Consider the following 121,896-nt stretch of genomic DNA (forward strand, 5'->3'; position numbering starts at 1 on the left):
CAGGCATTCAGGGATGAAATCAGGAAGGCCAAAGCACAACTGGAGTTGCAGCTAGCAGGAGACATACTTGAAAACCCTTCTTGTTACTCTTCATATCAGCAACAAGAGGAGGATCAGGGAAAGTGTGGGTCCCTTACTGAATGGGGGAGGCAACCTAGTAACAGATGATGCAGAAAAGGCTGAAGTGCTCAATGCCTTTTTTCAACTCAGTCTTCACAGGCAAGGTCTTACAGCATAGTCTGGGGAAGAGGTAAGCAGCTGATGGTGGCAAAAGAACAGCTTAGGACTATTTAGGAAGGCCGGTCTTGTACAAGTCCATGGGGTCTGACATGATGCACCTGAGGGTGCTGAGGGAATGGGCCTATGTGACAGCAAAGCCACTGGCCATTATCTTGGAAAACTCATGGCTATCAGGAGAGGTCCCAAGTGATTGGAAAAGGGAAAATGTAGTGCCTGTCTTTAAGAAAGGGAAGGAGGAGGATCCAGGACACTAATGACCAGTCAGCCTCCCAACAGATTTGCAACCTTAAAAAAACCTAAAAAAAAATCATGGAGGAGGTCCTCAAGGAATTCATTTCTAAGCACTTGGAGAAGAAGAAGGTGTTTAGGAAGTGTCAGCATGGATTCACCAAGGGCAAGCCATGCCTGACCAACCTGATTGTCTTCTATGATGAGATGACTGGCTCTATGGATGCAGGGAGAGCAGTGGATGTGGTGTACCTTGACTTTAGCAAGGCTTTTAATATGGTCTCCAAAAAACATTCTCACAAACAAGCTAAGGAAGTAGAGATTGGATGAATGACCTATAAGGTGGATAGAAAACTGGCTGGATTCTCAGGCTCAACAGGTAGTAACAATGTCTAGCTGGCAGCTGCTATCAAGTGGAATGCCCCAGGACAGGTTTTGTTCAGTATATTCATCAAGGATCCAGAAGATGGTATAGAGGCACCCTCAGCAAGTTTGTAGATAACATCAAGCTAAGGGGAGTAGTAGACACACTGGAGGGCTGGGCTAGGATTCAGAGTGACCTACACAAATTGGAGGATTGGGCCAAAAGAAATCTCATGAGGTTCAACAAGGACAAGTGCAAAGTCCTGCTCTTAGGACAGAGCAATCCCATGCACCGGTACAGGCTGGGGGCTGACTGGCTGGGCAGCAGCTCTGCAGAAAAGGTCCTGGAGTTACAGTGCTGAATATGAGCCAGCAGTATGCCCTCGTTGCCAAGAAGGCTAATGGCTACAATGGTAGGAGTGTTGCCAGTAGGTCAAGGGAAGTGATTATTCCCCTCTATTCAGCACTGGTGAGGCCACACCTGGAGTACTGGGCCCAGTTTTGGCCCCACCACTATGGAAATGATGTGGACAAATTGGAGAGAATCCAGTGGAGGGCAGTAAAAATGGTTCAGGGGCTGGGGCACAAGACTTTTGAGGAGAAACTGAGGGAATTAGTCTTCTCTTCTGCAGAATAAATAAGCCAAAGGCGGGATTTAATAGCAGTCTTTAACTACCTGCAGGTGGGTTCCAAAGACCATGGATCTAGGCTGGTCTCAGTGGTGGCAGATGACAAAACAAGGAGCAATGGTCTCAAGTTGCATCAAGGGCAGTTTAAGTTATATTAAGAAAAGCTCTCACTAGGAGGGTAGTAAAGCACTGGAGCAGGTTGCCCAGAGAGGTGGTGGACTCTCCATCCTTGAAGGGTTTTTAAGAACTGGCTAGACAAAGCCTTGGCTGGGATGATCTAGTTGTAGATGGGCCTGCTTTGAACAGGGGGTTGGACATGAACTCCTGAGGTTTGTTCCAGCCCTAATTGTCTATGAATCTATGATTTATTTTTCCCCTCGGAGACATAGTCCATCACCTTTGCTTTAAAAAAAAAAAGTACTCACCTTTTTAGTTAATTTATATCAGCTACCAAGCTACTTTTTCCATTACACCCAATCTGTATGTTCATGCATATACAATTTTATGATTTGTGTGTTGCCGGGAAAACAGACATTCTGATTTAACAAATCAATAACAGTCCCTTTTAAGCCCTTATGAATGAAGCATCCCTTGATATTGAACACAGTTCCTTGTAAAAAACTTCCAGGGGCTTCAAAAATCTTATATTCAAGTTGATTGGTTACATGACAGTTAAATTAAAATGCAACAGAGAAACAATATCAATCATGAAAAAAAGACAGCAGAACATTGTATTGCAGTCGTGCTTTGGAGACTTGAGTCATGGACCAAAAACCTATTGTGCTAGGCACTGTCCAAACATACAACAAAAGTCTAGACTTAGATTCATGGATTCATAGATGTTAGGATCGGAAGGGACCTCAATAGATCATCAAGTCCGACCCCCTGCATAAGCAGGAAAGAGTGCTGGGTCTAGATGACCCCAGCTAGATACTCGTCTAACCTCCTCTAGAAGACCCCCAGGGTAGGGGAGAGCACCACCTCCCTTGGGAGCCTGTTCCAGACCTTGGCCACTCGAACTGTGACGAAGTTCTTCCTAATGTCCAGTCTAAATCTGCTCTCTGCTAGCTTGTGGCCATTGTTTCTTGTAACCCCCGGGGGCGCCTTGGTGAATAAATCCTCACCAATTCCCTTCTGTGCCCCCGTGATGAACTTATAGGCAGCCACAAGGTCGCCTCTCAACCTTCTCTTGTGGAGGCTGAAAAGGTCCAGTTTCTCTAGTCTCTCCTTGTAGGGCTTGGTCTGCAGGCCCTTGACCATACGAGTTGCCCTTCTCTGTACCCTCTCCAGGTTATCTGCATCCTTCTTGAAGTGTGGCGCCCAGAATTGCATGCAGTACTCCAACTGCGATCTGACCAGCGCCCTATAGAGGGGAAGTATCACCTCCCTGGACCTATTCGTCATGCATCTGCTGATGCACGATAAAGTGCCATTGGCTTTTCTGATGGCTTCGTCACACTGCCGGCTCATGTTCAACTTGGAGTCCACTAGGACTCCAAGGTCCCTTTCCACCTCTGTGCCACCCAGCAGGTCATTCCCTAGGCTGTAGGTGTGCTGGACATTTTTCCTCCCTAGGTGCAGCACTTTGCATTTCTCCTTGTTGAACTGCATCCTGTTGTTTTCTGCCCACTTGTCCAACCTATCCAGGTCTGCCTGCAGCTGTTCCCTGCCCTCCGGCGTGTCCACTTCTCCCCATAGCTTTGTGTCATCTGCAAACTTGGACAGAGTACATTTGACTCCCTCGTCCAAGTCGCTGATGAAGACATTAAAGAGTATCGGTCCAAGGACCGAGCCCTGCGGGACCCCACTGCCCACACCCTTCCAGGTCGAGACCGACCCATCCACCACGACTCTTTGGGTGCGACCCTCTAGCCAATTCGCCACCCACCGGACTGTGCAGTCATCCACATCACAGCCTCTTAACTTGTTCACCAGTATGGGGTGGGATACCGTATCGAAGGCCTTCCTGAAGTCTAAGTATACGACATCCACCCCTCCTCCTGTGTCCAGGCATTTCGTAACCTGGTCATTGAAAGAGACTAGGTTGGTCAGGCACGATCTGCCCGCCACAAACCCGTGCTGGTTTCCCCTCAGCATAATTTGCCCTGCCGGGCTGTCACAAATGTGAGCCTTGATAATTTTTTCAAAGACTTTACCAAGGATGGTAAAGTAGACCTTTACCATTTTTTCAAAGACTTTACCAAGGATGGTAAAGTAGACCTTTACCATTACTTGTAGACCTTTGGAGCATGGACTAAGTAAATCATGGAGAAGACACGCTACTAGGTGCTTGCTTTCTCTCAAGGCAAATCTTTACATCCTTAATTCTTATCACATTTCTATAGTCCATGGGAATTTGGCCTGGGTTAAGACTTCAGGGTTGGGTCCTTTTATTCTATGAGTTATTCAGAAAATTGTATCAACAGGAAAACCTCAGCAGACGTTACATCAAGAAAAGAACTAGAAGCAAGTATTTTATCATGGTTCTTATAGCATCACACCAGATGCTTTAGGCAATGTGTCAAGCCTCTGCCACACGTTAGCCCATCTCTCTCTCTCAGGTAGGACATTGGGTGTACAGTGGACAGTTTGTGTGTGTGTGTGTGGTTCAAACTGTGCCAGGCTTTACTCTGGCTCAAATCTGCCAGCCAAACAAATGGCTGAGGTTCAGCTGCACAGCTAGGCTAAAATGCAATAGCTGTGAAACAGCAAAAAGGGCCCAGGTGTATGGCTGTAACCTGGATGTCCAGTCTCAGCTATATCACAGCTGCCAGGACCCATTCCTGCGTAGGTTGCTCCAGGCATTAATACCCCCATGGCATTAACACACTTAAGAAAAAAAAGGGGAAAGAGGGAGGACATAGGGGTCTCAAACTCTGAGGCAGACTTTCCCTGTACCTGAGGCTTTCCCATCCCACAGCTTTTGCTGGCTTCTGCAGTGAAGGTGGTGGGAGACCCCCACATGGGGAGTAGGTTTTCTGGCTCCCGACTCAGCTGTGCAGCTCTCAGCAGCCTCAGGAAAAGGAGAGAGAAACCTTAGCTGAGTTGTTCTGATATACCTGGCATGCCATCGCCCAAGCCTTGTCCAGTTAGGGAGGGCCACACTCCAGCCTCTCTTACTCATCTGCCTAGAGGATCTTCTGCTTCCCCTTTTCCCAGATCTGCTGCTGAAAAAACTTTGTCTCCTCATAGTACAAATAAACTCAGCTCTGGTTTGAAATCACAATGGTAAATGGAAAATAGAATGAAAAATGAGTCATTCATTGGTGAATAAGATGATTGCTGGACAGTGCATATGACCTAGCAATGTCTCTCCCTGTTGTCGTGGGAGAGATGTATCATTGCTCTGGTGTACTCATGAACCTAGCATGAGCTGTACAACACTGAGAAGGTAAGACCCAGCTCCCCTGAAAGGACACATCAGCAACCTACTGCCCAAGAGCCAACCTGGTTCATAAAGACACTGGATTTAGCCCAGTGACTCAAAGAATTGGCAGCACATGTCAGCAGAGGAGGTGTCCCCAGGATCCTGGCACCTACCTTTTTCTCTCAGATCTCTTCACTGCATCTGATGCTTGTGTGGTCCATGATGAGGGCTGGCTCACAAGCAGCAGCCCATGGTGGCAACAGGTTGCCAACTGCTGGTCCAGACAGTATTGCAGAATCAGTCCACTTTTAAATCACCCGAAGGGAAGCATTTCAGAACTCCTGGGTTAATTAAAATACCTAGGTAGTCAATAAAGCCTACCTCCTGAAGGGTTTTTTTTTCAATTCATACCTCTCATAACACTTTACAAAGGAATTAAATATCATTATCCACAGGTTCCAGGTGAGAGGGTTCTGGCACAACAAGGAAAAAATGGAGGCTGAAAATTGCCATGAGCTGTCTAGGCTGTAAAGATGGAGACCAAAAGAAAATGTAACCCCCTAACTTCTTTAAGAGCAATCAGCCGTGTATAGGCAAGTAGTCCCCCCACCTCGTTCAGGTTATCCAAAAAACACAGAGGTGTGAGATGGAAAGGTATATGAAAGAATAAGGCCTGATCCTTTTGCTCCCATGCTGGTTTCCTGTGCCACCATAGGCTTGTTTGCCCCAGTGCCAATTGCTAGCGCAGGGGTGAGCAAAATGTGGCCCAGGGGCCGGATGCAGCCTGCCAGGCCACTCTATCCAGCCTGTGGGGCCCCTAAAAAATTTAGAAATTTAATATTTATCTGCCCTGGGCTGCCTGTCATATGGCCCTTGATGTCTTGCCAAAACTTAGTAAGTGGCCCTCTGCCCGAAATAATTGCCCACCCCTGTGCTAGCGCTTTGTCTGATCTAGTTTATGGTGCTGAGCTGTGGAGCTCTGAAATCTAATACAGAAGACTCAGGCAGCTGGGTAGAGAAACACCTGGCAAATAAAGGCTGCAGCCAAACAAGGGCTCTAACTAACTCAGAAGGGAGCAGAAAGAGTAGGAGGTGTTGAAGAGCATGCCTGGTAGTGTGAGTCAAGACAAAGAAAGAAAAATAGTGATTGCTGGGATGGATAAGGAGGTAGCGTGTTAAGAAGAACAAAATGCAGTGGGATAAAGGAAAGGACCTGGAAGAGAATCAGGGGCTTGAGCAGAACCTGAGAAGAGACAGACTGAAATAGTTCAAGAAAGACAAAAATGGTGTGGGAGAAGGGGAAAAAGAGATGTGGGATAAGCAGATAACTGACACAAACAGATGGACTCACACAAAAAATGAAAAACAGCAGAGTCAGGAAGGAGGAGAGACACAGAAAATAATAAATAGTAGCAAAAATAGTCAGGAGGAAGAAGAGAATTTGGATGGGAAAGAAGAAAAATGGGATGAAACAGAAAGCAGGTCATGAAAACAAAGAAAAATCCCCAACTCTGAGCACATTTTGTTCCATTTATTCTTCTACCTTCATCTTGGTAATGTTATAACTCTGATGGAGAGACTGTTTAGAAGGACTTTGAGACACCTCTAGCCTAAGTGATAAATTAGGAGAAAAGGAAAATATGATGGCATACCACATATGGTGGGGAGGATCAAAGGCAGTGCATTTTTTTCCTCTGGGCTCACATGCTTAATAGTTCCACCTCATAAAAATAAGGAATCACCCCTACCTTCAGAAGCCATTTCACTGGAATAGTCTTGCAAGGCGTGCTGGCACCATAGTACGAATCAACATCCCTCTGTACTGCCTGCCATTTTTACATGTCACTATTTTACAGAGGGATAAACATCTTTTCCTGGCTACTCATTGGCCAAGATGCAGCTAAAAATAAGGGCAAAATCACAATTGGGCTCCCAGTCTTTTTTGCTCATTATTTCAGGATAAGTCACCTGTGTCTAGAAAAATCTCCAGACTCTTTCCTTTCTCCCATACAGAAAAATAAGTTGATATATTGTGATGTTCTTTGCCAACCATGGGTTTTTGGGTTTGTTTCAAAGGCAGCTATCATGATTTTTACTTCCACAAACTAACTTAAAAAGGTCATTTTTCTTTCCTACAATCACCAATTAATCTCGCTGATAGAAGGTCACGTACAATTAGGGCCAAAACCTCTGAGAGCTTTTCTATGGACATCATTGGGAACAAGATTTGGCCTTCAATGAGCTAAGCTTCCAGGTGGGTGGCCATGGGCCTGTATTTATTAGACTGTAGAGCTCATTTGGAAAGTTAAAAAAAATTCAAATAAATCTATAAATCATAAACATTTTTTTCCTTTTACTGATTCAGCAAACTTTCAAAGATATTTGGGGTATCACTACGTGCATTGTTAAAAACTAGCATTCTCATATCAGTGCTAAAATTTTCATATCGGTGTTGGTTTCAAAACCCAGTCTTCAGAGGATATTAATGCTGCTTCTGTTGGTTGGACTAGTCCTTGAGCTTACACTTGAAATGGCATCCCAAGAATGGAAGGGCACTATAACATTAAGCAAAGGAGGAATTGCTTATAATAATGTGTCATATTTAAAACACAATGAAAACAGAGTAGAAGATATGTAGGTTACGGAGAGTAATGGAGAGCTCAGCTGTGAAAACACCTTCCATTTACATAAAGAATATCTGATATGCACAGGAATGAGCCAATACTACTATTCAAGAGTGAAGGTTCAGATCCCAGGAGCATGTAGAAGGCATTTTAACATTATTAAAATATACGATTCTGTTTATTATTCCAAAAAAAAAGTGCACACCAGCACACACTGAAGTCAATAGGAAACCGCTGAGTTCATTGTGTTATGGACTGGATCATAAAATTACAGTAATGCACAAACGTACAATAGAGTCCTGTAAAATGATATCCCTAGGTGTAATGCAGCCATATTAGTGCTGACATCTACTACCTGCAATTAAGGTGTAATGAAGTCTAGGGAACTAAGGCGCACACTAAAAGCAAAGAATATTCAGATATGCAGGAAAATTATTTTCTTGATGGCGAAGCATTTACCTCCTAGCAGATGCCTGGTGATAGCTTGGTTTCACTGTCGTTGTTTGGATCTAAAAGTTCTAGCGGGGAAAAGTAATAGGCATTTCTGCTCTGTATCCATTCCTTAAATCCTTCTCTCATCAAATTATTAGTAACTAATGCTCTTAGGTATTTAAGCTGTGTAGGTGTGTATCTACACAAGATGCGTTAATGTGCATTAGCCTAACACGTCTACATGTGAGTGCCCTTAATGTACATTAACTTAGGTTAATCACAGCTAAATTTGCTACCTGCAAATGCAGGTAGCTAATTTAGGTACAATTAGTTAAAGTGCATTAATGCGTGTGTAGAAGTGACCTGGCACTAACTTTAGTTCTGGGTTTGCCCAGCCATTAGAGGGCTGGCCTGAGCTCAGCCTCAGGGCTCCTGGCTGGCCGCCTCTCCTGGCTTCAATTTGGGACTAAAGCTAGTCCACCCTTCAATGCACCCTAAAGTTCGTCCTAAAGTTAGCAGCCAAGTTCAATGCACCCTAAAGTTAGCAGCGAAGTGGCCAGAGACTGGAGCTCCTCCCTTGGTAGCCACAGGGACACATGGCAGGACTGGAGGGACTAGGAACTAACTTTAGTCCCAAGTCACTGCATGTGTAGACACCTGCCAAAAATCACGTAATGCTCATTAGCTTAATGCACATTAAATTTCGTCACACTTATTTGCGCATATAGACACACCCTAATTTGCAGATATCTAGGGCTAGTAATTGCTAAATAGCTTGTCCGAGATCTTCCTATCAGCTTACAACCAGGTATTTGGCTTGATCCTCAGCCTTAAATTCTTTTTGGCTTTCCTCTTTCTTCAAATCTCTTACCATCTTTTGCACAAGATCCCCACTCTTCTGATAACCAGATCAGCAGTATATCCAAAAAGTGAACATACCCTTTTTCAATGCACCCCATTCTGAGAATATCACAATGATTTTACCATGTTTTCATTATTTGGGGGCACGCCACCCCAGCAGGTAAGTCCCACACGGCCGGGGCCCCATTCAACTTACCCCTTCTCCTGCCTCTGCCGCACTATCCCTCACTGCAGGGGTCTTGATCTAGCCCCCACCCCTTCCCTCCCCCATGGATGGATCTGCTGGGCTGGGACTCACCCCTCCCTCCCCCCGTGCTGCAGATCGACTTCAAGAGGCTCCTAGATCTACTGGTGGATTGAGATGCACTGGTTGTTGACCACTGCCATCCACAATCTTAAAAATCAATGTATGTATTCTGATTTGATTTCCATCTTCTTTCAAGGAGTACATTACTTTAAAATATTCAGTGCACCATGGATCTATTTTTGCAGAATCTCTTATTCCTGTATTATCTCCTGTGTATAAATTTACATAAAGTTTTCAAAGACAGGATTTCATAGAGTGTAAACAGGAGAGAGAGGAAGATGACAAATTTAAAAACATAATGACATTGAGTTCTTAGTGATCTATGGCAATGGGGAAATGCTAGTTAAAATCTTGTCACACATCTTCAGGGTTTTGTTTTTTTCCTTCATTTAAAATACTTGAAAGTAGCTGCTCCCACCAAGACTTCTGAAGCAAAACTCCACACAGCAGACCAAAAATAGCAAAGCTCTGAGTGCTTAAAGTGTCTTGCAATGCTTATAGTTTAATTCATATTTGAGAAAGGTTTCTAGCAGATGGAGAATGCAAGGGTCCTATTCATAAAACCTTTGGCTATTTGCCATGCAAATGGCCCATTTATTGAACAAGGGAAAAAGGGGAATGTACCTTTTCCACATCAGGAATACATTTCTTCAATTCATAAATTCTCCATCCCCATCTCTCCACCCCCGCCCTCCAACTAGCATAGGGAAGCCTTCCCCCCACCCCGCTTTTTTCCCCTTTGAGTGTGCTGCTGAGGCTAGAAAGGGAAATGATTCTTAGAGGGAGAAAGACCCAAAAGTAAAACATTTCATTTAAAACAAAAACACAAAAATGGTATCACGTGTTTTTCGCTGAAACTGGAGAACGCTCAGACCAGCTATAGGTGACAGACACATACTAAAGTTATCATATAACCTGTAATTCAGCTAATAGCCTGAAGAAAACTGCTGAAAAAAGTTTTTTTTTAAAAAAGTACAAAATTAATTACTATAAAAATATAAAAATGTATTATGATTATTCAGTTTGTTTTAAATAGCATCTAGAGGCCCCAGTTAAGGTCAGAGCCCCGCTGTTCTGGGCACTGTACAAATAAGAACAAGTACTCTCTGCTGTGAGGAATTTACCATCTAAAATGACAAGACAGCCCAAAAGTAGGAGAAAGGAAGGATTATCAACAGATGGCTGAACTAAAACAATTTAGGGCTGGATCCCATAAAGGGTTTAGATTTTACACTAAACAGTCATTGGGTAAAATACACAAGTCGGCCTAGAAGTAGGGCCCAGAACCCAGGATTTCCCTTTATCATAGGGGAGTGCTGTAGTGACCAGGCTACAGAGCTGTGTGTGCTTTCTTTGTCTCACACGATGAATATTGAAATCTCTGTTGCACAGAAGAAGACTTTCAAGAGAAGGAGTGAAGAGTGTCCCATCTCCCACAATAGCTTACAGCCAGAGAGATAAGGGTATGCATCCTTGAGATTGAAGGAATTGAGCCCAGGTCTCCCACTTCATAAGTGAGGGGTCTAACCATTAAACTATGAAATATTTAAGGTAGAGAATCCTCAAAGGTCAGGGGATGAAATATGAATTACTTCCTAAGTAATGAATATGAAATACTTCCTAAGTGATAGGTGTAACCATTAAACTATGAAATATTTAAGGTAGAGAATCATCAAAGGTAGAGAATCATCCTAAAACTGTGTTTCAAAAGCAAATGGTAACAGTCTGTCAGTGTGCTTAGGTATGCCCGGAGACCTACCACCTGCCTGACCCCTCAGGGGACTTAGCTAGAAAACTTCCTAGTTGTACAGCCCCAGCCAAGCTTAAGTATTAGCTAGCGATGGAGCTGCCCATCCCTGTCAAAAGTGAGGCAGTTATGACCATGCCCCAAGATATAACTCTGGGAGTCAGAGGAAATTTGAAAGTCAAAAAGCAAGATGCCATTGGAATTTAGACATCTCCAAGGATGATAGGCAGAAGCTGAGAGGGAGAGTTTTGATTCATGATTTTGGATCTAAGGGCCTAAATTTCACTTTGGGCATCCAAGATTTATTTTATCTAGCCTTAAGTGACTTGACCAAGGTCACAAGGGAATGCTGTGGCAGAGCTGGCAGCAACCGGAACACGGATCGCAAGTCCAGTCGAGTGCATTCATCATGAGAACATATGATACAAGGTAATATGGGGGAAGAGGCAAAGAAAATACTGGGGGAGGTGGAGAAGAGAATATAACACCCAGGGAACAGGATTCACAAAGAAGCAAATTTCCTGTCTTATTGTTGGCCACCCAATGGACTAAAGCCTTAAAATGTTTATCATATCGTATATGGTAAAGTGCTGTCGTTTGCTATCTAAGAATACTATCTATACCTCCTGTCCCCACCAATGGGTATAGAGACTTGGTTGCAGAGGCATAACTGTCAATGAGTTTGCACCCTTGGGCAGGAGTCCTCTCTTTAGCCTCCACCCATGGGAGACACTGCTGCTCAAGGGGAGGTATCAGCATGCTCAGCAGCTACAGGGTTAATGTGGCAGCCAGTGCTGACTCCTATCCCCAGCAGGGACTTAAGACCTTGAATTCAGCAACAAAAGTAGAAAAGAAAGTAGGACAAAGCTAGGCAAGAGGCTTAAAACTCCCCATCCATTTGAGCCTCCTTACCTCCATTCTAGCATCCCACTCCCTCCAGTCTGGCACCTCCTCTAAGTGCCCGGGGCTCATGCCTCGCTCACCCACCCCTAGTTACATTACTCCTAGGTTTCCCATCACCACTGACATGCAGGCCAGGTTTTCATTTACAGTGAAGCTCATATGGAGGAGAGTGGAAAATGGCATGTATTTTTACCCCTATTTGCCCTCCATTCTTCTTCTTGTTTACAAACTGTACAGCATGTTGTTATACTTTCTGCCTCCTGACTATCTAATCAAAAGATTGTTTTTAAATCAGTCACCCCTGGAAACATTAATTTCAAAAGCTATAGCACAGCAGTTCATAATCTCTTTTGGGCCAGAGCATGGGGTTTGACAAACAACACTGGTTACCTACTGGTCCTGTAATAGGAGTAGGAATTGCTTCAGTTACAATTCTGATGTGTATAAGCCTCGCAAGGGATGGGTTTCGAAAACTTTCAGGGCCATTTCATGTGCCAGAGTTTACCCTTTTCTGCACGATCTTGTTAATGATCTCTTCTAGGTAGATGAAGGAATCAAGTGTTCACTGCGAGCAGCTCTGGTCCTGGATGTGACCATCTGCCACTCTGCTGTGGAGGGCACTCCCCAGGATGCTTCTTCCTTAGGTGCCTGGTCCTGCAGGGAAAAGAAATAGCTGTCAATTCCTTCCTCTGCCTCCCTGATCCCCCTCAGCCTGCTAACCTTCTCCTGGAGCTCCCTCACCTGCGCCTCCAGAGCCCTAAGACGGGCTCCTGCCGGACAGGTGTGGGGGCCCCCAATCTCTGCCCTCCCGATCCTCCTGGGGATCCCCCGCAGGCCAGGAGGCAGGGGGACATCAGCTCCCCCATGGGCTCGGTCTGGGTGGAGGCCTCAGACCAGCCCTGGGTAGGCTTGGCCCCCTGGGCAGAGGCCCTAGCAGCACTCCTCGTAGACACCGTTCTGTAAGCTGCTGTTTGTAGATCTGTCTGATGCCTATGCCCTACCCCTACAGGAGTCTCTCTCCTGGCCCTTCCTGCCCGCCCGCCGGCGCGAACGCCTGTGCAAACGCCAGCGCGCTCTTACAGAGCCCACCCTGTTTGCACGCTCTGTTCGTGCTGTGCGGCTCGGGAGCGCGGCTCCCTACTGCCTCAGCTATATGGGACCCGGGGGGCTTCCCCTCCGGATCCAGCTCAGCTGTGCCGGGTCCCTCCACCCCACTTACCTTCGGGGGATCAGCTGTTGCTGCCCCCGCTGCTGACTCCTCTACTGCTGCTGCTGCTGCCACCGCCGCCTCCGGTCAGCAAGTTAGTAAGGGGGCACACGTACGTGCGGGACACACGTGTGCCTGGATCCTCTCCTTCCTACTGCTGGTTCCCAGTCTGACTGGAGAACAGGTATGAGGCCCTGGCGACCCTGCAGGAGATGGAAGGGGAGGAGGAAACCCTTGGGCAGGAAGCAATACCACACTCTCCACACTCTGAACAGGTCAGGAGATCCAAGCAGACCCAGAGGAGGAGGCGACGAGTGCTTGTCATAGGCGACTCCATCCTGAGAGGTATGGAAGGGCCCACCTGTCGCCAGGACCCCTCAACACGAGAGGTCTACTGCCTGCCCGGAGCAGAGATTCGGGATGTGATGGAAGTAATCCAGGCCAGCATCAAGCCCACCGATTACTACCCATGGTCCTAGTCCATGTGGGTACTAATGATGCAGCCAGGAGAAGTCCCGATCACCTGATGGTGGACTACAGTGCTCTGGGTGGCGTGCTGAAGGAGTTCGGTGCGCAGGTGGTATTCTCTTCCATCCTACCAGTGAACGGACGCGGAAGACGGCACGAGAACTGCATCCGAGAGACCAACTGGCAGCTTCGGCAGTGGTGTCTCGAGGCAGGCTTCGGCTTCCTGGACAACGACCCGCACATCACGACGAGGGACATGCTCAGCTGGGATGGGCTTCACCTGTCCCCCAAAGGTAAGCATGTGTTTACTTCTAGGTTGGCGGATCTCCTCTGGCGGGCTTTAAACTAGGCTCGTCGGGGGGAGGGGAGTATGAGGGCAGGGGAAACTGTGGACCACCAAACCATGTGGTACCCACAAGGACAGCCCAGCTTGAAGAAGGAGAATATTGGGAACCTTCAAGCCATGGGGAGACCAGCACTATGGCACAGGTAAGCAACGAGAAGGTAAGAAATAAGGGGCCCCTTGGGATTCGGAGCTGGGGGGCAGCAAAGGCACCAGTCGCAGGGCTCAAGTGCCTATATACTAATGCTAGGAGCATGGGGAACAAGCAGGATGAACTAGCGCTCCTGCTTGCACTAAACACCTATGACTTAGTAGGGCTAACGGAAACCTGGTGGGATTCGTCCCACGACTGGGCGGTACATATCGAGGGTTATAGACTGCACAGAAAGGACAGGGTGGGGAAGAAAGGGGGAAGGGTTGAGCTCTATGTCAATGAGCAATATACTTCGACCCTCATCAAGACGGAATTGAAGGATGAGGAAGTAGAAGGATTGTGGGTTAGGCTACATGGGGGACAAGAAGAAAGGGATTTGGTGGAAGGGGTCTGCTACAGACCCCCACATCAAGGGGAAGAAATAGATTCAGGGCTCCTGAGGCAGCTCTCAGAGACCATAAAAGCTAAAGAGGCGGTAGTCATGGGGGACCTAAACTACCCGGACATCTGCTGGGAGACGCAGACGTCAAAGTCCAATCGCTCACGCAGGTTTCTAACCTGTGTACAGGACCTCCACCTGACACAGGAGGTACATGGTCCCACTAGGGGGAATGCCATACTGGATCTGGTATTGGCAACGGGGGATGACATGGTAGGGGACCTACAGATTGGTAGCCATCTGGGGGACAGTGGTCACCTAATAATAGAATTCTTCATAAGACGGCGAGTGGGTAAGGTAACTAGTAGGGTGAAAGTGCTAGACTTTAGGAAAGCTGATTTCAATGAACTCAGGCGATTAGTCAAGGAAGCACTGCAGAGTAGGAGTTTTGAAGTGATGGGAGCCCAAGAAGGGTGGCTGTGCCTTAAGGAAACGATCCTTCGGGCACAAAGGGAGACGATCCCAATGCGAGGAAAAGGATGGAAAGGGTCCAGGAGGCTTCCCTGGCTGACCAGAGAAATCCAGGGCAGCCTAAGGGCCAAAAAGGGAGCACATAAAAAGTGGAAACAGGGAGAGATCACCAAGGACAAATATACCTCCTCTGCTTCCACTTGTAGGGAGGCAGTCAGATGGGCCAAAGCTACCATGGAGCTGAGGATGGCATCCCAAGTAAAGGACAACAAGAAATTGTTTTTTAGATATATAGGGAGTAAAAGGAAGGCCCAGGGAGGAATAGGACCCCTGCTAAATGGGCAGAAACAATTGGTGACAGATAGGGGGGACAAGGCTGAACTCCTCAATGAGTTCTTTGCCTCAGTGTTCCTAAGCGAGGGGCACGACAAGTCTCTCACTGGGATTGTAGAGAGACAGCAGCAAGGCGCCAGACTGCCATGCGTAGACCCTGAGATGGTGCAGAGTCACTTGGAAGAAGTGGATGCCTTTAAGTCGGCAGGCCCGGATGGGCTCCATCCGAGGGTGCTGAAGGCACTGGCCGACATCATTGCAGAGCCACTGGCGGGAATATTCGAACGCTCGTGGTGCACGGGCCAAGTCCCGGAGGACTGGAAAAGGGCCAATGTGGTCCCCATTTTCAAGAAGGGGAGGAAGGAGGACCCGGGCAACTATAGGTCAGTCAGTCTCACCTCCATCCTTGGTAAAGTCTTTGAAAAAATTATCAAGGCTCACATTTGCGAGAGCCCGGCAGGACAAATTATGCTGAGGGGAAACCAGCACAGGTTCGTGGCAGGCAGATCGTGCCTGACCAATCTAGTCTCTTTTTATGACCAGGTTACGAAACGCCTGGACACAGGTGGAGGGGTGGATGTCATATACTTAGACTTCAGGAAGGCCTTTGATACGGTATCCCACCCCATACTGGTGAACAAGTTAAAAGGCTGTGACTTGGATGACTACACAGTCCAGTGGGTGGTGAATTGGCTAGAGGGTCGCACCCAGAGAGTCGTGGTGGATGGGTCGGTTTCGACCTGGAAGGGTGTGGGCAGTGGGGTCCCGCAGGGCTCGGTCCTTGGACCGATTCTCTTTAATGTCTTCATCAGTGACTTGGAAGAGGGAGTGAAGTGTACTCTGTCCAAGTTTGCAGATGATGCAAAACTGTGGGGAGAAGTGGACACACCGGAGGGCAGGGAACAGCTGCAGGCAGACCTGGATAGGTTGGACAAGTGGGCAGAAAACAACAGGATGCAGTTCAACAAGGAGAAATGCAAAGTGCTGCATCTAGGGAGGAAAAATGTCCAGCTCACCTACAGCCTAGGGAATGACCTGCTGGGTGGCATGGAAGTGGAAAGGGATCTTGGAGTCCTAGTGGACTCCAAGATGAACATGAGTCGGCAGTGTGACGAAGCCATCAGAAAAGCCAATGGCACTTTATCGTGCATCAGCAGATGCATGACGAATAGGTCCAAGGAGGTGATACTTCCCCTCTATAGGGCGTTGGTCAGACTGCAGTTGGAGTACTGCGTGCAATTCTGGGTGCCACAATTCAAGAAGGATGCGGATAACCTGGAGAGGGTCCAAAGAAGGGCCACTCATATGGTTAGGCGCTTGTAGACCAAGCCCTACAAGGAGAGACTAGAGAACTTGGACCTTTTCAGCCTCTGCAAGAGCAGGTTGAGAGGCAACCTTGTGGCTGCCTATAAGTTCATCACGGGGGCACAGAAGGGAATTGGTGAGGTTTTATTCACCAAGGCACCCCCGGGGGTTACAAGAAATAATGGCCACAAGCTAGCAGAGCACAGATTTAGACTAGACATTAGGAAGAACTTCTTCACAGTTCGAGTGGCCAAGGTCTGGAACGGGCTCCCAAGGGAGGTGGTGCTCTCCCCTACCCTGGGGGTCTTCAAGAGGAGGTTACATGAGTATCTAGCTGGGGTCATCTAGACCCAGCACTCTTTCCTGCCTATGCAGGGGGTCGGACTCGATGATCTATTGAGGTCCCTTCTGACCCTAACATCTATGAATCTATGAATCAAATATCCACAGAAAAGCCACAGATTTGGGATGTTTGCAAGGACTAAACTGCATGTGCCTAAGCTTTCATTTAACTAGAAAAAAGATATGGCTAGTCCCTCTTAGTTGCAAGAAGTGCCACACCATCAGACTGAAAAACATTTACATCAGCAGAAGTGCAAACAGCCTTTCCCAGTCCCAGCTGAGATGAACTCAAGGCCAAATTTAGATCTGGATTCTGAATCCTTTAAATGCAGCAGTGTCCAGGTCTTTGGTTCAGAACATTTTTACAGGCACCAAAGGCTAGGTCCACAAAGGAGACAAGGCTCAGAGCTACAGTGCTCCGTTATAGGACTTCTGCTGCTTAGTAAAACACTCAGCCCTAAGTCAGGTGTGGAGGCTCCCTATACAATTCACTGTGCGGTCTGGGGTGTCACAGCCAAAAAGTGTGACATAAAAGCCAGCCCATGGAGCTGGGAGATGCCTACCCTAGCCAGCAGGCAATGCTAGAAAGAGAAATGTGGCTAAGAGCCACCCTTTTCAGTGAGTTGGGTACCGTACTGAATTGCAGGGAAGAACCTACCTGCATGGGATCCCAGGTCTGAACACATTTCTGGAGCAAAGTGCCTAACACATCATTCCTTTCTCCTTAAATACAGTGAAGAAAACCCATCATCTTTAACCCATAGTCTACAGATTAGAGCAGGGGTGGGCAAAATGCGGCCCGGGGGCCGGATGCGGCCCACCAGGCCATTCTATCCAGCCCACGGGGCCCCTAAAAAATTTAGAAAATTAATATTAATCTGCCCTGGGCTGCCTGTCATGCGGCACTCGATGGCTTGCCGAAACTCAGTAAGTGGCCCTCTGCCCAAATAATTGCCTGCCCCTGGATTAGAGCATTCACTTGGGGATATAGGAAACCCAAGTTCAAAGCTCTTTTCTGACTTGGAAGAGGGATTTCAATCCAGATCATCTACCTTGCAGGAGAGTGTCCTAATCTCTGAGCTGTACAGTATCCTGCGGGGTTTTATGTTTTTTTTCCCTGCTTGAGTTTATCCTGTTGAAGCTGTCCACCTTGTATAGAATACTTCACTATTAATTGGAGAAGGTGACCATCTTACCCATTATCATACAGTCATTCTCACACTCCCTCCCCCTAGCCCAATGAATTTTTAAAGATAAAGATCAACAGCTCCAACAAGAGTGACTGGAACAAGAAAGGAAAACCTGGCTGGGCAGATCGCTAGTAAGCAATTAAATCAGAATACTAGCAGTGTGCCTCCACCTCACCCTCTCCGTGTACAGGTGTGAAATGGCTGCATGGGGTGCAGGCTGGAAAATTAGCCTGGGTGCATCCACTAACTAACTTCCTGTAGGGACCCAGGACTGCACCAATACATGGATCCCACCCAACCACTGCCCAGAAGTGATGCAGAGGGACCATCATCAGCACCGCCCCCCATTGCTACACCTAAAGAATTCAAAGGACTTTCTAAATCCTGGACTCTTCCCTATCCCCTACAACTGTATCCTGCATCTCTCTATTTGTAACTCTGTGTGTGCCTACAAACTACCTCCTACTCAAATACAGTATTGTTGTGTGGGGTCTGTTGTCTATTTTTTGCTGTTCAAGCATTGTGTCCCCTCCTCTACTTTCTCCCCTTCCCAACTCCTCACCCCCAGGCTTAGTTGGCTGTATGTTTCTTATGTCACTCAGTTGTGGTCACACCCCTACCCCACCCTCTACTATGTAGCCCCTCGCTTGGGTCTTCTGTATTTCCTTATGCCTTGAAATTTTGTCATCTTGAACGTTAAGATTTTCTAAGAAATTAAACCTGTTTGACTAAGTTTTTAGCAAAACTAGTTACAAACTAACAAAATAGGGTGCCAGAGATTGGTGCCTTTTCCTTGAGCATAGGCACCATGGACTTCAGTTGGACTTTAGACTGAGCGAAAGCAAGTAGTGCAGAATTAGCATAAGAAACTGGAAATTAGCTCTGATCTGTGATTGAAACATCTAGGTGATACTTCACTATAAACAATAACGGCAGCGCATGCCATATATTTTACTTTAATATTAAATAATTTTCAGCGCTAGGCTGCACTGTTGGATTATTCACTAAAGTAAAATGCAAATAACACGAGCTGTTTTACAGGAAACCAAACTGTACCAGTTATAAAAATTCCGCTTTGCCAGACACCTGAGCTCTCATCTCTCAGCAGTGCCCCTCATGTATTATGCTCAAGACCTGTTGCCTGATAACTATCTCTTCCATGGTGCCACCTATTTCTGAAAACATCTCGCATCTCTGTTGAGTTTCTCCTGCACACCCTTCCTAAAGGTGTACAGGTACACTTCCAATAATTACCATCCATCCCAGTGTCTTGTCCCACATCATACTTATTTTATTTAGCTAAAATTGTAGAATAATCCATTAAACTAGTATGCTCATTGACTTGAATGAGGTCTTAGGATGATCTCCCATCTGATTGTAAGCTTTTCTGGACAAGGGCTTCTCTTCTCATATGTCTTTTTTCAATACCATGCTCGGAGGGGGCACACGCTGTAAACAATGCATTTAGCAAATGATAACAACTATTCTTTTCTACGTAAGGATCTTCCACCTTACTAATTGTATTAGTGAGTGTCAAGGTCCTACAGGATAAACAGGGAGGGAAAGTAGCTCTTTTTTCCTAATGGGGGCTATTTCCCTCAAGGCTCACAGCATTAAATGTTAACCTAGTGAATCGGGTCACACTTCACATGTTAAAGCCCTAATACACAGATGAATAGTAGGCAGGACATGGAGCTGATTTGTATTAATATGTTGAATGCTCACTTGGAGTAATTCTATTGTCTTGCAGAAGAGACAGATACCTATTACTATTACTGTATGGCTATATTGGGTTAAAGCTGTGGGGCAGAGCTACCCAGCACATCCACAGATGGCAGATAGAGGAATGACCTTCAGAGAAGGTTAGCTGTGAAATAAGCAGGGGTAACTCTGATGAATAAGCAGTTGGGGACCAAGCAGCAGCAACACCACCAGGATGTGGTGCAGTCAGAGGATGGCAATGGTTTCCCTTCTGAAAAACAACATATATCCTTTGACGGTGTAGTGACATGACGAATATAGGTCATCACTATAGTAAGCCTGCCCAGCCCCCAGCTATGGGTCTAAAAGTCCTCAATGGTAGAGCAGGTGGAAAAAGATATTAGAATCTCAATGGCTGTGAAGATGGAAGAAGGCTGCAGCAGAATGATATCCCCCATTGCCTTGGTCTCCTTGCCGTTGGTTCAAGGTCCTGTTGTGTTAAGAGTTGTGTGGAAGATGATGTGCAGCAGCTTCTTCACAATAAAAGAAGTCCTGCACAGGTGTCTTCCATGCCAGTACATTCCTCAAGCCCTTTGGTGACCAGCTAATGGCGACAGGAGCAGGATTGTGAGGTCTGGAAGCTCTTTGTCATGAACTGGCACAAAGGTGGCAGTCACAAAAAGGTCGTCTAGCACTTGGACAAGACAGGGGTGTGATTCGGCAGCTGTAACTGTGACTGAGCGGCCCTCTTCAGGCTCCGCTCTGTTCATCCCACATGGGAATGGTTTTAGAAAAAGTGCCCAAAACATAGCTTGTCTAAGACAGTATTCTGAATTTCTTCCTGACTGGATAACCGTGTCCAGTGGGATCACCTTTACTGCAGTCAAAAATACCAGCAAAGACACCATATTATTTTCGGGACCTGGAACATCAAGACCCTCATGGAGAACCCTAATAGTGATTTCATAGAGTTGGTTTTGCCATTAAGAATGAACTCATAAACCAACTCAATGAGTTCTGTGTTGGAATTAATGAGAACCAAATGACTCTCTGTCCTAAGCTGGCAGGGAGTCAATATGTCACTGTCATCAGTGCATATGCCCCGACTCTTAATGGCGCTGATGAAACCAAGGAGGTTGTCTACCCTGATCAAGTGCTTTCTGGCATTTCAGAGGGAGACAGACTTATTTTTCTTGGTGATTTCAATGCCAGAGTCAGAAGGGACTCTAACCTCTGGAATGAAAACATCAGCAAGGAAGGAGTAGGAAAGGTCAACTCCAATGCCATCCTCCTCTTGACCACAGAACGTGAACTCACCATCACCAATACCCTGTTCCACCAGAAAAACAGGCACAAAACATCATGGAAACACCCAAGATCTAAGCATTAGTATGTGATTGATTATATCATTATCTGTGCCTGGGATCGCAAAGATGTCCACATCACCCAAGCTATGCTAGGAGCTGCTGGCTGCTGGACTGATCACCGACTCATCCGTGCAGTTCTGTCACTGAAACTGGCTCCCAAATGATGACTGCAGCAGAAGCAACGCTGATGGAAGATCAAAGTTGAAGGCCTCAAGGGCCCAAGCAAGCAAGACCTCTTCAACCAGTGTCTCAATGAAAACCTGGTGAATTCCAATCAACAACAATGGGAGAATGTCAGCAGCTCGTGGGATGCCCTCAAGGCCACCATCATCAGCACCTGTGAAGAGACACTTGGATTCTCTACCAGGTAACATCAAGACTGGTTGATGAGAATGACTGGGAGACCCAAGGGTTGATCAATCACAAGCACAGAGCCTTTTGTGCTTGGCAAAATAACACCAACTCCAAGCAAAGAAATTGTATCTCTAACAAACCAGGGCAGAGGTCCAAAAGCAGAAGCACAATATGAAGAACAAATGGTGGGAAGACAAGGCTAAGGAGATTCAACATCTGGCTAACATCCATGATATGCATGGCTTCTTCAGTGCCACTAAAGCCATCTATTGGTCCAAGTACTTAGGGACCAACTCCCTTGAGACCTAAGGATGGAGGAGAGCTGATCGAGGAAAGGGGACCCATCAATGCCCATTGGAAGGAGCATTTTGAACACCTTTTCAATTGAGAGTCTGCTGTTGATGAGAGCGTTCTCAACTCCATCCCACAACACCCAGTCTGAGATGACCACCCCAGGGACTCCAGGATCAACCCTCCCCAGCGGGAGGGAATGTAGGGGCCGGGGCAGCTAGCAGACATTTATGGGGAATGCCTGATTGGCTACAGGGCAACCATGGGCGATTTCAAACCACGGTCCTTAAAAGCCATAGTTTGTCAAAACCCCTGGCAGTTGGGGCCGGAGAAGGACAGGAGAGAGAGAACTGGGCACATGTGTGCCTCCACGCACGTGTGCCCCCCAAACTTATGGGCACCAGCAGCGGCGGCGGAGGCAGCAGCAGCTGATCCCCCTAAGGTAAGTGGGGCATAGGAGCAGGCACAGCGGAGGCAGATCCGGAGGGGAAGCTCCCCGGATCCCTTTTGACTGAGCTGCCAGGGAGCCACGCGCTAACAGGTACCATGGGGGAGCTGGCATCACCCTGCCCCCTGGTCTGTGGGGGATGCCCAGTGGGGCTGGGGAGGGCGGGGAATGGGGACCCCCACACCTGTCCTGCAGGTGCCCATCTTAGGGCCTTGGAGGGGCAGGTGAGGGAGCTCCAGGAGGAGGATAGCAGGCCGAGGGGGATCAGGGAAGCAGAGGATGAAATTGATGGGTATTTCCTTTCCCTGCAGGGCCATGCACAGAAGGGAGAAGAGTGCCAGGAGGTGCCCTCCACAACAGAATGGCAGACGGTTCCCTCCAGAGCCAGGGTGGCTCGCGGTGGTGCAGTACCAGCTCGGGGAACAGGTACGAAGCCCTGGTGACATTGGAGGAAGAGGAAGGTGAGGAGGAAACCTCTGGAGAGGTCACTCCAAGCACTGAACGGGTTGAAGGAGGCAGGTTGACCTGGAAGAAGAGATGCCGGGTACTTGTCATAGGTGACTCCATCTTGAGAGGAACAGAGGGTCCCATCTGTCACCAGGATCCCATGACACGTGAGGTCTACTGTTTGCCTGGAGCATGGATTCAGGACATGATGGAGATAATCCCGGCCCTCATCCAGCCCACTGATTACTACCCCATGGTCCTAATCCACGTGGGCAGTAATGATGCGGCCAGGAGCAGTCCAGATCACCTGATGAAGGACTAACAAGTGCTGGGGGGCAAGCTGAAGGAGATAAGGGCACAGGTGGTCTTCTCATCATTCCTTTCAGTGAGTGGACGTGGAAAACACCATGAGTCCTGCAACTGGGACGTCAACTTGTGGCTTCGGGAGCGGTGTCTCGAGGCGGGCTTCAGCTTTTTGGACCATGACCCATACTTCAGAACAAGAGACATGCTCAGGTGGGATGGGCTTCATCTCTCCCCAAAAGGTAAGCATGTGTTCTCTTTCAGGTTGGCTGATCTCCTCCAGCAGGCTTTAAACTAGGCTCATGGGGGAAGGGGAAGAAGAAGACCGAGGGAGCCACAGAGCACCGAACCAAGAGACACCCACAAGAACAGCCCAGCCAAGACAGGCGACGAGCACAAGAAGTACCCAGGTAAGAGACAGGGGCCTGGATAGTCCCGGGATTGGCGGGGCAGTGCATACACCCTCAGGAGGCCTTAAATGGCTCTACACTAATGCTCATAGTATGGGGAACAAGCAGGAGGAACTTGCCTTCCTACTAGCTAACACAAACCCAGACATAGTGGGGCTCACTGAAACTTGGTAGGATCCAACGCACAACTGGGTGGTAAACATCAAGGGCTATAGGCTGTATAGGCGGGATAGAACGGGGAGGAAAGGTGGGGGTGTGGCACTCTACGTCAAAGAGCAATACACATCCTCAGCAAGCAGCACTGGGTCTGAGGTAGGGAAGACCGAGGTGCTCTGGGTCAGAATACAAGGGGATTGGGGGGAAGGGACTTAACGGTGGGGGTCTACTACAGGCCACCCAGCCAGGGGGAAGAGCTGGACCGGGAATTCTCAGGTCAACTCATGGAGGCAGTTAAGTCAAGGGATGTCATCATGGGTGACCTAAACTATCTGAACATCTGCTGGGAAGAGCAGTCAGCCAGGTCTGACTGCTCATGTAGGTTCCTGGCTGAATTACAGGACCTCCACCTAACCCAGGAGGTGCACAGCCCCACCAGGGGAAATGCATTATTGAACCTGGTCATGGCCACAGGTGACAACCTGGTGAGGGGACTGCGGGTGCTCAACCACCTGGGCGACAGCAATCATCACCTACTGGAATTCACCATCCAGCACAGGGTGTCAAAGGCCTGCAGCAAGGCAGCAGCCCTGGACTTCAGGAGGGCAGATTTCAATGAGGTAAGGAGATTAGTTAGGGAGGCTCTGAGGTCCCGGAGGGGAGGGGAGTTGGAAGTCCAAGAGGAGTGGTTGTTCCTTAAGGAGACGATCCTCCAAGCCCAAAGGGTGACAATCCCCACACGGATCAAAGTGGGCAAGAGCACTCAAAAGCCCCCATGGCTCACCAAAAGCATCCAGGAACGTCTCAAAGCCAAAAAGGAGGCATACACCCAATGGAAGGGAGGGGCCCTTATCAAGGAGGAGTATACCTCCATTGCTCGAGATAGTAGGGGGGCTGTTAGGAAGGCTAAGGCAGAGATGTAACTGGGACTAGCGACCCAAATCAAGGATAACAAGAAGTCCTTTTTTAAATACATAGGGGGTAAAAAGAAGGTACCGACTAACGTGGGACCTCTGCAGGACACACTTGGAAATCTGGTGGTTGCACCAGATGACGAAGCTAACCTCTTTAACAGATTCTTTGCTTCCATTTTTCCAAGCAGGGACCGAGTCATCCACCCCCCTGGGATCCTGGATGCACCCAGGGGAGGCAAAGTCAAGCCCAGGGTCAGTGAGGCCCTAAGAGGATAGGCTTAGGGACCTGAACCTGTTCAGCCTCCACAAGAGAAGGCTGAGAGGGGGTCTGGTGGCCACCTATAAACTGGCCAAGGGGGACCAGCAGGCAGTGGGAGAGTCCCTGTTCCCCTGAGCACTACCGGAAGTAACAAGGAATAACGGCCACAAGTTGACAGAAAGTAGGTTCAGGCTAGACATCAGGAGGCACTACTTCACAGTCAGGGCGGCTAGGACCTGGAACCAACTTTCAAGGGAAGTGGTGCTCGCTCCTACACTGGGGGTCTTCAAAAGGAGGCTGGATAATCTTGCTGGGGTCTTTTGACCCCAGTACTCTTTCCTGCCCATGGCAGGGGGTCGGACTTGATGATCTGCTCAGGTCCCTTCCGACCCTACCAACTATGAAACTATTGTCTCAGAATTCCTCCAACCCCTCACAAGGTGAGGAAAGCCATCAGGCAGATGAAAAGCAACCAGGCATCTGGAGTGGATGGCATCCCCGCTGGAATCTTAAAGCAGGGAGGAGAGGAGCTCACATCACCGTTTCATGCCTTCATCTTAAGGATCTGGAATGATGAGGAAATCCCAGATGAACTTAGGGATGCCATGATTGTGACTATCTTCAAGAAAGGAGACATGTCTGACTGTGGAAACTACAGAGGGATCACCTTATTGTCTACCACAGGAAAGATCATCACAAGACCTCTTCTGAACTGTCTGCGTCCACTTGCTGAAGAGCTCCTCCCGGAATTTCAGTGTGGGTTTAGGGAATCAAGAGGCACAGCTGAGATGATCTTCACAGCTCACCAGCTGCAAGAGAAATGTGGGGAACAATGTAAGCCTCTCTACACAACCTTCATTGGCTTCATGAAAGCTTTTGACTCTTTGTCAGTCAAGAAGTATTGCCAGGAGATTCCTTCTGAAGTATGGATGCCCATTGACAATTGTCACTATTCTCTGCCTAGTCATGGATGCCATGATGATATGCAGGTGATGGTTCTCAGTAATGGATCTATCACAGAGCCCTTTGAGGTTAAAACTGGAGCTAAGCAAGGCTGTGTCATCACTCCAACACACTTCTCGAAATTCCTTGCTGCAATGCTGCATCTGACCACCAACAAGCTTCCAGATGGAGTAGAGCTAAACTACCGAATGGATGGTAAACTGTTTAACCTCAGCTGACTCTGAACCAAAACTAAGACCACCCTGACCATAGTCATTGAGCTCCAGTATGCTGATGATGCTGTAGTGTGTGCTCACTCAGAAGCAAACCTTCAGGCAACTGTCAACGTCTTTACTGAGGCATACAAGAAAATGGGACTTATGCTTAACATTCAGAAGACTAAGGTTCTCCACCAACAAGTTCCTAATGAACAGAACCCTGTAATCCAGATCCAGTAACCCAGATCCATGGTAAGACTCTGGAGAATATTGTGCATATCCCATACTGTGGAAGCCCGCTCTAACAGAAGGCCGACATCGATGAAGTAATCCAGCATCGCCTCAAATGGCAAGTGCAGCCTTTGGGCACCTGAAGAACTAGGTGTGTGAAGGTCGCAACATCAGATCCAAAACCAAGTTCATAGTTTATCAAGCAGTTGTGATCCCCACCTTGCTGTACAGAACTGAGTCACGGACAATGTATGGGAAACATCTAAAGTTGTTGGAGAAGTACTATTAATGCTGCCTGTGGAAGATCCCCCGAATCTAGTGGGAAGAGAGAGAGACACCAACATTAGTGTCCTCTCACAAGCAAACACCACAAGTATTGAGGCAATGATCATCTGGCATCAACTTCTTTGGGCCAGCCATGCCATCCAGATGTTTGATCCCAGACTCCTGAAGCAAGTTTTATTCTCCCAGCTCAGCCATGGTATACATTCAAGAGGAAAGCAGAGAAAGCGCTTGAGGGATGCCCTCAAGACCAGCTTAAAAAAATGCAACATCAATGTCAACTCATGGGAAACTATCACCCAGGACTGCCTCAAATGGAGGAAGAGTCTGCTGCAGGGCTCTCGGTACTTTGAAACCTCACAACAACAAGAGGAAATGGACAAGTAGGAACGGCTGAAACAGCATGTCACAGCCCAAATAAAAAAATCCAGCGCCACCACCAGCCACAGAAACACATGTCTGAGTTGCAGTAGAGTCTGTCGATCCTGGATAGGCCTCATCAGCCATCTTCGAACACAAAGATAAGACAGTCGTGGCAGACAATCATCTTGACTGAGAGGAATTTCCAAAGACGATGATTGGGTTAAAGGTATGTTCACTCTGTGACTATACGGGGTTAATTCTAGGTATGGTTTAGTTCAGAGGATGCCTGTGAGGAAACATGCAGGAATGTAGGACAATGGATCTGGATAAAAATCTGTCCTTACCAGGTCAGAAAGGCAAGAAACAATATTTGATGAATTAGTTCTGAAAAGGCTACTTGTAGGGTATTCAAAACAGATGTCTTGCCAAGAATGGGTGCAAACAAATCCAAAGGACCATGAACAATAAAAAACAGTCTACATTCAGAATTGAGGAGCAGTGGTCAGAGCAGAAGACAAGAGATGGAGCAGTGTCAGAAGAAGCTAGACCTTACCCAACTCTCCTGGGGGATCCTAAGAGTTAGGTAAGATAGGTACAGAAAAATAATCCTTTTCTCTCTTCTTTCTGCTGGGACCTTACTGTTCTGATTAAACATGACTTTGTCTCAAGGAAGCTCTCTGGTCACCCTGGTCTCAACTGAAAAAACCTCCCAAAAAGAAGATACATTTCTGAACAGGGTGTGCTTTTATTATGTATTATTACTTATTCTTTGAATTATGAAAATGGCCTGATTGTTGCTTTGACAGTCTTTGTTTGAGCTAATTATAATCAATGGAGATGTTGGAAAATTACAATATTTTTCTCATCATTAGCAGTACACTTTCATAATTTACTTATGATTTTGCCACATATACTTTGTTTATATGTCTTCATTGCAAGGGTTGGAGTCATTATTTCTATTTTTATATTTGTGTAGGTCCTTGGGTAATTTGATGCTGCCTTTGGAGGTCTTCAGCTACTCTCTTGTGTTTAACCGAACACATTGCAAAGCTGGGGATTAATGGCATTCAAATATTCTCAAAATACATTTTACGGGCCTTATAAATACATTTTATACATCTTGTTAACTAATATTCAAGCATGCATTGCTTAAAATGAGGTAATCAGTTTGGTTTTTTTAAATGTCACTTCTTTTCTTAATGCAGACAGAGTCCTGCTTAATGGAGGACTGGAGTCTTAATTTGAATAAACTTTCTGATTTTTTGCAATCATCTGATGACAGTTTTTATGAGAGATTTCATAGATTTCATAGACATTAGGGCTGGAAGGGACCTCGGAAGATCATTGAGTCCAGCACCCCACCGGAAGGGCAGGAAATCATTTGGGGTCATAAGATCCCAGCAAGATAAGCATCCTATTTACTCTTGAAGGTGTTCAATGTAGGTGCTTGAACCACCTCTGATGGCAGGCTGTTCCAGACCTTGGGGGGTCGGACAGTAAAGAAATTCTTCCTTATGTCCAGCCTGAAACGGTCTTGCAGTAGTTTGTAACCGTTCGACCTCATCAGCCCTTGGGGGGCTCTGGTGAACAAATGTTCCCCCAGATACTGGTGGTCACCCCTGATAAACTTATAGATGGCCACCAGATCACCCCTGATCCTGCACTTTTCCAGGCTAAAGAGCCCCAGGTCTCTCAGCCTGTCATCGTAGGGTCTACTTCCCTGACCTCTGATCATGCGCGTGGCTCTTCTCTGGACTCTCTCAAGCTTCTCCACATCCTTTTTGAATTGTGGGGCCCAAAACTGGACACAGTACTCCAGGTGCGGCCTCACCAAGGCTGAGTACAAGGGGAGAATGACGTCCCGGGATTCGCTTGAGAAGCATCTATAGATGCAAGCCAGTGTTTTGGTCGCTTTACTAGCAGCAGCATTGCATTGCAGGCTCATGTTCATTTTGTGGTCAATGATAACCCCCAAGTTTCTTTCTTCTGTAGTGCTAGCCAGCGTACCACTGCCGAGCCTATAAGGATGCTGCAGGTTTTTCCTCCCAAGGTGGAGAACTTTGCATTTTTTCATTGCTAAACACCATCAAGTTCTCGTCTGCCCATTTGCTGAGCCTGTCCAGGTCAGCCTGGATCACCCTCCTGTCTTCAGGTGTGGATGCTTTGCCCCAAAGTTTGGTGTCATCGGTGAACTTGGCCAGTCCACTCTGACTCCAATGTCCACATTATTAATGAAGATGTTGAACAATATGGGTCCAAGGACAGAGCCTTGGGGGACCCCACTGGTCACTGGGCACCACAACGATTGACTTCCATCAATTACCACCCTCTGGGTCCAACCACGGAGCCAATTTCCCAGCCAGCGGATCGTGGTGGACCCAAGGCCACAACTGGCCAGTTTCGCCAAGAGGTGATCATGGGTTACCAGACTGAAGGCTTTTTTGAAGTCAAGATATATGACATCAATCTCTTCTCCCTTGTCCAGGTGATAGATCACCTGGTCATAGAAGGAAATGAGATTGGTCAAGCTGACCTACCCACAACAAACCCGTGCTGGCTATCCCTCAGGATGTTGGCATTGGCCAGTCCATTAAGGATGGCCTCTTTAATAAACTTTTCTAAGATCTTCCCCGGGATAAAAGTCAGGCTGATGGGCCTATAGTTTTCCGGATCCACTTTCCTCCCTTTCTTAAAGACTGGCACCACATTGGCCTTCTTCCAGTCTTTGGGCACTACACCAGAGCGCCAGGAGCTCTCGAAGATCCGTGCCAGGGGCTGGGCTATGATGCTTGCCAGCTCCTTGAGTACCCTGGGGTGTAGATTGTCAGGGCCGGCTGACTTGAAGGTGTCCAGCCTCTCAAGGTGTACCCTTATGAGGTCAGCATTGATGGGGGGCAGGGGATCTCCCTCACCCGGACCTCCCTGTTCCGTAGCAGGCATGGGCATCCCATGGGACTGATGAAAGACTGACGCAAAGTACCCATTTAATAGGTTGGCTTTTTCCTGGGCGTCAGCTGTTAGTTGTCCCATCTGGTTCAGCAGGGGTTCAATGTTGCCCTTGCTTTTCCTTCGGCTCCCAACATAGAGGTTTATTTGAAAGAGGAAACTAACTTCAGGCAAACACCAGTGTTACCCCATCACAGTTCTGTGTCGCCCGCTAGCAGCAAAATCAGGGATCTTAGTTTAGGACTAATGCTGCATGAACTAATGGGGTAGCTTAGTTTGCTCCAGCTCTAAATTGGAGACCTGATGGGCCCAGGTTCAGTACCTGTAGTTGACCTGGTGTGTCGTCACACAACCGCTACCAGTCCAAGGCCTGGGCCCAGCCTATAGCTGTGGCAAGGGATTCGGAGGAGGAAGATGTAGCCTTGTTAAACCTACAGCTCCAGTGTGGATGACCTGCCAAGTTCGCTCCCTGGGAAGCTTGAGAAGGGGTGTGTTTCCTCTTTTTTGAGACAGGAAAAATGAGGAAAATCTTCATTAGAATACAAAAGACTATCAGTAAATGGCCAATTCCTTCAGATGGACAATGTAAGTTAAAAACACTGTTTGTTTGTTTTCTTAAATGAGTCTTCGAATTGGAAAGAAAAATCTTAGGAAGAACTAGTAAAAATAGCTTGCTCAGAGCAGCTGGGTTATTTATCCAGGATCCCTGTATCATTCAGGCCCCTGGATTTGAATCTATTCTGGAAGGTTTCATCACGTGATGTAAAGACATTAACGACTTCATGTCAGGTAGGCAAATGCACATGACTATTCCACTTTAAAACCCCACTGGACTACTGTATCAATCAAATTCAACATTTAATATTTATATTAATGAATGCCCTATCATTTATCTCCCAGGTGACTCTCAGCAGCCTCCTGCAGGTTTATCTTGAATTCCTGGAGACTCCAGGGCAATGCTGGAGGGATGGCAACCCTACCTGAAGCACAGGGCAAGAGTCTTGTGCAGCAATTTCTCGCCGTGCTGCCAAAAGCACCACACAAGGCAAGGGGCCAAACACTAGCCACCAACAAAACCCTGTGTGTTGAAGCAGGACGCTGCAGCACCCACAAGCCCACAGCAGGGCAGGCACTGTCAGCAGCATCAGCAGCACTTCTCTCAGGGGGTGCGCCACCAATCTCAGGGGGTGCGCGTGCACCTGTGTGCAGCCCCTAAGTGTCACCAATGGGACAGAGGACAAAGTAGCAGAAAACCAGAACATCCTTTCCGATGGCTACCCTCACCCAGCTTCAGAGGCCCTGTACGATGAAAACAATCCGTGAAAACGGAGGCTCCGTACAATAAAAATAACGCGCAAAAATGGATTTTCATTACATTTTAAAGATGAATTTTTGACATACAAAAAAACCTACAACTTGTGGTTCCAAAATGATCCCTTCCATTAGACCAAGTGGAAAATCATAAGCCAATCGTCCTTTTCTGCAAGCTTTCCCCATCCAAGTTCCTTTGTCCGGCTCTGGGGAAAAGTTGAGATGGTACAAGATGCTAAAAGGCATCATTTTGGCGCCAAGTGTTCTAGTTTTTTGTTACAGGGGCGCAGGCTGTAGCTGTGTTAGTCTAAAGACATGGGCAGACAAGGTTCTTTGGGTGAATCTGATCTCTTTTATTAGAGTCACTTCAGTTGCTAACAATTATTTTAAAAATTTCCAACTATTTCAGTGGGTCTCATAAGATTCTTTGGGTGAATCTCTTCTCTTTTATTAGACCCACTTAAATTGCTAACAATTTTTTAAAAAATTCCAACTATTTAAGTGGGTCTCATAAGGTTCTAAAGTCCTTTGGGTGAATCTGACCTCTTTTATTAGACCCACTTAAGTTGCTAACAATTTTTTTTTTTTAATTTCCAACTATTTAAGTGTGTCTGTGTCTCATAAGGTTCTTTGGGTGAATCTCTTCTCTTTTATTAGACCTACTTAAGTTACTAACAATTTTAAAAACAATTTCCAGCTATTTAAGTGCGTCTTATAAGGTTTTTTTGGGTGAATCTGATCTCCTTTACTAGACCTGCTTAAGTTGCTAACCATTTTTAAAATTTTTCCAACTATTTAAGTGGGTCTCATAAGGTTTTTTGGGTGAATCTGATCTCCTTTACTAGACCTGCTTAAGTTGCTAACCATTTTTAAAATTTTTCCAACTATTTAAGTGGGTCTCATAAGGTTTTTTGGGTGAATCTGATCTCCTTTACTAGACCTGCTTAAGTTGCTAACAATTTTTTTTTAATTTCCAACGATTTAACCACTTAAGGTTAAATAGTCTCATAAAGGTTCTTTGGGTGAATCTGATCTCTTTTATTAGACCCACTGAAGTTGCTAACAATTTTGTAAAAAATTTCCAGCTATTGAAGTGGGTCTCATAAGGTCCTTTGGGTGATCTGACCTCTAAGACCCACTTAAGTTGCTAACAATTTTTTTTTTTTTCATTTCCAACTATTTAAGTGGGTCTCATACGGTCCTTTGGGTGAATCTCTTCTCTTTTATTAGACCCACTTAAGTTACTAACCATTTAAAAAACAATTCCCAGCTATTTAAGTGGGTCTCATAAAGTCCTTTGGGTGAATCTGATTTTTTTGGTCTGCCTAGTTTTCTGTTTGTCTACTCGTCTCACACCCACCCGGGCTACCAAGTGCACCCCTGCACCAATGATGGATATCAATGAGCCATGGATGTGTCTATGTTTGTGGTCTTCGAGTGGAAACCTCGGGAGGGGAGGGGGGGGTTATTTTATTTTATTTAATTTTGGGGGTGGGGTGAGGTGGGGGTTGCTCCTCATCTGGCAAGGCAGTGCGCGCGCGGCAGGCGCGGGCGGAGCGTGGCCGGGCGGCAGCGCCGCAGCGGGCGGGGCGGAGCGGTGCGGGGCGGGGCGGGGCAGGGCGGCTGCAGGAGCATCCCCGCCGTCCCCCCGGCGCGGGGCACCCCCGGTCCCGCGGCCGCGCCGCGCCGCGCCGCCCCGCCCCGCCCTGCTGCATTGTGGTCCGGCGGAGGGGAGCGAAGATGGCAGAGAAGCAGAAGCACGACGGGCGCGTGAAGATCGGGCACTACGTGCTGGGCGACACGCTGGGCGTCGGCACCTTCGGCAAAGTCAAGAGCTGAGTGGCGGCGGGGGGAGGCAGGGATGCGCCGCGGCACCCCGCGGGCTGCAGGGATGCTGCCGGAGGCGGCGCTGCGTGTGTGCGCGGGGAGAGGGGCAGCTCCCGCTGGAAGAAGGAGCAGGGCTGGGTGGGCACGCAGCATCCTGCGGCTCTCCCTCCTCTCTGCCTCGTCGCGGCGTAGCTGTGGGCCCGAGGGGCAGGTGCTTGGCTGCCGGCGGGGCAGCGGGAGGCTCCGCGGGGACCCGCTGCGGGGCGGGGGGAGGACGGAGGGCGAGGAGCCAGGGATCGCTGCCCGCTGCCCGCACGCACGGACCGGAGCCGCGCAGCCTCTCGTTTGCAGCTCGGGCACGCCTTCGGCTTCTGCTGCCTGCAAGATTTGCAAATGCAAATGCAGGCACGCTGCTTTTTGGGGTTGTCTTTTTTTCCTAGGCAGAATTGCAACATGAAGTTTCATTTGGGATTTGGCTTGGATGGATGGACGGTGGGAGCAAAATAGACTGCAAAAAAAAACAAAAAAAAAGGGGGTGGGGGGATGGGCGCTACCTAGGCCAGAATAAACATGATCATTATGATCGTGATAATCATAACAACAATAACAGTAATGATAATAATAATGATCATTATGATCGTGATAATCATAACACCAATAATAATGACGCTAATGATGGTATGGATAATAATGATAATACTAATAATGATAATTATGATAGTGATGATCATAATAATGATAATCATGATAATGATTATCATGATAGCGATAGTCATAACACCAACAATAACAAGAACAATAATGATGATATGGAGAATAATGATAATAATACTGATAATTATGATAGTGATGATCATAACAATAATGATGATGATACTGATAATTATGATAGTGATGATCATAACAAAAATAACAACAATAATAATATGATACGGATAATAATCATAATGATAATTATGATAGTGATAATCATAATAATAATGATAATGATAATCATAGTAATAACAATGATGATGATGATAAGGATAATTATGATAGTGATAATCATAACAACAATAATAACAACAGCCATAATGATGATACGGGTAATAATGATGATAATGATAACAATAATAATTATGATAGCAATAATCATAACACCAATTATAACAGCAACAATAATGATGATAGCATAATAATGATGATAATGATAATTATGATAGTGATAATCATAACAACAACAATAACAACAATAATAATGGTGATGATAATAATGATAGTGATAATCATAACACCAATAATAACAACAATGATAATGACAATGATAATAATGATAATGATAATAATGATAATGTTAATCATAACAATAATAACAATAACAATAATGATGATAATAAATGTTCCCCATCATGCAAAACTGCACATACTGCATAACTGCAACAATAAATGACCATTTATCCAAGCCATTCCTGTATATGGCACTGACCTTCATAACAGCCAGCAGTTTCCAAAGAGACGTTTAAAGCAGCATCATTCTAATTTAAGAAACGGCTTTTCCTGGAGAGGGAGAATAAATACAAGAAAATAAAAATAAAATCTAATCTCTTCCTTTCTGATACTATAGTAAGCTTTCAGGGCATGTTTGACAGATGCAAAGTGGGTTCGGGGGGGGGGGGGGTTCAAACTGGGATGAAACGTGATGTGAGGCTTACGTGTGGAATGACAGCATTTGTCTCTAAACAAGCACTAGGATTACTCGTGTTAAAAAGAATATGACCGGAAGGAGACAGATGATGAATTACTGATTAAAGCTATATATATTATATATATTAAATATATATATTTAGTATATTACATCATTTTTTCTTACTAAAAAGGGGGGCTATGTCATTTTACACTCTCCCCCACCCCTCACCACTGATTGGTTCAGAGAGATGCCCATTTTTGGGTCTGGCTTCTCAGCCAATCAGCGGGAGGGGGATGGCCCACATGACGGATGGCCCTCTCGGCCAGTTTGCAACCAGGGGTGGGGCCATAGGATGGACAACCCTCTCGGGCAATAAGCGGTGAGGGGCCCTCAACCAATTAGAGGCATGGGAGGGGCCTGCCACAATAAGCCCGCTTAAGTGGTGGTCGGCCCCGCAATTGACACGTGAAATCAGTTGCCTGCCGCCTCGATTTCGGTAGGTCCCTAATAATACGCATAGGGGAAGCCTTGGAAGAGCCGCCTAGAGGTGCTGGGAAAGCACCGCTGGAGATTTTGAAGAACATAGTAAAAGAAACCTCTGTCCGTGGCTAAAAGTATACTTGATCCTTCTCAGGGGTTTGGACTGCTTGTACAGATTACAACAGTAATATTATAGCAGCACTCATTAGGCTTAGCCAGGGTCTTGGTTACCGCACAAGCACACATCAAAGACAAGCCCTAAAATAGAGGGGCGGTAAGCAAAAACCAAGGGAAAGGACAGTGGCTTGACAGGCAAGCAAAGGTTTGGGTAAAGAACTAGGACAACATTGTTACAGATGTTCCTGTTTCTAAAGTAAAATCTGGTTAATTATCACTCCAAGGGGATTGATGGGTAATGATGACTGCTTACCAGTAATTAGTCCTTTTCAATTCTTTGCTAGATGTATTTTTCATGTCATAGTGAGACGTGGTAAGCAATGAAGTTTGACATTTTAACAAGGAAGAAAAAAATTACAGAAGTTTTGAGTGCAAAGTATGTGCACTCCTACGCACTACCTAAGAACTGTCTGACGAAACAGATAAATGTTTAATGGACTTTTTTGAAAGAAAACTGTGGCGTGCTCACTCTTTAAGAGTTAAATGATTATGAGGGAATGAAATAATCAGTCAGCTATTTTTTCTGTCTGCTCTTACATGGACTCATCATCAACGTTCCCTTTAAGGTTTAGTGATCTGTGAGCAATCCTGGCTGGGAGTGCATGGGTATCTCGGTGTGCCCCCCACCCCACCGCCCTCCTCTGCAGCAGCTTATGGCTGGGCTGGGGTGGGTGGTGAGCAGCCGGAAGCGAAGTCGGTGGTGGTGGGGGGGAGCATCAGCACCCCCTTGCTATGGCACTGGGCATCCCCCCCAGGCCGGTGCCGCGTGTCCATGACCCCCTACTGCTCCCCATCGGTACACCACTGTGTGCGCGCCATTAAAAAGTTATTGCGTGGCATGATTTTTTATTGTGCGCGGCCACACATGCACATAGCTTAGAGAGAACCGTGCTCATCATCCCAAAATGGAAGATAATACGGTGCTATGGTTCATTGTCTGCATCTGATTGAGTCAAAAAAAGCTGGAGTATCCAACACTTGGCAAGCACCAGTGGGCTTGACAGGAGCTTTGGGGGGCGCATATCTTTTAAGCAAATGAAACCATATCTTAAATCGTATCTTTTAAGCAAATCATATCTTTCAAGCAAATTAATTATCAGAAGGAAATCTATTGTGATTTAGTGTGTGTACATTTGGAACGGGCTGCGCTGTAACAGATAAACTCGCCAAAGTGTTTTGTGTACAAATCAATGGGACGCTAATGGGGATTCAGTGTACTGACTAATCAGACCATAGCAATGATGAGTTATCCCAGTGCATCATTAAACAGATTTCACTGTGTTTAATTTGGGAGTGGAGGTAGGGAGGGTAGTGGGGTAGTTATTAGGATAGGAGATCTCTCCCATAAGCGCTTGTATTCTAGGTGTAGCACGTGCAGATATCTTAAATGCTTTGCCTTTACTGCTTCAACCAAAAGCCACGTGTAGAGGAAGAGACGGGATCTGTTTTAAAGAGCTCAAAGGGATCTGTTTTGAAGAGCTGGGCCAACAGGGACCTTTAGCATTTAGTGTAAACTTTAATGAGTCGCAGCTGATTGCAAGAGAAGTACTATTTCTTTCCATGGCCTGTTTCTACTTCTAAACCAGCTAAATCAGAAAGGTCCACTTTTAGAAACAGATTTTGCCCACATTTGCCTTGTTAGCATTCTCCGATGAATCTTTACCAAACATGGAGATTAGTGCACTGTCCAGATGAAACAGTAGGCTTTAAAAAAAAAAGATCAAGTCCCTTTTGCCCTGACTTCTTCAAGTTTGAGAGTGCTGGTGCTTATCCTTTGTGCTTGCTGTCTTGTTGCTGGAAGATCTGGGTAGCTGCTGCTGTTCCTTTTATTAATCACATCCATTGTTTCCATGACAAGGTGAATCACTGCTAGCCTGCTGAGCATCCTGAGGTCAATTCAACGTGCAGTTATACGCATAGCTAATGCCTGTCATTTGCCAGGAACGTGAAAGAATTCATTAAAACCTGTCTTACTTCCCTTCCCTGCTTCCCCCACCCCATCCATGTACACCCTTTTTATTGCATGGGATAACTTAGAAAGCAAATGCTTGGCTTGCTGAAAAAGAAACCCTCTTCCTAGTGTTTTATGGCAGGTGCCAAGAGCTGGCAGCAGGACTGATAATCTGGGGCTCTTGGAGTTTGGGGGTTGATGATCCCATTTTAAAGGGAACCCCCCTCCTCTCTTTATGGGGAGAAATGTGTTACAAAATACGGCAGTCTCTTTTTGGGTAAAACCCCCCCAAAGGAACAGGGCAGAAGGTGACATCCTGCAACCCCAGCTCTATGTGAGTGAAGCAGCACCAGCATCACTAAAGAAAGGTCTTTCCCTCCTTAAAGAATTTCGGTCTGAGCCTTCTCCCCATAGCTGCATGCTGTTTCTCGCCCCATTTCCATTGATTCCCATGGAAATTTCCAGCAAAAATCCACAAATTGTCAAGAGAAAATATGCCAGATAATTCCTTCTCCTGTCCTGGCCTGGAGAACCTCTGTGCGTGATGTTACTATGGGATTCCTGCAGTTGCCTCGGGAGTACAGACTGCTGCTCCCCTCGTTCCTTATCACATTCACCACCCAAGATCAGTCACCCTCCTTCGACCAGCTTCAAGGGCTGGAAGTACCTTTTTTACCAGGATCTGTGCAGGGAGCAGGAACCAACATCACCCAAGAAGCTGGGGGAAATGAAATCCCCGAGTCTAAATTCCTAAAACCCAAAATAATACCAATGTGCCATCATTTGTGAAAACCAGATAATACACGTTAGGCAATACATGCAGCTTCCAAAGCATCTTTGGACGGAGCCCAGCCTCCAAACTAGACCAAGCAGCCTGAGATAGCTTGTGGATCTTTTTAATACTTTTGCCAACTAAAGATACAGTGAAGGTCAGGGGCGGCAGTCTACCAAGCCAAGCACATAGCTGTCTTCACTCCAGTATATAAAGCCTCCTGTAGCTAGAAGCAGCAGCATTAAAAACTTGACGTGCTTAAAAGGTCCCCATTGCACAGCAAATTACATTCTCTCTTTGTCTCTGTCTCTCTTAAGACATGCAAGTAGGCTTAACAAGTCACTGGGGACTGAAACAATAATATCTCTGTATCTAATGCTTACTGTAATCAAAAGATGGATTACAAAACAGACTTTATTTTTAATTATTAATGTGCTGAACTAAAAAAATAAACCACAGAGTTGTATGCTGTTTATCAAGGATGAAAGGAAGAGAAACCATTCAGGAACATTAGTATTGTTATTTTAATTCTTTCTTTCAGACCTTCTCTAGTATATCGGTGATTAGGTGATACATAAAAAAGAGATCATGTCACTGGAGTAGGGTGAAGTAGGTCTAATAATTGGTATCCGGCAGTGCAGTAAATTACTGTGCTTAAATGCACATGTAGATGGTGATGTTGGGATTAGTCTATTCTGGCTCAGATTGAGCTGGAGCATATTTGGTCACATTCATTGCATGTGTAGACGCGCCCATTGTGTGGCTGATTGGTGAAGTGTGGGGCTTACAACCTCAGCTAAGTTGTGTCCCACACGGGTTTATCCGTTCCTGATACAGGGGCTGTAGACCTTGATCTGAAGCTATCTATTCAGGTTCCCTTTCTCTTCCCTCCTCCTACTGTGCAGCATGTACCCTAGGTACATTCTGGGTTGGAAGACAGACTGGTTTCCTTTGTAACACCAGTATTAGCCAGAACAGGGCTGCACAAACCAAGAGGAACCCCCCAGACCCCCCCATGCTTGTACAATATGAGGTCACCCTAATAGGTCCTATACATTGACATTCTCCATGGATGCCCCAGTATAGAAGAAGAATTTCTTAGCATGCAGTTCTCTAGAGGTTCAGGGCTATAGAGAAGTCCATAAGTATGGCACGGTATGATGTCATAAATTAGGGCAACCCCTGGGATGCTGTAATTTCCCAAATCTCAGGAGTGCAAAGATCCATCCGGGAACACGCCTTCTAATAGTGATTACTAGTGTTTTCAGTATACTGCACAGTGAGAATGACATATCTGCCTCATCCTGCACTGGATCCCTGAATTGCTCTTATTATACAAAATGCATTGCTTTTCACTGCCCTTATTTGTTTCTGTTTGTTTTTTACTATTGTGAAGTCTAAAATGGACATGCAAAGGAGCATTTTATTTTCAAGTGAGGCAAAGTGTTTTATTTTTAGGATACTCCTAATGAGGAAAGAATCTCAGGCAGTTCTTATCTCTTAGCTAATAATAGTGACCTTGCTCACTCTGAATGGTAGCAGTGTTACCACACACTCCTTTTCATGGTCATCTGTACACATTCAGGCATTGCATTATGCTTCTAATGATCTCTTTAAAGCTGATAGCAATTTAGGATGTTCATATTTTAATAGCAGGGTTTGTCCATAAGACAATTATCAACTCCTTACTGTTTCAAAGTATTATTACATGGCCTTCCTGATTATAAATGTTACCATTATGGTTTTTAGTGTAAAGAAGTTTTCAGTGTAACCTAAACATCTGTCTATAGTTCACCATTTTAAAAGCACTATGAGATTTTTTACATGTGTTTGGTTCGCTACCGATCTAAGCTGTGCTGCTTAGAGAAAACGGTGTTACTTAGATCAGTTTTGCCTCAGGCTTTTTGAATGTCTGTACCTAGCCTTAGTTAAATCCACCATTACATTAATCACAAATCAGCTTTTAAAATATACATTGATTTTAATCCACTAAAATATGTCAACTAATAGTGGTTTCCCCTTGTTTTAGATCAGATTGGTGATCTCTTTTCATACAAGGAAGTTATCAATGTGCAGTTATGACAAACTGTAGATTTATTTTGACTGAAGTAAAGCTAAAGCAAAATATAATAATCTAAGACCTCAGTTTTGGAAGAGGTACACATATGCTTACATTACATGCATTAAGTAGCAATGAGACAACTTGCAACTTGCAATCCTGTCCTCTGTAAAGTCCATGTCAAGACTTTGCATGACTAAGGGAGGGTGAAGATTTTATCCACTGTTTACAGAGTTGATTAGTTTGCAGAATCAGGGCCCAAGGTCTTTGATATTTTCCTCTTGTCATTTCTAACATTACGGATGAAAAACGGGTGTTAAAAGTTTTAAAGTCAGTGGCTATTTAAATATTATTACCAGAGGCCTTATCACTACGATAGATTTAATTTTGTTATGTTTTAACTTTGTACATATGAAACATTTTATAGAAAAGCCTGCTTAGGCAGTGAAAGAGGACAGCTCTCACTTTACATCTCTACTGAAGTGGTGGACCTCTGTGGCCTTGCTGCCACTTTAGATGGATGAAAATGAAATTAGTCTCAGCATGTTCACCAGAAGCATTATCTTCCTTTCTGCCTTTCTCTTTTTGAAAACATGAATTAAAGTTTGTGGCTTCGACACTGCCCTTAAAACCAGGGGATGCTACTAGTCTTTTCAGATGTGTTTTCTCACTGCATTATTCAAGAGCTGTGAAGTGTGATTTAGGAAGCGTAAATGGGAGCCCCGCAGAATTGGAGCTGTAGGATTTGACCTTCAAATGGAGTAATCGTATGTACTTATTCCAGTGTGTGGAATTCTATTTTTAAGATCAGGTCGAGATTTTCTCTACCTTTGTGTGATGATGTCTATTCTTCTTTGCCATTATTGCACCTTTAGGCTCAATTGACCTAATCTTTACATACTGTACAACAGTGGTCAGCAGTCTTTTCCTGCATTGGGCCCAAATGGCCAAGATTGTGTCTGAGGTGGGCTGGCATTACTCACTGCACCCACCTCTCCCTGACACTCATTTGGGCCTGGCATGGACTAAGCCCATGCCACCAAATGCCACTGAAGCCCCAGCTTCACAGGCCAGATCCAATGGCTTCGTAGGCCAGATCTGGCCCATAGGATACCATGTCATGTATCCTCAGGTGTAACCTTAGAAGCAAAAAGATCACTCGGGCATATTTTCTTGAGTATTTCTTTTTCATAGAATCATAGAAGTAGGGCCGGAAGGGACCTTGTAGATCTTCAAGTCCAACCCCCTGCCTGGGCAGGAGGGAAACTGGGCTCAAGTGACCCCAGCCAGGTAGGCATCGAGCCGCTTCTTAAAGACCCCCAGGGTAGGAGCCAGCACCACTTCCCTCGGAAGTCGGTTCCAGATCCTAGCCGCCCTAACTGTGAAGTAGTTCCTACGGATGTCTAATCTAAACCTACTCTCCAACAACTTGTGGCCGTTATTCCTTGTTATCCCAGGGGGTGCTAGGGGAAACAAGGTCTCCCCCAAACCCTTCTGGTCCCCCTAGTGAGTTTATAGACGGTCACCAGGTCCCCCCTCAGCCTTCTCTTGTGAAGGCTGAACAGGTTCAGGTCCCATAGCCTCTCATTATAGTGTCAGCCCTGCTGTCCCCGGATCATGTGGGTGGCCTTCCTTTGGACCCTCTCGATGTCCAAAGGAAGGCCAGGGGGTCGGACTTGATGATCTATTGAGGTCCCTTCCGACCCTAACATCTATGAATCTATGAATCTATGATGTTGTTCACATCCCTCTTGAAGTGGGGTGCCCAGAACTGAACAGTATTCCAGCTGTGGCCTGACCAGTGTCGCGTAGAGGAGGGGGATCACCTCCTTGGCCCTACTTGAGGTGCACCTGTGGATACACGATAGGGTCCGGTTAGCCCTGCCGACCGTGACCTCGCATTGTCGGCCCACGTTCATCATGGAGTCAGTGATGACTCCAAGATCCCTTTCTGCCTCCGTGCTTTTGAGAAGGGAGTTTCCCATCTTATAAGTGTGCTGGTGGTTACTACTGCCCAAGTGCAGCACCCTGCACTTGTCCGTATTGAAACGCATCCTGTTTTTGTTAGCCCACCCCTGCAACCTATCCAGGTCTTTCTGCAGTCTTTCCCTCCCTACTAGCGTGCCCATCTCATCCCAAATTTTGGTATCATCAGCAAATTTGAACAGGTTGCTTTTCACCCCATCGTCCAAATCGCTGATAAAGAAATTGAACAGCGCGGGCCCAAGGACCGAGCCCAGGGGGACTCCGCTGCCCACTTCCCCCCAGGTCGAATATGACCCGTCCACCACCACCCTCTGAGTACGACCCTTCAGCCAATTGGCAATCCATCTGACTGTGTAGGCATCGATGCCACGGTTGCCTAGTTTTTTAATGAGGATGGGGTGGTTGACAGTGTCAAAGGCCTTGCTGAAGTCCAGGAAGACTACATCCATGGCGACACCTGCATTCAATGCTTTTGTGACCTGATCATAAAAGACAATCAGGTTGGTCTGACATGACCTGCCCCTAATGAAACCGTGCTGGTTGCCCTTGAGCATCATCCCCGATGCCAGCCCATCACAGGTGTGCTCCTTGATGATCTTCTCAAAGAGTTTCCCCAGGATTGAGGTAAGACTGACAGGCCTATAGTTGCCCGGGTCCTCCCTCCTCCCTTTTTTAAAGATGGGGACCGCATTGGCTATCTTCCAATCATCTGGAACCTGGCCCGGGCACCACGAGCGCTCGTAAAGCCATGCCAAGGGCCCAGCAATAACCCCTGCTAGCTCCCTCAACACCCTGGGGTGGAGAGCATCTGAACCTGCTGACTTGAACACGTCCAGCCCCTCCAGAAGCACTCTAACCCGGTCCTCCTCAACCTTAGGTCTCGAGGCGTTCCCCTCGAGTTCATCTTGAAACACGGTGGGGGAGTCCTGGTCCCTGCACAAGAAAATGGAGGTGAAGAATTTGTTAAAGAGGTCTGCCTTCTCCTCTGGCGCAACCACCAGATTGCCCAGCGTATTTTGCAGGGGCCCCACATTTCCCGGTGCCTTCTTCATCCTCCCTATATATTTGAAAAAGGACTTTTTATTATCCTTGATCTTGGACGCTAGTCCTAGCTCTATGTCCACCTTAGCTTTCCTAACAGCCCCCCTACAGGCCTGAGCAGTGGAGGTATATTCTTCTTTGGAGATAGCCCCCCCCGCTTCCACCGGGTGTACGCCGCCTTTTTGGCAACCAGGCATTCCCGGATGTCCTTGGTGAGCCAGGGAGGCTTTTGGGCACTCTTGCCCCCCTTGCTTCTTGTTGGGATTGTCACCCCTCGGGCCCTGAGTATTGTCTCCTTAAGGAACAACCACTCATCTTGGGCACTGTGTTCCCCTGCCCTCGAGAACCCCAGTGCACAGCGGTGAGGAGGAGGGCTCACTTTTCCCCCGCACCGAGCAGCAGCTCGTGCCCAGGCGCTGCTCAGCATGGGCTGGCGGGCCGCAGGAGGTGCGGGGCAAGCTAGAGTCGGGGCTGGGGCTATGCGCTGTTGACGGTTGGGGAGGAGTCGCAGGGTGCGTGGGCTCTGGGCTGTTCCAGGGAGGGGGTAGAGGTGCCAGCCAGCCCGCGGCAGCTCCCTAGAACAGCCTATGTGGTCCACGGGCCCAAATAATTGCCCACCCCTAACTTAAGTCCTACTTTAGCATATAAGTTTGCTGAGACCTACATGGAATTTAGATGTTATGTAGACCTTGTGTTAGTACGTTTTTTCCTTGGTCTTTTGGAAACCCTTTCCCATAAGTGAAGGCAAGTGCGTTCTTGCAGCCTGCTTCCCAGAGGACCCTACGTACAGCAAAGCAACTGCAGCATAAAATCTGTTGCCTGATTTTTCTAGAATAGATGCTGATGTTTCTAGGTGTTCATTAAATTCTTTAAATAATGAATGCCTGTGTGGAGCTTCTAAGACGGGACCACGTGGTTATAGTGTGATGAGTTTGGTTGGCAGTATTCATAGGGCCCAAAGGGTGACGTAGAAAATACGAATAGAAAACTTTTATATGCCTTGTCGATTCCAAGGTAAAATGTTTATACCAAAAACTGTTTTAACGGGCTGAGGATCCTCCAGCAGAGCTTGCAGGATTTTGAGTGGTCTTTATGGGACTCCAGAGACATTGAGGTCCAATCTCTCTCCTCAGGCAAAGGGTGGAAGAGCTATGAGAACATCACATGCTCAGCCCTTTCATAGATTCAAGGTGAAAGACTGCTTCGGACACCAAACCGTAGGACGTGCTGAGTTTCAGTGCCCCTTATCCTTTTACCTTCCAAGGCTGTTTTTCAAAGTGTATTTGGGTTTTGTGCTGAGATTGACATCTGGGCCGAGGTGTAAAGTCAGTTGGGCAGTGGATGGACATTACTAAAATCATTTAATCTAGGGAACTGAATCATCTTCAGGAGAGCATGCCAACCTGAGCTGGACCTGTATCAGTAACTAGAGGTGGCCTTTCTATATTAATCCTCTGTGCCGTGAAATCAAAGCAGTAGTCTGCTGGGTAGACCTAAGATTCCCCAACCTTGTCTTTTGCTTTACTTGGTATGACCCTGCTGCATTTTATCCTTAAAAACCACCTGTTTCAGCATCCTAACTTCTACACGTCATAGCTTTCTCTTTAGTGACATTGTAATATTCTCTTTCCTTTAGTTGGAGAACACCAGCTGACGGGGCATAAAGTAGCGGTAAAAATTTTAAACAGACAGAAAATTCGCAGCTTGGATGTGGTTGGGAAAATCAAAAGAGAAATTCAAAATCTAAAACTCTTCCGGCACCCTCATATTATCAAACTGTAAGTACCCATGCTCCTGCTCCTGTCTGTTCATAGCGTATTTCAGTTTTATTCCAGTCAAGAAGGTGTTTTCTTGACTGGATCCTGTTTCAGTAAATCACTCATTACTTTATTTTGTGTAAGTATAATTTTTTTTTTTTTTTTTTTTTGCATATAGACAAATATAACAGAGAACAGGACGAGTTGAATAGAATTCACTGCTTATTCAAGGTGTTTTGTAATACTTAGCAAGTTAATTGGCACTTCTCTTCCTTGGAAAACTGATCCAAAGCTCAGTGAAATCAGTGGCAATCTACCATTGATTTCAAAGGCTTCAGCATGGCAATTCTGGGCTATCAGGTGTCTGGAAAGAGCTTTGAATCCAGCTATTTTTGTCCAGTTCTGGTTGTGACTCTACACAAGCTATAAAATAAGTCCTTTACCCTCCACAGATGTATGTTCTTAATTTGACTTGACTTCATTGAGACTCCTGACAGTAACCCTTGCAGTTAAAGCATGTAGTCAGGTTTTTGCTGCCAAATCTTCCAACGTCTTCAAGATCCTAATCTAGAAGTTAGTTAGAAAGGCAAGTGAGAACTCCAGTACATACACTTTCCCTTTTAATTGATTTTTTTTTCTTGTTTATGGTAGTAAGCTATCAAAGACATTGTTACCTATGCAAACTCCCTAGGCTTCTGCAAAGTAGTCATGATCTCCACGTGAACCGATAGCCCGTAGCCTGCTCGTAGGACTCGGTGGGAGGTATTGTTCTTACTCCTGTTTTCGCTTCATCTTCCTGTACTGTACTGAGAATTTTGCTTGAGAAATACATGCACGATCAGGTTCAGAAGATAAAATGCTGGTCGTAAGTCAATAGGATTCATGAACTAATGGCTTGACAACCAGAAAATGAAAATAACCATACTCTCATTCAGGCAAGTGTTTTCAAGACTGACACTTAGAGCCTTGTTACACAGTAATTTTGGGCTGCTTCTGGACCTCTTACCCCCTGGACTGTCTGCACATTAACACCTTAAAGTGGTTTGAAGCACTTGTTATGGAGGTCAAAGTTATACCCCACCAGGGCAGGGTTATCTCTAATCCGTACTACCCAGCTTCTGTTCCATTTAGGTGCTCTGCCCAAGTTGAAGTCCTCCAGTATCCCAGGATCTCTTACACCCCCGCCTGTAGAGCAGGGATAGATGCCTGTCCTGCCTTACCAGCCCTCTAGTAGCAACTCACAGCTGCATCTCCACGTCCTGCCCCTATTCACCAGGCCTCTAGTGGCAAGTCACAGGTCTGCAGGAGGGGGACAGCCAGAGAAGGTGTCTAGACCAAGGGTATAACTGCTCCAAACTCGAGCTAGCAATAACACCGATCAACATTTGTGAGGCTCACAGCATAAGGTGTAACAAGGCCCTTAATTTTGTATACCACAGGGTAACTATGTATCTCCCCTATAAAGGTCTAGTCTGAGTACTGAAGTTAATAGTCAGAAGTCTCAAAACTTTATTTGAGCCACAGTAGTAGCCTGCCACATTTTTCAGTTCTGACAAAGTTGTTGAATAGCAGTTGAAAGGGTGATCTGCTGTTTAGATCACCCTTAAAACTGGTGAGAGATTTAGTGAGTACATTGTTCTTACAGGCAAAGGGCCAAATTCTTCGTCCAATTAAATGACTAACTCTGGAGTATCTGTTGATAGTTACTCCACAGTAGCACACACTGGTATAAGAACAGATTGGGACCATCTCATGAATCAAACAACATAAATTGCCTCTTAGAGATGCTTCTGGCACCCTACAGACTCACACCTGTTCACACATTTGTCATAGATTTAATTTTAGGCTGTATTTTCTTTTCTAAGCGAAGAATATAAGCATGATCTAAGGTAACAGAATCTAAAAGTTAGTTAGAAAGGCAAGTGAGAACTCCAGTACATACACTTTCCCTTTTTAATTGGTTTTTTTTCCCCCTGTTTATAGTAATAAGTTATCAGAGACTGTGACAGTAATCAAATGGATTTCAGGATCTCAAAGCACTCCTGTAAGGTTTTCTTAACTTTTGAAGGTTTTACCCCACATCAGGAATTTACATTCCAAATCTCTTCAAGGAAATATTATCACTTCAAATAAAATTTACAGGCTGAAGAAATCCAGCAATGAGCAATGCAAACACATCATTTGGGTAAAAGAAAAACAGGCTGGATCCTTAGCCAATGTTTTTCTAAATTGCTGTAGTTCCATTAAGGCCAATGGACTTATGCCAGTTTGTGTCGTTCTGGGAATTAGGGCACAAACAGACTTCATTTGCAATTAGGGTATATGTACAGACTTTGTTCGCAGTTCTTGTGTGAGGGTAGATAATGGATTTGTAAGATTAGGGCTATTTTAAACACCGTTTCTATTTTTATTTTAGAATTTACATTTTACATTTTTTACATTCTTTCCATAATTTTTTTGGTATTTTTGAAAGACTCTCCTACTGACATCCAGAGTTCTTTTGTCCTGGATCCTCAGGATGTGGAGAAAAGAAAAAGAGTTCAAATGTTCACAGTATCATAGTACCATAGTGCTTAGGGTCGAAAGGGACCTAGACGGATCATCAGGTCCGACCACCTGCCCCGGGCAGGAACGGGTGCCGGGGTCATATCACCCCAGCCAAATATCTGTCCAGTGTTCTTTCTTGCATTTGAATGCAGCCTGCTTCTTAAGGCATTGCTGTAAATCTTGGCCAAAAAGGAAATATAAAAATCAGGTTAGTCCTACACATAGGCTTATCTAGCAGAGATGTCAAAGGATTATATTAAAGCTTAAGAAAAAAAGGTAAATCTGTGAAACAGATCCTTTCAAGAGACCACAGAAAGAGATTGTGCTCCTTTGTTTGCATCTTGCAATACAAGAGCCTGCTTTTCAGAAATGGAAAGCAATAATTAATATAAGATCAATACATTAATATAATATAATAATGAATATAAGATCAATGCTCTTTTCTAGAAACTTTCTAATAACCTATTTAAAAATATTTCCCTGTTCTTCCTAAGAAGGTATTTCTAAAATCTTTCTTTTCTTTTAAAGGTACCAGGTTATCAGCACTCCAACTGATTTTTTCATGGTAATGGAATATGTATCTGGTGGCGAATTATTTGATTACATCTGTAAGCATGGACGTGTAAGTAGCAGTGTCTTGTCAGCCCAGATATTTGTGGGGAAGAGGACAGTGCTTAGCAATAACATGGATTAGCTAAGTGAGGCACTTCTAAGGTTGTTACGGCCAAAAATAGAACTGGATTCCTAGTGTTCCCATGTGGAATCCCTTGTATTTGACCTGAGATAGTTGTGCACATCTTTTAGCAATCACACCGTGATGTGTTACAACAAAAGAGCCAAAGACCGCATATCTTTTTTTGCAAAAAAAGAAAAAAACGCCCGCTAAAGTTACACACCCAAAAAATCACTAGTTATTCCCTTATCTTGTTGCTTCTGATAGGTCCAGGGACAGGAAAATGCCAGGTGGACTAATGAGGGGTGAGGGGGAGGTCCCAGAATTAGGCTGGTAGAATCTCAACTCACAGTATTAATGGGCTCTTTTTTGTATTGCCACAAAATACATTCGGTACTAAACTGGTTTCTGAAAATGAGCTATTTCTGAAAATAGTCTATTTAAATTCAGCAAAAAAATTCTGATTTTAAGCATTTTTTTTCCAGTTTATAGAGATTACTTGGTTTCTCAAATACTAAGTTAGGACCTTTCCGAACTTTAAAAGGTAATTTTTTCACGGAAGAAATGATGATAAAATTATCGATATACTTAAACCTATCATAGTACTAATTTCCCTTCTCATTCTTTTCCTGACTGTAGAGTCATAGACCTGCTGCCTCTGTAACCTTTACAAAGCCAGTGCATAGTCTCTGGGTGCTGAACTGGTCTCTACTGAATATTGTGCCATGCTTTGTCCATATTTCCCGCATAATAAAGCTCCTATAGATTCCCTTGAGAAGCCAGGCTACTCTCTAATAGCACTCACTATTCTGCAGTTCTCCCTAATAGCCTAAATCTAAATTTAGCTTTTCCTCCTTTCATGTCATTACAGCTAGTTATAAGCTTTATTATTTCAAAACACAAATGCATTTTCAAATGCAAGGGGAAAAAATAGCTTTATATCCTGGTTTGGCTTGCAGTGCTGTAATAAGTTTATTGTAATGTTACCTGAGTTTCATAAAACTTTTTGGCTTTTTACTGAACCAAAGCTTTTATTGCCAGGTCAAGTTTCAGATAAACGTTTAACACGGTTTCCCCTGTGTTTTATAGGTCGAAGAGGCAGAAGCTAGACGCCTTTTCCAGCAGATTCTCTCTGCAGTGGATTACTGTCACAGGCATATGGTTGTCCACAGAGACCTGAAACCAGAGAATGTGCTGCTAGATGCACACATGAATGCCAAGATAGCTGATTTTGGTATGTGACCCCAACAGCATTCCAGAAATGTAGCCAGCTACAAGCCACTTGCTGTCAGTGTAACATGCTTTACAAAACCCAGAGTCTGTTTTTAGAGCCACTAGCAATTTCTTGACTCGAAAAGCCCAACTTTGTAAGTTGTGTCCCTCCAAGAACAGTTTACTAGGTAGAGAGCTTTTGTGTTCGTGCTGTGAAGTAAATGAGTTTTCTAACAATGAAGTAGCAAGAAAAATTACAGGGAAACGTATATTTAGCTAATTAATATTCATGGCAGACTTCCGTGCAGTTATCTCAGGAATGACTTTGGCCCCTTAACGTCTAATCTCATATGCCTGTTCCTTTTGTAGTGCCTGTTGGGGGTCATTTTATTTTACAAACGAACAGTGACTGGAAGCTTCAAGTGACACTACTACTTAACATAATATTAATAAAGCTCATTTCCAGATTGAGGCATCTGATAAACAATTTTTGAATCATTCATAAGAAGTAATGCCCCACAAATGTATTTTTTTATCGTATCCTTCCTTCTCTACTTCTTTTTCCCTTCTTTTCAAAGCTTGTGATCCATTCTATAAGAATCTTGGTTTTTTACAGTCCTCTATCATGATGTTAGACTATGCATTTTTGTTTGCTTTTGAAGGGTTGTCTAACATGATGTCGGACGGGGAATTTCTTCGAACGAGTTGTGGTTCCCCAAACTATGCAGCTCCTGAAGTCATTTCTGGAAGGTAGGATATAGTTTCTAGGGTCGGAAGGGACCTGAATAGATCATCAAGTCTGACCCCCTAGATATACAGCTGGGGGGAAAAAACTAAAAAACCTCACCCTAATCAAAGTAGGCATATGGGTGGGACTCTTGCATTTATTCTTGCCTCATGAACAGCTTTTCACAGCTGGAAAAAATGACAGAATCTTTCCCCGCATTTTTAAATACTGAACTGAACTAGTTTTAAAACCAAAAGGCCTGTTGATGGCTTCTTTTTTCGATGTTAAAACTGGTAATACCGTGTTCCTGAATATAAATATTTTTAAGCAGTTATTAGAGAGCAAATGTTTGTTGGCATATATCAAATTAAAGAACAGAAAAAATACATTTTTGACCCTAACTAATTGCTTTTTACATTCAAAGAGGCTGCTTCTCCCAGTCCTCTAAAAATGTGTATTCATCCATCTTTGACATTGTCTGTATCTATAATACAAAATGCTGTGTGGGGAAGGAAAGCTATTTACTAATAAAACAACCAGGTTCACTTACCACCTTCCCATAGCTTGACAGCTACTCCGTCTGAGAAATCTTGTCTCCTGCTTTGTTTTAAGCCATTTTTATTCCAATGAATAAGTTGCTGCCATCATAACTTCCTGTTACATTAATGAGAAACAAAAATCTGTTGTCACGCACTGCAGTGCTGCTGGTATTCAGCAGCTGTATAGCACCTTACATATTCAAAACACTGCATAAATATGAATTTATTTCCCTCATATTCACATGGAATGACTGCCTTTCTCTTTTTACAGTTGGAGAAACAAAGTCATGGAGATATGAATTAATTTGCCCCATTCTGTGCAGTCAGTCAGTGGCAGAACCAAGATTAAAAACAAGGATTTCCTAATTTAGGACAAGCCTACACAGCGCAATGCAGAGTCAAGTAGAAATACCTGAGTCAATTTGGTTTTCTTTACAGGCCACTACGTTGTACAGTGCAGATATACCACTCAAGTCATGTCCGTATTCCTCTTGACCACATTCTTCCCAGTCACCCATCATTTATTTTTTTTAATCATGTCTTGTTTGCCTGTTAGCGTAGCAAAATCCCAGTGCTTTTACTCCGTATCAGACTTGCAGCAGCCTACCAACAGAGCACTTCGTTCAAGCTGACTTGTTTTGATTAAGATCATTCACTCTATGCCAGGGCAAAATGTGGCATGATATTCTAGGAATTGGACTACCACCAGCAAAACTAGTTGTTGCAATAGCTCAGTTACAGGGATGAATGGGTCATATTGGCCAGAGAGGGAGCAAAGCCAGAGTCCATTGCTACCCTAGCTCCAAAGAGCTTCAATTCAAGCTTACCCTTCCCACGTAACCTTTAAGAGAATGCAAAAACTATTTCATTCATGTAGCGTATGAGATAAGGCATTGCCAGACAAGCCAGGTACTGCCTTCTGAATCTGAGAGAAGAGACTAAGCATTGCAAGGACTCAAGGGAAACCCTTTATTATTAACAGAAGAAACAAATATAAATTAAACCCCGCCCCCAAAAAACATGCCCTTATATTTCCAAATCGGGTTCATCTGGTAAGGCCTTTTCTACAGTGCCCCACCTTCCCTGCATCAGAAATTCTCCCAGACACTACCAGTGACTCTCTTATTTTATAAACTTGGAAGGTTTCCCAGCATACTCTGTTTTGAAAGGGAGAGCAGCCTATTGGAGTTACCTTTGTAGTTCTATTCCACATAGCATGGAGAGCGGTCATTTGTATAGGAAACCAGAGCGTGCAGACAGATTCAAGGTACAGGCTGTGCTGTAGCATGAAAGGACAGAGTGTCAGGCAATGATGATGTACCTTATTTTAGTTCTAAAAAAAAAATCAAATTGGGGATTATCGTACAGTCTGAATGCTAGCAGAAGTACATGAGTCCCAGGACTGCCAGCAGTAGGACCTCGTCGTAGGCACACTTGGGCAGCTCAATAATTGGCCATGTTTCCCACAGACTTCGCAACGTCCACTAGCAATAGGAGCTGCTGGGTGACAAGCATTTCTGAAAATGGAGGCTATTATTGAGATATTCTTTGTATGTCTAGAGACCAACTGCTGAAAACCTTGTTCAGGAAAAAGAGCAGAGCAGCTTTCTCTATGGTAGTGAAAAAGCGGTTATGCCAAAACTTTGGAATAACTAGGGACCTAATTAACAACTTGTCAAAAGCGGGAGTGCTTTTATACCAATGTATAAGTTCCTTAAACCAAAAATCAATACACGCAGCTATAATATCAGCTGGTAGTTATGTCTGCCTTGGTGGATGACCCAATATTGCTGTCTGACTCCTTCAGCAACATGAGAGCAACCCATTAACAGAGCTGCTGGAAAGGTTTGTTAGCAAACCTGGCTCCTAGCCTTTTAAAATCATCTGCAGCAACATCAGAACGAAGCAGTCACAGCCTGTGCTCTCCACTGCAGGGGTCAAGGTGCAGGGAGATGCCATGAAACATTTGACCACCCTGCTACAGGGATGCCCTCTGCCCTGTACTACAGAGCACGTCGGACTGACTTGAGAAACACTGGGAAGCAGATAAAGCGGGGAGATGAAATCTTCTCTGTTACCTTCACTCGGTTTAGGTTGTACGCTGGCCCTGAGGTGGATATCTGGAGCTGCGGCGTGATTCTCTATGCTCTTCTCTGCGGCACTCTCCCATTTGATGATGAACACGTACCCACGCTCTTTAAGAAGATCCGTGGAGGCGTATTTTACATCCCCGAATACCTCAACCGGTCCGTTGCCACTCTCCTCATGCACATGCTGCAGGTCGACCCGCTTAAACGAGCAACTATCAAGGACATAAGGTAATGTCAAGCATCCCAAGTCGCAGCAAACACCTTGTGGCTGATGGGCAAGCCGTGGTACATAGCATGTCTTACAAATGGTCATATATGTATTCTGGAAAGTAACTGGGACTTTTTATATAGCATTATTGAATTGTTTAAAGCAGAGGTAGGCAAAATGGTGATCCGGCCAGTGGCTGGACTCCATTTCCTGGCAGCCCCTGCCCATGTTGCTGCAGTCGGTTTCCATGGAGATCCCAGGAGCAGCAGCACCGTGACAGCATGGGGCTAGGGTTTCCATGGAGACCAGCCCCAGCAGTGCTGGAAGGGTGCAGGGCTGGGTAGGGAGCTACTCCGGGGCTGGGACCTTGCACTGGTGACAGCATGGTCTGCAGCCAGGACAGAACTGTGATCTCCGTGCATATCGTTGCATAGGGCATGAGGGCAGTGGGTCACAGCTCTGGACCATGCTGTCAGCACCGCAAGATCCCAGCCCCAGAGCAGCTTCCGGCCCAGCTGTGCATCCTGCCAGTGCTGCTGGGGCTGATCTCCACGGAAACCCTGGCCCCGTGCTATCATGGCACCACTACTCCTGGGGTCTTTTTGATTGTTAGGGGCTGGAAGGGACCTTGTAGATCATCAGGTCCAGTCCCCCTGCACTAGGCAGGAAAAGACAAATGGAGTCAAGTGACTCCAGCGAGGTGACTGTCCAGTCTCCTTTTGAAGATTTCCAGGGTAGGTGACTAGGACTACTGGAGGGGTTTTATTCCACAGTCTGGACACCCTGACTGTGAAGGTGTTTTTCCTGGAATTGAGCCTGAAGCAGCCTTCCAGGAGTTTGTACCACTGGTCCCGGTCTTCCCCAAGGATGCCCTGGTGAACAGCTGTTCACTGAGTTCTTGATGTACTCCCCTGATGTAGCGCTATGCCTCTACCAAGTCCCCCCTCAGCCTTTTCTTCTGTGGGCTGAAGAGGCCCAGGTCCCTCAGCCTCTCCTCGTATGGCTTGTCTTGCAAGTCCCTGATTATACAGGTGGCTCTTCTTTAGAGCCTCTCAAGTTTTTTCACATCCTTGTTGAAGTGTGGTGCCCAGAACTGGATGCAGTACTCCACCTGCAGTCCCACCAATGCAGAGTACAGTGGGAGTATCACTTCCTTAGTTTTGCATGAGATGCAATGGTTAATGCATGCCAGCATGTTGCTTGCCCTGCTGCCACAGCATCGCACTGCCAGCTCATGTTCATGCGATGGTCGATCACTACCCCTAGGTCCCTTTCGGCCGTGGTGCAAGTCAAATTGTTTCCACCAAGCCTGTAGGTATGTTGGGGATTGTTCACCCCCAGATGGAGCACCTTACACTTCTGAGTGTTGAACTTCATCTGGTTCCGGTCTGCCCAGTTCTCCATCCTGTCCAGGTCTGCCTGTATCTGCAGCCTGTCTTCTGGTGTGGCCACACTCTCCCATAACTTGGTGTCGTCCGCAAACTTGGCCAGCGAGCTTTTCACCCCCACATCCGAATCATTGATAAAGATACTGAAGAGCACTGGTCCAAGCACGGACCCCTGAGGGACACCACCAGCCACTTCTCACCAGGATGACACAGATCTGTTCATGAGAACTCTCTGGGTCATGCCATGCAGCCAGTTTTCCACCCACTGAACTGTTGAGCAGTTAAGCCCACAATCTTCCAATTTTTCCACAAGGATATCATGGGATACTAGATCAAAAGCCTTTTGGAAGTCTAGGTATATAATGTTGACCTTCTCTCCCATGTCCAAGTGGTGAGAGACCTGTTTGTAGAAGATGCGATTGGTAAGAGAAAACCTACCCATGACAATGCCATGCTGGCTGTCGTTCAGCATCTAAACCTCAACAAGCGTATCGCACATAGATTCTTTAATTAGTTTGCCCCCGATTTTTCCCTGGGATGGAGGTTAGGTTGACTGGCCTATAGTTGTCCAGGTCCTCCTTCTTCCCCTTCTTGAAGACGGGCACAATGTTGGCCCTCTTCCAGTCCTCAGGGATCTCCCCTGTGTGCCACGATTTCTGAAAGAGCTTTGCCAGGGCTTCTGCAGTGATCTCAGCCAGCGCCATCAGCACTCTCTGGTGAAGTCCATCTGGTCCTGCTGATTTATAAATGTCTGGCTTTTCTAGCTGGTTTTGCACCAGCTCAGCATCCATAGTAGGAAGGCTATCATTTCCACCATGCCCCCTGTGATCATTCCCACCATGCCCCACTTCATGGAAACTGGCCACAGTAATGTGGGCAGAGTGCTGCTGGGAAATGGAGCCCACCGTGGGCCCAATCTGGCCCGCGGGCCAGACTTCGCCTGCCTCTGGTCTAAAGCATCCTGAATACTACCTGACAAAGACAACCACATGATGCAGTATTATGAATAAATCTGTCTTCATCAGCTGTAGCTTAATTGAAATATTTCTCTTCATTTCTGTATTCTGGTTGAATGTAAATTGTTCTTAAAAATCTGATCTCCACTACATATAAGAGCAAGAAAAGTGGGATGCATAGATTTAGTTGTAGAAATTAACTCGCAATGAAAATAATGTGTCTTAATGAGGGGAAGTGGCTCACTTTGAAATGCATTCTAGTTTCTGCATCTAGGAATAATGTGATGATGGTGAACCTTGTCCAGCTTGTATTACCACACAAATTCAGGATAACATGAGCATTGGGATCTTGAGCTGAGATTTGCACCTTTCTATATAATTAAAAATGCAGGTCTAACTGCCAGAATTAGAGATTCTTACAAACTGAGTAATTTTACAGAAGTGTGTTGTAAAACAGAGATGAGGTATAGTTTGTGAAATTTATAGTAATCATTAAATCTAAGTGGTTCTTTAAAATGTGTGTGTAAATGTTAGTGAGACTTTGAGGAATTCTTGGGTTTGTAATACATTTGCAAATGGTGGATTTATAGTATGCCTTCCATTAAAATCTAAGCTGTAAATGCTGTTTTTATTTCTCAAGTCACTTAGATGACAGAATTTAATAACATGTAAAAAAGCAGCACATGGGAAAGAACTGTGGTTGAGAATGGGATGTGGAAATTTAGTTCTCCAAGATATTTAGGGACCTAACTCCCACCTGTTTTGTTGCCAATCCCTGGGAGTTAGGCATCTCAATATCTCTGGAGATCTGAACTTGATTGCTTTATATCCACATCGGGACAGTAGTAACTAAAACCATCTAACATATATGTGGGTTTCTGTCGAGATCCTAACAGGCAGAAGAAAGCTGCACACGCAGCAGTTGCACGTGAGTCCTGCCTTGTTTTGCAGTGACCATTTTGTACAGTGGGCAGACTTGTTAGCAGTTAAATCAGAAAGACCCCAAACTACTACAGCAGCATGATCTGAAGGAAGCACACGCTGTTGGTATCTGTGTGTTAACAAATGTTGGTCAAGCTGTCAAATTAAGGCATTGTATGATCACTTCGTTTTCACATTCGTTCCTTTTTTGAACTCTGCTACACCCAGGCCAGAACAATATCTTGAGGCAGAGTGTGGCTAACTGAATACCAAGACATCATGAAAGGTAACAGATCCAATCTTCAACTGCTGTTGATCGCCGTATTGCCACTGAAGTGAAAAAAAGTGCCGGTTTACATTTACGTGAGCTGAGGTTCTGGCTTGTAGTATCACCTTTAGGCTGTAGTTCGTAGAGTGAGACATGCCTCGGGTATCCACGAGTAGATGCAGTGCTCATTTGCTCTATAGTCACTGTTTCATTTCTTTTTTTCCCTTAGAGAACACGAGTGGTTTAAACAAGAGTTGCCCACTTACCTGTTTCCGGAGGACCCTTCCTACGATGCCAACGTCATCGATGACGAGGCGGTGCGGGAAGTGTGTGAGAAGTTTGAATGCACAGAGTCGGAGGTGATGAACAGCTTGTATAGCGGTGACCCACAAGACCAGCTTGCCGTAGCTTACCACCTCGTTATCGACAATCGGAGAATCATGAACCAAGCCAGTGAGTTCTACCTCGCCTCCAGCCCCCCCACTGGCTCATTTATGGATGACAGTACTATGCACATCCCACCTGGGGTGAAACCACACCCAGAGCGGATGCCTCCTCTAATAGCAGACAGTCCCAAAGCAAGGTGTCCTTTGGATGCTCTGAATACTACTAAGCCAAAACCTCTGACTGTGAAAAAGGCCAAGTGGCATCTAGGAATCCGCAGTCAAAGCAAACCTTATGACATTATGGCCGAAGTGTACCGAGCTATGAAACAGCTGGATTTCGAATGGAAGGTAGGAAAGATCAATGCTTTACAGTAATTTTCAAGGATGATTGCCTTATCATTTCTCCTGAGCTGAACTGATCAGCAAATCTATTAAGTATAGTTATCACATGGTCTGTTTCTAAAGTAATGCTAGTATACCATCACTATCTCAAATATTTTCAGTTAAACACACCCAACATTAAAAATTCCAGTGGTAGTTTAATACATGCAGGGTTTGTTTATGGCAAAAATATGCACGTTGGCCTTGGGCTGAACAAAAATTTCTTCCTTGGTTATCTGTAGGGACAAGAGGAGCTGTTTACTTTTTTAATTGTAGTGACTAATTCCCTGATAGGCACTTAATCTTCAAAGCTGCTGAGAAAGTAGCAGTCCTATTTCTGCATGGGTCACATGTCCTGTAAATATGCAATATGTTTCCCTTTATTCTTTCTTAAATGGTGCACCAGCTGAGAGGTTGGTATATTTTATGCACAAAAGTTCTTGCACCGGAAGAATTGGCATTGTGGCATTTGTGGACATATTTGCTATGGGGGAAGACACATCTCTGTACAGTTCAGGCTTTCAACCATTTACTGCTTTCTAAACAATGCCTCTTCAGAGGCAGGTAGGCTGAGCTTTTTCAAGCTCGAGCTGAGCTCAAAGGACTTTTTTGTAATTTAGCAATATGCTACCTGTTCCTTTGAGATATCCATTCATAGGCCAGGTAGCATTTAGGTTTTCTTGTTCAGGTAAGTTCTTGTCATTGGTTTAGCCACCAGCAAGAATTTCCACGCCTGATTCTCCACAGCCCTGTGCAGTCTCTTACGACTGTATAAAATATATCTTTCCAAACTCATTGGCTTTTTCCATCCATTTTACATAGGTGTAAATAGGAACCTGGGTAGAAGTGAGCTAAGAACCTTTGACAGTCTGCACAATACAGCTGTATTTCTCCCACTCACTCATTCTGCTGTGGTTTACTTAACCATGTGTTGTTCTAACTATTAACATGCTTGTTTGGAAAAACCTGACTTTTATGCATTCATTTATGAGTATTAACATGAAATTAGTAGGCAAAATGGGTCACCCCTGGCACTTGTCTACAGGGACTAGGCTTGCATGAAGCTTGGGACAGTGTTGAGCGCTGTTGTACAGACTGTGGCAGGTGCCAGTGTCAGTAGTTCTCCCTAGAAGGTAGACCATAGCTTTCAAGAGTAGAAGGATGCATTAGCCCATGTAGTCCAAGCAGCTAGGCCGTAGAATATCACACACTTACCCTGGTATAGGACCTTGTAACACATGTTTGATTAAAATATTTCTAAAATTGGGTCATCTTCAAACGCAGTTGATTTTATTTGTTTTACTGCCACCATCTGCTTTGAAGGGCTAACGGTACCGTGGGGTAGTCTGTAGGAGTTGTTTAGCTGCAGAGTACAGATATTCATCAATGCTAGGGTCAGGAGGGACCTTAACAGATCATCGAGTCCAACCCCCGCCGAGGCAGGAAAGAGTGCTGGGGTCAGATGACCCCCGCCAGATACCTATCCAATGTTATTATAAAGATATTAATTGTATTATTACAATGAGATATATAATATAATAATAGATAAGATAACATAACTCTATATTATGAGAGATAACGTATGAATAATGTATTATTTCATAGAATTAGTGATTGCATGTTTTCTCAAAGAAATATTCTCCCTGTTAATTGAGTTACTGCAGTTTCTAGAGGCCTGACACCTTTGTGTTTTTTCACCTAGTACCTAGAAGCCAGGGAAGCGTTGCTTAAAAACCACCTTTTAGAAGAAATTAGACTATTTATTTGTTTCAAAGCAATTGTTTTTTTCCAGGCAACCTTTTTTTTTTTTCTTGAAATGTTTCACCCTCAAAAAGGGGGAGAGGAAAGAAATGTTTTTCTTTCCACCATCCTGAATCCGAGTCCTGAAAGATGGTGCCTTGTTCTAGGTGGTGAACTCCTATCATCTTCGAGTGCGTCGGAAGAATCCAGTAACTGGAAATTATGTGAAAATGAGTTTACAGCTTTACCAAGTTGACAATCGAAGCTATCTCTTGGACTTTAAAAGCATCGATGGTAAGCAGGAAGTGATGGGGTATTAGAGTTAAAGCACAGCATCCACAGTGGGAAGGCTATCATTCCCACCATAGACTAGTAAGATCCGAGGGTTGTTTTTGATTTAAAAATTCTTGTATTTTTTCTTCTTGGTATCTGCTGCTGTTTCCAGGCTGCACCACACCGACCCATTTGTCTCCACGAGAGTTCCTCTGACAGTTTAATGGCTCTTTATCCTGGTAAAAGGGAGCAAAAAGTAATTTCCTATCAGCTTACATCATAGGCCGCAACATTTTTCTTATCTGCTGTGAACTGGTTTTGATCTTACTTGTGTTAAAGTAGCACTAGGACATTAACAACTCCCTAGCTGGTAGGATCTCCCACATGGGAACAGTTGAGCTTCAGTCTCTACCCTCACCTTTTCCCATTCTGAAGTAACGTATGGTTGAAATCCAACATTGTGAGGTTGAAATCCTGGATTTGGGGAAGTTAATAGAATTTTGTCACTGACTTGAGTGGGAGCCGAGCTTTCATTCCTCGTGCTAGTTGGCTGCACGTTGCGGATGTAGAGAGTTTTCTTCCCGGGCAGGCCCCAAGCATGCTGCCGGCTGAGTTGGTGTTAATTAACACTGTGTGTTTGTACATTTTTAAGATGATGTCATGGAGCAGAGGTCAGGCTCATCCACACCCCAGCGCTCTTGCTCCGCGGCTGGCTTGCACAGACCAAGACTGAGTATTGATTCTGCTGCTGCTGAATGCCAGTCACTTACTGGATCCCTGACTGGTTCCTTGACTGGGAGCATATCCTCCGTTACTCCACGCCTGGGGAGCCACACCATGGATTTTTTTGAAATGTGTGCCAGTCTCATTATGGCATTAGCTCGCTGACAAGCAGCACCGAGTCACCGGTCCCTCCTCATGCAATGCTGCACTGTGAGACTTTGGTCCTATATCACGTATTTGTTTCCTTTTTCCTCCCACCTTCCCCCTCGTTTTTTGCTCTTTGGTCCCATCCTGGGAATCGTGTGCATTGCTGTGCAAACTCTTCAGGATCCGACTACTCCCTTGCAAAGGATCTGGTTGCCCGTACAGCGCAGTAAGGGAACTAGAAACAGGTTTGTGTTGCTTACTACATTCTGGTGGGATAAAGAGAACCAGACAGCTTTTACCAGTGAACACGATCAGGAAACTTGGCCGTGGTTTTAAAATAGTAAGTGCATCACTAAGCTTATCGGTAAACAACCCTCTCTGAAATGTTACCCCTATTTAAAAGCAAAGTTGGCTAAGCATCGGTGTCTTTAACACCAGCGCTGCTAAGTGAGATTTTTATTGTATCCCTGTTGCTATTCAAGGGGGGGAATCCCATGGATGAACCAGGTCAGACGTATAGACAAGTTAAACAGATTCTGGGCATAATAAAACAGCGTGGCAGTATTTACAAACTGGTGCCAGTAAGGCTCTAAGAGAGAGTTGCCAGCAGGCCTCTGTTATCACCTCCCTCATAAAAACCAGCAGTTGCTTAGATGCTTCTGTGATCTTGAAGCATGTCAACCTGCTTCATGTGTCAGGTGGTGGGAGTACGGGACTGCATGCCAGGCATGGCTCACATTGCAGGCATGCTACAGAAACAAAGTGAGACTCTAGATTAAGAGCGAGACACACATTTCCCCATTATAGTTCCCCTACTTACCTCTTTTTCAGGCTTAGCTAGCTCTTTTGGACCTGTTGGACCGTCCTGGCCTCCTCGTCCCCTGTCAGTGGTCGAGGCTGCTTGCTGTTTTGCACCACCTGCACCCTGAACCTGCTCTTGCTCACAGTTGGGCACCTGTAAACAGCTTCAGGCCCACGTATCTGCATGGAAACACAAATCAAAAACCCATTCACTCCCCGGAAACAGAGGTCTGTGCCAAACTTACTACTGGTCCCTGGGAAACATCTGAGTAGTGACGACTGCTCACTAATTTCTCCTTCAGGGTATCTTCCATATCCCTAGTAGTAGAGGTGGGCATGAGACAGAGAGTAGCCTCTACCTGAGCTGGTTTGGATGAAGACAGATATTTATGGAGCAGGGTTTTGAAGTTATGCAAGAAAGCGTGGGAGAGGGGCTGCTGGAAGGAAAGAGGCAAGGGGTCGATGGCAGGAGCACTGGAAAACAGTGGGAGCAAGGTACTATTGGAGACAAAGAACCCGTTGCTTACTGTTAGCTTCCCAGGTAGAGCTCCGCTTGCTTTCAGCCAGCTTGCTTTTTAGCTCGAACTTGTTTCCTGTGGTCTAACACCCACCTGCAATCCGTCAGGTAGCCAACCACAGAAATACACCCCAGGTGCTATTCCCTGCTCCCCTCCCCCAGTACAGGCATGCACATCACCACCGCACAGCATGCCAGGACTCCTCGCTGGCCTGCAAGCAGGGAGGTGGGACAGAAGTACCACCTGAACCCTCAGGTGCTGTGTGTGCCAAGTGTGCATCAGCCAAGATACATGGCACAGCTTTGTGACATGGGTAGTGGGGATGGTAATTTCCCTCTCCAAAATACACGGGTGCTTGAAAGGTCAAAGGGTTCAAGATGATCTTTCATGTCCATGCAGAAGGTCCCTTCTTCCTACTTTATCCCTGCCCCAAAATAGCTGCCCTTTTTACCTTTCTGGTCCTACTTTGTATAGGGTACCATTTCATTGTAGTCAGCAGTTAAGTTTGAAAGTAGGGTTTCAGGCCTAAGGGCTTTCATGTACTTCTGATGCTTAATAGACTGTGACCTTCATTGCTCTACTGATAAGGCAGGGATATCTTATGGTTTTATTGTTTCCTTACTACTGGTTATCTGAAGGATTGGATTGTGGTTTTTTTTTTTAACAAACTATAGGGATTTTTAAGGTTAAAATTCTTGTTTCAACAAGGGTAAACTGCTCATGCATGGACCTTTTGTGTAATTAAAAAAAAACACACTTCAGCTTAATATAATGGGTAGCACTGGCATTGCTATAGTATTTAATTCTCCTCACCTGACTACAGAACTAATCATGTCAAGAAACAGCTGCTGCTTAAAAAATGTTGCCAGAAATCTTGACTGTTTATCACAAAAAACAAAACAGGAGGATTTTGGCAAGGTCGGTGCCTGCCCATTAAGGAAGAAACATGGTTCAACTTTTAAACGTATTATAAACTTGTTTATACAGTTCTTTTGCTAAATTATTTTTCTTGTTTTGTAAAGTTGCACTTTAATTTATATTATTTGAAAGTTTCTATAAGATGCAAGGAAAAGAATGATACAATAGGCCTTTATATAAATCGTGTTAGATAATGAAGGCAAACCAGATATTTTGCCACCTGCTGGCAGTTAAAAAGACGTTGTCAACATATAATGTTGGTATTATTATTATTTTTTTTTAAAGAAAGCACAAATTGCCTTACTTTTGTTACTGATCGCATCTTAGAGTGACACTGGCATAACTTTACACCTTTTTTTCCACAAACCACATTTAGACAGTGAGAGCAGCAGAGCAAGCTGCAGAAACCATTTCACTGTTCAAGTGTTAGTTAGAGTTTTGAATAGTAGGACAATTATTTTTTTTTTAAAGGAAACATTGGGAATATTTGTAGTACGCTTAGATTTTGTAACACGCAATTTTTTTAAATTGAATTAAAAAAGTGCTCTGGGATGGAAGGGTCTCCAAGGCTTTGAACTGGTGTCTGGCAGGTGCATTATTTTACAGTCACTTGGCAGCCATGCAAGGCCATGGAGAATCCGCCCCTCCAAGCTCTTTTGTGAAGATTTAGGGCCAAATTAGACTTCCTTCTAGTCTTTCTACAATCTTGGCTGGTTTATTAGGAGTCTCCTTTCAGTGGCACATTCATTTTTAAAACAAGACGTAACACAACCTTTTTCTAATAGAACTATGAGGCAGATCCTGTACGTCAGGTCTCTGCACGCCTGTGTGTGCACCCACAGAAAAAAGAAGCTAGGTCCAGGGTTCGGGTCCGGAGAGGTTTGGAGGGGGGACGGTGGTGTGGGATAGCAGGAAATGGGACAAGAAGGTTTGGTCTTTGGTTCAGTCCTTGGACTTGTACTCTTCAATATCTTCATCACTGACTTGGATGTGGGTGTGAAGTGTACTCGGTCCAAGTTTGCGGACGATACTAAATGGTGGGGTGAAGTGCATACTCTAGAGAGCAGGGAATGATTGCAGGCAGACCTGGACAGGTTGGGACAGTGGGCAGTATATAGTAGGATGCAGTACAACAGGACAAGTGCAGAGTGCTGCACCTAGGGCGCAAAAATACCCAGCACACCTACTGGCTGGGAAGTGACCCTCTCAGCAGCACAGAAGCAGAAAGAGATCTCGGAGTCATAGTGGACTCCAAGATGAACAAGTCGTCAGTCTGACGAAATCATCAGCAAAGCTAACTGCACTTTATTATGCATCAGCAGATGCAAAACAAATAGATCCAAGGAGGTCATGCTTCCCCTCTACGTTAGACCGCAGTTGGAGTACTGTGTCCAGTTCTAGGTGCCGTACTTCAAGAAGGATGTTGATAGATTCAAGAGGGTCCAGAGGAGGCCACTTGTATGGTCAGGGGCTTATAGGCCAAGCCGTACAAGGAGAGACTGGGGGACCTGGACCTCTTTAGCCTCTACAAGAGAAGGCTGAGAGGTGATCTTGTGGTCGCCTACAAATTCATTAGGAGGATGCAGCAAGGGATTGGAGATGCTCTGTTCACCAGGGCGCCTCTTGGGGTAACAAGGAACAACGGTCACAAGCTGACAGCAGATTTAGGCTGGATAGCAGGAAAAACTTCTTCACGGTAAGGGTGGCCAAAATTTGGAATGGGCTTCCAAGGGAGGTGATGCTCTCCCCTCTCTTGGGGGTTTTTAAGGCTGGATAGGCATCTAGCTGGGGTCATCTAAACCCAGCGCTCTTTCCTGCCTATGCAGGGGGTTAGACTCAATGATCTGTTGAGGTCCCTTCTGACCCTAGCATCTATGAATCTATAAGGTGCAGCTGCTTGCCACTGGAGGAAGACTCTTTGGACAGGGTAGCTGGAGCATTTCAAGAGGTGCACCGATTCTGTATGGTTACTTGGCCCCTGTTATTAGAGCACTGGGGACCCCAATCTTTAATATACTTTGTTACGAGGTCAAACAGAGCTGCTGTTCCTAGGTTACAGACTTGCTTAAAAGTCAGAAAAAAGTCTTGAAGAATTGAGCTGTATGCTCCCAGCACTTGGGATAGTGTCCTAAAGAACAGACCATCTGTTTGCATACCTTGGGGCAGTCTAGAGCACACTGTCTGGTAGGTTGGTGTAGTAAAAGGGAGAGTGCTGGGGGAGGAAAGAAGTCAGGAGAACAGACCGTAGCGTAAAGTAGATTGCTAAAGAGGTGTCTACACAGCCACCACAGCAGGATAACAAGGATACCTGAGGTGGCTTAGCACTAAATTGTGTAGGTGCCAGCAGGAATCTGGCCACAGCATCATAAAACACAACTGAAAAGCCAGATAAACTAACACACTCTGAGCTCCATGCTCTCAGTTCCTGAGCTAGCATCAGGTATCTCTGTATTACGCTGAAGCCTTAGCCTTTTAAAGCGGGAGAAGTGGAAAGCTGGGCATTGAAATGATCACAGATTTCCTCCTGGAAACTAGAAGCAACAACAAAGTTTTACGGGCCGCCAGAAGCACAGGAAGGTTAAAAGACTTCCGAGTTAATGCTAACCTTTGAGTTACTGCCCGTAGTTTGATGCCTTAGGGCTGATAAATCTGTAAACGGTATACTTTTCAGTGCCTGAGTTCCCATGCCCTTATTATTACATGCATTTGAAATGCAAAAGAACATTTAATCATATCTGACCCCAAAGAGCAGACTACCATCCTGCCAGGTTTATGCAGTCCGTGAAGTTGAGAAAACCTTTAGGAATTAGGTTAATGTCATAAGCACTTTAATATACGGTCTTGTTGCTTCTAACAGTGCATTTGTTCGTGTGAGCATTTCTTACAAAGCAATTAATTCCTTCCAAGAAGCATGAGCTCCCTGAGGAAGATAGGCTCCCATCCTCAAGGCAGGTGCAATTTCTGGGCTGCCAGGCAAGACTTAGCAGTTGCATCTTTTTGGTGCGGTGCAAAACATTAGCAAAGTGAACGAATCCATGCAACTGTGTCGACTGTGGAGACTGGACAGTCACCTCGCTGGGGTCACTTGACCCCAGTTGTCTTCCTGCCTAGAGCTGGGCGGGGGGCTGGACCCGATGATCTGCAAGGTCCTTTCCAGCCCCTAACAATGTATGAATCTATGACTTGGTAAGGAGACAGAATTAAAAACTGTTTAGAGTCCTTGTGCTGCATTTCACCATCTGTAAAATTACTCTATTTCAGTCAACGGACAGCATAGAAGCAAACAGAGAGCAACCCGAGTGCTCAGGACCCTCAGTTCCTATATCCAGTTCCCTAGGCAACACATCCCCTACCAGACTGGTAGTACTTCCAACAATAGGCTTTCCCAAATGGGCTGCATTTTCTGGCATCTTTAGGAATTGTACCCGTTCCTTCTGTTCACATGGGCCAGGGTTCTGGTTCTAATTGCCCAGAAGCTACTTTACTCCACTTATAGTTTCTAATTGCCATCACATCTGTAGTCAGTGTCTTGTGAAGAGCCACCCACGGTCACTTGGATAAGTAGGGTAGATCCATTTGGATTCTACAGATGTGAACTGCTCAACTTGCAGGTTTTCAGTGGATTACTCTGTTTGGAGAAGTCACAGGTTTACCAGATGTCAGAAGACAGTTCTGACAATGCCGCACATCTTGGACCTGCAGGATGGTGCAAAGATGCAACTTAATGGGGGGTGTAGAGATTTATTCAGTTATCTGATCTGGGAACTATCCAGCCATAAGATCATATGGTTTAGGTCACTGTGGGTATGTCTACATGAGATGGTTACTGCTGTTGACTAATTAGCCCCTCATTAAGTTTTGCATGTCTACATGTGTGCCCCTATTAGGCTGGAATAAACTAATTGACTCCACATCAGGGTAGTACTTGTAAATACAAATACTATTCTGCGGTGGAGTTTTTTTTACTCCACAGCATTGCATGTGTAGACATTGTCCCAGCTGTCTGGGGCACAAGAGTGTTTCAGGCCGGAGGCCACCTGCCAGCTAGCCCTGCACTGAAACACCCTCGTGCCCCAGCCAACCCCTCTTCAGCACATTGAGCCGAGGGTGCCCTGCCAGCTGGGGCTGCTCTGACCTGGCTCAACATGCTGTGGTCCCAAGCGATTGTTCAGACGGTGCACCCAGAAGCAATAAACTCTGGAGTTTATTGCTTCTCTTTAATTGCACTTTTAGACATGCCCTGTTTCTTTCTTAGTAGGTCCCATCTACCCTCACCCCTCTCTGCTGCTTCCTTAAGGAATGCCTTTCCCTAATATTTCAGTCATGTTTCATCAGGGAGACAGATCAGAGTATCAGCACTTCCCATCAAGAAGGTCCAGTGCACAGTCCTGACGTGAGACTAAGCTAAAGCAAAAGTGGCAATGTTTATGCAAACTCTTCCAGGCACATAGGGCCAGTGTGTTGCCTAGACCCTACCAGTCTGCCAGCTCATTCATACAATGCTTCCCCATCCTCATCAGCTATCCTACAGGAGAAGAGGGACCCTTAAAAAGGCCAGTACCCTTTTCCCCAGCAGTGCAACAAAGGCCTCTTACTTTTGAGGTTAGAGGGGTGTATTTGCTAGACTCCAAAGGTGAACTAAAGATTTAAGAAGGTATGATACACAGGTCATAGGGTAACCCCCAACCTATTAACCCTACAAAAAGTGTCCATTAGGACAAAGGATATAAACACTTGTAAGAACTGAAGCAACTGGTTAAATTACCATTGCATTTTTATTTTGATCGTGCCATCTTCTAAATCAGAACAGGCTATCCAAGCCAGATCTTATCCTAAGCAAGTCCTGCTCAGCTTACAATACTTGGTCATCACTGGGCTACTTTATACATCTATTCAGGAGGAAAACAGACCCATACACCACGCACACAAAATGAAATTGTGCCTTCTACGTGTTAAAACTGCTGAAAGTCGTAAGTTCGTTTCACTAGGTCTGCAAATAGTGCATTTTACTCAGATTCATACTGATGAGAAATGTATAGATCCTTTCTAAATACTTGAAGTGCATTTGTTACGTGCTTGTTTTGCTTCATCCTGTTCAGTTATCAGGGGATGGGAATTTTACATCCATCTCTGTCGATCGTCCAAAAAACCCTGTGAGATTCTTTAATTTTGGACTTGTATCTTAGTAGGCTACACATCATTGAAACTGCACCAGCCAACCTACTGCTTTCACCCTTTTCCAAAAGCAAGTCGTGTTTTTAATATTTTCTCTTAAACTACATGCAGTGCTTTCCTGGTTTTGGTTCTTCCTTCACATATACACATTTTGGTAATTTTATTTTTTTAAAGAGCACTCCTCTTTTTTTATCTTTCAGTGGCTATATTATGCACAGATTTAACATGGGCTATACCTTGGCTCAGTAAGAAGTCCCACCCCACGTGCAATCATGCTTGAAGTCTTCATGGTCTTGGTATCAGTCCGAAATCAGCCAGCTTAAATACAGTGTTGTGGTGGAATACTGACTTTTCACAAATTATGAAACGGATATTAAATGCAATTGTCTATGCGTTTAATGCACATCTTCACCACGTTTAACCAGGAGAACAGGTCAGCTGATCAGCGATCCCAGTGTTAAGCATGAATAAATCTAACTAGAAGAGAGGTGGAAAGTACAGTGTATTCTGAACAAAAGCCTTGAAACTCCTGCTGAAGCTGCCTTAATTTATCAGAACTTATGTATAAGACTGTTTCTTCTTATCTGTATCTTTCCTAAGTTTTTAAAATAGTTTCTTTACCCTCATCTCACAAAGCTGTGAAGTAGGTACTGTAAACATGGTAATATTTATTCTTGTTGCTGGGAGCATGTTCATGCACTCTGTATCATGTTCTACTTGTGTGTTTTGTAATCTTAAGATATTTTCTTTCTTTCGAGTGCAAAGCAAAACTGAATGACATGACAGCTGTAGCGCCCACCTCAATTTGGGCAGGAAAACCCCCCTAATCTCCAGTTAATCCCCAAGGGTCAATACAACCAGTGTGTTGCAATTCCTTGTTCAAGTTTTTTTTTTTTTTTTTTTTAAAAGAAAGTTGCTTATGATTTTCTCTGGTTACGATATTTTGCCTGCCACTATTAAAAAGCTCTGGATATAATTTCATTTTTTTTTAAAGAAAAACAAGGTCTGTAAAAAGGGTACATGGGTTTGGGAATTTCACTTTTTGTTAACAGAAGGGCCAGGAAAGAAAAGATGCTTTTTATTATTATTCTTATTATTAATGATGATTACACTACTTTTAAAATAATAGCTGTTGTGAAAGGGCAGAAGCCCGAGTTTCAGTTTTGTTCTTTGTGCAAGTAACCGAGCGTTAGGAGTCACAAAGAAGCCTTTTACCTTCCATTTATGGTGTGGAAAGTGTTTCTCTGTGTACCGCACTGCATGTGATAGCTGTCTCCATGGCTGACATTTGCACTTTAATAAACTCAGAGATGGAAAAAAGAGACAATAGCAACAAAGCCTTAAAATATATATTGAAATTAAAGGCCTCAGCGCTGCTGAAATTAATGGTAATCCCTTTCCTTCCTCCCCTCAAGCCTTGTGGTATCAAGAAATAACGGAAAGAGTCAGAGTGGCATACATCCCAAATACTGACACAGACCAAACGCTCCCCTTAGTACTCCAGGCAAAATCCTGACTCCACTGTAATCAGGGGCAAAAAAACCCCACCAACATCAATGGGCTCTTGTCCACGTAATCAGCATTTAGCTGCTAAAAACGTTCCTGGTTTAATTTTCCTTTCTTAGCTTATGATGACTAATTCGGTAATGTGGAGGTGATTTACCATGTAATGACTTATTGTGCTATAACTAGTAAAATGTGCTAGGGGGCACGTCAGAACAATCCAGACTGTCCTCCCGTTCCCGCTGTCCTAAGTATATGGGCTCAAATAAGGAATTTCTTTTGGGCTGGGATTAGAGATGGAAATCCTTCTTGGGCCACCCCATGCCGTACCTCTATGGTTTTTCTAGTTTTCTGGTTTTCCTGAAATTGAGCTGGGATTACAGCTGGAAATTTTCCCTGGTTGGAGGTGTCCAGGAGAGTCCCCCAGTGCCACAAAGGCAGGGCATGGGGTGCAATAGCCACATATAACAGCACATGAGAATGGCAGATATGCACCAAGCTCTGGGGTGTAACAGCTGCATATAACAGTGCAAGGGGGGTGGGGGGGCTGAGATGCACCCCAGACCTGGGTGCAATGGCCAGATATCACAGTTTAGCACAGCTGTCACTATACACTGCCAGGGCCCGTCACTCCTGATCTGCAGCCCCCCACCCTCCCAGGAGCACCGTGCAGTGGGGCCCGGAGGGATCAAAGCCCAGAGCTGCAGGCGGCAGCTCAGTGTACAGACAGTACGTGGAGGATCCCGGAGGCACTACAGCTGCAGCCAGCAGGCCAGGCATTGACCGTTCAGTGGTACGCTTTTGCCTGCCATGTAGAAAACCTGCATTCGATTCCTGGCCAGGGCACCAGGGGTTGAGTTGCCTGCAAAAGGGAATCCCCACTGGGGAGAGGGGCTCCACTCACCTCTTCCACCCCACCCCACCAGGGTGCCTGCGCTTCAAATTTTGTGGGTTCTGACTCTCATATTTTTTGAACCCTGCGCCTCAAGTCTGTTGTTGATTTGTCTCTGTTGTATGTCTATGTTCACCTAAAATCCCTTCGACTCCCCCCTCCCCAGATGCCTGGAGGGAGGGTACCATTATCTCCCAGGGTCCTCTTGCCCCCTGCATATGTGTTATATTCCACCCTGTTCTTTCCCTATTAAACCCATATACAGTTAAGTTCCAATTGGACTCAGCTCTACTCTATAGGAGATATGTGTACACCTCCCATAGCCCATTAACACCTGCTAAATCCCTTCACTTGGAGAGGAGGTATCCGAGTACCACCTGGGTTACATTTACCACCCGGGTTACCCCTGCCCTTCCAGTCCCCCTCACTCCTGACCTGCCTGCCCCCTCAGCCCAGCTGGTGCCCCTTGTTTGTGACCCACAGGGAGACAAAAACCACACCAAGTTTAAAACCCTGGGGGCCTGCCTATGTCCTTAGACCAACACTGCTGCAACCAAATACCTGGTCTAGGTAATTTTAATTAACCTGAGTCTTGAACTGCTTGACCTATAACAATTTGATCTTTGCCACAAAGTGCATGCGAACACGGGAAAATTTTTGGGGAATCCAAAAAAAGTTGCATTTTTCATTCATCTGAACCATGAACTAAATCACTAGTAAAAATTTGCAAGATTAACCCCTGGAGTCTGGTTGCAGAATTGCAATAAAAATTCAGTGGATTTCTATGGATTACCGAGTGAACCCAAACAGCACCTGATGGTGAAATGGTTGCAAAGCAGGGAAAATCCCAGTTCCACCTTGAAAATTTAAAATGATAAGAAAAACCCTCATGGAAGAAATACAGGAGCTAAGAATAAAACATGTTGAAGGTATTTTAAATTACCATAGGGGGGAAAAAAAAAAACAACCTAAAACAAAATCAGCTGATAATGTGGATACAGGAGAGGTGTAACGTGGACAAGTGCCCTAAGGCTTGACAACTACACCAAACAAATTGGGGCTTTCTCAATACCACTAAATGGTGGTTATCATCAAGGGATTGGTTTTAAGAAAACAAAGGGCAGAGATTTAAAAAAAATTAAAAACAACTAACAATGTGTCAGGATGTACAATCAAGCGCCACTACACAGGGTACCACCTCTAGTTTCCTCGTGCAATATTTTGATCTCACCTTGATTGCAGTTTCCTAGAGGGTGTGCATAAACTTAATGTAATGAGCCTTTCCCAGAGGGGACAAAACGTATGATTTTCAAAGTAACATGCTGCAATCTTGTCAAACGGATGCCTTAGAGCTCATTATTCGAGTTTCATCAGGTTACAAAAAAAATCTCTTCTACCCAGATGAACGAGCATTTCCATTACACCCAGTCCCAAATGGAACTATCCCTTATGAGGACAGTCTGCTCAAATTTTGATTAGTCTCTAAGGGCTAGTTTTCATGTGGCAATTTAGGACCTAATCCCACTACTAATTTTTGTGCATAATTCTATTGCAATAACTGCATAAAAAAATTAAGGACTAGGGTTATGATTATACAACTCTTGCAAATAACAAAAAAACCCCCCCCAAAAACCCACAACCACCGTGCACCAGATTTTTACCTATTGTAAACTGTGATTGCCTCATCGCTCAACTGAACTACGGCAGTTGACAATCCGACCCAATATGAAATTTCACCTACAAACTCTTCCTGTACTTTCGTAGGCCTTGCTTTACAAAATTCAAGTTTAATGTCATTAGAAGACAAAAGCAGGCAACATGATGAGCAAAGCAGTTCTTTGCAGTGACTTTACCTTTTACATTTCATAACACTGATGTTATACTTGAAAGAAAAGAAAAAAAGCAGCTACATTTGCATTGCTGAAACCTAGATCAGAAATCTTATAAGAAAGCAAGCGATAGACAAGTTGCCTTAGCAACTTACCTAAATATAGTTACACAGAGAAGCCTGTAGATGAAGGACATAATACAAATTCCAATCTGGAATCAGATAAACACTTAAACTCCACAAGTACTCCATCTACATTTCAGAAGTCTAAATATTTGTGCTGGCAGGCTTGCAACGTTGCGCACGCTTAAGCTTGTGTAAGTATGGATGCAGTCCAGCACACTTAATAGTAACCACATGTAGAGATAAATAAAAATGCCTTTAAGGGTTCTAAATAAATGCTAAATATTTGCTCAGATTTCTTGAAGTTTCTCCATGCCAACTTTTGAAATTACCATGTGGCCAACAGCTTTGTGTGCATGTCATGTTTACTTAAACTGGGAAACATTTAACCATTTCTAATTAAAAACCATGGCATTTTTTAGAACGACTTAAGTTCTTATTTATAAATGAATGGACTCTTCCTCCTAGGAACTCTTGAAAAGTTTATATAATAGCACAGATTAGGTCCCTCAATCTCAGTATGGTTGACCAGAGGACCAAGTTCATCTATTTCTCCCTAGTTCTAGGAAGAGATTTAAAAAAGAAAAGATTGCAAGCGACTTACAAAATTCCTTTTATTATACTGGTATTAGTGTTTTATTTACTACTTTTAAAATTAAAATTTCTGTATAAGTAACAGATTTTAACGCATTAAAGTCTATTTGCAACACCGAAGAAATAAGAGCAACAAGACAGACATCAAGTGACACAAGTATTATGCACGGTGAATTCACATGAGTTGTCCGTACAAATGCCAAGCTACATACAATACAAATATATATATAAGTAACTGAGCATTTGACTACTGGTAGGCCTCAGACATCCTCTTCAGTATCTGCAAAATCAGCAACACTGGGAAAAAAGTAGTCAGAATTCAATCAAGATGTGATAGTTGCCTGCCATGCACTATTACACATTTAAAAAGGGGCTTCTCATCTTAAGTGAAAAGCTAAACAAGCTTCATAGTCCCATTTGTCTCTCATCTGTTGCCATATAAGGACTCACGCTGTGCACCATCATGGAGGAAGCTTGAACCTGGTTCTCATCTGGCCTTCATCAGATGACTAGCATAGCCTGCTGCAATAGAAACAGTTTTATTGCAACAGGTACCTTTCCAAAACACTTGGAATTTTCTGTTTAGTTAGACGAGTATATGCCACAGATGCTGTTAACGCTGTTACCGTTAGAACTGACCACATAACAAATGGACCATATTCTCAGATGGCGTGAACTGGCATGGCTTGGTTGAAGTCAGTGGAGCTACGTCAATATAATTCAATTGCATATACTGGACAGCGTATTTTGGAGCTGCATTAGCACAACCTTAGCCTAACATTAGCACAACTTTCAATTTCTACACAAAAAATTAATATTTGTTCCTCCCTCCCCCCCCCCCCAGTTTTATTGTATTATTGTAATGACAAGTCAAATATACATTTTAGAAAAAAGAAACACAACTTTTCCCCCTCCTGGTTTGGATAACATTATAATAGATTTCATGGTTCTGCAAAGGTAACCAAGCTAAGTAATCTGGGGCCCAATTATAGGCTGACCCTGCATACAAGTCAAGTCAGATTTTTTTATGTGTGTTTTGGGAGGAGGAGGTGAGGCAGGGGGTGGTCTGTTTTGGTTTTTTTTGGGGGGGTGGGGTTGTAGGGCATTGGGCAATAGACTTGTAAAGTCAGACGACTATGCTATATGCAGAGTTTGATAGAGGAAAAACTCCAAAATTTACCTGAAATTCAAATGTTCTACTAGGACATATCCATCTGGAAAAAAAAAAAAAAAGATTCATATGCAGTTAAAGTGCAATTACGTATGTTTCCTCAAGTGCACTGGTCATAAAAACGACATGCTGGCAGTCATTCTCTAGACATACTTGCCTAAGAAAACCAACTGACATGCAAGTATGTCAGAATTTCTGAAAATTTCTTACATTTTCCTTCAGCATTGCGACACAGCATTTGATTCCCTTCTGTGACATCAATAATGTCCAGCTGTTCTCCAGCTGTGATTGGTAAATCTTGCTTCCCTTTGCTCGAGACAGAACTCTGTGCAAAAGCTGTGTTGATGACTGCAATCTCCTTATTGTACTAAAATAAACCATACACAAAACAAATTGTTGAATATTCAGAGCTTTCGCTTTTTTTTAGTGCAACAGTTTGTCTAGTAATATAGATGGAATAATTTAGCAAGGTGAAAAGAGTGGCTTCAAGAAGAAGTATTACAATTGTTTCAAGTCTGAAAACCCCAAGAGAAGACCAATTGCAAGGGCTGTACAAAATGGCATAGGCTCATAAATTCAACTGCAATTAAGAAGTCTTTTCCTTATTTTTCCACAAGTAAACATTTAGGACAGCAGGATCTATTAGAATCACAGTACAGTAGTCCATGAAGAATTGCTGGAAATCTCATCTAGAAGCATTTAGAAGAAAAGAGAACTAGTGTAACTTGCTTTAAAAAAGGAGTAGTTTCCATGGGCTGGATCGGGGTGTCCAACCCACGGTACACATGCCACAAATAGCACAGGCAGTGGCTGTGTGACACACGTGCCTTGGATGCTCAGTACAGGTAGATGCCAGAATGGAGACCAGGGGCTCAGAGACCTTGCTGTAAGAGATGGCGTCAGCCATCGCCAACAAGAGCCATGTTAGCCCTTCTCTGCATGGGCGACTGGTGCTTCCCAAGTCTGGGGGGGCACCCACAGATACTGCAGATGCCTGCGGTGGCGGGGACAGGGCTGGCAAGCACCCAGAGACACCAGCGGCAGCAGGGATGTCTCTGTTGGGCGGGGGGGGGGGAGAAGGTGCATGTGCCCCCCCTACCAGTCACCTATTCTTCCCTGGGCCTGGAGCCACCAGGGGACAAACAATCAGGTTCACTTCTGGGAGAACAATGCTCCAGGAGGGTTGGGGCTTCCCTTGTAGCATGCTGCCAAAACATTGGCCACCACTGGACTAGATAATCCAATGAGGCTTTGATCCTTTTCTTTTGCATGTGTGCATGGGCTTGCTCTAAAAGTGTCCTCCATCAAAATAGCATTAAACTGCCTACCATACAGGACACAGCAACACAACATACACAGGAGCTCAAAGCAAGTTAGCACTGGAAATTGTCATGGTAAGGGTAGGTTTGCATCACTTCCTAGGCAAAAGTAGGTGCACAGCCTAGAAATAAGCAGCATCTGAAAGCATAGGATGTGGGCTAACACTCAGGGCTGCTCCAAGCCCTCTATTCCACAGATTTGCAGGCCCACACACAGAGTAAGCAAGGCTTATTTCTTGATGGTACTTCCAGTCTCAGGAGAGAATATGGATGTACCCAATAATCTAGTCCAGGTTGCAGGCCTATTTGGAAATAACTGATAGCAACTTAATTCTACCCTCTCCACCCCTAGAACAGGCATTTTTAAGAGATGGAGAGATCTACTCTTTCTTTGACAATCCACACAACTGTAAGGGGAATCACCAGCATCTTTTTCCGTTTCCACTTTCCTTGTTGCTATAGGCCCCAGCAACTCCATATCCTACCCCCAAAGACTCTCTACTGCAAAAGTCTAGTGCCACGTTGTGCTCTCTATTCCAATGTTAGTGAATAAAAACATTAACTCATTACAGAGAACCAGTTCCTCCAAGACTATGGTATGACATAAGCAATAATATTACTCTATAGCAGCACTACAAAAAAACCACAACATAAATGCATCAGTGTTATAGCAAAGTCTCAATAGTCCTAGTAAAGCCTATAAGTGACAATGAGGTTAAAGAAGCTATAATAAAGGTCTAGGAGTTCAGTGAATCTTGACTTACTGGGCCACAGCCCTGGGGGTGGGTCATCACAGGGTAACTTCTGATTTAAAAAACAGCCTGTGCTGAGACACCAAAAGATGAATCAAGGAAGAAGTAGCAGCTGATTTCTTCTTTACCCTTTTAAGGCAGCTCTTTTCCATCCCACCACCCCGGCTATAAAATACTGTGTGACATGATGGGTTCCAGGATGACTTGTGTGGCCCCTTTAGGGTCAGGAACCAAAAATGGCTGTGAATTACAGACTGGGAGAGTAGGGATACTACAGGCAAGTTAAACCTCCTGCACTCCAGAGGAAGGCTGATCACGTGTGGGAACTTGTCATTTAAGTCCTGCATATGGTTACAACAGTGCTAAAACTTTTCCCTTTAAAAAGAATGAAGATGACATTACCTTGAATGTCTCTCTGAAGACCCTTTCTTCTTTTGCCATTTTCTTGTTCTTTTCTGCATTGCCTTTCTTGGCTTTGAAGATCGCCCTGGAGGATGAGCTGGATCAAGAAATGAGATGCACTTAGTAGTTTCTTTTAAGTCATCTGTCAGGGAGTGAAGATGGTATGAAATGCAGCACAGAACAGATGGGCTTAATAATTCCAGTTTAACCTGGAATGAATCCTTGCAAAAAACAAAGCAAATTAACAGTAACATATAGCATGGATATAGCAAGGCATATAGCAAGGCAACACACGCATGCAACCTAGCTCAACAAGAGATCCCGTTTATACCTGCATTTTGCATAGGTTTAGGGAGACCAACTAGGCAGCAACTAAGCAGCTTTTTGCAATGAAATGAGTATTCTTTAAGGTGCAAAGAAGGTGCATTCTTTTCCTTCTCCCTTTCTTTGAGGGAAGGGAGAAGGAAAACAGGGACGCTTTCTGCCTTCAGCAATTTTTTCTCATTTCTGTTCACTGGACACAGGGCCAAGTATAAGAGGCAGTAGCACTCAATGTGAAAGCAGATGTTTTTGTTCAAGTTCTTTTGTAGCAACAGGTTTTAATATCGTACCTCCATCACCCTAATTTATTTATACATTTAAATAAAATGTGGGGTGCAGCACTCAGAAGGAAAGACTTGCTTAGTACTTTAGGGAACAATGTGTAAGAAAAGGTAAGAGGACATAAAACTTGAAGTGGGGTCTCTGCAATTAGATTTGACTTGCCTGGGGCTAGTTGAGACCAGCTAAAGATCTAATCATTAACAGATCAAACAGAAAGCCTGTGGTAAGAGTATTTCCTTAGTTCCTCCACCACAAGAGCACTGCTTCTAGAAACGTCTGTTCCTGTATTCCAGTCACCGAGCTTCACCTTTGCAATTCCAGTCCATCTCTGCATAGGCTATGTCTGCACTAACCGCAGCATGCTTTAAAATTAGGTAGGTGAGGTATTGCTGGCCCCCTATCTGCAATAGCCTAGTGCTCAATGTGATCCAGCTGTCTGAGCATTAGTTTAGCTTTTTAGGTGGATTCTCCAGCTCACGCTAAGCTGCGTGCTCCTGCCGTTGCAGCCACACGACCAGCACCAACCAGCTGGCTCAGATGAGTCTAAATGAGTTGCAGTCAAGTTAGGGTGGCCACCGGTCCCGTTTTTAAACCTGTCCCCTCTCCATGTCTAAATGAGGAACAGACTACAAAAAGTTGTTTTTCAGTTCATTGGTGTAAATGCATGTCAATCTTCTGTCCTTGCGATTCTATTGGCTGTGGCTTGAGGTAGGGCAATGCACAGCCAGGAGGAGAAGGGTTCCAAGCCAGCCAGGAAGAGGGGGGTGGCCTTTGTGGTCCCACCCCTTTCTGCCGATTGGCCAAGGGGTCCGGTAGCCCCACTCCTCATTGCTGATTGGCCAAGGAGATGGCAGCTCTGCCCCTCACCATTGATTGGCTGAAGGGGGCAGTGGTTTCCCCCCCCCCCAAGGAATGTCCTGTATTCTAGGAATGGGGGTCAGTGGCCACCCTCCTTCAAGCCCAAGAATAGTTGTAAAGAAAACAGCAATTTTTTTTGCTGTTTGTCCCCTGTCCAAAATTCAAAGCCTAATAATAAAAAAAACTCAGAATTAAGTCATGAGTTCCTACATCGAGTTCAATGAGGCCAGAATTTTACCCAGCCAAGATTTCACCCACAGACTTGTCAGAGATTATTTCCTGGATACAAAAGGTACGAGGGCCCTCTTTTTTTGTGAAATCAAATCATTTTAATCCTAGGAGACAAAAGCCCATGGATGCCGAGTAACTTACCTTCAGCTTGTTTCCATTCAGTTAAAAAAATAGGGAATAAGAATAGATATTAGGGAGATAGCCAAAGCCAAGCAATTTTTACATCGTATTAACAAGATAATTCATTGTTACTTTCAGCCTTCAGAGTTCTTATATTATCTCTAGGGAACAGGTGAAAACTCATGGTATTTCATAGCGAGACCCATTTCTTTTACAACAAACCCCCTCTAAAACATTTTGGTGAAAAAAAATTGAATAAAAACAGCTGCCAGTCAGGATGCTGATGTTACACCCCAAAAAAACTAGCAATAGTCCTGGTTTGCTTGAAAGTCCCAGAATATTGATTGCAACCTGCTACAACAAATGTACATGCAGTGCTAAAATGAAATTAGGACTTTTGAGGACTTTTTCACAACAAAAACGTTCCTGTCCTCTGGTACCCGCTATTCCTTTTACCTTTCCCTACCGCTTATTAGGCCTTACTTGGCATATGGTGTGTGCACACACCCGTGGGTTGTAGAGCAGTGATAAGGCTTCTAACTAGCCTTCTCCCTATAAAGGCCATCACTATGATCTCAAACTCTTCTTCATTACCTGCTCATTGAAGTGCATTGCATTGGTCTGTTTAGAGTACCAGCTAGCTACATACACCCAAAAGTATCTGCTTGCATCAGTTAAGCATGCACGGGGGTATTAAAAAGGGCAGGTGTGTCCTTGCAGACCGCCACCCCCGTTTCCAGTTGTCTTAAACTTTTGCTCTCTAGCTTCATTGAAATTATGTGAAGAAAAAAGAGCGAACTGCCCCTATTTCCCCATGCACCACCCATCCCCTGTCCAAAATTCAAAGCCTAATAATAATCTCTCTCAAAAGAAGATCTAAAAATCATGTTGGACCAGGAAGATTAATGCTCTGTCCTAAATTAGAAGTTTCATTAAGAATACATTATAGAAATAGAGATCTGTCATCACCTTTCTGCATCTTCGCTGCTTCTCTTTCGATCCTTTTCTTCTTTCGTCATCAGAAATTTTAGCTTCCAATTTTTAGATTTTTCATCCTTCTCTCTAGAGATTGGAGGGGGAAAAAAAAAAGGCTTTTTCAAACAGAAGGGCTGCACAAAAGTTATGCAAGATAAAGGATCTCATTTCACACCACTGACATGCAAACATTTAACAGAACTTAAGAGTCCTATATGAGCACACATCAGTACTGCTCAATAGCTTGAGACCAGGAAACAGAATGCATTATTTAAATTAAGAGTGCAGGTAGGAATTTTCCAGTAGGAAGATTTTAATTGACCATCAGTTTATATGGAGGTTTGTGGGTTAAATGTCCTCCACTTGTGAAAACTCACTTCCAGTTTTCCTTCTTTATGTTTTATCCAAAAGACAGCACCAGGCTGGAGCACAGATGCAATGCTCACACAGGATTAGGATGCCACCCGGCAAATCACACTCTTTCAGGGAGCATATGAGCTTTCACTTGGGGACTCCTATAAATACCAAGCAGACCAAGACCTTAACTTTGCTTATAAAGGTGCAGTGAGATAACAGTCAAAAAGCTAACGTGGCAAGTCACAAGTCTGTGGAGGAGTGCTGCTTTCAGCACAAACACCTGTTGTCTGGAGAAGCTGTATTTTGAAAAGAGGGGTGTGGAAGGGCTCAGACTCTGTAAAAACCGGTTACTTACTTTGTATCCTTCTGCGTCACACTGTCATCATATGCTGTGGCTTCCTGGGACACGACATCTGTTATCAAAACAGCCCGCATGACAGAGCATTAGAAAACATTCAGCTGAGCACATACAGGCTAAGTGCACCCCTACCCTGCCTTCTGCAGCACTTTAAGCCATTTGTTCATTGTAAAAAGAAATTGGGGCTGAAAGTAGTCTGCTAAATGCAAACAGCCCCAGGAGACTGAACACCATAGAAACGAAGATTCTCAACATCAGGAAGAGAGCATTATTCTTCAAGAGCAGATACAATTGACTGCAGGGAAAATATCAGGCACCTTCAGTGTGTGTTTGGGTTTTTTAGCATTTGTTTTCAGCCTGCGGGTAAGTGAGCTGTCCTGGATGGAAATGCATAATTTTTGAGACATAGGCAGTCCTCATCTTACAACGTTTCATGTTACATCGTTTCGCACTTACAACGTTTATAAATTGGCACCCTGTTTCAACTTTATGTCATCAGTTTCGACTTTACAGTGCTTGATCTGATACAAGACCACAGCAGCAAACAAGTTGGCTGCGTCGCCCATCTCCCTGGAGAACACCTGTCCAAACTTCCTTGGACGCTTTCTTTAAGATAGCAGACAGGACTCCAGAAAAACCTGCAGCCAGGACTCCTGCGAAGACGCCAGCCAAAAGCCCTTCAAAAAGTCCAACCAAGAGTCCTTCAAAAAGTCCAGCAAAGTCGCCTCAAAGAAGTGCTTCCAAACCAATATAATTGCTATTTACAACATAAATGCATTAATGTAGCTATATTACTCATCGAATACAAAATTCTGGGGTATTTTTAGTGAAAATAGGGTATTGGGCCTTGGTTCAGGAACCAAGCCCCCATTTATAATATCATTTCTTATGAGAAAATTGGTTCCAAGTTACAACATTTTGACTTAAGATGCCGTTTTAGGGAACCAATTGTGTTGTTAAGTCTGAGGACTGCCTGTATATTAAAGGTAGACACTTTCAGTACACCGTAGTCTGGAGAACAGAACCCAGGTATCCTAACTCCCAGGATTATATTCCAAGCACAGGACCATCCTTTCCATGGAGTTTGCCTTCTTTTACACCAGGAAAAAGCTGGAACAATCATGCCCTGGTGATTATTCTTCTGTGGCAGTACTGGTACATTCACTCTGACAGAAGGATGAAATTCTTGGGCTTGATTCAGGCTCGTTTGAAGTGGTGGCAACTTGCTTGAATCCACAGGTCCAAATTTGCCTCTTTCCTTTACCATCTAAAGTGACTTTCACAAAAGATCAAAGTGCTTCTACAAAATTCCTGCAGCCAGATATTCAGAAAAGCTGCTACGGCTGCGAGGGGGAACATCATAATATAATCTTTGGCTACGTACCTGCAAGTTCACCTGTCTCTAAGACTAACGTATAGCCTCTACGTGCCACAGCAAAATTTCAAAAGCATCACAATTGTATTAGTTTTAATGGGTGCCTATACACATGCAGGGAGTCTGTTCCAACATGCTGTAATTACAGCATGTCAGAGCAGACTCGATTAAGCGAGTCTGCTGGAGTGTGGTAATTGCTGTGCCCCAGCAGACTCCAGTATCATGTGCATCAGCATCCCCATGCTGAAAAATGGCAGTGGGGTGCTTTAACTAAAGCTCGTTAGAAGAGCTTTAGTTAGAGCAGCCTACACCACTCCCAGAGCATGTCTATAAATCCCCAATTTTTTTTATCATCGTCACATAACAGCTATTTAAAAAAAAAATAAATAGCATTTTAGTCTTTTCCCCACCATGCAATACATTTATGCAGTTTCCAGACACACTCTAAAGTAATCCCTCTGGGACAGAGAGCATTTCACTTAGCTATACATGAATAACTTACCTAAATTTGGTACTGAACTGGAAAACATGCTGGGAATAGAAAGAACACAAAAAAGAGTAAAAACAGCATTTCAGGGGCGGGGAGAAGGTAAATTAATTGAACATCAATACTGTTCAAACAACCATCTTGACAGCCAGTCACTTCCACCTGAAACAGGAGCACGTGAACTAAAAGATGGACAGAGATGTTAGGAGGCTTTATTCCACAGCCAAAAAGCATGCATTTCCAAAGTGCAAGTCAGATCACAAAGGAATTTCCATCACAACATATAGAGGAAACTACTGGAAATTAAGCCAGTGTCTTCATTATCAAGCCAAAAGAGCACCCTTCCTTGTATGCTATTAACTTGCTACATCAAGGGCTGAATACATTCTTTCTTATGGCAGACTGGATGTAAGAAGTTAGTGCTCTCCCAGCAGCTAGAGAGACAACTCAAGTCACTACTTAGAGTGGCATATACCTTCCCCTGGTCATAACCTACAGGCCTGGGCTGCCAGTCCCAGATGTCCAACTAGTACAGCCATCCGCAATAAAAACGTGCATGATGTTTTTTACACTGCTGATGAAGTCTTGAAAGAAACAGACAGGAAGTTTGTAGAAAAAGAGGGCTGGTTTGATCTTGTGCATTGGCAAAATTGGAGGTGGCTGACTTACTGATTTAAAACCCAACAGAGTATATGGGGAGTCTCTCCTTTCATGTAATTGGGCTTTAGATAAGGCATAAAGGGTGCAGTCCTTTCTCCTCTGGTGATTCGGGCTCTCTCTCTTAGCGTGGCAGTAAGCATGCATAAAGGGAAGAATGGATTTGTGCAGCCTTGTTCTGACCACAATCAGACATGATGCCAGTGAAGTTACTCTGGATTTACACCATTTATAAAACCAGATTCAAATCCAGCAGGTGGTATGGGAAGAATGAGATCCCTTCTTCTAACTGTTCCAGAGGAATGAGACATGCTAGACTGGCTTTGAATATTTCATGAGTAAATTATTCTAAGGTCTCTAATATTTTCAAATTCATACTAGAGTAGCAGAACGGATTTATCGATCACCAGAGATCCTGGTTTTACCCAAAAATTGGGGATTTTTTTTTTTTTTTTTTTTTTATCAGGGAAAAGTAACCCAAAATCCACATTTTTCCGGGATCAAAAATACTCTGTCCATCTGTGTGCATCTGTGTGGCACATTTCGTTTTGATCCCGGAAAAAGTGTGGATTTTGGGTTACTTTTTTTAAACCCGAAAATTGGGATTTTCTATTTTTTTTTTTAAATCAGAGAAAACCAGGATCCCTGTTGATCACAGCCCCTACAGAAGGTATACCACATGCATTTAAGCATGACATAGTTACAACTAATAGATGAAGATTGTTTTTCCCTTCATTTAATAAAATTGAAATTTTAAAAACGGTCTCAGCCTACTGACTCGGGGGGGGGGGGGGGGGGGGGGGGGAGACCAGGAAATACAAAAATCACTTTAGTTTCTCTTCCTTCATCCAGTAAGCAAAGTAGTTCACATGGAGACACACCAACACAAAAGCGAACCACTCAAGAGTTTGAAAGCGATGAGAATCCCAATGCTTCAACATATCTGCCAATTGTTAATGCAGGGTGTTAGGAAAAAATTTTGATTCTTCCAGTTAACCAGTTCATGTTTTCTTCCTATGCCTTCTTACAAGTGCTTGGTGTTGGCCACCATTGAAGACAACAACACAGCACTAGACCAATCCCTGGCCTGCTCCACTGTGGCATATATATATGGACCAGGTATTGAGGGAGGAAGAGAGGGGAAATCACTACAGACTTCATAAAGTGATTTTCCCAGTCCAGTTATATCTGGAACATCATCCCTCTTGCATCTATAGTTATGAAAAAAAAAAGTGAACCTGGCGGGAGGTTTTTTTGGATGCTACTTTCTTACCGTAAGTTCTCCTTCATCTTGGTATTCTTCAGTTTAAATTTCTCTTTCTTGAAAAATTTCTTCAGTTTGTCTATTCTGTCCAAACTAGATAAGAAGAAAACCAATGTAGATACCAGGCTTTGTGCCAAATGCCTACCAGGGGCTATCCAGCAACAGGTCTGGAGACGGTCCTCTCCTCGGAGAGAAAGCACAGCCCCTACACAGCATTTAGTCCATTAAGCATGTACTGCAGGTAGATGCATCATATTCAGCGGCATGACCAAGACTCTTAAATATGCATTCAAGCCTTTTACTGGGGCCTTATAATAATTCAGCTTCTGTTCACACAACCTCTGGCAGGGTGGGCCAGGGGGGAGTATTGGCAATTCCCCTTCTCACTGAATGTATAAAGAAAGAATTTTAGTGGAACTCCAAACCGTGAAGAAATTAAACTGTACTTTTCCTGGCCCCGTACCTGATGCGCATGACAAAAGGGAAGGACAGTGTTGCAGTTAAGGCACACTACTGTCCGATCTTGTTCCAAGCTCCGTCATAAATCTGTCCTGCGTGACCTTGAACAGGACACTCCAGAGCCCATGCTTCAGTTCGGGTTGTATGTGCTTGGTCTCAGAAGGGTGTTGCAAAGCTTACTGGCCTTGATGGACCCCTGCCCCCAAATGTAGAAGAGTAGCTAGGTTTTAACCCTAGATGAAGTCTGTTACAGACTCCCCAGCTGGAAAGGAAGGGAGCAGGTGCACAGGCACAAGTCTAAACACCATGTCCCAGAAACAAAGGCATCAGATCAATCATTAAGTCTTGAGGATCAGGTCCTCCCCCGGTCTGCCACATCCAGCGGCTGTGTCAGCTATGCTGGAAGGATGCATGGAAACTCAAGGCAAGAGGGAAATCCTTAAGCCAGTTGCTGACAACACAATTACTAAGAACTTCCAGGTCGGCCTTTTTAGCAGCCAACCAAATCTGTAAACTGAAAAAAAGCTCAGATCGAGAGCAAATATATGGAAATGTCAAGTGCTGCACCTTGATTTTACAAAGTTCTTCTGATTTCTCATCTGCATGCAATTATGACTGGAGAACATTTCTAATGAGCAGGTCCCAAGTTCACTGTGGGGGTTAAAACTTGTCAGCGGTAGCTTACATTTGTCATTCATTTTGTCTTGGGTTTATAATTAAACATTGTATACAGATGGCTCCCTTTCGGCATCTTCTTTTGCCGTGATTTTTTTGCCTCTGTCACTATACACTAACCTCACATGCAAGTCATTTCTCCAAAAACTATTGAACATGTTCAGTCAAGTAGAGCAAGTTAACTAGTAACCTAGCATGGCATTATGTCTGGAAAATGACCTTAAATGCAAAGTACATATTTCTGAACAAGGCAAGGCACTGTAGTTCAAGCAGTAAGGCCTCCTTAGGTCAGGCATTTAATTTTGGAAGTGTTAGCTGACATTTAAAAAGCAACATAAAGGGTGGCAGGGGGTGAAAATCAATAGCTGTTCTACAGTTGGAAAAAAAAATCCACTTCCAGCCAGTAGCCACAGCAAGAGAAGTACATTCAGCTGCTGTGAAACAAAGGCAATAAATGAGAACTCACTCCAGTTTGGTTGGCATATCATCCCCATTCTGAACATCTTCATATGTTTCTTCATAGTAGTCTTCTGAAACTTGGAAACACAATAGCCGAATTTATTAAACCAAATGCAATGGCAACAAATTCAGAGATTTACTATAGATAACGAATTCTGCTCCAAAGAACTGCTTACTCTTACAAAGTAAAACCATACACTTACAAAAACTTCTTCGTTGTACTTTGAAATTTCAGTAGCAATGTCAAGGTAGCCTATTGCCAAAGATAGAGCAGTATTGATTACCAGGCAAAGCTGAGAATGCACCACGTATTTGTTCTTTGTTAAAATATCATGCACGTTTCCCCCACAGCAATTTGAAAAGAAGACATTGTGTAATATTCTATTTGCTAGAAGGTAGTGTAGATAACAATTGAAAACTGTAGCATAGCCAAGTATTAGACCATCCAGGAAATAACTGCACTGTTACACATTAAAACCTCACTCAAGCTAAGAGAGAAAAGATGCATTAAAAAACAAAATTTTTTTCCTGATTCTTCTTGGATAATATTGGACTAAAATGGGATTGGCATCCTACAGACCATCATACATTAAAATCTATATCAGTTCAGGTGTTATCACAGGATAACTAGTTTTAATTATAGTTTGCAATAGGGAGTCAGAATGGCCTTAGCAACTATAATTACCATTGGATGTCTGCATCCAGTCTGAGCAACAGAAGGGCAAGATTCCCTGGTACACAAAAGGCTTAGTGTGTTAAAGCTTCACTTCAGCTCGCTGGTGGAAAATTCTGTTCCCAGATTTCTCCATGTGGAGGTGTCATCAGGAAGTGGAACGGATGACATTTGGGGAAAGGTAGGGAGAGTACATTAGAGAAGGCTGGGAAAAAGAGCAGGCTTTTTGGAAGCTATGTTGGCTCTATCAACACTAACTGGAAGGAGCAATTCCAGCACACACATCTCTCAAGCTAGCTTTGAATCGGGCAGCGGTGCCGCTATAGTTGTCCAAATATGCAGGATGCTGTACAGCCCACACTGCACCCCGTCCTGACCCAGCTTCAGCTCTGCTGGCATCCACTTAGTGCTAGCCCAGAAATCGTTTGCACTGTACAGTGGGAGTGTTTAGGGGTTGAAGACAGAATACCTCCACAAGATGCTGAAAGTATTTAAGCCCACTCCAGTAGTCAGCACAAGCTGGACAGCAAAGCTTAAGGGCCAATGAAAGGAGTCTTTCCCATGCTTTCTGTAGAGATCCCGATGCCAAGCCCATGGATTTTTTTAAGGTTGGATTTTTTTTTTTAAATGGATTTTTTAAGGTTGACCAAGAATCTGGCTGAGGACCAAGTCTTACTGTTGGGTTTAAGTGCAAAACAGGACCTTTGTGCACAGACTCTCTCCTGGGGACAGCTTCACCAGACAGTCAAAAAATGCCTCCACATCATGTAATGGAAGATGGTCAAGTTCAAACTTCCCAATTCAGCCATACTTACAACTGTCAGACGTGAAGGAGTTACAAGCACCGGAGCCTTGGCCACTAAGGAACAAGGTGGAAAGCATTATGTGGATTATTGACTATATTACAGTTTTAAAAAGACATTTCAAAACCAAGTTTAGGTCAATCAAGATGCCCAATCATACAGGTATGCAGAGGGCTTAAATGACCCCCCAAAATGGTGCACCTGATCTAAGTTAGATTCCTTTTGCCTCGAGACCAATATGGCTACAGCCTGGACACCTGATCTAAGTTAGTGCACTTAGATCATAGGCGACTGGTAGGGGGTGCATGTGCTCCCCCTGATGGGGCCAGTGCCCCCACACCCTCATGACGGCCAACACCAATGCTGTCTGCAGGGCTGGTGCCCCCCGACAGAGCTGCCACCATCGGCAGCTTCTGCGGGGGCCCCCCCAGATTCAGGAGGCACCAGTCACTCATGACTTAGCTCAAAATTGAGTTAACTTGATCTCAGGAAGAGTCAGCCTGATCTCATGAATGCCTATAAGTGTTTGCAGCACAGCCACAGGGTTGGGAAAACCCAGCTGCTCACACCAGCCCTAGGGCTGTGCTATTTCCACCCCTCCGCCACCGTGAGTTATTTTTACCCCTCCCCTCGACTGGGTAACCACAGACCCACACCCCTTGGGCCCACCAAAACCTGGACCCTTTTGTCACCAATCCAACCTACCCTTCTCCACCCTGAATTACTTACAGCAGGCTCCCTACGTGGCTCCTGGGAAGCAGCAAATGTCTGCTCCTGGCCACAGTGAACTCCTGCTCATGGTCTAGGCATAGGTGTATTAAAGTAAGCTGCCCACACCTGGACCAGGTGTGGCAAATGCTTGTTCACACTAGGACTACGTGGGTCATACTCACATTCCACCCTCCAGTCCTTCTACATCATCATAAATGTCCAACGACTGCACAGGTTTCAGCCTTTGGCTCAAGGCCACCATTTCTTCATCTGCATTCAAGGCACCCACACACACATAGCCAGCTGGAAACAAAACAGCATCTTGTTTTAGAAGCTCTTCTGCTTGCTACTGTCAGGTCAAGGATAATCACCTAGCATAATTCACGTTGGTGTCACAACAAATAAAGTCAGCCGAAGAAACAGCCAGACAAAACTCCCATAGATACAGGAGTTCAAAGGGTGTTCGACTGCTCCAAGCTCTTTTGACAAGGGAGAGCAGACAGCTTTGAAGACCTTTTATTTTGGATTTGCCAATTAGCTCAGGCCCCCCCTGCCCCAAGCCCTCGGCTATAGCACAACCTAAGGACAAGAACCAAGAAATCTGCTCACGGGCATTAACTGAAATAAAGCACGTGATTGACCTTTCAGTATTCCTAGTGGGGTGGGTAGGGTTTGAGGAGAAAGGATTGATGCATCACATAAGTACCAGCAATGTACCTGCAAATTACTATGGGGAAACAAATCTCATTTGTGATGCCGGCAGATGTCTCTATTGTATTGAAAGACAGGAAAGCTAAATGTGTTGAATTACATTTCAATTAGGACAAAACACTAGTTAAATAGGGACAGCCCTCTAGCTGTACTGGGCCATTATCACATTTGAAGGGGGAGTGGGGAAGAAAAGGGATGACACTAATGAAGAAACATTGATCATATAGCCAAAAGCAACTAGCAATTTTCAGGTGCCTCACCAGAAACGTGTACTGTAATAACAACCACAACTCCTGTTCTGAGCACTGCAGACTAGTTCAGACCAGATTGACTAATTTATTCTTCTTATTCCCTGCCCACCTCCCCACATCGCCTCTTCTCTCCAGCTCATCCTTTCCTCCCGCTTCCTCCCCATCCCTCTACAGGCAGAGTCAGATTTTCCATACAATCTGCTCCAAGCTCTTAGAAGCTCATCTACTCAAAGACATCAGTGACAGGTCAACCCTGAATGCTTTTGAAAAAAAACCCTCAACCCACTATTGCATCTAACCATTCAAGAGTCCAAATCAAATCAACAGCTCAGTCACAAAATAGTGACCTTCAGTAGCAACCCAATTAAGTGAAGTGGTCTGTAAAAACATTGTTTTCCCAAGGAATAAACTGAAGTCATTACTTGCAGTTAAGACCAATTTTACTTCATTCTCAAGTGAAAAATCCTATCCATACAACTTACAAGTATTAAAGCTTCCCCCCTTGTCTTTACAAATCCTATTATGTTATAATGAATAGCTTTCAGCAGGAGCCTGGGTATGCAGGGATGAAATCAGGAAAGCCAAAGTGCAACTGGAGTAGCAACTAGCAAGTGATGTGAAGGGTAACAAGAAAGGTTTCTACAAGTATGCCAGCAGAAGAGGAAGATCAGGGAAAGTTTGTGTCCCTTACTGTTCCTAGTGAGAGATGATGCACAAGATTCAATGCCTCCCCACCGCCCTCCAGTCTTCACAGGCAAGCTCAGCTAATGCACCTGGCAGCACAGTTTGGGGACGAGGGGAGAAGCCAACAGTGGCAAGAGAACAGGTTACAGACTATTTAGAAAAGCTGGATGTGTACAAGCCTATGGGGCTGGATGCAATGCACCCAAGTGTGCAGAGGGAGTCGGCCAGTGTGATCACAGGGCCACTGGCCATTATCTTTGAAAATTCATGGAGATTAGGAGAGGTTCCAGATGCCAGAAAAGGGCAAATATAGGGTTCATCTTTAAGAAAGGGAAGGAGGAGGATCCAGGGAAATATAGACCAGTTAGTTTCACCTCAGTTCCTGGAAAAATCATGGAGCAGATCCTCAAGGAATCCAGTTCTAAGCACTTGGAGGAGAAGGTGATTAGGAACAGCCAGCATGGATTCAAAAGCAAGTCGTGCCTGACCAACCTGATTACCTTCTATGAGGAGGCAGCTGGCTCTGTGGATGTGAGGAGAGCAGGGGATATAATATATCTTGGCTTTAGCAAGGTTTTTGATAGAGTCTCCCACAAAATTCTTGCAAGCAAGCTAAGGAAGTATGGGATGGATGATGACTGTAAGGTGGATAGAAAAAAAACTGGCTGGATTGCCAGGCTCAACAGGTAGCAATCAATGGCTCAGTATTTAGTCAGCAGCTGGTATCAAGAGGAGTGCCCAGTGGTTTTGTTCAATATCTCCATCAATGACCTGGAAGACAGGACTGAGTGCACCCTCTGCAAGTTTGCAGATAACATCAAGCTGTGGGGGGGAGTAGTAGATATGCTGGAGGGTAAGGCTAGGATTTAGAAAGACCTGGACATTGGACCAAAATAAGTCTCATGAGGTTCAATAAGGACAGGTGCAAAGTCCTGCACTTAGGACAGAGCAATCCCATGTACCAGTACAGGCTGGGGGGTGACTGGCTGGGCAGTAACTGCAGAAAAGGACCTGGAGGCTACAGTGGACAATAAGCTGAATATGAGCCAATAGTATGTCCTTGATGCCAAGACTAACAGCATACCGGGCTGCACTAGTAGGTCAAAAGGAAATGATTATTCCCCTCTATTCGGCACTGGTGAGGCCCTATCTAGAGTACCGGGTCCAATTTTGGGCCCCCACTTTGGAAAGGATATGGACAAATTAGAGAGAATCCTGTGGAGGGCAACACAAATGGTTAGGGGCCTGGGGCACACGACTTAATGAGGGGAGGCTGAGGGCAATGGACTCATTTAGTCTGGAGAAAAGATTGAGGGGGGATTTAATACAAATCTTTAACTTCTTGAAGGGTGGTTACAAAGGATGGAGCAAGACTGTTCAGTGGTGACAGATGACAGAACAAGGAGCAACGGTCTCAAGTTACACCAAGGGAAACTTAGGTTAGGTATTAGGAAAAAAAATTCTCACTAGAAGGACAGTAAAGCACTGGAACAGGTTACCCAGAGAGGATGTGGAGTCTCCTTCCTTAGAAGTTTTGAAGACCCAGGTAGATAAAGCCTTGGCTGGGATGATCTAGTTGGGAATGGTCCTGCTTTGAGCAGGGGGTTGGACTAGACCTCATGAGGTCCCTTCCAGCCCATATTTTTTCTGTGAGACATGCAAATACAAAGGTCAAAATAGTCCACTATACAGCAGAGTGCTGAACTGGACAGGGACTGGCACCATGCAGCAGTCCCTGCAGCTCCAAAATAAGGCTTAGAAACAGAAGATACACCTCCACTAGTACACTAAAAAGTCTGTTAAGCATTTCTGTCAATAAGATAACAGTCAAAAATAGTTCATGACTATCTATTATTTATCAGTAGAAGTCCAAGGTCCGCAGTGCAATAAAAGTCTTTCCCAGCTTTAGTCACTGAGACAACTGTTTCCCATAGTGCTGTTCTGCTATGCCATTTCCTCATTCATCTCTACAGGAATTAGTGTATCATCTTTAATAGAGCTAATAACTCAAGTCCAAATCTGAGAGCATTTAGAACTGGAGAAGAAGTATTCCAACTCAATTAGTGCAGGCTGCTGAAAAAACAAAAGCGTCTAAATTAATTTTAAAAGATTGCTAGCCGATTTAGAAATCTGAGTTTATGAGCTTATTTTGGCTCATCAGAATAAAACTCTGAGCACCCATGCAGCAATTTCATTAAATTGGTATAAAAACCAACTCCCCAATTTAAGCCAAAACACAGAACTGATCCAGGCAGGGTGCGGGGCCCGGGGCAAATCAGCCCGTGTGAGGCCTCACCCCCGCCCTGATCCCATGCGCCCCAGATCCGAAAAAAATAGCGTCCAGGGAGGGGTTTGCAAGTGGCTGGATGTAGCCACTCTGCCTGGCTCCGTGGGGCCCCCCGAAGTGCAGGGCCTGGAGAAGTCACCTCAATTAGCCCCCCGCTAAGGACGGCCCTGCCAAAACAACATTTTCACATGAACAAGACCAGTGACGTGAAACAACATATGGCATGAAGACAATGAAGTACTTACAGTATTCTACATTGTCCTTTGACAGGCTTTCAAATGTGGGACATTTTGTAGTCTGGGGAAGACTGGACGCATCTTGCAGCCTCCTTTGCAATATGTTGCTTCCACTTTTTCCATCTTCATTTGTTTGCACTTTATGAAGCATATCCTTATTGCCACTCATCTAAAGACAGAGGTTGAGGCAGGTTAGTACAATAACCCAATGAATTCCTAGTTTGAAAGTGTTTTTTCCAAATGATTAAATACTCCGTGTGATGAACATTTTGGCAGATAAGCAAACATGACAACACAAGCGGATCAGTTATGACTCGACATTTACCAGCGCTCACAGAGGAAGGGAGGGGGAGGCCAGCAACATTTACCATTCTAGACTCTTTCCTCCCTTGGGAGCGTAAGAAATTGCTTTCAGTCTTTAGCCCAATGTGTAGTTTCACCATGCTTCACAAAACAAAAAGAACCATGGCATGCTTTATTCCCCTTCCTGTGGTCACCCTTAACATTATACCTCCAACTACAAAATAAATAAATAAGTATTTCCATTATGTATCAATACCTTGAATATTTTCTTCACTTGCTGCAGCCTCTCCCTTTCAAAATCCCCACTTGTCTTTTCCTCTATGGCTCCTTCAGCACTGAAATAAAGATACCATCACACACCTAACACAATAACACAGTCACCCTTTGCAAGCCTGTAACTACATGTAGCATCTGAAATCTAGTGGCTAGAGGTGTGTTGCCGCATTGTGTAGGCATTTTTTTCCACCCTGTCAGAATAGCTGCTACCTGAAACGACCTCTGAAAGACAGCTTGCTAAAATGCCTGGACTACACATAACCTAGATACAAAGTCAATGATCACACCTGGGTTTAATCGGGACAAATGACCATAGTTTATAGGTGGTTTCAAAATGTCTAACTACAGGGCTGGGCAGTTTTCTTACAAATTAAATTTGAACTATAGGAAAACAAGCCCTGATGAGGGGAACGGGGGAATGGAATTAAATGGGAGTGTTGTCGAGTCAGTGATTTTTTGGGTGATCAGACATAGATGCCTACACACATGACGGATTCTTGCTCCAATGTGTGCTGATTAGCATGCACTGGAGCAGACTCAATTAGTTGCTAATTAGCATGCTCCAGCAGCCTCGGAGTCGCATGTATTCAGCATCCCTGTGCTTCAAAATGGCAGTGGAGGTACATTAACTAAAGCTCGTTGAATGAGCTGTCATTTTGAAGCACAGGACACTGAACACATGAGATGCTGCATGAACTTTAGAGCAGATCAGAGCCACTCTAAAGCACCCCGCCTCCCCCCCCCAACACTGGAGCACGTGTAAAGATGCCCACTAGCACTTCAATTAGACATTTATCATGTTACAGCAATCTTCATTAGGGCAAACAGGTTACCAAGCTTCAGAAATTAAATTTACTGCAGCTTTTCAAATTCTAATATTATAAAAGTCTTAGTCTGTCTGTCTGTAACACTTTATTTGAATTCTGATTGGCTGACTGAAACAACCAGAGAGCTCTAAGAGCATTTGGATAGGAGACTGTGCAGCAAAGTGCTGCCACGATGGTGGGGACACAAAGGATGGAGCGGGGGGCAGGGGGAGGAGTGGGCCCATTCCTATCCCTCCCCCAACTGGACATGGAGCTGCTGGGCTCAAACAAAAGCTGGCAGGGAGGGGGAACACGGTGGGGGTGCTCTGCTGCCGCACCCCAACAACAGCCCTAAAGGGGGGGGGTGGAATATGGGCCTGGCCCTGGCCCCAAAGTGGTGGGGGCTAAGGTGGGGAGAGCAGGCCCTTTTGCCACCTTCCCAGATTGGATGAGAAGCAAGGGTGGGGCTGGATGCAGGACTCCATCCCCATCCACCATGACTGCAGGGAGTGCTGCCCCGCCAGCACTGGGTCTCAGCAAAAGCCTGCAGGGAGAGGGGCATGGTGACAGCACCCTGCTGCCACTGCCAGGCCCCGCTAACAGCTGGGAGGGAGGGGAGGCAGGTGGATGCAGGACCCCAGTGCATGGGGGTGGGGGGGGGAAACTGGCCTGGTTTGGGGGGAAAGGGGGAGAGGAGGAAGCAGGGCCAAACCTGAAGTGCATGGTGGGGGGACAGACACGAGTCTCTGTTCATGTGCCCACCCCCTGGGTCTTTCTTGATGGGCAATTGGCTAGAATATCTTTATAATGAACAGAGCCTAAGGTTGCCTTTTTCCCCAACCACCCATCTACCTTAAAGCACAAACAAATGTCTAGACAGAGCTGGCTAGAACATTTTTTACTATGAACTCTCACTGAACCCGGAATATTTGCAAGGGTTCTGGGTGACTTCTCAAGGGCTCTGCCATTTCTAGAAGACCCACATCAGGTCTTCGTTATGGCAGATTCAGAGAAGATTTTTGCAACATAGTAGTCCGAATCAGGTGGAGCAAACACTTGAATCTGATTTCCCACACAATCTCCTTCCTTCTCTCTGCCATTTTCTAAATTGTAAGGCATTCGGTTTAGTATTTTCCCCAAATAACCTACACCTTTTCCCCCCCAAAACCACTTGGGGAAATTTGGACTATGCATTATGTGCAAGGAAAAGGCTTTCCCATAGGTCCAGAAGGTGGGAGGGAAAGGGGGCGGAGCAGTGGTAGCATTAATTGCCATGATTCAGGGAGCCACAGCAATTAAAACTGCTACTGCTCCCCACCCCAGTCCTCTATTGCCAAATTTCTGGACCTCAGAAAGGCCCCCTCCCCACCTGCATACCAGATAGGACAGGGATTGTTCCACAGTCAGGCCCACTTCCTGGCCCCCAGTCCCAGTGTGCAGCCTCCCATTCCCTCAAGACACCAGACCTCAGATACTTATCTGTGCTCTAAAGTAAAATATTTTTCCTTTTCGGGGCCTTTTCAAAATGGTGTGCGCATTAGATTTGGGATGTGTTATATGAGAAAAAATACGGTAATAGGAAAACTGACCACCACACACTTAAAGTTTCCTTTCATTCCAAAGCAGAATGAAAATGAGTTTTAAAACCTTGCAAGTTGCCGTCAAACTGCTTCATCATCTCCCATACAGTTCTAGTCATAGGTTTGTGAAATTTAACTCACTCGTCCTCAAATAGAAGGATCTGTCACTACTTTTTAGTTTAGTCACCCAGGCCCATTACAGAGCTAAAAAGGACATTTCCTTTAAGTGAGCAGAAGCTAAACGCAATTCAAACAAAATAAAATTACCTGGATCTGGTAAACAGGAAGCTTTTTGGCTTCTAGTGAAAAGAAGAAAAGCATCGGTCATTTTACCTCTTTTGACAAGCCATGTGGCAAACAATGTATCTAGAATTTTAAAATTTATTTCTATGTGTATGACATGAATCTAGGTTTGGATAAGAATTTTAGGATTTATAGAGGCAACACATTTATGCTTTTCCTAAAGTAAAGGATTTGGGGGAGAGGGGGAATGGATGGAAGAGTATAACTGTCTAAGCAGTTCAATAATGTCTTGCAAAAATGCAATAAAAGGCTAGAAGTCAACTGAACAACTCATGGAAGTAAAGCTAAGCAGGTGAAGGGCTTCCAAGACTGGGGGTCAAACTTCTCAACATTAAATTTTGTTTCATGGCTGCTTCTACATAAAACTTAGTTTTTCCAAACACACACACACAGGGCCAACACTCTTTTAATACTGTCTGTAGATAAACCTACTTGTAAATTGATCATATTTCCTTAACAATCTGATGATTTGCAATTCAGCAATTTTAATTCAGAACTAAGACTCATTGGTTGTCTATACACATGCTGGTTTGCATTCTCATTATAATGCTCCAGTGTGGCCTCCCTGTCACATGTATAAGCCCCTGCACAGTTAAAAATGGCCACTGGGGCACTTTATCTGAACCTCATTTGATGAGGTTCAGATAAACTGTCCCACAGCCATTTTTAACTGTGCAGGGGCTTAATACACGTGACAGTAAGGTGTTTTTATTACAGCAGCTCCTGGGAACCGCTCTTATTAAAACACCCAACCCCACCCCCCCCGCAACCTCAAGCATGTATATAGGAAGCCATTAAGATTAAAAAAAAAAAAAAAAATGGTTTCACATGTAAAAGTGTTTGCTTCTTGTATTCTCTAATGTATCACAATCCAAATTTCCTCCCCACCATACCCAACCTGCACCTGATTTCCTTTAATCCTTACCTGAACCAGAAGTCAATCAACAACCTTTATCATCTGGCACCCGTTGACTTGTTTTCCTCCACACATGCATGAACCTCTGGTTAGGTATGTTACCTCGCAAAGAAACTAGAGTTTTGCTAGAGGGTTGCAAGCGTCAGCCTATCTTTGGCAGATGTTCAGATAATTTTTTCTGGCACCTCCTTCAAAGGATTAACAAACCCCCCACACCATACCACACTCTCATATACACTGCTGACTTATTCGTTATGCAGCCAAATTTAGAACGTATCAGAATTTCCATGTATAATCAGAATATCAAAGCTGGGATTCTCAAAGGCAGCTAAGGGAATTACATATCCATCTCCCATGGAACGCAGGGACCCAATTCCTGTTCTCCTCTTTTGAAATCTTCATCTAAGCCTCCAGAGCATTTACATTTCAAACATACAGCAGAATCTCTCATCCATGAAGGGTTCAGTCAATACGCATCTTATTTACTCAAAAGAGAAGACAACCCTGATTATATGACAACCCCCCAATAATTAGATTCTATTATTGGAAAAATTTTAAGTTGGCTTATAATTTTCCAGGTATAGAATCCAATTATTGGAGGTTTGCCTTGAATGTGTTTTCCTCCCACTGTTGTAGGGAAAATAAATCTTGGGGCTCAGGGAGCCCCTTTGCCCTCTGCTTCCTACCCCCCCACACACACACACACACCTTCCCCCAGCAGCCCCTTCCCTCTCTCCTTACTGTCAAGACCCTTCTCTCCCTGAGCAAATGGAAGTCAGGAGTAAAGTTGAAAAAAAAATTAACCTTGAAATTAAACATGGCTGCAGCAATTTGCATATAGTACCCATAGACTTAGCTCATCTATAATTGATGCATACTATGTTTTTTGGAAACTGCTGCAAGTTTTAGCACAGTTGCTTCATAAGGAAGGATCCATGTGCTAATTAGCTCCCACTCATGACTGGAACTGGGTGTTCTTGTCACAAGTCCTGGGATGCTCCAAAATATTTTGTGCAGATGAGGCAAAGGGCAACCTGGCCTGGCTTCACCTCATAAAGGGCAGAGAGACAGTAATCATATGGGACAGGCCGAGAGAGGGGGCAACAGAGGGATTCTGGATGAACTGGTTGGGGCTCTGTTTGGTGATGTCTGCCAGGCATTGAAGGCTGGTGAAGAAACACAAATCATTGGAAGTGGGAAAGAAAGCAAGCCACAGCTCAGCTGTAGGAGTGAAGAAGTTGTCAAAAAGTTTGCAATGTAGTGACTCACCATGACTTTAAAAAGCCAGTGGTGAGGGAGACTGCGCTTAGTGCGCACTGCCATAGGTCTTTTTCAGATGGGCTACACTAACCGAACCTTGTAGTAGGTTCCCATCAGCATTTTGCCCATTGTGAACCAAATGTTTTATAGTTACACTCAGGGTTACTTGCATTCAATCAATCAATCTCATAGTTGGGTTCCATTGCTGAGCACATGCTACTTTTGGCAGCAGTTTAATGATAGACAAAGTGTTTAATGAGGTTTACTTGTATGTGATGAGGCACTTTTCCCTTTCATACCAATTGGGGTAGGAAGGTAGGAAAATTCATCTTGTATTTGAGTAATATGGCATTTCCAAAGCATTAAATAAAAGTTAAACATGAAATCTTGGAAGATTTATCTGTTATTTTGGGTTTCAGTAGACTTACCTTGTCATTTTCTTTGGCTTCTGTTGTAGGTGCTAGAATAAAGAATTGTTAACAATTATTGCTTTTGGCACATTCAGAACATCTCTCTCTCTCTTAAAGGCCTTGAACTAAAGGCTGCAAAACCAGCTGTGACTAAATGTAACGGGTCTATTTAATTTAGGACCTAGGCTACTGAGGGACAGACTCTTCAAAAGGCCAGTTGCTCCAGGTGCTCTTAGGCTTACAGTATCAACACCTACCACCCCGAGCGCTCTCAGGCCTTAAGCTATCCCACTCACAGCCCTGAGCAAGTAGGTAGTATTATGTTCAGGTACAATGGGGAAGAATTAGCAGAAAGTGAGTGGGGCAGGGGGGTGAAGATGCACATAAGAGAAAGCTTGTTGAATAGGAACCAAAACTGAAAGGGTTGTCAAGGAGGAATGGTGGCTGGCTACTGTGCTGATACAAGGCACAAGGCACAGGGGAAAGATGCATGTATGGGAAAGGAAACACCACAGAAGAGGTTGAGGACCAAGTTAACTTCACCTCTTTTCACCTGGGCATTACCACAAGGGTAGGATTAATGCAAGTTTTTCCCAATGCACTTCACCCCACCATAATCCTCCAACTCCACTGCTTTCAGATTTGCCCTCAAGCCTGCATTTTGCTTGTTGTGGCAAAGCAGCTGGGCAGCAACGTGGGAATATTCATCTTTTGTCACGAATATGGCAAGCAGGTGACAAAGAGCAGTTCCAACATGAAACTAAGCCTCTAACAGTTAAGTAACTGTTCCGTTTTAAAAAGTGCATCCCATATACTATGCATATATTACTTGGCTTAAGACACTCCCAATTAGCAATACCTTGAGTGGTACATGAGCTCATTTCAGTTCCACACGGCTTCAGGTAGGATATGGTGTCTTCGTAATCATGCGATTCCTCAAAGGCGGTGCTAAGGAAATGATCGGGGGTAGGAAAAGGATAGGTTTTGAAAAATCCCGCAAAATATTTAATCTTGAAATAGATGACCCTGAAGCAGCCACTGATAGCCTGCTTGAAGTGAACGGTAACTGAGAACTTTTGCTGTCATCAAGAGGTCTCAGCATTTGTCCTAAACCCGCATTAACCCCCGAGCCAGAGCCCTGGACAATCCTACTACAGAGCATTAGTCTTTAATGAAGTGGCTATCCACCCACCCCACATCTCCTCTTCCTGCTTCCGGGGTCAGTTTGAACTTAAGCACAGTGGGAGCCCAAATGCAGAGCTTGGCAAAATACAGTTTTTATTCAATGGTAGGATCTGGATTTATGTTTGTTTATTTATGTTTTTATTCAAACACCAAAAAAATTTGGACAAAACCAGAAAGGCTTTAATTTGGAAATGCTGCTATCTTGCCTCATGGAATTTGTAGCTCACATACTTTGAGTTCACCTCTGTGTCTATAAGGCTGGGCTCACTGATTTGTAAAGTCTTCCTACGATTCACTATGGTCTCCCCTTTTAGAAAGAGAAAGCCATGCATAGTGGGAATACCTCGCTCTGGTGCATTATAGAAGGGGTAGCTTCACTCTCTCATGTCCACTGTTGCTCTGGGAGTTCACTGGCTGGGTTACAACTTCCATAAACTACTATAGGAGCAAGTCAAAATATTTGTAATCCCTTCCCTAGTGTGGAGGAAAAAAAAAAAAAATCCCTGAAAATTTGCAGAGATTTTTGGAGAGGAAGAAACCAAAACTCCAAGCAACCTATTTTCTTTCAAAAATAGTTTTGAGAAAATTTCTAACCGGCACCAACTAGATGGCAGAAGCCATTAGAGCAGTGTTTCTCAACCAGGATGTAGTGGTCCCTCAGGGTGCCACAAGATCCTTTTAAAGGTGCTGAGATACTGGCACTATTACACATGCAAACATCTTGACAAGAGAAACCCAGAGATTTCAAAGAGGAATGCACAGGATCAAAAACACTGTGGCCTGCCATGGTCTTTCTGAGTTCTTGGTAACAGAAGAGTTTCTCTATTATGTTTCCACGCACAAAAAATGAATGAAAGCCAAGAGCTGGCATTTTCCAAGAGGTGTCTCAAGTCTAGCGAGGTTGAGAACCACTACACTAGAGGGACATTCAGCCTTACACCTGGCACACAGTAACCACATCTCCTTTCCTGACCACAAGTCACAGAAGCAAATGAATCCTTGACACTTCATGCCACTTGCCCATTGTCAAGGCACACTAGGCCTTTCTGCGAGTTCAGGGGAATCCCTTGTGCATTGATGGGAAGAGTCTTTAGCACAGATCTCTCTGTTTTCACTTGCATGCCTCCTTAAAGCATGAGTAATTTGTTTGGGTTGCTACAAACTGAAAGTTCAAGGGTGCGGCACAGCCAGTGTTGGAGGCTTCAGCAACTCACCTGAACTTGACTGTAAGCACCGAACAATAGATATTTAGTGTTTGAGAAACACAAAATACATTGAAGTGAGATTCCAGCTAGTCTCAACTGATTCACACTGCATGGGGCCATTTGAAAAATTGCACTTGGGAGCATATGAAATTATCTAGCAAGGTTTTGCATTTGGTACCTTTGAAGTGCACGGTGCAGATGGTCGGGTACGTTTCCCTATTGAGGTGGCCCAGTGCAGCTTGCGTTTAATGCTCACTGGATCACATGGATAAGCAATACTGGGAAAGTTTCTGCATCAGTGGGATCAGGGGCCCAGTGGGGTCAGGGGTCTCAGAGCCTTGTTCCTTCCAAGAGATCCACACATCATCTGGCTTTTTTTCTTCTGTATCTCCTCTCTTGGCTGCCCATTGGGCCAGCTTCAAGAGGATGGAGTAATGCCTCAATTGTTGCCTAATAGTTAGAGGCACGCAATCCTTCTTCCCCTGGCCAGTTTCCCATACAGAGCATAGCTCTACTAAGCATGCTCCATGGGCTAGTCTGGACAATGCCAAATTGCAAACTATGCACAAGTGCTCAGAACTGCAGTTATGTCGCTGCACTTGGGTGCAAAAAGCATAAATGAGATATGGCCCCAAGAGTGACCATATAGTGCAAGTCTGCCCCCAAAGAATTGAATGACAAGAAACTCAGTACCCAAGGGACACATTAAGAGAGGGTTTAGATGGCTTGCAACTAATAACATCCTTCACCTCTAAGTTATCATGATCAGGAGTGCAGCTAGATTTCAGAGGCAGGGGAAGAATCTTGACGTGCCATCCTGTTGTATGAGGTCTCTAGAGATCATGATATTGACCCTTCCATAGTCCCTTATCCCTCAATAGAGAGTTTCATAGTTGGTAGGGTCGGAAGGGACCCGAGCAGATCTAGTCCGACCTTCTGCCCTGGGCAGGAAAGGAGGCTGGGGTCAAATGACCCCAGCTAGGTGGCTGTCTAGCCTTCTTTTGAAGATCCCCAGAGTAGAAGCAAGCACCACTTCCCTCGGAAGTTGGTTCCAGCTCCTAGCTGCCCTCCCGATGTCTAGCCTGAATCTACTCTCCGTCAACTTATGGCCGTTGTTCCTCGTTACCCCCACTAGTGCTCAGGGGAACAGGGACTCTCCCGTTGCATACTGGTCCCCTTGGCAAGTTTATAGGCGGCCACCAGATCCCCTCTCAGCCTTCTCTTATGGAGGCTGAACAGGTTCAGGTCCCATAGCCTCTGCTTGTAGGGCCTGCCCTGCTGCCCCCTGATCATGCGGGTGGCCCTTCTCTGGACCCTCTCCATGTTGTCCACATCCCTCCTGAAGTGTGGCACCCAGAACTGGATGCAGTACTCCAACTGCAGCCTGAACAGTGTCACAGAGGGGGGGATCACCTTCTTGGACCTGCTCATGATGCATCTATGGATACATGACAAGGTACTGTTAGCCTTCCTAACTGCAACCCCACATTGCCGGTCCATGTTCATTTTGGCATCAATAATGACTCCAAGATCCTTTTCTGCCTCTGCACTGATGAGAAGGGAGTTCCCCAGCCTGTAGGTCTGCTGCTGGTTCTTTCTTCCCAGGTGCAGCACCTTGCATTTGTCCATATTGAAACCCATCCTATTCTCATCTGCCCACCTCTGTAACCTGTCAAGATTTAATTGTAGCCTGTCCTTCTCTTCTAGCATACTCACTTCTCCCAACATCTTAGTATGCTCTGAACTGTGGTGAAGCCATGAAAGGAGAAAGCATCAATGTAGCAGGAAATCTCCAATCCTTTAAAGCCTTGTGCAAAAGCTCTTTACATCCCCTCCATCCAGGTTAGCACAGGGAGAAGCAATGGAGGATGGCTATGGGATCCCTCATTACACAGATCAGCCCCAACATAAAAGGGGCCAAAGACCTTATTCCAGCTGGGCTGGATTCAACCCTGTGCAGGGCCTGTGTGCTTGCCTTGTGCTCTACAAATTACAGGGCTGGGGTGACAGTAGACTTTCACCCACCTTTCAGGTGTTTCTAGCTGTACAAAGTCCAACTCAGTGGCCTTTTAAGTTGGGATTAATCTCACCCAATATATACCAATCATGCAGTTAATATTGCTGTTAACATGTTTAACAAATGACGCACTGTAAAAACTACCACACTTCACTATAAAAACATCACATTAAAATTACTTCAAGATAACATGTTACAGCAAAGATTAGCAATTAGGCCAGCTTCATTTCAATATGCAACAGCTATATGTTACCAGAGTACAATAGGGCAAGTGAAAAAGCAGTCTCTTCCAGCTTGGCTTCTACGCAGAGCCTGGGTTAATTTATAAACTGGTTTGGAACATGTTGAGCATTTATTGTAAAAGGACGGAAAACTACAATTATGTCCAATACCAGCACAGACGGGAAGTTACCCAAACTTGTGAAAAATCTTTTTACTTTAGCCATCTCCTTCCCACTTATCCATCCATGCATACTTATTTCAACGGGGTTCTTGTTTATCAAAGGTTTCCATGCAAAGTAAAATAAGTATCAAGATGGATGTGGGTCTATTCTGTTCACACAAGAATTGAACATCTTTTGAACAGTTCCAAGCTTCTGGTACAGAAGCAGAATAATCACAACAGATTGTTTGCTATTAGTTGATAAAAGCGCATGATAAACAATGACAAAACTAAATCACCGATTGGTTTGTCAGCTAAAGTGTATTTGCATAAGATCCCTGAATAATTACAAAAATACAACCTGTGCTAAGTGAGACAAGCATCCTGTGGGGAGGATGGGAATGACAGCAATGGAGGTGCAGAAATAATCACAATTCATGTTCCAACAATTTGGACATGTCCTAACTTTTGCAGTCTCATCTCTTCCTGCCATGCTCCATCCACGCTCCACATCCCACTCTCTCACTCTTTTTGTCTGGGAGGAATCAAGACCTTGTCTACACGCCAAAAGAGCCCCAATTTAGTCATTGGCATTGCTGCTTTAGTGCTGAAACATGGAAGCCAGAATATACTTTGAATTCATGCATCATAAACAAGCTGAAGGTCACATCACTGAAGGGTCATCTCCAGTGCACCCACACTAACGGCTAAATAAGGGCCATTAATGAAGGGTACACCAGACCTTTAATTCTCTTGTTTTTCCTCCCACCTCTTGCAAGTCATCTCATTATTTACTGAATTGGACCTTTGTGTGCCCAGATCCCAGCTGAAAGATGGGCTTGTTATACCACATCACCTGCCTACCTAGTTTAGACCACTAACAAATCCCGCTGTAAAGCTGGGTTGAAGCATAAACAAAAGGTACAAGAGGAGAGAAAAGTGGTGGGTGGGAGGCAGGTGCAGCCCAAATCTGTGCTTGCTTTATAAACAAGAGGGACCAAAATCCTCTTCGGCTGACACTGCAAAACAAGGCCCCCCAGCACCTGCGGATCATGCTACGCCTTTGTTTCAGCAACACTTCTCAAAACATTTCACTTCCAACACGTCAGGCTGAAGAAGGTAGGAAACGAGGAGCATCGCACACAGCATGTGGGTGGTGAACGGTGAATAACCTGCTTAGAAACAGCTCAGAAAGTGTGTAGCGGAGTGTTTGCTGCAGGCGAAATGAAGGAGCACCAGCAAGAACTAGCTAGATGTCCAGCCTTTCAGTACTGTTTATCAAGCCTAGAAAAAGGAGAGAGACGAGGGAGGGCTCCTGGCCCAGAGGCAACATTTACAGCTTGCTTTTTGTCAAGGTTAATTCCCACACTATGAAACCAAGTCTCTCAGGTTCAAATCTCTCTCATCACCACCTCATGACAGTCTACAGATTGGCATTTTGTAGCTTCCTTCTGCTTTTTTTTTTTTTTTAAGTTTAAGCTTCTGGGGAACTGAATAAGATCTGGATGTCTGCTTTTGCACTAGTTCCTTGCCTAGGGAAAGGGTAGATGAATATCAAACCATTCAAAAGAGGCATGTCTACAGACTGTAGCATAGTGTACATACTACCCAGGAGTTAGCTTTATAAAAAGAAAACCAAAAAACCTAGCTCTTGTGCTAGGAAACAGACCATAGCCATAGCAGGATACAGCACTGCAGTGCATAATATAATTTACCGTGTCAAGAAGCAAGGTGAAATTATCCCCACACGGAGCTCTGTGCGGCTGCTGCAAGACTGGCCCGTTTGGGATGTGCACGTCTGCCATGAACCAAACTAGATTCATTAACTCAGCTCCCGTTGGCAATGAGTAACACCTGCTCAGAGGCCCTCTGGACTGAGTTCAAATAGACAAAGAGACCTAGCTCCCTTCACCTATACAAGGTAGCTTAGGCTCAAGTAGCAATTAGAGAGAAAAAGTCATTTAGTGACCGACTCGCACATTCCAGCAAGCACTTGCTTTAGAAGGATGATTTCTAGGCATTTTAAATACAGGAACTTAAGTATATAGGAATATAGGAGTAGAAGGGACCAGGGCTGGCTCATCCATGCATGCAAAAATTGCAGCTGCAAGGGGCCCTGCAGCCAAGGGGCCCCACGCAGCCAACGTCCTCCCCACCAGGGAGGTGAAAGCTGCAGTTTTAAACTCCGCACCCATTTTCAGCATCAAGTTTAAATCCGCGGCTTTCACATTTGCTCCCCTGGCAGCTGAAAGACCCCTCCTTCAATGGGGGGTGGGGGAAGAGCATGGCTGGGGTCTTGTCTGAAGAGCCCCACCATGCCTGTGGGCCGGGTGGTGCTGAGCCAGGCTGGGAGAGCCCTGCTTTACCTGCTTCCCACCAGGACCAGCCCAACCTAGCCCAGCCCTCTTGGGATGGCTGAGCAGCAGCTCCCTGCGCACAAGTGTAAAGGGAGATGGAGGGGAGTAAGACTGATCTGCTGGGGGGGGGGGGGGAGACAGTCTGTGTAATATCTTTTATTAGACCAACTAAATAGTTAGAAACATTTTTCTTAGCAAGCTTTTGGCCTTAAAAGCCCTTGGTCAGGCTGGGGAAGCACCTGCAGTTGATGCACGCTCTTCCTGGATGGAATAAATAGTATAGTAAAGAGGCAGAGGCTGGGCTCCACTAGGAAGGGCAGTCAGTGAAGATGTGAATTGAGGAGTCAGTGGGTGAGAGCCAGGAATGAATGTAGCAGGGAAAAGTCAAGAGGTCCCTAGAGAGCCAGACATCAGGCAATTTATAGTGTCATAAATCCAATGTCTACATTTAGTCCAGGGATGTATGTAGTAGCCGTGTCTTTGAGAGTTGTGCTGAGCTGCATTTTGGTATGTAGATTAGGTAAAATTCCTGCCCTGGAGGTGTCAGATGGCAGGCAGGGATAAAACAAAAAAACCCTTTCTTGTTCTGAAATAGTTTAAAATCCAAAAATTGGCTAAAATTCGGCATCTTCCATGTTTCAGGGATGTACTTGGTAGCCGTGTTGGTCCGAGACTAGAAGAAATACAAAAATGTAGAACTCTCGGTTCCAAAATGATACTTTTTATTAGGCCAACTGGGAAACCACAAGAAAAAGCTGGACCCAGAGGGACAGCTTTCCATTAGGGCTGTGCAAAATTTCACCACGTATTTCGTTTTGAAACTGCTTCAATGCGTTTCAAGCTCAAAACAGTGAAATAGGAACGAAACAAAAGGCTTCAGAACAACTTTGAAATGAAATAAGGGTACTTGAAATGCTTCGAGTTTCAAAGCCAGGCTGACTTGGCTTCAGTGGCGGTGGCGGCAGCCTCCTTTCATCCAGCGCGCAGATCTGGGGGCCCGCACCAGCAGGAGGGCTGCAGGGCTGGGCCCGACTCCTCCCGGGAATGCAAGCTCCCGGATCTGCGCACCGGATGAGAGGAGATTCAGGCTGCCACTGCTGCCCGGGACAGCAATCTTCTCCAGTGCTGGGTGCAGCCTATGCCCAGCACCAGCCCCAGGTGGGAGAGGCAGCCTCCTCTCATCTGGGGCACAGATCCGGGGGCTCACACCCAGATAAGAGGCTGCCGTTGTCAGCAAGTGTCAGGAGTTTTGCTTTGAAGAGTTTGAGGTGCTTTTTCCTAGAAACCTCTGCACCTATTTCCTTGAAACTTGTCAGACCTCATGCCCTCAGAAGGGGATACTATCCCTGCAATTTTTCATCCAAATCAGATAAGAAATGACAACGTTTTAGGCTTAATTAGGTAATCATGAAAATGCCTATGGATGAAACGTCAAAACAGTTTTGACGAAATGAAACGGGGACAGTGCTTCAAAATGACAAAACGAAACCCTGTACCTTCAAAACGGTGAAACGGACATCAAAATGAAACGATAGCGTTTCTCACAGCCCTACCTTTCATCTCCAGCTCCCTCCATGCAAAAATGAAGCTTATTTCCTACCTATAGGGATTTCTTACCATCTATACTTTTTTTCAGAGCATAATGAAGGGCCTTTGAGCTCAAAAGCTTGCAGAAAAGGAAAATTTTCTTGCGATTTCCCAGTTGGTCTTAAAGAAAGTAACATTTTGGAACCAAGAGTTCTGGATTTTTGTATTTCTTCTATGTTTAGTCCATGATTTTTTGTATCCAGGAGGTTGATGGAGTGAAGTTCATAGGCTCATCTGTGAAAAGTGCTTTGCAAATTCCCTTTGAGGATTAATACTGAGAGATCGGAGAGAGAGTGGTTTTCTTGTGAGACATGCGTCCCCACATGTAACTGGATCTTCTGGTCTTTAAATAGATGTTCAGTGCGTGTTCATTCTGGTGAGCCGTTGTTGTTTGGTCTCTCCTATGTGTTTTCCACCAGGGCATTTGGTGCACTGCATGAGATATATAGAACATTTCTGGAAGTGCAGGTGCAAGATCCAGGAACAGTGATGGCTCTGTTGTGGGGTGCAGTAATTGTGGGGGTGGTGAAGATATGTTGGCAGGTTTTGCATTTCTTTTCATGGCATGGCCTGGATCCATTTGGTGGGTTTTGGGCCATAGGAAGTTTGCTTCTGATGATGAGGTTAGCAAGATTCATTGCTTGCTTAAAAGGCTAGGATGGGTGAATCTGGGAAGATCTCTTTAAGAATTGGGTCTCCTTCTAGTATGGGTTGCATTGTTTGAGGGTTTTCCATATAGGAGGGGTGATATGTCATAACCAGCGGTGTGCGATTTGTGAGGGTTTTCGCTCTGCACTGCAGCAATTCTTCACGTGGTATCTGGGTGGCTCTTTCAAATGTGTATCCATCTCTCTGGAGGTTGTGCAGAAGCCTTTTTAAAATTTGTGAGGTAGCAATCCCAGGTGTTCTCCTCAGTGCAAATTCAGTGGGATTCGAGGTTTTGGCTGTGTATTACAGGTTTCCTGGTATGTTTAGGGTGATTGCTGGTTCTGTGCCCACATGCATGTTGGTCTGCAGGTTTCTTGTATAACGTGATCTATATTTGACCATTCTGGATGCTGATCGTCATGTCTACAAAGGAGATGTTAGTGCTGGAGTACTCAAGAGATAGTTGGATGGAGGGATGAGGATGGTTGAATTTCTGATGGAACTCAATCGGAGATTGCAGGTTTTCAGTCCAAATGATGAAGATGTCGATATATCTTAAGTATAGCAATGGTTTGATGGTGCAGTCTTTGAGGAATTCTTCTTCCACGTGGCTCATAAAAAGGTTAGCATACTGTGTGGGGCCATTTTGGTGGAGGAAGTGTTGGTTATTAAAAGTAAAATTGTTGTGTGTAAGGACGAAACATATCATGTCAGTAATATCTTTGGGTCTGTACTCAGTTGTCATCTTGCTCTTGTAGGTATGTAAGGAAGGCTTGGATGTAAGGCAGTGGGATGTTGGTATATAAGCTGGTAACATCCATGGTGGCTAGGAGGGTGTTGCTGGGAAGGTGGTCTATGTTTTTAAGTTTTCGTAGAAAGCCTGTAGTGTCTTGGACAAAACTCGCTCTTTTGGTAACAAGTGGTTTAAGGATCGATTCCACAAAACCCACCGATTCTCTCACCCGCTGACTCCTCAATTTACATTTTCACTGCCTGGCTTGCATGCAGCCCAGCCTCTGGCTTCTTTAATATTCATGCCATCCAGGAACAGCACATACTAACTGCAGATGCTTTCTCAGCCCGATCAAGAGTTTTTAAACCTGAAAGCTTGCTAGAAAAAATGTTTCCAACTATTATTTTGGTCTAACAAAAGATATCAAAGAATCTCATCTGCCATGTGTACGAGTACATTTGGGTGTACTGGGGGTGGGGAACAGGGAGAAGTGGTGGGCATACGTTCCCCAACCCGGCAGAGTCCCCCCCGCCCAGCCTCCTCTGCCAACCCAGGTCTCATGGGGGGGGAGGGGGCCTCCAATTTTGTGCTTGCCCAGGGCCCCAGTACACCTTAATCTGCCTCTGCACTTGCCACCTCCCCACAGCTGCTGATGCCTTCTTTGCAAAGCTATGGCTTGCAGGGGGCCCAAAAAAGATGTGGGCCAGCCCTGGAAGGGACCTCTTAGATTGAGTCTAGTCCTTTGCATTTGTAGGCTATAAAAAGAATTCTCCCCTACCGCCCCCCCCTCCAAAAAGCCCCCCCCCCCCCCCCAAAACTAAATCATCATTTCAGAGCACACACACAGCAATAAGCCACAATACCCAGAACAATCACACAAGGGAGACAAGGGCACTGTTAATGCACCTTGTTGTAAAGCAGCAATATATTGCTTGCATGCATACTCCATCTTTGGACCATATAAAGGGGATTAGAGCTTTTTTGGTATCTATTTCTCATTTGGTATGTGAGTACCTTACTGTAACCAATAAAATAAAATAAAATTTAAGAAATAAAATCAGGCTTCTTGGATCCATTTCACATACTTACTTTTCAGGAGTCATGTATTCTTCTTCCACAGCAGCTGCAAACAAAACACAAGTGCATGCTTGGTATTTCTGTGTTAGAAAACACAGTTTCACTCCTACCACAGTGAATGTTGGATTTGAGTCAAACAGTTTAGTGGGATAAATAGGACAAGTGGCTCACTGCTCACTGGAACCGAGTACCATAGTAAGGAAGGATAGTTCAAAAAGGCAGGATATTTAGATGCAAATTTCAGGGACCAACTGTATCTGTACACACCTTCCTTTGTGCCGTAAGTTCAGGCAACACTGCTAGGTGATGCAGGAGATTAATATTAGAACAGCATTAAAGTTTATTATTATTATTGTTCAGGGAAACATCCACAAACATTTTCTCTACCACCTCTTATGTCACATTAAAAGCACTTGGCAGTCCGAACCCAGAATACAAAGGAGCTTTGTGTCTCATAAACATCCTGTTAACCAACATTAAGAATGAAAGGCCCATAGATCTCATCATATCGAAACCGACATTTTGCCAGTCCTTTCTAAGAAATGCGGCTGTCGTCAAACGTGATAAGAACGGAGCAAAAATACTGGGAATAATTAAGACTACCTATAAAATTATAATGGTTTTGCAATTTAAATCTGTAAGCCAAAAAGATATTCCCAGGTAATGCCAGCGAGTTGTGTACAATGAGAAATAGAAACTTTGCTTTTTGAGGTGTAACCCTATGATTGTTTTAAGGTAAATGGAAATTAATGCATCGTTTTCCACTGATCTTATTGCGTATGTTCACAATCCTAGGTGCATAAATGTATTTCATACTGAGAGAGTGCTAAAGTTCAGTTAGCATAAGGAACTAGCCTGAACTTGTTTCGCAGCTGACTGTAGCCGCTGACAATGCCTAGAATCAGTTGGTGCCAACAATGCTGGAAGGAAAATGGAGTTTGTCCTGAAGGTATGTCAAATATTCAAACTATTTGTGTTCCAAATCTGACGGGGAAGAAACTAAACAAAAAATAAATAAATCCAATGTTCAGTGAAAAATTTGGGGATTTTTGTTTTGTTTTCTTTAAAGGAATTTCCCCTCTGTTTTAAAGCCCCAAACAAAAGATATTAAAAAAAATAAAAATAAAACTTATGGTTTAATATTGATACTTTTGTATTAATAATAATAAAAAACAGCCTGCACATGAAGTAGCTCCATTCCAATGAAACTGCATTATCTGCAAGTTCAAGGACTTCTGTCCAGAAGTTTTCACCCCGTTCTACCAGAGTTTAAAAAAAGATTCTCCTACCAGTTTTGCCGCTTCTTTCGAGCAGTGATGCTGAATGCTGGAAGCTACAGAGATTGACATTTGGGGGTCTCTGTGGTTTCTCTGGAGGGGGACCAAGAGATTCAACAGAAGGAAGGGGCTTAATTTTGGGAAGCTTGTTATCGGTAACATCAAGCTGCTTTTCTGGGGCGGAGCGAAGGCGGAAATGTTCCGATGCCGTTTCTGAAAGAATCACAAGCACAGATTTAGTTATTCTCTCATTTCAAGCAAAAATCCAAAGCAGGTTTATATTAGCCAGAAACACATTTCCAACCATCAGTGTCACGATCTCCTTCCCAGTTAAAAATTCCTTTTATGCAGAGGCTATTTTAACTGACTATTTTTAGACTGACAGGTCATTAGATAAAGCACCCTTCACTGTCTCTTGTTTCATCAGGTTTTTATCAAATTGGTTCAGTTTGGGCCCCAGCAATCTTGACAGCCACATTTTCTTGATTTATCATCAAATCCTGGGCTAATTTTCTGAGCCAATACATTTTTAATCTGCTAAAAACATAGCTGTGTTGCTCTCTCAAATATGCATTCAAGAAAGGTAATGAGGGAGCTTTCCAGGGTAAACAAAGATTTAATCTTTTCAATATTCTGGCACTGAATCTAAAGCTGCCCAAATTAACTTGCTACCTAATATCTGTAGGGTTCCCGTAGCAAGGACAAACACTCGAAGCAGGGTGCGTCTACACGAAATCTTTACTGTGGACTAATTAGCTCCGCTGTAGATGTCGGTGTCTACAAGTGCAGGGCTATTAGGCTGGAGTAAACCAAAACTCTGCAGCAGGGTAGTACTTGTATTTACAAAGTTTTTTTTACACCGCAGCAGCACACATGTAGACGCTAACCCAGCTGGCTGGGGCATGAAGGTGCTTCAGTACAGGGGCTGCATATCAGGAAGCTCCATGCTAGAGCATCTTCATGCCCTTGCCATCCCCTCCACAGCACAGCGAGCCAGGTCAAAGCCAACCTGGGCTGGCAGGCTGACCCCCTAATCCCCCTGCCAGTCAGGGCTGCTCCAACCTGGCTCAGTGTGCTGCAGTCCCAGGTGCATGTTCAAATGGTGTGCCCAGGAGCAATAGCCTCCGGTGCAATGAGTACCAGGTTATTGCATGTATAGATTCACCTGGAGAGAACACGCATTTGCTTTGGACCTGAACTTTCTCCAAATTGTATAGGACGTATACAGGATCAGGATATTCTCACTGGACTCCACTGCAGTTATAGAAAACAAAGCCCTTCACTTTTGCTGGGCATGTGAAATATGAACAAGGCATAAGAATCACCTTTGTACACTACTGGGAGGTAAGCAGCAACAGCCAAATTGATTCTAATAAATAAATAAATAAATTAATTAATTAATTAAAATCACACATTTTCTCCCTGTCTATTCCCAGGATTTGACCCAACTTGCTACCACTTCAGTTGGAGAGAACATAATTTGCCAACTTCTCATTTTCTCTCTATGCCCAGATTATCACTTTTGAGCATCCCTAAAAATCTCAGTGCTGGGCACCTGGATATTAATTGGCAACTTCAAAACATCACCAGGAAAGATACTGCTCAGGATGCTTCCTCTTCTGTTCTACGGTCCTTATTTGCATGGCCAAACTGACCCCAACCTCTGGCTTTTTTGTGGATCTGAGCTAGAGTGCAGATGATCAATCCTCAAAACACCCTGGGAGGGAGAGAGAGCCATTGCTGGGATCTTCTATATAGGATGTGCCTACCTTTAGAGTAAGGAAGGGTCTCACTTGAATCTTGCTGGCTATAAAATGGCTGGCAAAGTCCAGTGACACCAGTGGTTTTGGAAGAGGCTGGTTCAGTGCCTTTGTATCTTCTGGCTGGGAGTGGCGGGGATGGCGCATGGGGAAGTGCAGAAACTCCGCTGTGTGAAGCAGTGTTCTTTTGGGTAGAAAAATCCTGGGCTTGTTCATTGCCCGCAGTTCTCATTTTGCTACTCTCTGCTGCAGTGGCAGTATTTGTAGCCCTCGGCTGTGCACTAGAGCATGTCCCATTTGCACGGTGTCGCGGGGGGACCATCGCACACTTCCTATCATTCTGAGACGCAGCACTTTCCCAGATCTGCCGAGCATGCTGGAAGGAATTTTTTATTGACGCATCCTCTGAATTTGCATTAACAGTTCCTTGCTGATAAACACACGAGTTTGGACAGGGTTTCCGTGGAACTTCCTTAGGAAGGGCATTGCCACCAACAGCTACCTGTAGGACTTTATCCTTTGGATCTTCATCCTTCCCACTCAGATGCAAATTGCTGAACTTGGCTCGAGGCATTGCCAAAGGCTTGGAGTGTGTTAGCTCCGAGTTGCGTACAGTGTAACAAAACTGCTCTTCCTTTTGTTTGCATGCCAATCTCTTTTCCTTGCTTGGGATTTTGGGGCCGGATACATGCTTACCATCACTGCAAGGTGGGTGTAAAAAATCTGCGGGAGGCCTCTTGGCTGGTTGTAGCAGAGTATTTGAAAAATTGGAGTTGTTTTGAAATTTGGCTCGAAGTGCTTTGAAGTCATTAACGCCTTCCTGAAGGAGGGGAACCAAAGACTATTAGTATCCAATGGGTTCACAATTTATTTGTAGGGAAATAAAATCATAAAGAAGTAGGGCTGGAAAGGATCTCAGGAAGTCATCTAATCCAACCTCCACCCAATGCCAGATCATCCCTGTCGAAACCATCTCATCCAGTGTTTGCTAACCTTGCAAAAACATCCAATCAGGGATACTCCACACTTGAGGTAGTCTGTTCCAGTATCCAACTGTTCTTGCAATTAGGAAGTCCTTCCTAAAATCCAACCTCTCATGCTACTACTTAAGACCATCATTTCTTACCCTTTCCTCAAAACCACAATGAAAGATCTATCATCAAATCCTTTCTAATGACTCATAATGTCTTTGCATGCTTATTTTAGAAAAGAAAGATTATAACCCTATAGCAAGTGAACAAGCATTGCATGACTTGCTAGAATATGCTATAGCAATTTGCATATAAAATAATATTGTATCATGCATTTAAATTTTATTTGAGATGGACAACTTCAGCATGAGCCCCTCACCCACTTAAGCACAACCTCCAAAGGGTGAAACAAAAACCTGAATAAGCAGATGTTAGAAAATCATTGGTAACACTCATTCCACAGTCCCACAAGCTACTGACCATGCAAGTACTCCATTAAAGACAGTGGAAGGAAGAGGTATTTAGGATCGTAGGAAGGTGGGGCTAGAAGGGACCTCACATGGTCATCTAGTCCAACCCCCTGCTAAAAGCAGGATCATCCTTGATTAAAACTATCCCAGCCAAGTGTCTGTCTAATCTGCTTTTGAAGATTTCCAGTGATGGAAATTCCACAACTTCACTAGGCAGCCCGTCTCAAAACCTGACCACACTCATAATAAAGAAAAACAACAAGAACTCATGGAGTCATAGAAAATTAGGGCTGAAAGGAACCTTAGGAGGTCATCTAGTCTAGCATTTCTCAACCCTTGGGTCATGACCCAAAAATGTGTCACAAGGATATTTGAAAGGATCACGAACAATCACAGAAAACTGTGGCAAAGCATGGGTTTCCCCTTTCGGGCTGGCAGCATTCCAGCCTGCAAGGGGCTGGGGGATGCAGGGGATGCCATATGCATGTGCACAAATGCATGTGGCAGCCAGGCAGGGTGGAGAGCAGGTCCTGCAGTTCCCAGCAGGTAAGTCTATGGGACAAGGAGGACAGAGATAACACATTAGAGTGGTGGGCATGTCCCTCCCCAGATTTGTGCAGAAATGGGGCTGCAGCCTGGCCAGACCAGCATGGGCAGGAGCCACCTCCTTGGCCCAGCAAGTAGGTCCCAGTGTGGAGCACCAAGACTAGTTGCCAGGAGCTGGGCCATGGTGGTAGTGTAGCTCAGTGCGCAAGCAGTTGGCTGGTGGTGGGAGGAAATGTGGGCAGTGTGGACCCCCTCCTGCCCATTACCTCTCAGGCTGCTGGCGGTTCAGCTGGCATGGGGTTCACGGCAGTGGCAGCAACTAATCTCACTGTCCCACTCCACCCTCCTGCCTTGGGACCTACCTGCTTGGCAACGAAGGAAGGTCTTTCCTGTGCTGGTCTGGCCAGGCTGCAGGCCCATGTCCATACAAGTCTGGAGAGGCACATACCCCGCCCTGCCCAACCCCTCACATCTATCCCCAGCCATACACACTGGGGGGCTGGGACTGGCCATTGATGTTTACAAATGGGTTCTGGTACAAACAAGGTTGAGACCCACTGATCTAGTCCAATCCCCTGCTCAAAGCAGGACCATCCCTAACTATATCATCCCAGCCAAGTCTTTGCCTCGCTGGGTCTTAAATACCTCCAAGGATGGAGATTACACCACCTCTCTGGGTAACCTGTTGCAATACTTTACTATGCTCCCAATTTTTCCTAGTGTCTAACCTAAACTTCCATTGCTGCAACTTGAGACCACTGCTCCTCGCGTCTCACGGACTGCTCTTCAGCAGCCTACACCCAACCTTGAACAAACCCTTCTGCTTGGCCGTTCAAAACATAGCCCCCCGAGCTACAGCCTCTCCTCCTAATCTCCAACCTAAATTTCCCCTGCTGCAGCTTGAGCCCATTGCTCCTAGTCCTCTCCCCTACAACCACAGAGAAAAGCCCATCTCCACCCTCTCTGCAACTGCCCATCTGGTATCTGACAACTGTTACCAAATCCCCCCTCAGCTTTCTTCTCCAGGGTAAATAACCCCAATTCTTTCAGCCATTTCTCATAAGTCTTGTGCCCCAGACCCCTGATCATTTTTGTTATCCTGTGCTGGATTCTCTTCAAAAACTGCCCATGTCCTTCTTGAAACATGGGACCCAGAACTGGAACACAGTACTCCAAGTGAGGCCTTACCTGTGCTAAAAGAATCACTTGTCTTGATTTGCAAGTGACAGTCCTGTTAATACAACCCAGTCTGCTGTTGGCTTTTTTTCCCCCCTATGTTTTGCTAAACCAAGAGCTCACTGTTGGCTCATATTCTGCTTATGAACCATCGTAACCCCTGGGTCCTCCTCGGCAGTGCTGCAACTGAGCCAGCCATTCCCCAGTCTGTATTTGTGCATATCATTATTCTATCCCCAGTGCAGGACTTTGCACTTGTCCTTGTCAAATCTCATAGACTGGAGAAATGGTCTATAATCAACCCAGGTCATTCTGGATCCTAGCCCTGCCCTCCAGAGTGCCTGCAATTCCATCCAACCTGGTGTCACCTGCAAATTTGCTAAGCATGCACTCAGTCCCATCATCCAAATCATTAATGAAAATGTTGAACAACACCAGGCCCAGGGCAGACCTCACTTGATATTTCCTCCCCCGACTAGACACTGAAACATTTAGGGCTACTCATTTAATACAGTGATCCAACCAGTTAAGTGTCCACCTGCTTTTGTCTAGTCTCTATTTCCTTAACTTGTTAATGAAGATGATATGGGAGATTATCATAGGACAGTAATGAGATCAGGAGTTATGCAAGAGTGCAAGTCACTGCTGATCACGAAGGAAATGGAGAAGTTGTAAGAACGGCAACTTAGCAAACCCCTGACATGAGCCACTAGCAGACTAGTGGCTTACAAGGGAGGAATAGTGAACAGGGCACTACAAGAACCAGAAGTTTCTTCAGGTCAAGGAAAGTTTCATCCACATATAGCTGTAAGGATGTGTGTGTGTGTCAAGGTGGCTGAACAGGGTTTAGGGAAACAGCAAAGGACTGTCCTTAGCTCATGTGGATTGTCATAGCTCAGTTGAAGTCCATGCAGCTATGATACTTTAGGCCAATGAAGGATCTTCCCCAAGAGGAAAGAGAGCACGAGTGAATTTGCACTTGTTCCAAGATGGACAATTTTGTAATCTCCAAAAGCAGGGCACAGAGAAGTACTTTGTCTTTGTAAACTAGCAGTAGGAGCAGCTGTGCCTTGCTCTCAGCATGTGAGAAACAGTTCTCTCTGCTTACAGGCAGCCTAGCATCACTGAATCCACACCCCAGTGACACGATGAGAAGCAGTTGTATATCTGTATCCTACTGAAGGGCTATAAATGAAAGGTGCTTAAAAAAATGTGGAAACAAAAGTGATTTATGTCCATCTATCCATACCCTGTCATATATTCCTTGAACATCAGACTCACACCCCTGTTATTCGTTCAGCAGACAGGAACCAAAACAACAGCTAAACATAGACTCCATTAAAGAAAAAGTATGTTATCTTGGTAGATGATAAGATCATCTGTCATTCTTCAAGAAGAAGAACAAATGTAACAAGAGAAACCAATTACTTTTCCTTCATTGGCCTGACTCACATGGTTAGGGTTTTTATTAAAAGCTAATCAGTAAAACTGGACTTCTCAAGTGGGCAAAGTTTGGTGAATTTTTGTTCCGTTCCGTTTTTAAGATTTGTCTCATTTCTTCCCAGGTGTCTTGCTGTCCCATGCTGAAAAATAAGGAGACCACCGTACTTATCAGCAATGCCGTGCTTTGAATCCTGAACAGAACTAGAATACACCTGAAATAAAATTTGTGAGCTACGCAAGTCCTTGAACTGCTCTATAAAACTTTTTATAAATGCTATGATTACATTAGGTGCGCTAGTTTAGCCGTTTTGTTCAGCACAGCGAACAGCGAGACTTCATGAGAGGCTGCCTAATGAGGAAATTGGAAAAAATTATCTAGGACAGAACTTTGTTATTCGTAAAAAAAAAAAGCTAAGGCCCTTAGCACTAAGGCAGAGCAGATGAATAGCACACTGAGGGTTTATTGCATTTAATTGCACAATTTATTAAACACTGACAATTTCTCTTGAATAACCCCTTTCACTAACTTTATTACTTTCTTTCACACAGCAGTGTATGATGTAAAGAACCAACCCCTGAAGGAGAAGTTTGAATTGTTCCAATAATATTTCATTGGAGAGGTCAGTAGCATGATGCAGTATAAGAAGCCAGGCTAGACAGTCTTAATATGGTCTAATCTAATATAGGGAATGGAGGTTGTTCAGAAAGGTAAAGAAAACTGACTTAGCCTCCTCCCTCCCAGCCATCCCAAATCACCCTGGCTACTTCAAACAGAAGACCGGGCAAACTCCAGTGCCGTGGTTTCTGCTGCATGTGCATGCAGCCACTGCCTAATGTAGTACATAGTAGCTAAAGGAACTGATACTGTTTACGGCTCCTTGCTGCATTTCAGGTGTTTCCTGTAATACCCAGTTTTTTTACCGATACCATTTGAGGTATGCAGCTATGGAGAGGAAAAGCATTTGCTTCTTTAAATGCTTTCAGCATGTTAAGCAAGACTTTCCTCCTTAACAAGCCTACGCACGTCATCCATCTGATGGCAGGTGGGATGGCAAGAGTTAATAGCTCTGTATGGTGGCTCTTTCCTCCTCTCCCCCACCAGCCTCCTTTAATTAAAATGGATCCAAATACAAGTCTCCCTCTTTTCCTCAGGTTGTTATTCCCCTTCCCTTGAAATGGCAGCTATAAGCACTTTGTTTAAATTAATTGAAAGGTTATCTAGTTGCACTGTTACTTCTGTAAGTGTCTATGTCCTTTGCTGAAAGGCGGCTTTCTCACGTTGCAGGCAAGGCACCTAGGAACAAGGAGGACTCTTAAAGTGTAAATGGCTATTAAAATCTTCTGACATCCCTCTCCTTGCTGCAGCCATAGGCCATTTTCTTCCCTTCATTTAGAAAAGGAGCACACCCATGTCACTAACCCAAGTAAGAGTCAAAGAGCTGAACCCTTCTATAATTTTGTATACCCCCCAAAAAATGTATGTGCTGGGGCTACAAGACAGATCAAATCTGGCCAGGTTTATTCATGAGAACACATTCAAAAAGAGATGCGCTCTTTTCCTGGTTATAAATGAATATAAGCATGCCTGAGCAGGCCCAATGCTCCTTAGAGCAAGGGGCTTTTTATGTCAGACATGCTCAGATCTAGGGAGAATGAGATAGCGAGGCTCAGTGCAGAATTCACCTCCAGCACACCCTCATGAAGGAAGTACAAGAGACTTGGAAATAACTTATGGCATGTACCCAAGGTAGCAAACAAAGCAGGCAGCGTGGGAGGCAAGGAACATGTGGTGGTTTCAACAATCCTCCATCAAAGTGTGTGCTGTGAAGATCAGTGTGGCATCCTCAGGGCTCCCTGGGAATCAAGCATTCAGGTAGCTAGGAGGCTTCACGTCCAAGCACAAAAGATGGGACTACCCGCCATAGACACAGTGGCTGCGTTTCCCCATCCAAGTGTGCGCTCCACAGAGAAGTATAAGGAGCATCAGTGCATCCAAAAGCCTGACTTCAGAAGACGCAAGACAGGAGATTGGTTACATGAGCAACCTTAAAAGGAGGAGCAGCAGGACAACTACCTCTGAGCTCCCCAGGGATACTAGGAGCAAGGAGGGGGACTAGAAATAGTGAAGCTTGGCAGGATTCAGAGTTTGCTGCTGTCAGCGGAGGAGAGGGACAGGACTCATTTCAGGACCAAGAGCACGTCAAGCCTCAGACAGATCAGAGTGAAGTCAAGGGTCATTACTGACAGCTTTAGTCTGTATGTGAGAGGTCGGTCACATGCAAATAGACCATCAGGCTATCCTCAGTGTCCAGCAGGGTACAGACTTAAGTACTTCTAGAGCCTCTCAGTACATTCCTCAGTAACAACACCCATCAGTGCCTATAACACTATAAAGCCAACCCCTTTAGATCACACAAAAGGTTTCAAAACCAGGGTAAGCAGCAGCTAACTGCATACAGCCAGTGAAGCAATGGAAGAGAGTTCACTTAATAAGTTATATAAAAGGGACTGCTGGAATCTTGCAACAAGTATGATTCACAGCGAGCTGCTTGCCCAGGCATAGCTGTAATGCACTTTGCAAGCAACTACACAAAACCACAGGGAAGAAAAAAAAAAAAAAATTAAGAGGAGGAGACACTTCATTCCCTCGGGAGGAATCTACCAGTGATGGAATCAGGAAATAGTGAAAAGCTCCCCCTGTCCTGCCCTCTGCAAATACACTAATAGTCCACCAGTGCCTTCCTTAAAAGTGAAACAAAGGGGAATTTAAAACTAAGATAAGGGTCTCTGCAAGAGGAAGACAGCCAGGCTTTGAGGGCTGCTAATGCCCAAAACCTGATCCCAATTCAAATGAGCTATAATACACTTACAAAAAAACCAAAACAAAAAAAAACCCTAATGGTCCAAAAGCAAGTAGCTTTAGGAGACAATATGAGAAAAAGGATTATGCTTCCACTCTGCTCATGTTATTGGTTTGATCCATTCTTTATCTAGATGTAACAAGGAAGTTCCTCTTGTTAAATGTTTAATCACTCCTGCACTCTGACCATACCCGCTGCACTCAACACAACCAGCTGGAAGCTTGCCATGCGCACCCTGAAGCTGCTTATTGACAGTGGAGCAGCCCAGGAGATATCATCTGCTAATTAACTGACTGGCTTTCCCACATATATCCACCTATGCTTTTGAGTCAATTGAAAGGAGCAGCTCAGCAGACCCCTATCAGAGCTAGCCAGGTGGATAGGGACTGTTCGCAAAGAAGACAAACCCCACAGACTTGGCCAGGTCGCTGAACTGCATCCCCATGCCCGCAGGAGCGAAAAGAAGCACCCCAACTACCCCAGCAGAGAGCAGAGGTGGCACCCCAGATAGCCTTCCAAGTTACAGCCCCCTCCACACCTCTTTGCAGAGATAATAACATAGACCCTACAAGTCAAACACTAAACACAGGGTGAAGGGAATAATCACTGTCAGGAGCCCCGCAAAGGCAAAAGGCAGCACCAGTATTACAATAATTACCACTTCCATGTCTTCCCTGCCAGCAGATACCAATCTGAAGGGTTCAGCCTTGCAGCATATTTTACTGTCACTGTCTGCAGCCAGAGCATACAAAGAAACACCTCCTCTTCCCTGCAGCTTTCAGCACTGGTCCCGGAGGAGGGGAAGGCGGAGCGTGCGGGGAAGCACACCTGAGCACAAGGGCTGCATCACTCCAGCCTGGCCCCTCCCTAGCCAGGCCCTGGGGCCAGTGGAGTGCAGAATATCCTCACCTGGAAGCAGCCCTCTTACTCACACCTTCCTCCTCCCTGTCTAACCCCTCTGAGAATAAAGGATCTATCCCTCCAGGCACAGAAGCACAAATCATAAGGGTTTACATGGCACTGCAGAACCTGGTGCAGTCTCAGATGTTGAAGCAGTCTAGAGACCTAGGCCACTCCAGTGCTTGCACAGAGACAGATGTTATCCCCCTTCCTCGCCTGGGGAACTGAGAAAGCCTGTGTAAAGGGTTAATGGTGGGTGGGAATCATAGCAGAGAGGTGCCTGGTCTCAGGAGGGGCAGTGGAAGGATTACATTTTGTGAAGCTTGTAAGTGGGGGGAGGACTAGGATTGGGGAGGGGGTGCAGCAGAAAAGGGGGTCTTGGGTAGGTTCAGGAATAGAATAAGTGTATGAGAGATGGGTCTATGTGGGGGGAGAAGGCTGTGAGTGAGAAGCAGGAGGAATACCCTGCCTTAGGGGTGGGGAATGGCCTGGGGGAGGTGAGCTGTGGGGCAGTGCAGGGCTGGGTGACTGGCAGGACAAACTAAACCTCCCAGTCTCAGCAAATGTTTAAAATGCGAGGCCAATTCATTTTCCAGCACTGGCTGTCTTGCTGCAGTCTGCCGCTCTTTCCCACCTTCTGGCTGCTTTTTTTCTATTTGATTAATGCTAACAATGCAATCTGCTCTGTTTATGGGAGAGGAGGTGCCTGTCCTGTGGAGCTAACAATCTAAATACTGTTAGTGCATTTGCTAGGGCTGCTGAAGGTCTTGAATAATATCACCACAAAACAGGCAGCAGGTGCAGAAACAACACTGACTCTGAAGGAGAGCACAATCATTTCTTATTGCATTTTGTTCTGCACTTGGACACTGGCCAGTAAATTTGTCGAGGGCTTTGTTGGAAACCCTCGTATCCTGAAATAAAACCTTCAGCTATTTTCTGAGGCACAGTCTTCTCCATCAGATTCTCCCATAAGATGCCTTGGGCCCCTCCACCCTCATCCCATGAGCCGTGAGCTCACGACTGCTATGTGTACTTTTGGCACGTGGAAATATGAAGTGTGGTTTTCAGAAAAGTAAAATAGCTGCAACTCCAAGTGAGGTTAATAGGAGGCACTGCAGTTTCTTGCACTTGAAATAACAAGTCCCATAGTTTTTGCCAGCTGTGTGGCCCCATACCTATTACACTTACATGGCCCCTCCACCCCACTGAGAGCCAATGAGCAGTATTTTTGATAGCATAGCATTTCCTTACAGAAAAATTCTCATGTCAGACCTGGGTGAAAGAAGTGTCTGGGAAATGGGAAGGCAAAGGCATCTGCCAGGACACGTGTGTGTGTAGAGGAATGTCATCGCTATGCTACTTCACCACCAGACTAGAGCAATTCCTGCAAAGACTGCTCTGTACACCTGTTATCCCCCACTCTCCCAAAGACTTAATGCAAGCTGAGACTTGAGATCAAGATGGGGGTGAGATTGAGTTTACAGTCTTATTTTTTTCTTTACCCAGAACTTGAACATGCTACGGGGTCATCAGATTTGGTCCTTGATGGAGAAAATGATAGTAATGATTTGCATTTCTGTAGCACCCTCCATTGAAAGCTCTAATTAACTTTTGCAAGATGCATTTAACTGAGCTCTGCAACTCTTCTAAGACTCAAGAAACAAGGATGCAGAGAGGCTGAGTGACCTGTTGAAGGTCACAGAAACCATGAAAAGCAGAGCTAGGAACAGACCCCAGCATGTCTGGTTTCTGGTCTGTCATCATGATGGCCTGTATCAGTGGCTTTCTTCCTCTCTAAGATGCTCTGACTTTTTTCCTTTCTTTCTATGATTCTCTGAAAGGAAGACCCCTTGCAAAGGTTGACTATTTTACTGTGTGCAGGACCTCTCCTGCAATCCAAAGTTGCTATGCCCCTGATAGTTTGGGTAGTGAATTCTCCCTCATTGAATCACCATAAAGTCCTTTGTCCAATTCCCTGTTACCTTACATTACAAGGAAGAGCAAGATAAGAGGACTTCTTTCCTTATCTTTCTTTCCCCTCCTAATGACTTCCACTTTCTTCTCAGTTTTCCTAAAATTTCAGAATCCACCTGATTTCTTTTTCTTCCATCTCCCAGCCCACCATTTTTATGATGCATGCAGCCTAAATGGGGATGGAAAAGGAAGGGCTTAGCAACACTTGCACACATTTCCAAATTCTTGGAAAGTGAAATTTTCACTAGAGTTCAACAGTAATAATCATAATAATCATCATCATATCTCAATTTTCAATGGACCGTTTCAATTTATAGAAGAAACTCGAATATAAAAATATTCATTCAAAAGTTGAAGTATTTTGGTTTGCAAGTGTTATTTCTTTTAAATGCAAAATCACTGTTTTCTGCAAAAAGGAAAGCAACTTCTGGCAAAACGTTCTGTTTAGTCAAAGCCCCTATTTTCCATCAGTAAATAAGCCTGACAGAAATTATTTGACCAGCTGGAGT

General features: G+C 44.8%; 2 protein-coding genes and 1 long non-coding RNA gene across 8 annotated transcripts; 2 read left to right on the forward strand and 1 right to left on the reverse strand.

Annotated features, from left to right (window-relative positions):
• The first annotated feature begins 32,491 nt into the window (after positions 1–32,491).
• On the forward strand, positions 32,492–68,525 carry PRKAA2 (protein kinase AMP-activated catalytic subunit alpha 2). Of its 4 annotated transcripts, none has more exons than XR_009462323.1 (10): positions 32,492–32,670; positions 44,432–44,573; positions 47,628–47,721; positions 48,862–49,006; positions 49,647–49,734; positions 52,344–52,568; positions 56,311–56,815; positions 58,756–58,882; positions 59,514–60,071; positions 67,344–67,433. XR_009462323.1 is itself a non-coding variant. In XM_059727864.1 (9 exons), exons 1-9 carry the CDS (start codon positions 32,577–32,579, stop codon positions 59,747–59,749), a joined length of 1,656 nt encoding a protein of 551 aa, XP_059583847.1. In that variant the 5' UTR covers positions 32,492–32,576; the 3' UTR covers positions 59,750–68,525. The 4 variants fall into 4 exon arrangements, 2 of the variants coding, with proteins under 2 accessions (XP_059583847.1, XP_059583848.1); XR_009462324.1 differs by having other exon boundaries at positions 59,514–59,976; positions 67,344–67,431; XM_059727864.1 differs by having other exon boundaries at positions 59,514–68,525.
• A 3,564-nt stretch (positions 68,526–72,089) lies between these two features.
• On the reverse strand, positions 72,090–119,323 carry FYB2 (FYN binding protein 2). 3 transcript variants are annotated; one of them, XM_019479271.2, is made up of 20 exons: positions 119,169–119,323; positions 111,053–111,863; positions 109,296–109,496; positions 108,019–108,052; positions 97,675–97,763; positions 96,834–96,865; positions 94,194–94,225; positions 91,521–91,599; positions 90,971–91,130; positions 86,975–87,095; positions 86,094–86,137; positions 84,613–84,682; positions 83,022–83,105; positions 81,107–81,135; positions 79,227–79,284; positions 78,509–78,601; positions 75,728–75,824; positions 73,465–73,621; positions 73,264–73,297; positions 72,090–72,602 (listed from the first exon to the last, which is right to left on the reverse strand). In XM_019479271.2, exons 1-20 carry the CDS (start codon positions 119,175–119,177, stop codon positions 72,593–72,595), a joined length of 2,244 nt encoding a protein of 747 aa, XP_019334816.2. In that variant the 5' UTR covers positions 119,178–119,323; the 3' UTR covers positions 72,090–72,592. The 3 variants fall into 3 exon arrangements, with proteins under 3 accessions (XP_019334816.2, XP_014454198.2, XP_014454199.2); XM_014598712.3 differs by having other exon boundaries at positions 72,090–72,605; positions 119,169–119,322; XM_014598713.3 differs by lacking the exon at positions 83,022–83,105 and having other exon boundaries at positions 72,090–72,605.
• LOC109281089 (uncharacterized) lies at positions 108,721–115,891 on the forward strand. Its single transcript, XR_002087624.2, has 2 exons — positions 108,721–108,955; positions 115,772–115,891. It is a non-coding gene; the product is annotated as an uncharacterized LOC109281089 (long non-coding RNA).
• Positions 119,324–121,896: the final 2,573 nt, after the last annotated feature.

The sequence above is a fragment of the Alligator mississippiensis genome, chromosome 5, assembly GCF_030867095.1.
Source record: "Alligator mississippiensis isolate rAllMis1 chromosome 5, rAllMis1, whole genome shotgun sequence".
Classification (NCBI taxonomy): domain Eukaryota; kingdom Metazoa; phylum Chordata; order Crocodylia; family Alligatoridae; genus Alligator; species Alligator mississippiensis.

Bases quoted from the DNA above. Each gene is read 5' to 3' on its own strand.
- PRKAA2 (XM_059727864.1), top strand. From the start codon at position 32,577: ATGGCAGAGAAGCAGAAGCACGACGGGCGCGTGAAGATCGGGCACTAC. The intron at 44,574-47,627 runs GTAAGTACCCAT...TTTCTTTTAAAG, and splicing joins CACCCTCATATTATCAAACT to GTACCAGGTTATCAGCACTC. The intron at 56,816-58,755 runs GTAGGAAAGATC...GCCTTGTTCTAG, and splicing joins AGCTGGATTTCGAATGGAAG to GTGGTGAACTCCTATCATCT.
- FYB2 (XM_014598712.3), bottom strand. The intron at 91,600-94,193 runs GTAATTTTATTT...TCTTTATTTCAG, and splicing joins TTCCTGTTTACCAGATCCAG to TGCTGAAGGAGCCATAGAGG. The intron at 91,131-91,520 runs GTATTGATACAT...CTCTGTCTTTAG, and splicing joins AAGTGAAGAAAATATTCAAG to ATGAGTGGCAATAAGGATAT.